General features: G+C 38.3%; 1 pseudogene across 1 annotated transcript; it reads left to right on the top strand.

Annotated features, from left to right (window-relative positions):
- Nucleotides 1-45,739: 45,739 nt before the first annotated feature.
- On the top strand, nucleotides 45,740-108,535 carry LOC308241148 (neurofilament light polypeptide-like; annotated as a pseudogene). Its single transcript has 5 exons — nucleotides 45,740-45,833; nucleotides 47,807-47,912; nucleotides 48,010-48,084; nucleotides 53,186-53,380; nucleotides 107,375-108,535. The product of its transcript is annotated as a neurofilament light polypeptide-like (transcript).
- Nucleotides 108,536-144,179: the final 35,644 nt, after the last annotated feature.

Genomic DNA, 144,179 nt, shown 5'->3' with positions numbered 1-144,179 from the left:
CCCATTCACCTGCACCCCAAACCCTGACAGCAGGGAGGAGGGAGCCAGATACCCACACCCAGGACCCTGACAGCAAGGAGGCAGGAGCCCAATTCCTCACAGAATTGGCCTCTGGTCAGCTTGCTGTCCATGCCCTGACAGCCCCAAATCCTGTTCACCCACACCCCGAACCCTGACAGCAGGGAGGCAGGAGCTCCATTCCTCATGGAATCGGCCTTGGTCAGCAGATCAGAGGATTCTGCTTATAGTGAATGATTAGTAAAACTTGGAGATGGCAAACTTGATAACAGTTTTCATTTAGGAATGGATATTATTGAAATCCCCCATGAAATGATTTCTAATGGATTGATTATTAAAGCTACCTTTGGAAATAGTATATCTATAGATAATATTAAAAATATATCTAAACATGCAATTCTTTGTCCTAAAAATGAGCACTTTCATGAATTAAATGAAGGACTTTTGGATATACTTGATGGAGATTTTTACACATATTTGAGTGATGATCCATCGATTCAACAGATGATGCTGAAAAGGAAAATTTTCCCATAGAATTTCTTAATAGCATTACACCTTTGGGAATGCCATGTCATAAATTAAAATTGAAAGTAGGTGCAAACATCATGCTACTGAGAAATCTTAATAGTAAATGGGGTCTTTGTAATAGTACTAGATTTATTATCAAAAGATTGCGACCTATCATAATTGAAGCTGAAGTATTAACAGGATCTGCAGAAGGAGAGGTTGTTCTGATTCCAAGAATTGATTTGTCCCCATCTGACACTGGCCTCCCATTTAAATTGATTCGATAACAGTTTCCCGTGATGCCAGCATTTATGATGACTATTAATAAATCACAAGGACAAACTGTAGACAGAGTAGGAATATTCCTACCTGAACCCATTTTCGGACATGGTCAGTTATATATTGCTTTCTCTCGAGTTTGAAGAGCGTGTGACATTGAAGTTAAAGTTGTAAATACTTCATCATAAGGGAGATTAGTCAAGCACTATGAAAGGGTTTTTACTTTTAATGTGGTATACAGGGAGATATTAGAATAAGTTTAATCAATTTATCAGTCATTGTTTGTATCAATATTGTTTTTATATCATATTTTTGTTGTTTTTATATCACATCTTTGTTGTTGTTATATCATGTTATTGTTTATTAATAAATTTATATATTATTTTTATATACATTTTACTACTTTTCTTTAATCTCTGACACTTCTATTATAAAGAAAGGGCAAATAGTGATATTACAATATTTCTTCTAATTAATTCCCTTTCAATGTGTACTAATTCATGCACCAGGCCACTAGTAATTATAATAATAGCAATCTATATTGTGTGATTCATAGTAGAATCAGACACTTCAATAAATGTATGTTTATTAATAAGCTTTTATTAAGAATCTAGACAAAACTACCTTATAAAAATTAGTAATTTTTTCCTTTTTATCAATAAATACTATAAATATAGAGTAACGCCGGTGGTCTTGATCCAGCATCTAGAAGGGTTCAGGAAATCTGGAAAAGGTGCTGTGCGTAAATTAATCAAGAGTTCAGGGACAAAACATAATTTTGAAAGGCATATTTGGGAGTCAGAGAAAGACTTAGCTAAAGGAACTAAGTTCTCCTTGTCTCAGGACTCCTTGCTTTTTATTAACACAAATTGTCCTAAGGCGAGGTGGAGATATACACATCAAAGGGTAGGGTTAGGTACAGAAGCATTATCAGATTATCAGGTTTGGGAGAAACTGCCTTCGGCTGTTCAGGTGTTGGCCAACAGGAGGCAATAACATGTAGATTAAGATGCCCTGAACTGTCTGGCAGCAAGAAATCAATTTATGCATCCTTTTCAGGTTTGGGGAAATGCCTTTTAGCCATTCCCAGATGATTTCAGCCCTGATGAAATGCTGAAATTGGCTTCTGGCAATGGAGATATTCTGTTCCTCAATGATTTGCATTCACTAGTTATTGCATCAGTTGATTACTATTGCTAGATTAATTATTTCAATGTTAGTTAACAATTTCCGATTAACTAATACCACATTACTTCTACATTCATTTAGTTTGCATTCTATTTTTTTTTCTTTCTCTCTTTCTTTCTTTCTCTATTTATTCATATTTTTATGAATCCTTAAATTCCTATTTTGTTCATTGTCTCATTGTGTTAATTCATTATCAACATTATTAGGGACATTTGGATAAAGAATATCATCTTAATATGGTTGCTACAAATTTGAGCAATAGACATTTCATTTTTTTTACATACTTACATCCTTTTTTGAACATTTTCTTATTTTTTGGTAAAAGATGTTCCAGGCTCCCTCATATTTTCTCTGCCACAGAACTGTGATCAGCCATTTCTCTGAGGAATCTTGGTTCACTTAAGTAAGGAATAATGCCAATTTGAATGCCAATCCTTGAAGTGAGATATGCTAATTCTTAGTAAGTGGCATTACATAGCATAATTCAGAAAGCATTTTTTAATTGAAAGTTCATTCTGATACCACATTAAATTCAGCACCACCTAATGTTTCTCTCTTCTTCCCATATTTCACATTTACATAAGCCTTCTACAATGAAAACTTTATGTCCCCAATATAACATATTTACTTATTTGCCCTAGGAAGAAGGAAGTTTCTGACATAGTTTACTTCTTGCATCACACAAATTCATATTTGCTCTTTTATTATATTTAGCTCTCATGTTACAATAGAGTGCTTCCATGGTAATGGAAACAGATGCTCACTTCAAACCCAAAAGGGACGTAAAAATACAAGTAATTACCTTACAAAATGTTAACCTCAATTTACAGAAAAACAACCAACAGCAATAAAAAACTTAAGACAGAAGACTTGGTAGCAATAGCTCATGTCCCTGCAGTTGCTTCCAAAGCCATAATTGATATTTGACACCTTATTCCTCCATTATATTTACAGTTTTTCACATCATTGATTATAAATTTGACTCTCTTTGTCCGGTAGTAGAATATGACTTTGTCCTTGAATGACCTTACCCCTTAGATAATTGAAGGCTCAATATGCTCTCTGCTACCAGTAGATTGGACATTCATAGTGGCAATAGTTAGATAATTTTTGAAGATACCTACTCCATATTTTTAGTTTCACATCACATGCGCACATCAAGAGGCTAAGAATAGAGTGTTGTTTATATCCACAGGATGAAAGACATCATCTACCTGATCTTTGAGAACTTATATTGGCTTCCTGTGACTGCTGTAATAAATTACTACAAACTTGGCAGCTTAAAACAATGAAAACTTATTCTCTCACAGTTCTGGAGGCCAGCTGATGTTGGGTAGAATCCTTCCTTGCCTCTTCCTCATTCTAGTGGCTGTTGGCATTCCTTGGCTTCCTTAGCTTGGGCCACATCATTCAAATCTTCACATTACCACACCTCTTCTTCTGTGTTTATCCTCTGTGTGTCTTCCATAAGGACAATTGTCATTGGATTCAGGGCTGATCTATCCAGAATTATCTCATTATCTCAACATCCTTAATTTATTTTTACCTGAGAATGTTATTTTTCCCAAATAAGGCAATGTTTACAGGTTCCAGGGATTTGACATGGACTTATTTTGGGGGCCACCATTGAAACCTGGCATGTGCAAAATCTTCCTAGATGAAATGTGTTTATTTGGCCAACGTGTTATTCATCTTTTATCAAACCTAAATTAATTGCATACCGATAACAGCATTTTACAGAGGACATTAAAAAAATCAACAAAAAACGCAGACAATGGTATAGTTCCTATCCAGCAACTTCATTATTATGCATTCTAAAATGTTTTATTCTGAGTTTTTTCCATATTTGATATCTAACACAAAATGAGAGACATCCTACGTTCTTATCAGTGCTTCTTGTAAGAACCTTTCCAGTGTCTGCATCAGAAATGCAGTGAAGGGAAGAACTGGAAACAGGAAGATGGCCTGACAGGTGGGAGTGACTCTTGTGCACACAGACTCAGAGGGCCTTGGATGCAGTAGGACAGGTTTGGGGCTCCAAGGGATGGGTCTCCAAGACTGGACCTAGTAGGAACAGGTGCCAGGCCACAGGTGCGGCTTCTGGGCACACACCTTGCTACCCAAGTTCAGCCTGCTGAAAAAAGAGATGCCAAACTATCACATTTAAAACTCATTTAGAATTTATTTTCCTTGCTTGGAAGTAGTATTATTTTACCAGCAAAAATATTAGTAATTCCAGACTTCAGTATAATTTATAATCCAAGTAATTACAATAACTACAATATTTATAGGAAACATTTCCTAAAAATATTTCCAGTGACAAAATCACAAAAATTTTAATATAAATGTTTAAAAATAATGTATGCCTCAGGGGTAACCTAATGCCATCAAGTATAATTATGTCCTGGTTCTCAAGTGTCATTATTATTAGATGCAATGCACAGCCAACTTTAACTCATACTATAATTTTGTAAGCTGTTTTAGACTGGAATACATTACATTTTGTCCATTCATTAACAGATATTTGGTCATGTTCTTAACATATTGATGGAAAATTTGCATTTTTAAATGATTATCTTTGAAATAAGCCTGGGGGTAGATATCAACATTTCAAAATTTCTGAGTTGAATTAAATTCCTCAACCAATAATTAATTGGGTCCTTACTCTCCAGAAAAGAAAATATACATATAAATTCTACATCTTTCAACTTAACCCATTCTGAAGTGTAGATCAATTTTTTGGAAAAGATAAATAGTGTCAATATACAATCTTAGCTCTTCATTCTGACAGTCACAGATGAAGAAATAAAGAACATGATAATGAGAACTAGAAGGAATACAAATATTCAGAGCTTTTCAGAAGTTGTTTGTTTGTTCTTTGTTTTTCTGAGGTAGTGTTGTGCTTCATAAAAAGGAGAAAGTCAAAGAAATTACAAGGCAGAGCTGTGCAAATTTATCAAACAGAGAAAGCTATGTCCACTAGAAACATATGAACACTGCATTTTTTTCTTCTGGGTTTTCAACATAGGTGTCTGTGTATGGAGAGGTTGAGTTGGTTTCCATGTTAAAGTCATATTCATTTATACTAGTGCATTATAAATGTTAAGAGCACAGGCTTTGGTCCAATAATTTTAGATTCCTTTTCCAATTTCACAACAGACTAGTACTGTGACCTAGGGAAAAGTAATTAACATTCTAAGCTTTAATTCCCTAATTTGTTAAAATGAGATTGCTGTAAAGATTAAAAGACTTCATGTAACTTGCATGCAACACCAGATACATACATAGAAACCATTCAATAAATTGCTAAAATACAGCTAAAATTATATTCACTATTGTTAGTGTTACTAGAGGCCCAGTGCACAAAATTCATGCATGCGTGCAGTCCTTAGGCCTGGCTGGTGATTGAAGCATGAGAATCTGGCATGGAAGGTCAGGTCCCAGCTGACCTCAGGGCCCTGGGCAACATCTGGGCCCTGGGGCCTCCACATGCCCCCTTTCACCTGAGTCATCAGGCCCCCACCTGGCTCCCTCAGTGCCTGGGAGCTGGATAGCAGCTCTGTCACCTGCTGCTTCTGCTGGTCTCCATCTGCAGGGTGATCGGCAGGGCAATGAGGCCTCACTCACACCCGCCTTGGCCTGGCACTGCCTGCTTACCTATTCCAGCATCCCACTGAGGTTCCGCTCTCATTGGGGCCCATTGGGGCAGGCAGCGACTTCTCTGCCACACGCTGCCAGTGCCACGTCGCCGACGCCCGCCATGCTCCACACCTCCCCCTAGTAGACAGTGCAGTTCATAGCGAGTGGTCGAACTATTGGTCAAACTCCCGGTTGAACTCCCGATCGAGGGGAGGATTTGCATATTAGGCTTTTATTATACAGGATCATTGGTTTTATATTTTACCTCTCCCAGGTCTTTGTTCAAATGCCACTTCTGTAAGAATATTCTTATCTCCTATTTTTATGCATAATCCCTGACGCTTTTCTTGGTCTGTTTTACTTCATATCATTAATAATCATCAAAGGTATTCTATTTTGTTACTGAATAATTCATTATCTAATTATTTAATTTCTTGTATATACCCTTCCATTAAAATTTAAATTTTTTAAGAAATAAATTTTATCTGTGTTTCTTGCCTATACTTTTCCCAGTGACTAGATTCTAGATCAGCCTTGGGCAAACTATGGCCCGCGGGCCAGATCCGGCTGTTCTATCCGGTTCTCTTGCTCTCCCCTCCGCTCCTTTACTTTGAATTTATATTAGTTCACACAAACACTCCATCCATGCTTTTGTTCCAGCCCTCCGGTCAGTCTAAGAACCCATTGTGGCCCTCGAGTCAAAAAGTTTGCCCACCCCTGTTCTAGATCCTAGAATATCTGGCATAAAATCTACACTAATAAAAGAAAAACATGCAAATTGGCCATCACTCTGCTACACCCACCAGCCAATCAGGAGTGAGTACGCAAATTAACCCAACAAAGATGGTGGTGGCCACAGAGCTAGAGCAAGCAGGAGGCTTGAGTTGCCCCCAGCGATGGAGGAAGCCAAGCTTCCTGCCCACCCTGGGCGGCCCTGGCCTCCGCTCAAGGCTATAAAGTTTCAATTATAGAAGATAAATAAATCCCAGATACCTGCTTCCAGTCAGCCCTGGCCTCCACTCAAGGAGGTGCTGAAAAAGAAAAAAAGGAGGGGCTGGGATCCTAGATTGCCAGGGGGGCATGGCCAGCCTGAAAATAGCTCTCAGCTCCTCACCCAGGCTGGCCACACTCCCATGGGGTAAGGGTCCCCACTGGGGGGCTTGGCCAGGTTTCAAACAGCCGTCAGCCCCTCACCCAGGCTGATCAGGCACCCCAGTGGGGATCCCCATCCTGAAGGGGGTGTGGCCAGCCTGAAAATAGCCCTCAGCCCCTCACTCAGACTAGCCACACCCCCTTGGAGTGAGGGTCCCCACTGAGGGGCTTGGCCAGCCTGCAAACAGCCATCAGCCCCTCACCCAGGCTGGCCACACTCCAACAGTGGGGACCCTCACCCGATGGGGGCATGGCCGGCCTGCAAACCACCGCATGCTCCTCTCCCAGGCCATCCCACACCCCAAGGGAATCCGACTCTGATCCGGGACACCCTTCAGGGCAAACCAGCTGGCCCTCACCTGTGCACCAGGCCTCTATCTATACTAATAAAAGGGTAATATGATAATTAGACTGGGAGACCTTCCAGGAGAACTTCCGGACATTATTCTGGACAAAGCCATAGTGGCGGGGTCGAGGTAGAGGCAGTTAGAGGCCAAGAGGGGAGGGCAGTTGTGGATGATCAGGCCAGGATGGGATGGCAGTTGTGGGTGATCAGGCTGGTGGGGGGCAGGGCCATTGGGGGTAAGCAGACCAGCAGGGGGCCAGTTGGGGGCAAGCAGGCCATCAGTGGGGGTCAGTTGGAGGTGATCAGGACAGAGGGGGGGGCGGGCAGTTTGGAGTGAGCATCCAGCAGGGGGACAGTTGGGGGCGAGCAGGCCAGTGGGGAAGGAAGGTGGTGGTGAGCAGGCCAGTAGGGGGGGCACCTGGGGGTGAGAAGAACAGCAGGGGGGGCATTTGGGGGTGAGCAGGCCGGTGGCGGTGGGCAGTTGGGGGTGAGCAGGCCAGCATGCAGAGTGGTTAGGGGCAATCTGTCAGGCAGGCAGGTGAGCAGTTAGAAGCCAGCAGTCCTAGATTGTGAGAGGGATGTCTGACTGCTGGTTTAGGGCCTTTCCCTGTAAACCGTCAGTAGGAGATCCTTCGAGGGGTCCCAGGTTGGAGAGGGTGCAGGCCGAGCTGAGGGACACGCCCCCATGCACGAAATTCGTGCACCAGGCCTCTAGTATACACATAACAGTTTTGAATGTTAAACTGTTGTGAACTATAACTTATAAGCAAAACTTTATAGCCTTAATAAACATTCATGTCCAACTGAGTAAGTGGCTTATCTCAGATCAAAATGTTATTTAATAATAGACTATTGCCTATTGATTCCCAGCAATATTTTGCTTACTTAACAATCATAATATTTTATAATTATGGTTTATTGAGCATCTATTATATGACTGCAACTATAATTGATATCTTGCACATTGTAGATAATTTTAATTATCATAGAGAAGTTGAAACATAGTGTCAATTTCCTCACTTTTAGTATGATTTTGTTGGCTCATGTTCTATCTGGTGCCCCTCTCTCTCTTTGTTTCTAAACTTTTCCCCATTAATTACCATATTGAGACAATTCTTCAATTTTTCTGGTTATCAGCCTTCATTATTTGAAAGTGCTTTCACTGTTTAATCACCAAATTTGCTGTTTTTTCTTCTCTCAAATTCTTAGAGCTTACAATAAATAACTTTGCCAAACATGACATTGCTACTTACTGTGCTATACCATCTTGTACCCTTAAAATGTTCTTAAAAATAAACTCTAGTAGATGGAAAATTTAACTTATTGCTAGTGTATAGGGTTATACATAATATGAACATACTGATCATTGAGTATGATGGCTCTTTGAAGACTTAGGAAATCTTACTTCTTTATTAAACAAAGTTCTGCTAAAATTGCACTGAGAATCCCTAGCCAATTTGGCTTGATGGATAGAATGTTGGCCTATGGATTGAAGGGTCCCAGGTTCAATTCCAGTCAAGGGCACATGCCCGGGTTGCAGGCTCAATCCCCAGTAGAGGGCATGCAGGAGGCAGCCAGTCAATGATTCTCTCTCTCTCCCTCTTCCTTCCTCTCTGAAATCAATAAAAATATATTTAAAAAAAAATGGGACTGACAGTTTCTAGGTTAGCCGATAAAGGCATTTAAATTGTGTCAGATTTGCTCCTTTTGATATATTACTTTTTAATATATTTTATTGATTTATTTTACCAAGAGGAAGGGAGAGGGATAGAGAGTTAGAAACATTGATGAGAGAGATACAACAATCAGCTGCCTCCTGCACACTCCCCACTGGAGATGTGCCCACAACCAAGGTACATGCCCCTGACTGAAATCGAACCTGGGACCCTTCAGTCCACAGGCCAACACTCTATCCACTGAGCCAAACCGGTTGTGGCTAGATATACTATTTTTTAATGATCTGTCAGTTTCATTTTAATTGAAACAATATTTGAAAAAAAATACTTTTCATCTTAAAAGCAAAAGAAAATAAAAAACAACCAATTAAAAAACAAAAGACAAATGACAAAATGGTGGCAGAATAAACGAATGTGTCCCAAGCCTTGTCCTGGAGCAGATAGAATGAGCAATTAAATCGAATAACATCCACCCTGAATTGGTGAAGTAGACACAGCTGGTGAGACAATTTGCAGCCAGGAAGGGCAGAGGACGCCTGGAGAATGCCCAGGGCACAACAAGCATGGGAGTAGCAGCCACGTGAGCAGCCCACCCCCATCCAAGGAGCAGCAGCCCTGTGAGCAGCCCGCCCCAAAGGAGCAGCAGCTGTACAAGCAGCCTGCCCCCAACAGTCAGAGGAGCCACCACTGCTGCGAGCAGTGCTCACCAGAGGAGCCGCTGACAACTGAGGAACAGCCACTGCATGACTTGATACCTAGATCCTTTGGTGAGAGCAAAAATGGGGAGACAAAGAAACCCCCAGAGGAAAGAAAAGGAGAAATTGCCAGAAAAGCAGCTAAGTGAAACAGAGACATGCAATATGTCAGAAAAAGAATTCAGAATAAGGGTCATACAGTTCATAAACCAGGATGGATGAAAAATCAACAACTTATGTAAGATTCAAGAAGAAATAAAGAGTGATATAGCTGAAATAAAAAGCACCATGGAAAGTTTCAACAGTAGACTAAAGGAGTGGAGGACCGGATTAGTGAGATAGAAGACAGGGAAGCAAAACACAACCAAACTGAACTGCAATTGGAGAAAATAATTAAAAGGCAGGAGGAGAGCCCAAGGGAGCTTTGTGACAACATGAAACGAAGCAACATATGAATAATAGGGGTGCCAGAATGACAGGAAGAGGAACAAGGGTTAGAAAACCTATTTGAAGAAATAATGTTAGAAAACTTCCCTGATGTGGGGAAGAAAAAAGTCACACAAGCACAGACAGTATCAAACAAGATGAACTCAAAAAGACCCACACCAAGACACATCATAATTACAATGGCAAATGTTCAGGACAAAGAGAGAATCTTAAAGGCTGCAAGAGAGAGACAGAGAGTTACATACAAGGGAGCTCCCATTAGATTATCAAATGATTTCTCAATAGAAACACATCAGGCCAGAAAGGAAGGGAAGGAAATTTGCAAAGTGATGCAAAGCAAGGGACTGAATCCAAGAATACTCTACCCAGCAAGGCTATCATTCAAAATTGAAGGGGAAATAAGGAGCTTCACAGACACAAAAAAGCTAAGGGAATTTATTACTACCAAGCCAGCAATGCAAGAAATGCTAAAGGGACTGGTGTGAAAAAGAACAAATAAAAAGGTAAGTAGGAACACAGGCACAAAAAATAAAAATGTCTACAAAAAAGTACCTATCAATAATAACTTTCAATGTAAATGGACTAAATGCTCCAATAAAAAGACATTGAGGGGCTGAATGAGTAAAAAAACATGACCCATATATATGCTGTCTACAAGGGACCCACCTCAGAACAAGGGACTCACACAGATTGAAAGTGAAGGGATGGAAAAATATATTTCAGGCAAATGGAAATGAAAAAAAAAAAAAAAAAAAAGCTGGGGTAGCAATACTTATTTATGACAAAATAGACCTCAAAGTGAAGGCCATAACAAGAGATAAGGAAGGCCACTTCATAATACTAAAGGGATTGATACAACAAGAGGATATAACCCCAGTAAAAATATATGCACACATGCAGGAGCACCCAAATACATAAAACAAAACAAAAAAAAAAAACAAAACAAAAACAAAAACAAACAAACAAACAAACAACAACAACAAAAAAACTCCTGGAAGCTATCAAGGGAGAGATCGACAACAATACAATCATAGTAGGGGACTTTAATACCCCATTGACATCACTGTATAAATCCTCTAGACAAAAATCAACAAAGAAACAGCAATTCTAAATGACTCACTAGATCTGATGGACTTAACTGACATCTTTAGAACCTTTCACCCCAATGCCACAGATTATACATTCTTCTTAAGTGCACATGGGACATTTTCAAAGATAGACTACATATTGGGTCATAGGCAAAGTCTCTCCAAATTCAAGAAGATTGAAATCATATCAACCATCTTTTCAGACAACAATGGCATAATATTAGAAATAAACTACAATAAAAAGAATAAAAAAAAATTCAAACACTTGGAAGCTGAATAACATGCTATTAAACAATGATTGGGTTACCAAAGAGATCAAAGAAGAAATTGAAAACATCCTGGAAATGAATTACAATGAAAACAAAACACTCCAAATTCTATGGGACACAAAGAAAGCAGTCCTGAGAGGGAAATTTATATCTCTACCGGCTTACCTCAAAAAACAAGAAAAAATGGTAATATATCATCTAACTCTACAAGTTAAAGAATCAGAAAAAGAGCAACAGGAGAAAAGCCCAGAATGAGCAGAAGGAAGAAGCTAATAAAGATCAGAGCAGAAATAAATGTCATAGAGACCAAAATATATATACACACAAAAAAAATATCAATGAAACCAAGAGTTGGTTCTTTGAAAGGATAAACAATATTGAGGAACCTCTAGCCAGGCTCACCAAGAAGCAAAGAGAGAGGACCCAAATAAACAAAATCAGAAATGAAAGAGGTGAAATAACAACAGACCCCACAGAAATACAAAGGATTGTTAAAAAATACTATGAACAACTCTACTCCAACAAACTAGACAACCTAGAGGAAATGGACATATTCCTAGAAAAATACAATGATTCAAACTCAATCAGGAAGATTCTAAAAATCTCAATAGGCTGATAACTATGGAGGAAATTCAAGCAGTCATCAAAAAGCTTCCAGCAAACAAAAGCCCAGTGCCAGATGGCTTCACAGGGGAGTCTTACCAAACATTCAAGGAAAAACTAAAACCTACCCTCCTCAGACTATTACAAAAAATTCAAGAGGAAGGAACACTTCCAAGCTCATTCTATAAAGCCAGCATTTCCCTAATACCAAAACCAGATAAAGACAATACAATGAAAGAGAATTACAGGCCAATATTCCTCATGAACATAGATGCCAAAATCCTCAACAAAATTTTAGCAAATCAGATCCAGCATTACACCAGAAAGATCAAACACCATGACCAAGTAGGATTTATCCCAGGAATGCAAGGATGGTACAATATCCGCAAATCAATAAACGTGATACATCACATAAAGAAATTGAAAGATAAAAATCACAGTTATATCAATTTATGCAGAAAAAGGATTTGACAAAATCCAACACTCTTTCTTGATAAAAACCCTCAGCAAAATAGGAATAGAGGGATCATACCTCAACATAATAAAAGCCTTATATGACAAACCTATAGCCAACATCATACTAAATGGGCAAAATCTAAAACCATTTCCCTTAAGAACAGGAACAAGACAGGGATGCCCACTCTCACCACTCCTGTTCAACATAGTACTGGAAGTATTAGCCATTGCGATCAGACAAGAAGAAGAAATAGAAGGCATCCAAATTAGAAAAGATGTAAAACTGTCATTATTTGCAGATGACATGATACTGTACATAAGAAATCCTAAAAACCCCATCAAAAATTATTTGAATTAATAAATGAATTTGGCAATGTAGCAGGATACAAAATTAATGCCAAGAAATCTACGGCATTTTTATACACCAATAAGGAACTTACAGAAAGAAGCTAAAAAAAAAAAAAATACCATTTACCATCGCACCAAAAAGATTAAGATAACCTAGGAATATACTTAATTAAGGAGGTAAAAGACCTGTACTCAGAAAACTACAGGACACTGAAAAAAGAGATATAGGAAGACATAAACAGATGGAAGAACATACCATGCTCATGGATTGGTAGAATCAACATCATTAAAATGTCCATACTACCCAAAGCAATCTATAGATTCAATGCACTCCCCATTAAAATACCAACAGCATATTTCACAGCCCTAGAAAGAACTCTCCAAAAATTCATCTGGAATAAATAAAGACCCCAAATAGCTGCAGTGATCCTGAGAAGGAAAAACTAAGTAGGAGGGATCTCAATACCAGATATCAAGCTGTATTACAAAGCCACTGTTCTCAAAACTGCCTGGTACTGGCACAAGAACAGGCATATAGACCAATGGAATAGAATAGAGAACCCAGAAATCAACCCAAACCACTTTGCTCAATTAATATTTGACAAAGGAGGCAAGAACATACAATGGAGCCAAGACAGTTTCTTCAATAAATGGTGTTGGGAAAATTGGACAGATACATGCAAAAAAAATGAAACTAGACCACCATCTTATACCATACACAAAAATAAGCTCAAAATGGATAAAGGACTTAAACATAAGATTGGAAACAATAAAAATATTAGAGGAATCCACAGGCAGCAAAATCTCAGACATATGCCAAACTAATTTCTTCACTATACAGCTCCTAGGTCCTAGGGCAATGGAAACTAAAGAGAAAACAAACAAATGGAACTACATCAAATAAAAAGCTTTTGTACAGCAAAAGAAACTATCAACAAAACAACAAGAAAGCCCAATGCATGGGAGAACATATTTGTCAATGTTATCACCAACATTTACAGGGAACTCATACAACTTAACAAAAGGAAGATAAACAACCCAATAAAAAAATGAGCAATGGACCTAAATAGATGCTTTTTGAAAGAAGACATAAGAAACGACAAGAGACATGTGAAAACCTGCTCAAAGTCACTGATCATCTGAGAGATACAAATCAAAATGACAATGAGGTGCCATCTCACACCTTTCAGAATGGCTATCATCAACAAATCAACAAACAACAACTGCTGGCAAGGATGTGCAGATAAAGAAACCCTCGTGCACTGTGGGAATGCAGACTGGTGCAGCCACTGTGGAAAACAGTATGGCGTTTACTCAAAAAACTAAAACTGGAACTCCCATTTGACCCAGTGATCCCACTTCTAGGAATATATCCAGAGAAACTAGAAACACCAACCAGAAAGGATATATGTACCCCTATGTTCATAGCAGCACAATTTACCATAGCTAAGATTTGGAAACAGCCTAAGTGCCCATCAACAGATGAGTGGATTAAGAAATGGTGGTACATCTACACAATGGAATACTATGCTTCTATAAAAAGGAAGGAATTCCTACTATTTGCAACAGCATGGATGGACCTGGAGAGCATTATGCTAAGCGAAATAAGCCAGTCAGAGAAAGATAAATATCACATGATCTCACTTATTTATGGAATATAATGAACAACATAAAGTGATGAACAAAAACAGATCCAGAGACAGAGAAGCATTGATCAGACCGTCAAACCTCAGAGGGAAGGTAGGGGAGGGTGGGGTTAAGGGGGAGAGATCAACCAAAGGACTTGTATGCATGCATATAAAGATAACCAACGGACACAGAGACCAGGGGTGTGAGGGCCTCAGTGGGGGGTGGAGGAAAAGAGGGGGTGATAAGGACACTTATGTAATACCTTAATCGATAAAGAAAAAAAAAGAATAGTTTTCAGTGAAAGAAAAAAATAAAATAAAAAAACAAAATACTGTTTACAGATTATGTATCAAAACTCTGTTAGTCACTATAAATGCACTAGTTCTGAAAGGCAGTACTATTCTACTTCTTCATTGGAGAAAATATTGCTCAGGATATATAACTTTAAAAAGTTTTCAAATGGATGACCATATTTTCTTACACACAAAATCAAATTCAATGTTATTTCAAATAAACTATATTGTTACATCACCAGAGCAGGCAGTAATAGAAGTAATAATAGATGAGGATTTCTGCTATTAGAATTCTACCTTATCTCTCACCCACCCCCGTTTACTGGAAATGGAGAAAACAGAAAAATAATTATTGATAGATAACTTGTTTCACCTTTTGTGTTTACTGGTATTGTGAGACCAGGAAATACTGTATCTCTAGTATAACTCAAATCAATAAATTTCTACAACAATTTATGGAAGCTGAAAAAGACAGCATTCCCCTTTTTTTCTCTCTCTCTGGTGATCATAGAAATCTACTTTTAATGTGAATGCCACAGAGGCATTATCATAGGACTTAAGCATAGGGAACCTTAAAGGTAATTCAGAGACAATTTTACTTGACAATTGTCTAATAATACTAATTTGCCCTTGTACAGATTTTATATCTTATATTAAACTAGAGGCCTGGTGCACAAAATTTGTGCATTTGGGGGGGTGGGGCATCCCTCAGCCAGACCTGTGCCCTTTCGCAGTCCAGGAGCCCTTGGGGGATGTCTGACTGAGGTATGTCCAACAGTGCTACAGTGGAGATGGGAGAGGCTCCTGCCACCACTCCTGCGCTCACCAGCAGTGAGCCCGGCTTCTGGCTGAATGGTGCTCCCGCTGTGGGTGTGCACTGACCACCAGGGGGCAGCTCCTGCATTGAGCTTCTGCCCCCTGGTGGTCAGTGCATATCATAGCGACCAGTCTTTCCTCTGTTCGGTTGACTTGCATATTAGCCTTTTATTATATAGAATTAAAACAGGGTGGGCAAAAGTAGATTTACTGTGTCATTGTGATAGTCTGGGTTAATAAAGCTATTGTAATAATTATAACCTGCATGTCTTTCCATACAAACAATTGTAAGCATACTTTTGCCCATCCTTATATTCAAACATTATCTCTATTACACACTAAAGCATTATATCTTAAATTAATTTAGATATATTTAGCATAAGATGAACCTCAAATCACAGAAAAAAAAAAATGTAGTTATTCCCCAAATTTTAATCCATTAATATTGCTTAAAGCAATATGCACTCATGACAACATCTATAAATATGTTAAATACTAAAACTATGTGCATATTTAAACATTTAAAACAGGAAAAGTCTCAGCTTCATTGTTTCTAGCATTATAACTTGTAAGCAAGGCAGATGATCAATTATCTGATATTTTAGTTCTTGAACATGAAAATGTGGCATATTAGAGAATTCTGGGAACAGTGTATTCCTCAGTAACACTAGTAAACAGGCCAAAAAGGACTGAATACAAAAATATTCTTTTTAATTTTGGTAGAGAAAGCAAGAACTCTTTTTTTCAAAGAATGTGTTTATGTGATTATATGGCCTGGATCAGCAAATATAAAATGTGTTGGTGTGAACCTCTCGAGTAGAAGTTGATGCTGCAGTGCACAGGTGGAATTTCTTTTTCCTTAGGGAAACCTCAGACCTTTCAACTGATTAGATCAGATCCACCAGATTAATCTTCTTTACATAAAGTCAATTAATTGAAGATGTGGCTCACATCTACTAAACACTTTCACAAAAACACCTAGATTAGTGTTTGATGAAAGAACTGGGGACTCCAACCTAGCCAATTTGACATATAAAATTGATGATATCGCCATATACTCCTTGTCAATTTGAAACCCATGCAGATCTCCTTAATCAACACCTAATCTACAAAGGAAGACATACAAAGCCATACTTCCACTGAACATGATACACCTGTTCTACATAAAACAAAAAACATGCTGAAGTTTTCCCCAGAAAATTCTTCAAAGTCCTTGGGTAATACTTTTCTTTATATAACATAACTTAAATACACGTAAACTAAAGTATTATTAATACATCTTATGTGAGACTATAAAGGGATAAGAAAGGAAAGATAAAAAAATTATATATATATACATATATATATATATTCTTACACACTCACACTCACATTCATAACAACAATAAAGAAATGCTCATTACAATCTACAGTCTTTGTTTCTGCAACTGGTCACATGGTCATAATTGGTATTTATAACTATCTTCTTCTACTACCCATTCCATGTCTCCTTTACCATGGGCAAACATCTCAGTTGGTTATGGTCCATAGTCTGGTGGGTTGATCTGAACTTTCACTTCTAAAGGGTCTTAGAACTCCTCTCTGAGTTGAGTTATAGTTTTCCATTAACTTTGATCATAGGACTCGGTATGACTAATAAATTCCCTAAGGGACCTCCTCTGTTCCAAATATACATGTACACTTACTACCTCCACTGTGTTGTAGTAGTGCTCTTTCCCTTTAGTAATCAGGATCAATCACTTCATTCGGTATATGGTAACTCTCTTTGTCTTTTGATTAAGAGGTATAAGGAGTCCAAAATGTCACAGTAGCAGTCATCACTTTGATTCAGTGGAAACTTTGTTCTGGTTTTCAGTGGAAGCATTTCTCCCTTTGTAACTAAGACCTCTATAACAGCACAACTTAAGGTTGTGGTGAACAGGAAGTAAATATTTTGTTCTGAGATTTCTAGAGGCAATAATTAGTGGTTCTGTTCCACTGGTTCATTCCTGCACTTGGGAATCCTAATTATTCAGGGACCAGCACCATATATTAGATGTTGGTTTGCAGCAGACATAGCCTCCTTGAGCACATTGTTCCAGCCATGCAAGGTATTGAGGCATAGCTGGCATTGTAAACTAGTCTTCAAAAGGCCATTTTGCCATTCTTTCAATGATGTTTAAGTATAATTGGGAAACTGGTAAGACTAGTAAATTCCATGAGCAGGGCCACATTGCCACATTTCGTATGCTGTGAAGTGATTTCCCTCAGCAGAAACAATGCTGTGTGGACTAGAACGACAGCAAATAAGACTTTAAGTCCACAGATTGTAGTTAACCTAAGCATTATTTTCATGGAAAGCAAATCCATAGCTAGAGTGTCAATTCCAGTAAGAACAAAGCATTGCTCCTTTTAAGATGGAAGCAGTCCTCTATAATCAACCTGCCACCAGATAGCTGGCTGATTATCCTAGCCAATGGTGCCTTATAAGAAACTCCGGTTTGGTCTCCTCTGCTGGCCTTGGTTAGTGGATGATGCTATGCACAATCTCCATCCTTGTCACCATGGTTACTTTGTTTATGAGCTTATTGGGTGATGATAGGGCTAGCCAGGGAAAAAGACTAACTGGCATCCAAAGAATGGGTCATGGTATGCATTTGATTATTAAAATCTTCCCTTAATGAGTACTCAGGTGGGGCACAGATATCTTTGTGTCTATTGCCCATTTAGAGATGTATATCTACATATCCCTCCCCCAAACTTCCTCATCACCAACTTTCCAATCCTGTTTCTTCCAATTCTCTGACCATTCAGCCCAACTATTAGGCATATTGATACAGGCTTGTACCTCTGACCAAATCTCTTTTCAATGCAAAATGTGCAACCAGGCACAAAACTCAAATTTTTCCTCTCAGGGCGCGTTCTCCTTGACCTCTTTCCTCCAGGGGTGTCCTGGAAGGAAGCTGCAGTGTTACAACTATCTGTTTTTGGGTGGTTCCAGCACATCCCACAGATCCATGTATAAAAGAGGCCAAGTGTTCTCTGCGTTAGTCATCTGTTCATAGGAAACCCTTCATGAGGCGACAAGTATTACCGGGAAAGAGAAGATAATGTAGTAATAATAGGGATCAGGGGCATTTGGGCCGCTTACTTATGTAACTTACTTGTGCCTTCAGGACCTCTGAAACCCATTATTACTTGATAATAAAGTGCTTTTTTATTACTTGATGGGTCATAAATACTGGGCAACTCAGGTGACATAATATCTTAATGGCCTATGGTTAAGCATTCAATCTCTAGTAAAAAGTTGTTTCTAAAAAGAATAGTTATCCTCAAAGGATAGTAAAGCTTTTATCCAAATCTCTAAGAGATGGGGTTTAAGGAGACCTGCAAAAAGCAATAAACAGTCTCTCATTCTGCCAATGACACTTCAAGCACCATTGGATTTGCTAGATCAGTGGTCGGCAAACCACGGCTCGCGAGCCACATGCGGCTCTTTGGCCCCTTGAGTGTGGCTCTTCCACAAAATACCATGGCCTGGGCAAGTCTATTTTGAAGAAGTGGTGTTAGAAGAAGTTTAAGTTTAAAAAATTTTGCTCTCAAAAGAAATTTCAATCGTTGTACTATTGATATTTGGCACTGTTGACTAATGAGTTTGCTGACCACTGTAGATTATACAGCCTAAGAGACAACAGTATGCATGGCAGCTTAGCTCTGTTGAAGAATATTTTCTTAGTTTGAGCTCCACTCAAAACAAATTGCTCTTTTGGTTACTTGGTAAATAGGATGGAATTGCATATTCATATGAAAAACGTGTTGCCTCCAAAAGTCAAATAGGGTCACTCTGTATCATGTCTCATTTTTGTTTATAGGTGGGGCCAGATCTCTAAATATCTTACACCACTGGATTCCTAGAAATTTCACTGAGCCTACAGGCCTCTGAAATTCTGTCAGATTTAATTCCTGCTCTTTGACATGCAAATGTCTTACCAATATATCTAAGAGTCATTGATATTTTTTGTTTACACACATCATTTCTTCTTCCCTTTTACCTTATCAACACTATGTAAAGAAAGAGGGAGGAAAGTAATCAATATTTTTGTAGTTTCCAAGACTATAAGTATAGGTAATTCCCAATCCTATATAATAAAAGACTAACATGCAAATTGCCTGAATGGCGGAATGACTGGTCGCTATGATGCCCACAGACCACCAGGGGGCAAACGCTTAATGCAGGAGCTGCCCCATGGTGGTCAGTGCACTCCCACAGGGGAAGCGCCACTCAGCCAGAAGCTGGGCTCATGGCTGGAGAGCACAGTGGTGGTGGCAGGAGCCTCTCTGGCCTCCGTGGTAGCTCTAAGGATGTCCGACTGCCAGCTTAGGCCTGCTCCTCATGGGTTCCCGGACTGAGAGAAAGTGAAGGTCAGGCTGAGGGACCTCCCCGAGTTTATGAATGTCATGCACTGGGCCTCTAGTATATCATATTTTAATAAAATTATATTTAGTTGTATAATAAATAATGTTTATTGCTCTGTAAACAAATTTTATTTAATCTATTGAATTTCGCTAGTTCATCAACAACTCCTGATTCTTTAAACAATTCATTCTTTTTAGTTTTATGATGCAGCAATCTTGTTTGTTCACCCTCTTGATCTCCAATATTAGCCCAGTTTCCACTCCTAGATGTCTGAATCTTAGAGAGCTCTATTTTGGGGTCTCTTCTCATTCTGCACCTCTCCCTTAGAAGCTATTATCTGGCCATGTGGCTCCAAATAACATCTCTAAATGACAATTTCCAATTTTTTGTCAATTATAGAGCTCTCCTCTCGGTGCAGAATCATACACCCAACTGTGTATTTGAAATTGCAGTACTGTTTCCCATGTCAGGACATATTATAGAACTAAACTATAATATTAGCAGTATTAACCAAAATGTGGGACTTAAAAACAAAGAATCATAAGAAGGAAATTAGAAGAGGAGGTGAGGGGAAAAGTAGACATCTCTATAATTTGGCAGGACCAGAGACATTTCAAGGACAAAGATGCATCTGTATTTCAGAAAGAAACTGAAAAACCATTTGCATTATTTTTCTATAGTTTCTTCTTGTGTGTGTTTGTAATTGAGTGTATGTGTGTGTGTATGTGTGTGTCCACGTCATTTATGCCCTCTCTGAGAAATAGATTCCTTTTCTTAGTCATATTGAGGAAGAGATAAACTCTATAAAATGATCTTGAAGACATGTTTCCACAATCTTTTTATACATTTTCTTAGGCCTGCCACTGAGAAAATTGATTTACTTCTTCCTTAATACATCAAAATGTGCCATGTCCCTTAATTATATGCCTTTCAATTAAATCCCCTATTCCCCACATAAATTAGTCTCAGCTAGTTTTTAAGAAGAAAACTAAAATGCTAAATAATAAGATCCAAATAGAATGAAATGTTTAAATGTCATAGAAGTTGAGGTTTATTAAATAAAAAGAGTGAGTTACAATTAAATACTTGCTTTTACACAACAAAGTGAGGTTTTGAGAACTTAGTTTGCCCTAGCTGATTGGCTCAGTGGATAGAGTGTCAGCCCTTGGAAGGGTCCCGGGTTCGATTCTGGTCAAGTGCAAGGCCCTGCCCAGGTGTGTGCTCTGCTGGAGGCAAACAATCTCTCTCTCTCTTTCTCTCTCTCTCTCTCTCTTTCTTTCTCCGCCCCCTCCTCCCTCCCTTCCACTCCACTCTCTCTAAAGATCAATGGGAAAAAAATGTCCTTCAGTGAGGATTAAGCAAAAATAAATAAATAAATAAATAAATAAGTAGAATGAGAGAATTTAGTTTAAGAGCAGTACGTTTTTAGACTACTCTAAAGTTCTAAAGTGTCTAATCTTTAAGACTATATGATATAAAGTATAGATTTCAAAAAACAATATTTTCTGGAGAATTATATTAATTTTTCAGTAATATGTGCTAAGAGCAAATTACAAACTGTTAAATTCCTAGAAGCATAATCTTGATGAAAAGACTTGAAACCTTTTGATAAAATGATTGCAGATATTGGAGATATTTAGGCTTGACACATTTGGTTTTTCAGAGTCTACAGCGTTGGTAACAGAAAATATTACATATTTATGGGTGCTCAGGAAGGTTAATGTGATCCTTGTGTCTTTTTTGTTTGTTTTCTAAATATATTTTTATTGATTTCAGAGATGAAGGGAGAGGAAGAGAGAGATAGAAACATTAATGATGAGAATTATTGATCGGCTGCCTCCTGCACACCGCCAACTGGGAATCAAGCCCGCAACCGGGCATGTGCCCTTGCCCGGAACTGAACCTGGGACCCTTCAGTACGCAGTCCGATGCTCTTCCCACTGAGCCAAACCAGCTAGGGCTGATCCTTGTGTCTTGATTAAGGGGCAGATCATTAGAGCCATCAAAAAAATTACTTAAAGAAAAAAATGATAAAAACGCTAATCATTATGTCACTAAATTTTATATAGGGGCAGAAGTCCAAATGTTACATAAGAATTTAAAAATCTATTTTCTTTAATGGTCAACAAATAAATGGAAATCACAGGAAACTGCAAATACTTCACTGACCTTGCTAGAAAAGGAACACATATTTCACACTCATTAGAAACAGTCCATTTCTTGTACTTTTTAGAGCAAATTTAATTGTTCCTGCTGCCTTGACATTTTTACTACTTTGTGTGTCTCATCAGTTTAAAACATGTACTTCTATGACTGCTGAACCATTGAGCAAATTGGTTCTTCAGATCAATATTCTTGATCCAGAAAGGAAGAAGTCATGCACAGGTGTCTGGCAATGTTTATTCACTGAAAGCCGTTTATCTACTACTGTTGATTGTTGGTGAAGTGACACTCCATTTTAGGTCTTTAATCATTTAAACCATTTTCTAAGAAAACTGCAAGTTGAAAAAAAAGAGAGCAAGCTCAATGTACTATTAAATAAAAATGGCCAATCAGTCAACACAGGCACTCTCTCTTCACAGCAATCAGCAACAGCTGTATCCCAATTAAGGCTATGATTTTGCAGGTGCTCACAGAAGTCTATGTCAAAATAAATCCACCTATTTAAAATGTTTTGAAGAGTTATAAAGTCTTATAGCTAAGTTCAGGCAAAATAATTTGTAGGGTTTTTCAGACAACTTATTTATAAATGTCAAGATTCTTGGGTAAAAGAAGGAAATGAGATCAAAACAAGATGTCTTTGGAAAAACATCATTCTCTTATTAGTTGTAAAGTTAGACAGGAAAGGAGAGATTAAACAGCACTACATAAATCTGGTGGAAACATGTGTCACCTCTCAATTGCTTACAGGAAATTATTCATTTTTATTATTCAGTTTAATTAATGTGTGCTTGGCATAGCACATACACTTATGGTAATTCCTCTTAAAATATTTCAATTGGATGAATATTATGTATATACTAGAGGCCCAGTGCACGAAATTCGTGCACGAAGGGGGGGTGTCCCTCAGCCCAGCCTGCACCCTCTCCAATCTGGGACCCCTCGAGGGATGTCCAACTGCCCATTTAAATCCAATCCCAGTGGGATCAGGCCTAAACGGGCAGTCGGACATCCCTCTCACAATCCAGGACTGCTGGCTCCCAACTGCTCACCTGCCTGCCTTCCTGATTGCCCCTAACCGCTTCTGCCTGCCAGCCTGATCATCCCTAACCACTCCCCTTCCAGCCTGATTGATGCCTAACATATCCCCTGCCAGCCTGTTTGCCCCTAACTGCCCTTCCCTGCAGGCCTGGTCGCCCCAACTTCCCTCCTCTGCCGACTTGGTTACCCCTAACTGCCCTCCCCTGCTGGCCTGATTGCCCACAACTGCCCTCCCTTGGAGACCTGGTCCCTCCCAACTGCCTTCCCCTGCTAGCCATCTTGTGGTGGCCATCTTGTGTCCACATGGGGGCAGGATCTTTGACCACATGGGGTCAGCCACCTTGTGTGTTGGAGTGATGGTCAATCTGCATATTACTCTTTTATTAGATAGGATAGAGGCCTGGTGCACGGGTGGGGCCGGCTGGTTTGCCCTGAAGGGTGTCCCGGATCAGGGTGGGGGTTCCCTTGGGGTGTGGGGCGGCCTAGGCGAGGGGCCTGTGGTGGTTTGCAGGCTGGCCACACCCCCCGGAAACCCAAGCGGAGGCCCTGGTATCTGGGGTTTATTTATCTTCTACAATTGAAACTTTGTAGCCTGGAGCGGAGCCAAGCCTTCGGCTTGCTCCATGGCGGCAGTCATTTCTCTTGGGATTTATGTATCTTTTATAATTGAAACTTTGTAGCCTTAAGCAGAGGCCTGGGCTGGCCAGGGCTGCAGAAGCTTGGCTTCCTCCATCGCCGCAGGCAACCCTAGCCTCCTGCTCTTTCCAGCTCCGTGGCTGCCGCCATTTCTGTTTGGGTTTATTTATCTTCTATCATTAAACTTTGTAGCCTTGAGTGGAGGCCTAGATCGGCAAGGGCAGGTGGAAAGCTTGGCTTCCTCCATTGCCAGGGAAACCCATGCCTCCCTCCTGCTCTCTGTGGCGGTAGCCATCTTGGTTGGGTTTATTTGCATATTAGCTCCTGATTGGCAGGTGGGAGTGGCTTGTGGGTGTAGCAGAGTGATGGTTAATTTGCATATTACTCTTTTATTAGATAGGATAAACTCTAAAACAGTTATTTTCAATTGTACTTTGCATAAGAATTACAAAGTAATGCTATAAATACAAATACATCTACACAATGTCTAGGGATTCTGATTTTGTAGGTATATTGCTAATTTGTCCATGAAATCTATATTTTTATCAAATATACCTAGTAATTATGATATAGATATCTTACTCAGGCTGATTTTGATAAAACCTGCTTTAAATTTGTGCAGGTAAAGAGTCAGAGTTTTAAAAATTCTTTGAATATTTAAGTTCTAAAAATATTCATTTCCAAAGAAACATATGCCCATTTGCTTACATACACAAGATAGCTTTTTCTCTCTCTGAATCCACTCACCAGTATAATGATACTAGAGGCCTGGTGCACAAAATTCGTGCACTCGGTTGGGGGGGTGTCCCTCAGCCCAGCGTGTACCCTCTCACAATCCAGAAGCCCTCGAGGGATGCCTGACTGACACAGAGTAGGGAGAGTCTCCCGCCACCATTGCTGCGCTCACCAGCCATGAGCTCGACTTCTGACTGAGCGGCATTCCCCCCGTGGGTGCACACTGCCCACCAGGGGGAAGCTCCTTCATTGAGCATCTGCCCCCTGGTGGTTAGTGAGCATCATAGCAACTGGTTGTTCCACTATCAGGCAAAAACCGGCTCTCCAACATCCCCCAAGGAGTCCCAGATTGCGAGAGGGCACAGGCCAGGCCGAGGGACCCCACCAGTGCATGATCAGGGCCAGGAAGGGACGTAGGAGGTTGGCCTGCTGGGGAGGGACTGAGGAAGGGCTCCAGGGCATTTCCAGCCCACCTCACTCAGTCTCAATTGCCCAGACCCCAACAGCAAGCTGACTTACCGATCAGAGCATCTGCCCCTTGGTGGGCAGTGCACATCATAGTGAGTAGTTGAGCAGCCTTAGCATATCATTAGCATATTACAATTTGATTGGTTGAATGGCCAACTGGATGACTGGACACTTAGCATATTTGGCATTTATTATGTAAGATATCTTTTTTAAACAGGTATTATAATGAATGTTTACTTATCTAAAGCACTAGAAAGTTGTAAATTTTAATTATTTAATGTTTGTCTAATGCTTTGAAAATAAGATATTCTTTTTCAGAGCTAAATATGATTGTAGCTATTAAACATCTGTTGCATTCTGGTTAAAGTTGACAACATTTGACAGCAGCATATGAAACTATTCCCTTAGGAATTTATAAATTGTCTGAATTGAACATATCATACAGGATGACAACTTATTATTGATTATTTTAAGAGAAGAATTTTAGTTGTTCTTACTACTTTATAAGAGTATTCACATAAATTTAATTAGAAATCAGAGGAGAAACAATTTGTTTTACAGAACACTTCTCAAGAGAAATGATGGAAGACACAAACAAAATTATTTCATTCAAGTACTTAGAGCAAATAATTGCCAATCTAGAATGCTTTATGTAGAGAAAGATTCAAGAAGCACTTAAAATTGTATTCTATGATTTCTGCAGGTAGAAAGTTAAATTATTATAACTATTTATTTATTTAGCATTTTAATTGAAGTATAACATAATTTTTTATTGAAGTATAAAGTACACCAATTGTAAGTACAAATTTTATGACATTGTTCAGTATCATAAGGTACCCATGGGTATTCTTACACATACCCATGTAAGCAAAACTCAGATCAAGGTGTAGAGTATCCTATCTAATAAAAGAGTAATATGCAAATTGACCGTTCCTCTGCTATACCCACAAGCCACGCCCACCAGCCAATCAGAAGCGAGTATGCAAATTATCCCAACCAAGATGGCTACAGCCACGGAGCGAGCAGGAGGCTTGGGTTTCCCAGGCAATGGAAGAAGCCAAGCTTCGTGCACACCCTGGCCAGCCCAGGCCTCCGCTCAAGGCTACAAAGTTTCAATTATAGAAGATAAATAAATCCCAGGTACCAGGGCCTCCGCTTGGGTCACTGGGGGTGTGGCTTGCCGGCAAACCACCACAGGCCCCTCACCCAGGCCGCCCCATGCCCCAAGGGAACCCCCCACCCCGGTCCGGGACACCCTTCAGGGCAAACCAGCCAGCCCCCACCCGTGTACCAAGTCTCTAACCTATCCAATAAAAGATTAATATGCAAATTGAGAATCACTCCAACACACAAGAAGGCTGACCCCATTTGGTCAAATATGGCTGCCCCCATGTGGACACAACATGGCTGCCACAAGATGGCCAGTAAGGGAGGGCAGTTGGGAAGGATCAAGCCAACAGGGGAGGGCAGTTGTGAGCGATCAGGCCAGCAAGGGAGGGCAGTTAGGGGTGACCAGGCCTGCAGGGGAGGGCAGTTAGGGGCAAACAGGCTGGTAGGGGAGCAGTTAGGCATCAATCAGGCTGGCAGGGGAGTAGTTGGGGGGTGATCAGGCTGGCAGGCAGAAGTGGTTAGGGGCAATCAGGAAGGCAGGCAGGCGAGTAGTTGGGAGCCAGCAGTCCTGGATTGTGAGAGGGATATCCCAGATTGGAGAGGGTGCAGGCTGGGCTGAGGGACACAACACTCATGCACGAATTTCATGCACTGGGCCTCTAGTGTTATAAATAACCACATCAAACCTCTTTGTTTTAATATGGTTATTTTATACTAACATATATTCAAAGTCACTAATTCTTAATTCTACTCTTTAGAACTTTCTTTCAAATGCATTTATTGAATTATTAGTTTCAGATGTCATAAATACTTTAATGAAAATATTATTTTGATCTTTTTATTAGATATTTTAATTTATTGTAAAATATTTTATATTTTCATATCTTTTCTTTAGTATTTAGTTTTTTAATGTTCTTGTTTGATAATATTAAAATCTGTATTATGTATGGATGTGTTTTCTTTGTCCCTTTTAATCCTTGAATTTAGTCATTAGTATATATTTTTATTGTGTCTTGTAATGTTTTGTTACATGCCAGATATTGTGTTTTAAACTATTTGGGGCCTCTTGGATTATGTTATGTTCCTCCAAAATAGTTAACATTTTGTTTTAGTATATAAATGGAATAGAAGTAGGTTGTCTTGAGAGTGATTTATTTACATGTTACTGTTTCTTAAGTGAAAATTTTCAATAGTCTCAAATGAAGGCTTGGATACTTTTTATGACTCCTTTACCTTTGTGGCCCTGACTCCAATTTTTGTATCTACATCTTATTGCCAATACTTATCTTTATTATTTGTAGCCTCTTAACATCTGTTATCTGCTTTGTTTCTGGAGTCTTGCCTCACACATATGGAGCTTAGGAGTCACCAAATAGCTTGAGGGCTAATAACATACAGTATGGCTCACTTCTTTGTGTTTCCCTTTTCTTCTGTGTTTTATATCTTTCAGTTTTCAGTAAGTGTTGGCCAGGTTTCCTTCAAACTACTTACTCTCTATACTCTTTCTCCTTCCCAACTGGGATTTAATTGTGTGTGTGTGGGGGGGTGTGTGTGCACGCACATGCGCAAGTGAATGTGCTTTCTAATTCTATTAGTTTCTGTAATACATACTAGTAAACTGCAATTTTCCAGTGGCTTAATGCAGTATGTATTTTATAATCATGCAACAATAAAATAAATCGCTACCTGGTTAATGAGACATTATGCTTTTGATAGCTACTCAATAATCTAGGCTTTCTCATCTTGTGACTCTGGCATCAGAGAGCCTAGGAGTCCTCTAATATTATAAAGTTTTACTTTCATTAAAAAATTCTCCTTAAATCGCAAGTATAGCACATTTTTCTTTATTATTCAAATTTTTAAATTACTCTTCTTATAACATTAATGGAAAAATCAATCTGTTTGAATTAAGCAATGAACAAACAACACATTTCTGAATATAATTTATAGGATCATTTCAGCATAGAGATCTATGGAAAGATAAAAATTAGGTTGTTGAAATGGAATTACATGGTAAGAATAGTGTAGGCAAGTCTTGCTATGTGGATAGAATTCCCAGAGCAAAACCAAATAAAATGAGTAAAAATGTGGGGGAGGGGGGCGGTGTGGGGGAAGACAAATTGTAGAAAAGTATTCTAATATATAAAAACCCAGGGTCTGTAACGACCGAAGTCTTGACCAAATGCCAGGTTGTGCACGCAGCAGGCTCAGGTGGGCTGAACTGCTGACCTCTCAGGGAGAGAGAGAGGTGGGGTTGATCAGCGGCTACTGTGGCTGCTGGTGAGGCCGAGAGAGAGAGAGAGAGAGAGAGAGAGAGAGAGAGAGAGAGAGAAGCAGGGGATCAGACCCTGCTTCTCTCTCTCTCTCTCTCTCTCTCTCTCTCTCTCTCTCTCTCTCTCGGGGCCTCGCCAGCAGCCATGCCTCTCTCTCTCTGAGAGGTCAGCAGTTCAGCCTGCTCTCCAGCAGCCTGGGGTGGCTATTGATCAGCCCACCTCTCTGATCAGGCCCAGAGATAGTCCTGGAGATGCTGACTGGCATAGAAACTGACCAATCAGAAACAAATCTGGGTGAACTGCGAGGAGTCAATGGCTGCCTAGGAGACAGAGCTTCTGATGCTGACTGGCATAGAAACCGACCCATCGGAACCTAATCTGGGTGAACTGCAAAGGCAGAACCTAAGGTGGGGGCTGAGGAGGGGTTTTAAGGGCAACAGTTGTTTGGTGTAAGGTGTAAGAAAGTGGTTCAATTTTTTTTAATAACCGGTTTGGCAGTATATTGTATATGGCTGGCTATCAGTCCAGATATAGGGATTATGTAATTTTGTCTGCCAAGAGCATCTCCTCTGCTGAAAAAGGCTCTCCCCACCCCCACCATTTAAGCAATCCTATCCTATATAATCTATATATACTAATAAAAGGGTAATATGCTAATTAGACAGAGTCAACCGGCCATCTTCCAGATGTCTGGCTTCCTTCTGGACAAAGCCATGGTGGTGGGGGCTGAGGCAGAGGCAGTTAGGGGGTGAGATCAGGCAGGCAGGGGAGGGAAGTTAGGGGCAATCAGGCAGGCAGGCAGGTGAGCGGTTAGGAGCCAGCGGTCCCAGACTGCAAGAGGGTGCAGGTTGGGCTGAGGGAACACCACCACCTCCCACCCCCATGCATGAATTTTGGGCACTGGGCCACACTAGTTATGATATAATTCAGTTTTTATAAGTTATACACATATAAGCTCAAAATTATAATATTTTAATTGTATCTACTTTTGTCTTTGTACACATTAAAATCTTAAAAAATCAACATAAGAACAGGGTTTTATTACTTTAAAAAATGACTAAAGGAAAGTTCTACAAGATTTAAAATGAAACTGTGTTTTGCATCCTTTGATTCATCTTCAAAACAATTCAAATGGCATTTTCTTTTCTATATTCTAAAACTTATCTCACAAGTTAGTGTATCTAAATATATCTGACACTCTACATTTTTTATAATGACTTTAGTGAATATGTATGTAATTTGATGTCTATGTACCCAGAACTTAGCATTTGGTCATTTTATAGGCAAGGAATGAAAATGCTGAAACTTTTGTTAAAATTTTCAACACTTGATAGAAATGATGATTATGTCTCTGTATACTTTATGCCATTATTCAAAATGCATTATGTACAAGTACATGTAATTTTGCCCTTCAACAAATAAGAATGACATGTAATTATTTTTGTTGCTGTTTATACAGGACAGTCAAAATTACTATCCTGCTTTAAAAAGCATTTGCTTTTACAGACAACATGTTATATTTACACAATGATTTTCAGATTATATTCAGGAAGTCTATTTTTAGAAAACTGTATCTTTGGTAGATTTCCTCTCAATATTGAAATATCTTTAATAACTGTCAATGGTAATAGTTTATCCCAGAAAAATTGGAATGGATGGTAACTGAGTAATAAAATAAACTATTGTTTGTCAGGATACTATTATTAGTAAAAAACAGACCATAAAAACTTGAAATTTAGCAGTAATCAAACAATATAAATGACTTCCAGCTAAGCTTGATATTTTGAGGTTTTATCATAAACTTTATATTTTCTCCAATAAATCTCACACATTATTTTAACAATATTCTCAAGATAAGTATTTTATATCTCTCCGTTAGAGTATTTGGAGAAATCAAATGTAGATGTGTATTTTTTATGGCAAAACTATTAGTATCTTATTGATTTCAAGAGGAAGGAATATCAATAGGGTTATCAAGAACAGGAAATAATATGCTTCAAAATAGAAAAATAAATTTCCTTTGGGATGGGAGCATTTCTGAACTTCAAGGAGAAAAAAAATCAAATCCAGATAGAATAAAACTTAAAAATGTGAATACTTTTATTGAATTTATTAGGGTGACATTGGTTAATAAAATTATACAGGTTTCAGGGATAAAATTCTATAATACATTATCTGTATATTGTTTTGTGTGTTTACCACCCCAAGTCAAGTTTCTTGATCACCAATCATCCCCTTTACCTTTTTCTAACTTCCCCCACCCCCCGCTTCCTTCTGGAAATCACATACTGTTGTCTGTGTCCATGAGTCTTTCTTTTTTTTCTTTCCTTAATCCCTTCATCCTTCTCACCCAGCCCCCAAGCCCCTTTCCTCTGACAGCTATCAGTCAGTGAGTCTGCCTCCACATTTGTTGTTGTTGTTGTTGTTAATTAATCCTCACCCAAAGATATTTTCCATTTATTTTAGATAGAGTGGAAGGGGAGGAAGGGGGACAAAGTAAGAGAGAGAGAGAGAGATGAATGTGAGACACATAGATTGTTCGCCTCCTGCAGGTGCCTCAACCTGTAGCCAGGGATGGAACCTGCAACTCAGGTATGTGCCCTTGACCAGGAATCTAACTGGAGACCTTTCAGTTCCAGGGCCAATGCTCTAACCACTTAGGAACATCAGCCCGGCCAGTCTCCATTTTTTGTTGTTGTTGTTGATTAGGTGCCACATATAACTGAAATCAGATGGTACTTGTCTTTCTCTGACTGGCTTATTTTGTTATGGAATTGGCGCAGTAGGAGGGACAGTTGAATACTCGGAGGTTCAGGAAAGTAAGCCTTTATTCAAAGCAGCGCTGCTGGTTCAGGGGACTCAAAGATCCAGATCCTGAACAACTTAGACAATGAGATTTTTCTCCTTATATATTTCTGAGTTTCTTTGTTTCCTAACTACCAAGCTTCTGTGGTGGACTTTCACAGCCCCTCCTGAGTCAGTTAGAATGGTTAATTTAGATTGTATCTTATGTCTATACTGAATGGCACCAGTGACCTCTCTCTAGGTAAGCTGTTACATCCTTGTTTTATGGCTCTTGTGAATTGGGAGTATTTAGGTAAATAGGTCTTGCAAGACCAGATAATTAAGGACGGGTCAGTGACTTGATTATGGGCTAACAGGAATGTGCATTGGGGATACTGATTAACTAGGCACAGAGTCAGGCTGCTAGCCTCCTACATCTTTTCACAAATGGAGTTAATTATCGGCTAGCAAGAGTGTGTGTTAGCAGGCAGGTTACTGGCACAAATTGAGATTGCTAGCCACCCACCCACCCAAAAAAAATGTCTTATGTTCCCAATCAATTTTACTTAGCATTATAATCTTCAGGTCTTTCAGCTGTGGCAAAAGGTGAGATTTCCTTCTTTCTTACAGCTGCATAGTATTCCATGGTACAAATGTACCACAGGGTTTTGTTTTGTTTTTTTGTGTTTTTTTTTTTAAACCATTCATCTACTGCTGGGCACTTGGGCAGCTTCCAAATCTTGGGTATTATAAATAATGCTGCAATGAACAAAGGGGTGCATGTATTCTTTTAAATTAGTGGGTATATATATTCATTTCTTTGGATATATACTCAGAAGTGCAACTGGTGGGTCAGAAAGCAGATCCATTTTTAATTTTTTGAGGTATCTCCATATTGCTTTCTGCACTGGCTTTACCAATCTGCATTACCACAAACAGTGCAAAAAGGTCCCCTATTCCCCACATCCTCAACAACACTTGTTGCTTGTTGAATTATTGACAGTAGCCAGTCTGACAGGTATGAGGTGATAGCGCCTTGTGGTTTTAATTTGCATCTCTCTGATGATTAGTAACAAAGAGCATCATTTCATATGGCATGTGTATGTCCTATTTGGAGAAGTGTCTATTCAGGTCCTTTGTCCTTTTTTCTTTTCTTTTTTAAAAACTCCTTACCTGAAGATATGTTCATTGATTTTTTTTTTAGAGAGAGTAAGGGAGGAAGAGAGTGAGAACACTGATTAGTTGCATCCTGAACTTGCATCAGCTGGGATCAAACCTGCACCATTTGGGTGTGTGAGAAGGTGCTCCAACCAACTGAGCCACCTAGCCAGGACTTGCCCATTTCTTAATCGGATTATTTGTTTTTTGGTGTTGAGTTTTATTAATATTTGACAAAGGAGGTAAAAGCCTACAATGGGGTAAAGATAGTCTTTCCCATAAATGGAGTTGGAAAAATTGGACAGATAGATCCAAAAACAATTAAACTAGATCATCTTCTTAAACCATGTACAAGAATTAACTCAAAATGGATTGAAGAGTTAAATATTAGACTTGAAACCATAAAAATGCTTGAAGAAAATATAGGCAGTAAAATCTCGGATATTACTCATAGCAAAATTTTTTCTAATATATCTCATTGGGCCAGGGAAACAAAAGAAAAATTTAATAGCAAACTTAACTAAAGAGTTTTTGCACAGCAAAGAAAACCATCAACAAATGAAAAGACAACACACTGAATGGGAGAACATATTTGCCAATACATCCGATAAGAGTTTAATATACAAAATAAATTTATAAGGAACTTATAAAACTCAATACAAGTAGATAGATATTAAGGAGAAATTGAGTGAAATATTTGCTCTAGGGAGAGTCATGCCTTCCTCATCCTACATAAAATATGTCTTATTTTTTTAAGACACTGCAAAGTTACACATTTTCCCTTTTTTTTCTCTCTAATATTTTGGCCTCAGTGACAGGATTATACCTAAACCATTTGTTTTTTTTAATTTTTAAATATATTTTTATTGATTTCAGAGAGGAAGGGAGAGGGTGAGAGAGATAGAAACATCAATAATGAGAAAGAATCATTGATCAGCTGCCTCCTGCATGCCCCCTACTGGGGATTGAGCCTGCAACTGGGCATGTGTCCTTGACCAGAATCAAACCCAGGAACCTTCAGTCCACAGGCCCATGTTCTATCCATTGAGCCAAACCAGGTAGGGCCATTTTGTTTTTGTTTTTTATAAAATGATTTAAAAATTAACTTATATTGCCTTGTTTATGACATTTTACTTTGTTTTCCTGGTGTAAATGGTTTAAAAACCACCAATTCATTTTAAGTAACATTATGAGTTTGATCATCATTATTACAAAGGACATAATATTTTTCTGTTCCAAACACTTGGATTTACCTGTTACTTAATTTTTAAATTATTTTATTATCAATGGATTTTTTTTATTATATTCGAACATTTTTTGAAAGAATATAAACTATTGTAATTACAATATTGATGACATTAGGGGAATGATAAAAGTAAGAAAGTTGAAACTTTCATAGTTTGCCAGGCACTCTAAGAATATAGTTAAAGAATTTATTAAAAATTTTTAGCACTGTGCTGACATGGTAAAGCATTGTCCCTGACATGGTAAGCACTCAATATGTTCTGTTATTGTTGCTTTGACAATATGATTTTAATATCTTTTTTTCTTGCTCAACATAAATTCATTGATGAAAAATAACATGATGTAAATGTTTTTATTTAATTAAAAGTAAAGCATACAAATTACTTAGAATGTTGATGCTTCAAAAATTATTTCTGATGTGGATTTCTATGTTACAAGGTCTGTATATTGCACTGTGTGCCTACCAGATCCTATATGATCTTATTAAGCAACTAGAGGCCTGGTGCACAAAATTTGTGCATGGGGGGAGGGTCCCCTCAGCCCAGACTTCACCCTCTCCAATCTAGGACCTCTCAGGAGATGTCCGACTCCTGGTTTAGGCCCGATCTCAGGGATCAGGCTTAAACCAGCATTCTGATGTCCCTCTCACAATCCGGGCCCTAACTGCTCATCTACTTGCCTGTCTTATTGCCCCTAACTACCCCCCCTGCTGGCATGGTTGCCCCCAACTCCCCCCCCCACCAGCCTGGTTGCCCCCAACTGCCCCCCCTGCCAACCTGATTTCCCCCATCTACCCCCCCACCCCCCGTCAGCCTAGTCACCCCTAACTGTTGCCTCCTGATGGCCTGGTTGCCCCACGCAGCCTGCTGTTTAGTTGTTTGGTCGTCCCTCACTAACCCCCCCGCTGGCCTGGTCGCCTCATGCAGCCTGCTGTTCAGTCATTTAGTCATCCCTCACTAACCCCCCTGCCGGCCTGGTCACCCCACACAGCCTTCTGTTCAGTCGTTTGGTCATCCCTCACTAACATCTCTGCCGGCCTGGTTGCCCCACACAGCCTGCTGTTCAGTCGTTACTGTGATGAAGTCCTGGACAATTTGCATATTCCTCTATTATTAGTATAGATGTCACCTAAATACATTCAATACAAAATATTTCAGCACCCTACAACAAAAAAAAATATTTCTCTTTTCTATAATAAACACTATCCAGGCCTAATGAATAATTATTTTCTGTTTATTTTTTGTATTAAGACCAGTCTATGAATCTTCATTTCAAAGTTGATCCTTATTTGTGACCTTAGAAACATGTTTTAATTTGATTTTGTTCTTTATAGGACAATATGAAGGAATTGCTTCTTCATACGTAAGTTTTTTACTTCCATAATTTTGGTATGTTGCCCAACAAAAGACATTTGAAATTAAAATTAATTTTTGAATTACATGAAATATCAAGTTATTGGTGTGTTTCTAAATTGCTTTCCAAAAAAATCATCTAGATTCTAGACAGTCTGTTTTACCTAAAATGTACAAGAGCATTTATTTCATTGAATTTTAGTGGAGTTTAATATTTTTGTTATTTCTAACCACTTCTTATTGGTGACTAAAATGAAAAAAGAAATAAAACTATTTTAGAGTTTATTTCATTACTAGGGAAGTTGATATAGTCCCATGAAATGTTGCTATATTTATCTTTATTTGTATGGAAGTTATCTGTATGAAATGTGCTCATTTTGAATGAATATACTTCTGTCACCACCAATATACAACTGTTAGTCTATTTATTCAACCATATTGATTAATATCTATTATATATACAAGGTATTATTCTGGGAGCTATAAGTAAAAAAGTAAACAAAATAGATGAAAATTTCTGCTCACATAGGACTTACCAATGATAAATAAACTAAATGTGCAGTGCTAATTATGTTAGATGTTAATAGGTACTATGAAATATAAAGGTTTCTTAAGGAGTGGCTGTCTCAGAAGGTGATTTTAAGTATGAGGGTGTGAGCCGTGTGGATATCTAGGAAAGTAAAGTTCTAGACAGAGTGGAGAGCATGTGCAAGGAAGCTTAGGAACAATTTTTACTTTGTGTAACATAGGGGGAGCAAAGAATCCAAAAAATTGGAGTAAAGTGAATGAAATGTAGAGCATTGGGGAAATAAATAAATATTGTGTGACCATATCTTATGATTATCCCATGGGAGTGAGATAGACACTCTACTCAAAATTTATTTCAGAGGTTGAACTGATGATGCTACACACATGCCATCTAAGTGTGAGTTCACTACTCACATAATGTAGTTTTCTGCAGAGAGCAGGGCATGCTCCCCTGTGAGGCTGAAAGTCTCTGAGAGAGCAGGAAGGAGCAACTGGCCTGGGTGTTATAGTGATTAAGGGGCAGGGTGAGGCAAGTGTTCCTGTGCATGAAGGTGGGGGTTTGCATGGTTTGAACTTCCTGCCTGTGTCAGAGAGATAGCATAGTAGCTTTCTTATCTGCTTGCCCAGATAGGGAGGAAATGCATAGGAAGGAGAGTGGAAATTGAAATCTGTCAGCAAACATCACAAATGAATTACACACTGCCCGGCCAGCGTGGCTCAGTGGTTGAACAGCAATCTATGAAACAAGAGGTCACGGTGTGATTCCTGGTCAGAGCACATGCCCAGGTTGCAGGCTGGATCCCCAGTGGGGGCTGTGCAGGAGGCAGCTGATCAATGATTCTCTCTCATCATTGATGTTTCTATCTTTCCCTCTCCATTTCTCTCTGAAATCAATAAAAATGTATTTTAAAAAATGAATTACACCATACCTTAATGATTTTAGTTCAGTTATAAGGGAAGCCATTTGAAGGTATTAAGCAAAGAGAACCATGACATAATCTGATAATTCTGCCTGGAACATTATGTTGTTTTGTTGAAAACGGAAAGTAAGTAAAGGGAAATGCATGGAAGCCAGAGGTAGCACTTGCTTCAATTTAGTAAAAGATGGTCGTGGTTCCGATCAAAAAGTTAGCAGTGGGGCCCTAGCTGGTTTGGCTCAGTGGATAGAGCATCAGACTGTGGACTGAAGGGTCCCAGGTTTGATTCCGGTCAAAGGCACATGCCCAGGTTGAGAGCTTAATCCCCAATTGGGGGCATGCTGGAGGCAGCCGATCAATGATTCTCTTTCATCATTGATGTTTCTATCTCTCTCTCCCTCTCCCTTCCTCTCTGAAATCAATAAAAAATCTTTTTTTAAAAAAAGAAGAAGTTAGCAGTGGGGATGGTAAGAACTGACTGGGTTAAGGATATATTTGAAAATAGGAATAGAAGGATTTGTTCATGAAATAGATATGCTATTAGAGATAAAAAAAAAAAAGTTTGGCCTTGAAAACTTGAGAAGATGCAACTAATAACAACTGATACAAACAGCTTTGAAGGAAAGCAAATAAGAAGCTACATTTGCCACCCAAGTTAATTAACGGTTTGTATATATTATGGAGGTTAGGGAAAAGGTGGGCTAGTAATATCCAATTGAAATGTATTAACACAGAGATGGTATTCAAAGCTATGAAATTCAATGAGAATTTATGTAAATGACCATAAATAGGAAAAAAAATAAAGTAGTATAAGGATTAATTTATGCAACATTCAGTTTAGAGATCAGGTAGATGTTGATGAATTAGCAAAGTAAACCAAGAGGTGAAAGGGTTGGGAATAGAGCTGGTGTCTAGGATATCCAGAAGAAAAAGTGTGTCAAAGAGGGAATAATGAACTATGTTGAATACTATTATTATGTCAAATCACATGAGGCCAGAGAATTAACTATTGGATTCAGTCAGGAGGTAGTCATTAATGATCTTAACAAGAAAAGGTTCAGTGGAGTGAGGAGAATGAACTTTGTCTGGAGTAAGTTCAAGAGAGAGTGGGAAGAGAAACTTGAAGAAAAGTTTTGTGTTGAGGAGGAACTTTGCTCTAAAGGAATGAATAAATGGATGGCAGTTTTAGAAGGTTAGTGTTGTTATTTAAATCAGTGAGAGAAATACTTACTTGCCAATATAAAGTATTCAGTAAATTCAGCAAAGTATCTGATACACGAGAGAGCAAAAATACGTGGTTGGAATCTAGATATAAAGGGCAGTTTGGCTGTGTCTGAGAACACATGGGTTCCAACTGTGATAGGCAGTTAGGCTTGAATAGAGTAGGAATGATAGGCCAAGTGCAGAGGTTCACCAGGGCAGAGAGCCTTGGGTGCCTAGCAGCAGGCAGAACATAGCCCTTGTATGACCGCTCCCTTAACATTAACCCCTGGAGATGACATATAGGGGTCAGCTGGGTTTCATCTCCTGGCCCAGAGAAGCAGCAAAATCAGATGGAGCGCTGCCATGGCTGACATTAGGATCAGCTACATTGACTAATGACCCCTTGCCCTGACACCAACCAATTCGTGGAGACCATGACCCAGAGCGGGCAACTTGGAAAGTTAATGAATATTCTATTGACATCCTCTCCAACACCTCCAGATGAAAGCCCTGAAGACTGGGATCCTGAACATTCTCTCTCTCTCTCTCTCTTTCTCTCTCTCTCTCTCTCTCTCTCTCTTCAGAGCACCATCTGCTTTTCCTCCCTCTTTTGTCTCTTAAGATTTATATATCTTTCTCTCCCTTCTAAGCTCCAAGGGTCCTTCTTTTGCCTCTGTACCTCATTTCCTAAGCCCATTTCTTCCAGGCTCACTTCTTCTATCTCTGTGACTTTCTAAATAAACTTTCTCTTATAGTTTGTCTTGGCTCTGAATTCTTTCTGAGCCAGAACTCAAGTAGCAAGTTTGCTGAACTGAGAGGTCTAACACTTGGTGCTGCTTTGTCACTAACACAACCAGCATAACAGGAAAATAAAACAAAGCATATTAGCACATATTCAGGAGAGAGAGTCATCGATTTTGAGGGAGTTTGTGAAATAACCATCAGACACTAACTACATTAGGACAGGGGAAGAATTGTTAATACTTTGAGAAGAGAAGGACAGAGTGTAGTCCTGACATTCTAACACTGTGCACCCAAGGACGCCCAGGCACTGAAAGAACTCGCTGATATTTTCTTTCAATTTATACCTGTACTGGAGGCCTGGCGCATGAAATTCCTGCATAGGTGGGGTCCCTAGGCCTGGCTGGGGATCAGGGATGATCAGTTCCCCACCTCCCTGCCTCCTCCTTCTCTTGCCACCCACATCCACCACCACCCACTCCCAGTTCCCTGTCCCAGCCTAGTCGGGACCTGCTGTTAGGGGGGAGGTACTGGGAGGTTGGCTGGCAGGCCTTGACCAGGCAATCTGGGCCTGCTGGCTGGGGGGAGGGGCCAACTGCCACCGCGGTGGGTGGGGTTGGGCTGATTGGGGCCTGCCAGCCAGGGGGAGGGACGGGGGTAGAAACCGAGGAGGTTGGCTGCTGGCCCCAAGGAGAGAGCCGGCCCTCAGCCCCCCTGGGAAAGGGCCATGTCTGCTGCCACCCACCCCCAGTTCCCCATCTCAGCCAAGGGGCCTGGCCCCGATCAGGCGATTGGGCAATCGGGGCCTGCCAGCCAGCCGGTGAAAAGGGACTGGGAGGTTGGCCTATAGGCCCCATCAGCGATTGGGGCTTGAGGGCTGGGGCAAGTTTCTGCATTGAGCATCTTCCCCCTGGTGGTCAGTGTGTATCACAGGGACCGGTCATTCCATCATAATGGTCACTTAGGCTTTTATATATATAGATATTTTTCTCAACTGTCTGCTCTTGTTTTGAAATAAATTCTTATTACATTATTTAACCTAATTACTTAATGAACAGAACTGTTCAGTATTTCTTTTCATCTATGTAAAAATTAACGAGACATTAAGGGCACCGTGAACTGAGAAAGGTGGGGTGATTCTGTTATAGACGTCAAGCACAGTGGAAGGGTATATGGGCAAGGTGAGTCATACTATTCCTAGGTGCCATTATAAGTGAACCACATATTCCCAGTCAGGACTTTAAAGTGAGATTAGTCACCATGATTCTGTGTTTTCTTCAGCCTTATTCAGCTACACAAATGCAGTGGGTTTAACTTCAAGGGGGTTTAACTTTACAAGATTTGTGATTTGTTTCACTAACTAATAAAGTCACAGAAAACTCATAGAAAGTCACAGAGAAATTCACGGAAAGTCACGGAAGTTGAAACTATATTACAGGGAGTGAATGTAATGATTGATTGTATTACTTAAGATGGATTAAGGGAAAACAAGGATGTGAGGTATTTAGAATCCTGTAAATAATATATCATAGGATCAGAAGGGTTTAAAGTTCCATTAAATCAAGAAGTTGTATTCAGTGCATGAGAAGGAATGAAAATGAGATTATATATAGCTTGATATTATCTGTATAAATAGTTGTAAGGTACATGTATGGAAATAAATAACTTTGGTGGATTGAAGAACAAAAAATATTTTATTGGATGTCAAACCTGATTGAAGTTGGTTCAAGATAAAGTGAGAAAAGCAAATTGAAAATAACAAACATAAACAACTGTTTTGTAGAATAGAGGCATTTTAATGGGAAAGACAAGATCATAGAGGAACGGAAAGTTAAGGACATAGGAAATCTCTTTCAACTACTGTCCTCTGCAAAGTAGTTGCATTTAGAATCTGAGCACTTATCAGAGTTATTTTTAAAAACTACAAAGCCCTAGCTGGTTTGGCTCAGTGGATAGAGCATAAGCCTATGGACCAAAGGGTCCCGGGTTCCATTCTGATCAAGGGCATGAACCTTGGCTGCAGGTTCCTTCCTGGCCCTGGCCTTGGTCAGGGCTCCTGCAGAAGGCAACCAATCGATGTATTTCTCTCACATCGATGTTTCTCTCTGTCTTTCCCTCTCTCTTCCATTCTCTCTAAAAATCAATGGAAAAATATCCTTTGGTGAGGATTAACAAAAACAAACAAACAATAAATAAAGGTGATTAAATGTTTAAAAAACCCACAAAAACACATGCAATAAAATAAATGATATATAATAGAGTTCTGATAATTGAATTAGTGGGTATAAAGAAGGGAAATCATTTAAGTTTAGTACATCCTGGTGTGTTATAAAAATTTTATCATTGTATGTGTATTTAATAGAAGATGAACAAATATATCTGCTCCATGCATGTCAACAATTTTCTGTCTATACTTCTACTATTTTTACTTAATTATTTACTTAAGGAACATTATGTCTCTGTCTAAAAGAGTCTGAGTCAATATTTAAAAAGAATAAAAAATAAATAAATAAAGGGAAGTAAAAAAAATGACGTTTTTCCTTTGTACCTTTATAACATCCTTTTTAACATATATTAATTTTAATTGCAGCCTTAATTTTACTTGGATTAAAACCTATCAGAGAGAAATCAAGATGGCGGCATAGGTAAACACCTAAACTGCTGCCTCGCACAACAATTTCAAAACTACACTAAAAGACAAAATGGACACCATCCAGAACCACAGGAAGGCTGGCTGAGTGGAAATTCTACAACTAGAAGAAAGAGAAAAGCACACTGAGACTCAGAGGAGCTGCGGAAGTGCAGAGGTACTGAGGCGCGTGCACGAGCGCGGCGGGCTTTCTCAATTGGGGGTGAGACAAAATCTCCCAACTGCTCTGAACTCCCGTTCCGGGCAAGACTCTGGGGACCCAGACTCATTCGGGGAGAAACTGGACTATCTGGCAGCGGGCAAAACTCTAGTTTGGCTTTCTCTCAGAGTTACTTTCAGTGATTACCATGGGACACTGAGACCCAGGGGCCTCTTAAGGCAGGGCTGATGGGAAACCATTGCTGTCTGCTCTGCCTCAAGACTCCGCCCCTTCCAAGCCAAGCGCAGAGGCTTTTGCAAGTCTTGTCTCATAAGGGTGTCTCCAGCACAGAAGTTCTCCCAGGGCAGACACAACTAATCCTCACAGCCAATAGGCCTGGAGGTCAATTCCGCCCAGTGATACCAACAACAATCAAGACTTAACTACAACAAGACTGTGTACACAGACCACAAAGGGGTGCAGCAAGAGTGTCCACCTCAGGTAACTGGGGAGGCTGAGCCACTGGGCCCTATAGGACACCTAGCACACAAAGCCACTCTGTCAACTCAGGGAAGCAGCCAAAATGCGGAGGCAAAGAAACAGGTCACAAATGGAAGAAATGGAGGAAAGCAAATGACTGGATATAGAGTTCAAAACCACGGTTATAAGGTTTTTCAAGAATTTTCTAGAAAAGGCCAATAAATTTCATATCCTCGAGACCCTCAAGGATATGAAAAAGGACCAACTAGAAATTAAGCATACACTGAATGAAATAAAAAAAATATATATACAGAGATCCAACAGCAGACTAGAGGATCACAAGAATCAAGTCAAAGATTTGAAATACAAAGAAGCAAAAAACACCCAACTGGAAAAGCAAAAAGAAAAAAGAACCCAAAAATATGAAGATAGTGTAAGGAGCCTCTGGGACAACTTCAAGCATACCAACATCTGAATTATGGGGATGCCAGAAGAAGAGAGAGAGCAAGATACTGAAAACCTATTTGAAGAAATAATGACCGAAAACTTCCCTCACCTGGTGAAAGAAATAGACTTACAAGTCCAGGAAATGCAGAGAATCCCAAACAAAAGGAATCCAAAGAGGACCACATCAAGACATAATTAAAATGCCAAGAGCAAAAGACAAAGAGAGAATATTAAAAGCAGCAAGAGAAAAACAGTTACTTACAAGGGAGTACCCATACATACGACTGTCAGCTGATTTCTCAGCAGAAACTATGCAGGCCAGACAGGAGTGGCAAGAAATATTCAAAGTGATGAAAAGCAAGAACCTACAACCAAGATTACTCTACCCAGCAAAGCTATCATTCAGAATTGGAGGTCAGATAAAGAGCTTCACAGATAAGAAAAAGCTAAAGGAGTTCATCACTGCCAAACCAGGATTACATGAAATGCTGAAGGGTATTCTCTAAGAAGAGGAAGAAGAAGAAAAAGGTAAAGATAAAAATTATGAACAACAAATACATATCTATCAACAAGTGAATCTAAAAATCAAGTGAATAAAAAAGTCTGATGAACAGAGTAAACTGGTGAATATAATAGAATCAGGGGAAAGGGAGTGGACTGACAATTCTCAGGGGGCAAACGAGGGTGGGGGGTGCGGGAAGAGACTGGACAAAAATTGTAAACCTATGGATGAGGACAGTGGTTGGGGAGGGTAAGGGCAGAGGGTGGGGTGGGAACAGGGTGGAGGCGAGCTATGGGGGGGGGGGGAAAGAGAAACAATTGTAATAATCTGAACAATAAAGATTTATATAAAAAAATAAAGCGCAAGAGGCCATCAAAAATAAATAAATAAATAAAACCTGTCAAATAAAAATTGCTACCTATTTCAATATTCTTGAGATATAGGAACACTTAGAAATATGGGTAGAGTAATACATTTAACATTTGAGAAGAGTTGCACTGCTTTTACACAGATTATTTTATCTTTATATGTTTAAAAAAATCTCCAACTTCAGAATTATTAAAATTATTTCCAAAATTACTAATTGTGCATAAATAAAATTATTTTATCAACCAATTGAAAATACATTTGAAAGCATAAGTATTATTTCTATAACTTAATAAAAATTTAGAAAAATACAAATACATATAAATAAATATTCTGCTATGATTTGAAATTTTATAGAAACACATATATAAGTTTTCTTTTCCAAAGGCTATATTCTAATTGAAATACAAAACAAATACAAAATTTTATTTCTTTGGACATATTTAGGGAGTTTTAGGCTATTAGTTTTCTCATCTTTCTAATTGACTTTTGAACTGTTTTACTTATAAAAGAGTTTATTTTAATTCACTATATTAATATATTTTTTGTTTTCAAACTAGGTCAGTAGGTTTATTTTCATTATTGTGTGTGTTTTTTGCAGCTTAAATAAGTAGCTTCTGAGATGTCAAAAATGTGTTTGCTCTTCTCATCAAAGGCAAAAATTAAGTGAAATAAATTTCATTCCTGAATTAGGTGATTATACTACAAGAATTCTAATATATTGGTATGAACAGAAGGAACTATGAAGTGAAGCACTGCAATGTCAGAATTTGGCTCTTTAACTATATATTTTTTAATATCTATAAAATGGAAACTGCTATATTGAATGAGGTGAATGAAATATTAAATGAGTGCATAACATAAGTAAGAAAAAGCAGTATAATTAAAGAAATGCTGGATGCTAAATTAGCACAGGGAAAAACTTTATTTTTAATAGTTTAGTAAGTCTATAATTGAACATAAAATTATATGTGATAAATATTTTAAAAGCACCTCTACTCAAAATCTAGACTTCAGGGCTTCTTATCTTAACATTACATCTCTGATTGCAGGCATTTCATGATATATAATTTAAGAATCATTTAGAAATATATGTGACCCCCAAATCTCTTTCTCATTAGAAGTATTTGTGAATTCATTTGGGGGTTAAAATACGATTTTTATAAAAATCTTGGCAGATAAAAACACACAATATTGTTGAATAAATTGAATATAATCTGGGTGATAATTTGACCATCTGTGGAAAGCATCCAGTGTGGGTCATAGTTTCTAGGGTTTAATGTGGGGGGGAAAGGGAGTAATTTTACATGTAAACTCCATTGGACAGATATAGCTTTTGAAGTAGAAACTTATGAACACTAGGGCCCAGGGCAGAGTGTTACTTAAGAAGAATACAGAAATAGAAGAAAGATCAAATTAAAAATAAATTGTCCTACTTCACAATTTTGCTTGAGCATATAATACTAACTTCTTGTAAGTGAACCTTTTTTGTTGTTGTTACTGATTCCACTGATCAAGATGCATCTATTTTTGGAACATTTTGATTTGATAAGGACTCTGGATCTAGAAATAATTTAAAAATTTTTAAATGATAAAACCATATTATTAACACACCACAAATTTCAAGATTGTATTAGTGATTAGATAAGGATCAAGGATTTATTTTTTTAAATGAGAAGTTTATGTATAAACTAGAGGCCTGGTGCATGACATTCATGCACTTGGGGTGAGGGGAGGAGCCCCTCAGCCCAGCCTGTGCCCTCTCCCAGTCTGGGATCTCTCGGGGGATGTCCTTAGCACTGCCATGGAGGTGGGAGAGGCTCCTCTTACCTCCGCTGTGCTTTCCAGCTGTGAGCCCAGCTTGTGGTTGAGTGGTACTCCCCCTGTGGGAGCGCACTGACCACCAGGGGGCATCACCTGTGTTGAGCGTCTGCCCCCTGGTGGTCAGTGCACGTCATAGCAGTTCTCCTGCTGTTCTTCGATTTGCATATTAGCCTTTTATTATATAGAACTAGAGTCCCAGTGCATGAAATTTGTGCACGGGGTGGGGGGGGGGAGTGTCCTTCAGCCCAGTCTGCACCCTCTCCAATCTGGGACATCTCTCTCACAATCTGGGCTGGCTCCTTACCACTCACCTGCCTGCCTGCCTGATTGCCCCTAACCGCTCCCCTGCAGGCCTCCCCTACAGCCCTGGTCACCCCCAACTGTGCTCCCCTGCAGGCCTGATTGCCCCCAACTGCTCTCCCTTGCTGGCCCAGTCTCCCCTAACTTCCCTCCCCTGCTGACTTGGTCACCCCTAACTGCCCTCCCCTGCAGGCTTGGTCACCCCCAACTGCCTTTCCTGCAGGCCTGTTCACCCCCAACTGCCCTTCCCTGCAGGCCTGGTCGCCTCCAACTGCCTTCTCCTGCAGGCTTTGTCACCCCCAACTGCCCACCCCTACAGGCCCAGTCCTCCCCAACTGCCTTCCCTCCCCTGCAGGCCTGGTTGCCCCCAACTGCCCTCCCCTGCTGGCCTCATCACCCACAATTGCCCTCCCCTGCTGGCCCTCTTGTGGCAGCCATCTTGTGACCACATGGGTGTGGCCATCTTGTGCGAGAGTGTAACAGTCAATTTGCATATTACCTCTTTATTATATAGGATAGGAAAGCCAACATATATAATATTTCAAATTTTGTATTAGAAATCTTTTAATATGTATAAAATGTAGACATCATAATAAATGTAAATAGCAAAAGGGGACATTTGTAATACTTTCAACAATAAACATTTTTTAAAAACCAATACATTTGCAAATGACAGTTTTCCTTAGATTTATTGTAGTTGAAGTAAATCAAACTTTCATAATACAATTATACTAGAAGCCCCATGCACAAAGATTTGTGCAAGAATAGGCCTTCCTTCGCCTGGCTGCCAGCATGTGGCGGGCTTGCTCTGGCAGCCTGTGCAGCGGCAGCGGTGATGGCTAGCCCTGTGCGCTCTGGCGCCGCTTCCTCCTCGCCCTCCTTCTCTGGAGAGTTCCTCTGTGCAGCGCTGGCTGTGCGGAGGGGAAGAGGTAAGGGGAGCGAGGCAGGCAGGGAGGACTGGAGAGGTTGGGTGTGCTAGTGCATTTCACTTTCCCATTGTGAACGTGGGATGCAACTGGCCCCCTTCCTCATCCTCTTCCTCCTCCACCCTCCACCTCGTGCCCGCCCGCCCTCCCTCCAAGCCCATAGCCCCTCCCCTCTTGATTTGGCAAGATAGGGAGGAGGGAGATCTGATAATTTGGGTTACTGTGTAGGTGGCCTCTTTCATCTATTCAAAACAAAGCTGAGCTGCCTGCTGCTGCCGCCACAGCTGCCACCATCGCCCCTTGGCTGGCCTGCGGCTCCCAGGGTGCGCTAACTGTGCACCAAGTGAGCTTCCACTTGCATCTGTGCCCGCAGAGCTGCTCCAATGCTAGGATTTTGTTTACTAGAGAAGCGGGGCAGAAGTCAGGTAGAGAGAGACACCAGACACCGGAAGCTACAACATCAAGCACCAGAGGGTTGCCACAGGGAGGCTGCAAGGACTTTGACAGGTGTGGAGCGCTGCCCAGAGGCCTGGAGCGGCCGGGGGGCGGGGCTGCAACCATCTTTGTCTGGTTAATTTGCATACTCACTCCTGATCGGCTGTGGGCATCATGAAGTGATGGTCAATTTACATATTTCTCTTTTATTAGTAAGATATGTATTCTGAGGAGTATGTGAAAAAGTAAATGCAGTGCTGTAAGGTATATGGAGCCTCCAATTGTGTTCAGTGCACTTTCTGCACAAACATGTGATGGCTCTGTATATGGAACATTTATATAAAAGACAAAATCAATGGATAAATGAATAATAAAATAAAATGTATGTAGATTATCATTATTAAAAGACATTTATTAACTATGGGACAAGATCACATAAATCAAAATGGAGGGACATTCCACAAAAGAACTACCCAGTACTCATTAAAAATATCCAAGTCATGGAGGAAAGACTAAGAATTGTCAAAGATTAGAGAAGACTTAAGAGATGTGATTAACATGGATTGTGTCCTTGAGCAGAAAAAGGACATTCATTGGATAATCAAATCAAAGTCTGTAGTCTGTATAAAATCAAAGTTAATGTCTTTGTTTTGATAAATAGACAATGGTTATGCAAGATTTTAAGATTAGGAAAAGCCAATTATAGGGTACATGGGAATTCTTAGTATTATATATGCAACTTTCAGTAAATATAAAGTTATATCAAAATAAAATTTAAAAAATAGCCAGAACAAGACATTAAAATATGTCTACAAAAGAAGCAATGTTACATATAAATTATTTGTAAAATATTCATTTTTTAAAATCTTTTTACTATATGTTCTATGATTAGTATTTGACTTTAATGTTTTTTTTTATGAAAATCAAAATATTAAGGTTTTTATAAGTTCACATAAAATCTAAGTTTATTATACTACTTTCCCTAAGGCATATGTTCCTCATTATGACATATTTTACCATATCTTTGATTAATGGATATGATATGTTTGAAAGAATATTTATTGAAGAATATATATTTTGTCTGAGAAAATTATACTTACCAAGCTTCCACTGCACAGAATATAGTTTTCCAACAACCGTAATTTTGGTAATTGTAAAAATAAAAGTTAATTTGTATGATGTTGATAGTTGAGCAGGACAAGAGTGTATAGATTTGATAGATTCTATAAGGGAGCTACACAAAAAGAAATAATTTTTCTTCCAAAGATTAATTAGATAACTTTTAAATATCTTAATTAATGAATACATATTATAATTTTTTTATTCATAAAAATTATAAATAGGTCAAAGGTAGATCATATAGTTATTTTAACAAACAATTTTTTTCTAATCCTCATTTAATAGTATAGGTGGAGTGAAAAATAATTTCTAACCAGTTATCTTATTAGCTTATAATACTTAATGAAAGCTGAAATAAAAATAAATTATTATGGCATTTATTGACAACTTTTTAAATTTATTTATTTTAAATGTCTCTTTAGTCCAGGTACAGATGTTGGAGTTTATGAACATAAAGTCTTTGTCTTGTGGGTTTCAAATTACAGTGCAATTGGCAGTCCTGGACAATGATCTACTGGTAGCATCATGGTAGGACCAATATTACAGGTATGAGGGAAATACTATGGAAGCAAAATAAGGGAGTCCTATAATTTACTTCATGCAATTACTTGACTGTTTATTTGAGGAAGAAAAATTTTGAGCTAGGTCTTCAAGGACTAGAAAAAGAAAAAGCCAAATGGAGTATAGAGAAGAGCCCCAGGTAATGGGAAGAGCAGGAATTTTGAGGCACTCAGTTGTGTAATCCATTTGGGTGGTGTTAAGAGGTTCTTTAAGTTTGAGAAAACTTGACTGAAGAGATAAAATTAAATTGTATATTCCATGGGGTTACATATTATATTAAGGATGAACAGAACTTCTTAAGATGTATGGGAGTCTTCATGTATTTGTCTGGGAGCTGATTTTTATTTTTGGAAGCTAAAACTAATAGCAGTGGGAAGCATATTGTGATATAGGATGAGAATAATGGTGTCCATATAACAATGTCCAAAAATAAGGTATTTCTTGAGATAAATATCAGCTCCAATACTTAGAAGCACAAGGAAATATATCTGTAATCCTCCAAGTATAAGATTTGTCCACATTTATGGGTTAGATATATAAATGTCTAGTCTCAAAGTACCCAGTTACTAAAATGTCAACATCAAATATTGTAGGAAATCAAACATGTGCATTTCCTTAACCACCCTAAATTGTCTTTATATTTGCAGTAATTAAATGGTTTATGCCTGGAATATCCCACTAATCTCGATCAACAATAAGATGTTAAACCATTAAATTTATAACACTATGTATCATCAAAACCAGTTTTAAAAATTCACTTTTGTGCCCTAACTGGTTTGGCTCAGTGGATAGAGCGTCGGCCTGCAGACTGAAGGGTCCCAGGTTCGATGCCGGTCAAGGGCATGTACCTTTGGTTGTGGGCACATCCCCAGTAGGGGCGTGCAGGAAGTAGCTGAACGATGTTTCTAACTCTCTATCCCTCTCCCTTCCTCTCTGTAAAAAAATAAAAAAATAAAAATAATCAATAAAATATATTTTTAAAAAATTCACTTTTGTTACACAGATATTGATGATGGAGTCAATTGTCTATGTATTCAATGTATTTTTTAAAAAATACTGTGGCCCTAGCTAGTTTTGCTCAGTGAATAGAGGATCAGCCTGCAGACTAGAGTGTCCCGGGTTCTATCCCAGTCAAGTGCACATGTTTGGGCTGCAAGCTCGATCCCCAGTAGGGGGTGTACAGGAGGCAGCAGATCAATGATTCTCTCTCATCATTGATGTTTCTATCTCTATCTCCCTCTCTGAAATCAACAAAAATATTTTTTTAAAAATACTGTGCTTCTAACATAGTCTGGTCAATGTGTTATTTCTAACAAGTGTTTGGTTTACAATTAAAGCTTTTTAAAATTTAGCTGAAGGAGTTTAGGAAGCAATAAATGAGATATGTGCCTAAACAAGAAATGACAATACTTTGAAAATACCTCATCAGGAATAAAGAGTCACATATCTTTCTAATAATAATTTGTGGCACTCTTAAACTCTTTTTAAAATTCTCTTTAAACCAGTCTATTATTAAAGCCAGATAAACAATTAAAAACACATATATATTCCCTGAAAATATGTGCTTTGATCTATTGAAATATGACTCTCTTTAGCATCTGAAATATATCATTGATTAAGATAGTGAACATTATTTAATGATACCATAGAAAGAATAGAATTTATTAAAAGCACAAGCAAGTACCCATGGGCAACAGTGGGGATGAACATAAATTACAGATTCTCTGACTCTGAGAGAAATAACATAAGGATATCAAATACATAAGATATTTATTGAAATATGACTATTGGGTATATTGGAAAATTTTTGAGTGAGGTGCTAGGGCTAGATACTGATAATAATGAGTCTATCAGTTCCTGCTGTTGATTGCAGTATAGACTTCTTAAATGATAAGAAAAATATTAATAAAATCAATTTCTGAAGTAGTTTTCTACAAAAATATCTTCAGAGAATGAGTAGTCCACAGAATATCTTCTTTGGAATATTGAAGCCTGATGCAGCTTTGTCCAATGGCCATATTTAAAAATAGGTTTGAAAAACAATAAACGCTTGTGAAATGATTGCTTATATATTAGTTTGCCATTTAGTACTTTGATATTCAGTATTCAAAATGGCAGGTTCCAAAACCCCTTTGCCGAATGTGCCTAATGATCTCAGAGAACACAAATGTATCTATTGCGTCAAGCTGTGCAGCACTGCATGATAGCTGGAAGCAAGAGTGATCTTGTGATAATCTACTGTTTACTGACAGGCCAAAATCATCTTTGAGAAACACTGCCATTATTTTCTTTATTTCCTTCACAGATGAAGTCAAAGTTGCTTGAAGCAGAAGCTGTATTTGAAGAAGGTATATATGAACCTAATTCAAAGCAAGAAGATAAATATTATTCTAGGAAGCAAGCATTGGTGTTGGGAGACAATTATTTAGTCTTCCTAATATTTTTCTTGTAGCATTTGAAATGATAAATAGATTGGGGTAGTATGTATGCATATGTCACATAATTAAAAATAAAGATATATGCCTTAGGTACTGACATGGCTTATTTCAGAAATAGATTTTTTTTTAAGCAGAGTTGAATAGAACTAAAGCAGAATACCTTATAGGGAAGAAAGAAGGAACATGGACTCCATGGCTAAAAGAAAAAACACACAAAACAAACAAAATAAAAATAACCACAAAATCTGCCAAAGGTAGCAAAGACAAAGAAAAAACAAAGTAATCCAAGGAACAGTAACATCACTAGAACATTTCAGACTATTAAAATTAAATTATAGAGATTAAGCAAAAATTCAACTACACAAAGTAATGGCTGAACGTGAAATTTTTTACAGACCCTGGGAGCCCAGTAATTCCTGAAACTCCATATGCTGAGGGTGTTAATCGGTGTGCTTGAATGTGGTAGAGAACTAGTTGTACTTAAAAAGATGGTTAAATAATTTTCATAACCAAAGCATTGAACTGAGAAATACCCACATTATTGAAAAGGAAAACAAGAATGATGAAAAAATCAATTATCTGACTTTTAATTCATTATGTATTGTGAGTGGAACAAAAATAGGTTAATATCCTAAATGTCCCAAAAGCTGAATTGGGACTCTACCTCAGAGGTGGCCTTTTCTCTACCCCACTGTCTGGCCACAATGGCATCGGAAGGAGGATGCTCTCCTCAGCCTGGACAGCAATCGGCATCCAATGAGAGAAGCTTCTCAATTTTAGCCCAACCTAACAAACATATTTTTTTTTTTTGAAGGAAATGACTGGACAAATGAACTACAATTCTAAATTTAAGACATTATTTTAGTTTTAATTTGGTATATTAGTATATTAGATAAATTTTCAAAATGAAAAAATTTATACTAAACAAATTAATCAAATATATGTGTCATATGTAAATACATGTATACATATGCAAATATATATTATTTTTAAAAGTATAAATAATATTACATTTATACTACACATTTTTTCATTTAAATATTCCACTTGCTTTGCTGTTATTTATAAAAGTACAAGAAACTGTATAATGTACTTGATAAAAAACAAACAAATAAGTATAGTATAAATCACTATAAATGAGCTCCCTAAGGCTAAAAGAATGTTTCGACACAAAAATATTGAGCATGGAAATATTGCTTCTGGCAGACATTATGGAGAAAAGTATGTTTTAAACTAGATTTAATAATCTGTTTACTAAATTTGTTACATGGTACACATAGCATTTTCCCATTTTTCTCAATAATATTGATATATTAAATAAAAGCTTCTAATTTTATTCCCTGTTTAAAAAATATTTCTTCTTTGCTAGAAGTGGTATATAGAACTGTGTTTTTCTCCTAGAATTCTTCTCAATAATGTAGCTTTGGATACACTTACTAAAAATTGCTTCATATATTAATAATCTTGCTTTTATTGAAGAAATAATTTACAATATTCTTTTTCTTCAGTTGCATCATATGGCTGGTTCTAGTACAATTATTATACATGAAACTTGATGGTGATAGTTTCTTCCACACATTTCTTCCTCCCAAGAGCTGAGGAAACTGTAATCTTACAGTTTTTATGTGTTAATAGTGAATTTAGGTGTAGAAGTGGGGGATAGGAATTACTGATTTTGATGAGGCAAGTGAGAGTTTCTGGAACAAATATCACCTCCAATGAACGTCAAGATTTATAAAGAATGAATCTCACTGCTGTCCTCAGTACCTCCTAGGACGTTTATATCTAAACATCAATAACCTTTGAGGTGATTTTAACTTGTGTCCATGTCACCTAACTCCATTCAAGCTTCACTTCTGAAACACACCCTCTGGGAAAAGCATTGCTTATACTTCTGTACAATCTAAAGGGACAAAATAAAGCAAAGGTAGAAAAATAATTCTACTCCTTCCCTTTTCCCATGCTATTTCCTACCACAGTTCTTTCATTATATCATAGGCCAAGTTTAAGAACATGGCACATGGCATAAATTTCAAATTTTACTGCACCTTTTCATGTGCAATACAAATGGGTGAGAAGAGACTGCACCCACACATCTGGAGTATGTTGTGATTTATTGGAGGATATAGACGCTTAACCAGGAATGGAGCACATGCAACCCAGCTGAGCAAAGCTTTCCTTGACATCTGGCTCCATGATGTTCAGCCACTGGCAAGTTCACCTTTCATAGGCTAGATTATGAAAATCAGGAAATGCTCTGTTCTTATAGTCTGACAATTCTTTTATAGTTAACCAGAGGCTCAGGGCCCATTGGACTGGACCGGTGGGGTGGAGGGGCCGATCAGGGTGTGTGAGGGGGAACACTCGGGGTGGGGATAGCTGGGGGGAGGAGTCATGGGTGGTTGGCTGGCCAGCTCTGCCCCCAAATCGGGATGTTGGGGGATGAGCAGGGGCTGGATCAGGCCAGTTGGCTGCCACAGTGTGCGTCATAGCCACCAGTCATTCTGGTGTTCTGGTTGCTGGGCTTTTATATATATAGATATCAAAGCTTCCAGTGAGGAAGAATGTTCATGAATAAACTGTGAGCTTCATGGTAAGGTTTTCCCATTTTGTCTATCACAGTCAACAAGTGCACATCTTCATTTAGATAATAAGGGGACATCTGACCCCAGGTGTCCAATCTCAAATGGCACTTTGAGATTGTTGGTTTTAAACAATCTCAAAGTGCCATTTAACTTTAGTTATTTATGAAAACTGTTGTGTAGATTCTTTGTAACTCAATAATATTCTCTGTAAATCCAGCTTGTCTACTGACTTCCCTTGTGTAAATCGGATTAATTATTTCATTGAATTTGTAAAATGTATTACTTCTAGAGAAGCGTTTCGCGGACCACTGTTGGTCCATATGGTCCAAAAGGCTGGCGACGGCTGGTTTAAGGAAACCTTTGGAGCAGAGGTTGCCAACCGGTGTTCCGAAGACCACTGGTGGTCCGTGAGGTCTGAAACGTTGGTGACCGCTATTCTAGAGGCAAGCTCCCTAGGGCCCTTAGTAGCATAGACAACTCACTTTGCTTCTGAGTTGAACCACCAAGATCTGTGCTAGGAATCTGGGCTTCAGAAAAGCTTGAAGCAGAAATCCCAGCAGGAGTTTCATGCCCTTCTATCACATAGGCAAGCCAAGCTACTGTATGTCAGGTAAAAACCATTAATAAACAAAATGACCCTGAGGGCTGAAGGTTGCCAGGGGAATTCAGATTTCATAAAGCATATTGTAAGTCCTGCTGCCTTATCATGGCCAGGAGTCAAAACCAGACATCAGACCTCTCAAGCAATAAAGAGAGAGGTTTTTCCTATCTATCTATAAATCAGCTCTAGCCTACAAAAGGCTTTATTAGTTTATAAATTAAAATTTCACCAGCTATACTTTATACTTTTAGGATATCATTATCAATTTTAAAGGATTAAAATTTACTCTTATAAGTGGTTCTGAAAATAAAACATACATTCTGACCCTGAGGAAACAAAATGACATACATGTGTACAATAATATAGTAATATACATAGAACTTACTTTAGGATTAAAACATTTTAATCATATGACTGAGATCATGTGATACTTATCTTTCTCTAACTGGCTTATTTTGCTTAGCATAATGCTCTCCAGGTATATCCTCCTATGTGGAATCTAATGAACAACATAAACTGATTAACAAAAATAGATCCAGAGACATAGAAGCAGAGACGGTCTGATTGAACAGACGGTCTGATTGAACAGACCGTCCAGCCTCAGAGGGAAGGCAAGGGAGGGTGAATGAATGGGAAGAAATCAACCAATGAACTTGTATGCATATATACACAACCCAAGAACACAGACAATAGGGTGGTGAAGGCCTGGAGTTGGGGGCAGGGGCGGGCTGGGAGAGGTCAATGGGGGGAAAAAGGGACATATGTAATACTTTCAACAATAAAATTTTAAAAATTAAATTAAAATTTTAAAAATTAAAGAAAATAAAACATTTTAATAAGCACTTATTTCCCTCAAAATTTTATGAGTTAAAAATCTAAAGTTAATAATGTACATAGTCAAGTTAGATCTGTGGCGATTTTTAAAAAGTGCCAAATATACAGTAATTTTGCTATCAATAGTTGACTTTAATTTTTTTTTAATGGAAAAACATTCGACTAAATTTGAGCATGGTCAAATGATCTAATTACATTGCAATTATCAGTTTTCTATTACCATATTATTTTTCTCTAAACAGTCAAAATATCCATCACATAGATTCATAGGTAAACTCAAAAATAAATGAACTGAGATAAATTTACTACACGTGCAGTGTGAAATACTCACTAAACTCAAATGTACATTAAACTCATTTGGGGGAGGGTGGCAGTGGAAGTGCATCTAAAATTTTAGCTACTTTAGTGGAAAGTAAACTGAATTGTTGAAAACAGTTGAATCCTATTATTACTGACTAGAGGCCTGGTACACAAATTCATGCACCTGTGGGGTCCCTCGGCCTGGTCTGTGGGATCTGGCCAAAACTGGCTCTCCAACATCCCCTGAGGGGTCCCAGATTGTGAGAGGGCACAGGCCAGGCCAAGGGACCCCACTGGTGCATGATAGGGGCTGGGGAGAAATGCCGGAGGTTGGCCAGCTGGGGAGGGGCCGCAGCAGGGATCCAAGGTGTGTCTGGCCTGTTTCTCTCAGTCCTGATCACAGACCCCAGAAGCAAGCTAACCTACTGGTCTGAGTGTCTGCCCCCTAGTGGTCAGTGCATGTCATAGCAACTGGTCAACTGGTCAACTGTCTGACCCCTGGCATAGCAAGTGGTTGAGCAGCCTTAGCATATCATTAGCATATTATGCTTTAATTGATTGAATGGACGACCAGACACTTAGCATATTAGCCTTATTATATAGGATGAACTTCTACAAGAGGTAACCGAACCTACTCTTATTTAATTGAAAAGCTTTGGAGGTGAGTTTCTTTAAAAGCAAACTGATAACACTGAAAACTTTGCAGTCTGTGGAGTGAATTGTTGGAAGTTCATCAAAAAGAATGCAGTTGGAACATGTACTAAATTATGTCACCTTCCAGGCTTTGATTTTTACGTGTATGGTGGATTATTTTTATCACAAAATCTTAGTATTTCAAATTGAATTGTTTGAAATATTGCATGTCTGGTTAAAGTGATAAATAGTATAACAGTGGAACAAGTGAATTTCAAATTGAACTTTTCACAAAAATAATGTAGCTAAATTCCATCAATCTGTGGTATTAGATGCCAACATGCACTGTATGTCATATCTTCCTATTAAGAGAATACAATTTTTCATAAATTCAGAATAACAGTTCTCTTTTCTTTCAATGACATTTCATTGCTCCATCTCTAAAGACGGCTTTGAAATGTATAATTATTTGTAAAAACGATGCTTAATACCAACCAATTTATTTTCTTCCCATGGAACTTGAAAAGCCTAAATCTCAAAAGAGTTTTGGAACATTCAAAATGGTTTTCATCCATTTGTAGTTCTATTGTTGCTGTCAATGGAAATGTATTTCAAGTTTAAATAACCAGCCACTTGAATGAGCCAGACACTAAGTGCAGATTGTGGCTTGCTGTGATTGTATTTTAACCTAAAAGGAAAAAGTGTCTCTAGAGGATATTGATATGGGAAAGCAAGAATAGGGGTTTAAATTCCTTATTCTACCAATTATTTTATTGATATTCAAAAAACTTGTTAATCAGTTTTATAACATTTTGCATGTGGTAAAATTTAATGGTTAAGATATTAGTTGATTTAGTAAACACTGATGTGCAAAATTTATAGTTGTGTTCTTTTAAACAGCTTTTCATGTGCTTTCTTTGAATATGACTTTAATTATTCCCCCAAAAAAGACAGAAAGAAAGAATTTTTTTTAAACTGAACAAAATTTAGAGAGAAACAAAAAGCGTTGCTCTTTTATCCCAAGTATTCTCACAAACACTTGTTATTATCTATAAATATAAAAGGCTAATATGCAAAGTGTCCCCTTGGGAGTTCAACCTGGAGACCTGGAGTTCGATAGCTTGCTATAACATGCGCTGACCACCAGGGGGCAGAGTGAAACAAAGGAAGGTCTTGGCCGGCTGCAGCGGGGAAGGAAGGCCCCCGGCTAGAAGCAGGAAGGCCCTCATCAACTCTGATTGCTGGCCAGGCCTAGGGACCCTAGTGCAACTGGGCCTCTAGTTATATCTACAGGATATAACTAGGATTATGAAGACAGCATTTAAATGTAGTGAATAAATTAGATTTATAGTCATTAAGTGATAATAACATTTACACTGTGCTCAAAACATTACCTCGGTATTTCTAACAATCCTGTTTAAAAAACAAAGCAAAGCAATGAAGAACAGTTGATTTTTTAATTTTGATTTTAAATGTCAATAAATTGACATTCAATTAAGTTTAGAAATTTTTTCCAGTGTTGTATTGCCAATGAATGATGTTGCATTAGTATTTAGACACCTATTGTCAGAATTTAAGTATCATAGTCTCTCAATTTACATATACTAGTATATTAAGTATACAAATTTTAAAAATTTAAATATGTAAAAATTAAATAAATTTATATATATGAGCTTGGGTTAATAAGACTTTTTTATGTATTTCAATAGACTGATGTAGTTTTACAATAAATGTTTTAAGTTAAAAAATTAGAAAGTGGCTAATCACTAAATTAAAACTTCATCTCTCTACCCAGAACTCTCTCCTGAATTCTAGATTTTATATCTCCCCGAAAATTTAACTCATATAAAATATGATATCAAATTGTTTTAAATGCATCATAAAAATAAAACTGAAAAAGAGTGATAAGAATGGTTTTCTATTTGAGGTAGGATGTTCATGAAAGACCTTTTTATGATAGGCTGAGGACCCAAACCCGAGGATGTTATTGAAGTAAGCTCTAACAAATATCTCAAAGAACATTCCAGAAATAATAATTGTCAAGTTCAAGGGCCTGGGGTCAAGAACATGCTGGACATATTTTAGGAAAAGCAACCAGACAGTGTGGCTGGACACAGTAAATGAGCAGTAAACTTATAAGAGTAAGAACTGAAAACACATGGGAACAATGTATCTCATGATAACAAATTTGTATAATATTCTCAGTGTACTAAAATACTTTGGTAGGGCTTTGAGCTAAGAATAAAAATATGAATTACGTGTTTAAAGGATTTTTCCAACCGATTCTGAATAGGTTATAGGGGAACAAGAGTGGAAACAGGAAGGAGTTTGGAAGCTCCTATCATGGTCTAATTGATAGATGATGGTGGCTAGGACAAGTCATTAGCAGTGAATATGGTGATATGTAATTCAGGATATTTTTTGGAAGCAAAGCTAAAGGATAATTCTTGATGATGGTTGTGATGTGGGATATGATAAAAAGAAGGGATTTAAGAATGATCATAAGATGTCCAGGTTGGGGAACTGGTACCATTTAATACCATGAGGAAGCTAGCAGAGCAACAGATGGAAGTGGAGTTTTAAAATAAAGACATTAATTTTGGAAATATTGAGTGTTCATTAGACCTACAAAGAGTGATGTTAACTGATCAGTTGGATATAAACTTCTAGAGTTAAAGAGACATAAAATTGGATTCCTGATTCTAGATGGCATTGAAGCCCTGTGTATAGATGAAAGCAAGGAAATTATTGTAGATAGAGAAGAGAAGAAATCATAGTATTGAGCCCTGAGACATTTCAATAATTTGAGGTGAAGAAGATGAAATAAATCCAATGAAGGACAGTGAAAAGCAGGAGACTCGTGAAGTAGCAATAAAATCAGTCTGTAGACTGAAACTAAATAAAGATTTAAAGAAACAGGGATAATATACTATATCAAATGCTGCTGCTATCTTAGGTGAAATCATGGTGTAGTAACTACGGATTTAGTGGTTTTATTTTCACAATTGCCAATGAGGATTACCTAAAATGGAAAAAAAAAATTACTCTTTTCAATGTGAGAATAAAATCTAAATTACATATGAAAGCCATCATGTAAAAGGCAATGTGTGAGAGTGTTAGAAATGAACCTTAAGAGATAAATAAGATGTTAGCAAATAGAGTTAGTGTGGAAGCATAAGCAAAGGGACAGAGAATCATGAACAGTTCGTGTGGAATAGAGTATAAATGGTGGTGGTGGTCATAGATTGTCTGCAAAGACAGCCACCAATAATTCCTTCCTTCTGTGTGACATGCTGTTCCTCCCATTGAGAGAGGAGTTTTTTATCCCTCTCCCCTGACTTACTTTGCTAGCCTGTGACTTGCTTTAACTAATACAATGCCTTCATCCCCTTTGAGCCTTGAGTCATTACTTAAAAAACTCTGACCCCACACCTCAATCCCAAACCTCTACCCCACTACAGAAAGAAGACACAGGGACATGCCTTGGAAGACATGAGATTACAAAAGATAAAGGACCAGCCAATCTCCGGACTTTGTAGTTGCCTCTTACCACACATGTGAGTAAAGTTATCTTGGCTCCACCAGTCCCAGCTAAGCTGCCGTAGCTAGCAAGAGACAAGCCAACCCTGAGGAGGCCGGCTTGGCTCCTGACCCACAGAATCATGAGCAGTAAAACGGTCGATTTAACCTACTAACTCTTGAGTAGTTTATTATGCAGATGGAGATAATAGATCTAGTAATTAATTCTAAATTAGATTAAATTACTAAACATTATGTGAGTGTATGAATGAGGTCTAAATTTAAGGTTTATTTCTTATCAAGATAAGCTTTGAAGATATTTCCAATGAAAAATGATGGAACTATTCAAGAAAATGACCCATTAAAGATGATCACCTATATGTAACATAAATGAGACTTTTATAAAAATTGCAGTGTATAGAGTTTTTTAAAATTCAAGCAGATTTTAATGAATTTTTTTTAAATGTCATCCTACAATCAACTTCATGGAGGATTTATCTTATTCTCATTTTTCTTTATACAAAATAAGTCTCCAAATCTGAAAATAATACTGTTTTCCTACACAACATGCTAGACTAATATCCGGCCTTTGCTTCCTGAAAGTATATTATTTCCTATAATAGTATTACTCTTAAACCTGCAATTTTTACAAACTATAAAGTTATGCATTTTACAGAACAGCAAGAATAAACATAATCATAACTTGGACTTCTATTACTTTTGTATAGAATCCCAATATGGCATCTCAAAAAAGCTTTTTTAAAAAAATAATGTGGAAACTTACATTGAATTGATCACCTAAATAGCGGGAAGAAATCAATGAGAAATGATGAAAACATAGTTTCATTTCCAAACCCCCTAGACTCAATGTTCCCAACATGTTCTGACAATTGGATTTTTATTTTGAACAAATAACCCAAAGTCTTCATATAGAAAAAAACTCAACTGAGTAATAATGGAAGTTAACTTTAGTGCAATTTTTAAAAATCAGTCTGAGCCTTTTGGCAAAGAGGGAGCAACTGATTCACTTTGGCAAGGTGCATTAAACTAGGCCACTGTTTAATAAATTGCCATGTTCACTAAGGAAATGGCTACAAAATGATGTCAAGATCTATGGAAACGTGGTGTCTGTGAGGAGAAAAAAATTAGGAGAGTAGTTTTACTTTAATTTTCTGTCAATGGGCTGAGGGCTGGGCATTTGAGGGTGAGGGAAAGAGCTGAGGTGTTCTGTCCCCTAAATCACATATTTCATTTTCCAGAACAAAAATATTTACGTAGACTACCTTATATAGTTGATGATATAGTTTACTTCTGCTCTTTCCATATTAGCTAGTAAGTACTTATTTCCCAGATGGCTGTACTTTTCTAAAATCAAAACCAAAAGCTAACAGCTTCTAATAATTCATAATAAACAACTCTGTTCCTGTTAGGACATGGGCTGTCTCAATAAAAACTCGAAGTTTCAGTACCTATTGTTATTACCATGGTCAAAGAAAATAAATATATCCTTCCTATATAATAAAAGGGTAAAATGAAAATCGACCGAACGAGGGAACAACCAGTTGCTATGACATACACTGACCACCAGGGGGCATACGCTCAACGCAGGAGTTGCCCCCTAGTGGTCAGTGCGTTTCCACAGGAGGAGCATTGCTCAGCCACAAGCCGGGCTGGCAAGTGCAGCAGCGATGGCGGGGAGCCTCTCCCAAGGGCTCCCGGACTGCTAAAGGTCACAGGCTGGGCTGAGGGACCCCCCCTCCGTCCCACTTTTGCCCCCCGAGTGCACGAATGTTGTGCACCGGGCCTCTAGTTATCAACATAAGAATATGTGGGGTGGGTTGCTTAAGAGTTGACAGCAACACTCATAACCCACATCCCCAGCAATCATCTGACTCCTGAGCAAAGTGTATTCTTTTTCCTTGTGTTCTAAAATGACAGACCTATCCATCATGTGATTGGGAGGACAAAGTGATTATAACAAAATAATCAGCTCACAAAATGAGCATATTCAATGATTTGTCACAATACCGATTGCATATTTCCCTTTTGTACATAGCTGAGAGGGATAGAGGGAGGGAGCAAGGACAGGAGAGAAAGAGAGAGAGAATATATGATGTAATTATGTAGCACTTGATATGTCCTAGGGACTATAAATAAACAATGAATATAATTTTTCTTAATTTCAACAAGGAATTTGCAGGAAAGGAATAATCCCCTCTATTCCCTTTTAGATATGAAAACTGATGATAACAGGCCATCTGATTAAAAAATCTGTTATCTCCAGTACCACACTACCTGTTTACTTTTTTTATAACCTTAATTTAATTATTTTTTCCTGTCACCATTTATCCCCCACCTACCCTCTTGCACCTTGACCACCTTTGTATTATCCTTTCTCAGTCTTTCACTCAGCATTGTTCTACTTTCCTATGAAGGTCACAATGACCTGAAACTTTGAACATATATCATTCCATTTCTTTGTCATTTTGGCAGCCCTGTTCTTGAACCTTTACACTGTTTTATCTGTCCCTTCTCATAGTGGTCAGTATGTCCTGAAAGCGCATTGAGATGTTTAACTTCAATCCCTTTGTAACATTTATCAATTAGCTATTGTTCAGTCACATTTTAGACTCACTGATGTCTCTCCTTTCTCTGTCACATACAGACCCATTCTTATAATTTATCCCTCAAACTGATAGCACATACTTTTCAGTCAATGGTCATTGACATTCTACATGTTATTTCCTTGAGATTTTCATCTGATTTGTACCATCCTGGGGAATTGTCATCCTGAGATAGTTAAATGGCAGTAAAGTTTGAAAAGTATCTTCTCTGTGAACTACTAATATCATTCATTTACTTCTCATGGTTACAAAATTCTAGAACTGTACCATCAATACTGTAATAGCCATTAGCCACAAGGGACTAATCTTGAAATGTGGTCCATCAAATCGAGATGTGCCATAAGTGTAAAATACACATGGAAGTTTAAAGATTGAGTACATATATAAAAAGAAAGTAAAATAATTTAATCTCATTTACATTTTTATATTTATTACATGTTGAACTGATAATATATTTATATATTATGCTACATGAAATATAATGTTAATTTTATTGGAAGTATTTATTTTAGCTTTTTTATGTTGTCACTAGAAAACATGTGGCTTTTATTTGTGGTTTACATTATATTTCTATAAAGTTTGAAAGTAATGTTTACCTGTAATCATAAAGACACATTAGATATAAGCTGAAGAAGCTGCTAGTTGAAATATATGGATGGGGCTGAGGAACAAAATGTGAGGGGGCCAATCACTTGACACTTCTTTCCCTTTAGAAATTTCTGATTAGTGCTAGAAGTGTCAGCAATAACTTTTCCTGTGAAACTTTATAAAAATGTAAAACTGTTGATAACTGTAATCCTTTATGTCTGCCTCCTTAAGACTAATTTTGGAGACCAGGAAAGGGTTATTTCTTATCCAGCCAACACCTGGTATATAGTAATTTTTAAATTAATATACAGTTAGTTGAATTGATTTTAATTTTAAAAATGCAACATGTGTAAATCCATATAAAATGAGCATGGATCTTGTCTATTTTGGTCCCCTTGCATTATCAGCAACATTAATGGTTTCACATATATAGCTGATGCTAAAAAATAAGTTAAATGGGTTTTGCAGAAAAGCAAAATAAAATGATCATTAAGGCCCTCGCCGGTTTGGCTCAGTGGATAGAGCATTTGCCTGCGGACTGAAGGGTTCCAGGTTTGATTCCTGTCAAAAGGGTTCCAGGTTTGATTCTGGCACATGCGTGGGTTGCGGGCTCAGTCCAACATGCAGGAGGCAGCCAATCAATGATTCCCTCTCATCATTAATGTTTCTACCTCTCTCTTCCTCTCCCTTCCTCTCTGAAAACAATAAAACTATATTTTTAAAAAAATGATCATTAAGGCATAAAAAAAGTTCTGAAATAAAATTAAAATACTGAAAGAAAGATAACCAAATAAATATTTTACTATTTATAATTTTTGATAAGACACTGTATGCTACTGGATTTATTTTTTAAAATGTTATAAGAAATTATGTGCTTTCTGATGCTAACAGTGAATACCACTGAGAGGTAAGATAGAATTGTATATAATGACATATATTTTTTATGATAAAGTTCTAATCTTCCCAGTTCTATAAAAATAATAGACAATTTCTGACATCCACTCACTAAGCCTATGACCCCAAAGATCTCTTGAATTAATCTCATGGATGATTGAAATGAATACATCATAATTATTCAAAGTAGATATTCACTCATGAGTTATAACAATAAGGATATGTGAGCAGGTTACCCTATTAAAATATTTGGTCCTACATAAACTGAAAAAGCTCTATCATTAGATATTAACCCCTTATTTAAGAAAAATTTTGTGTTTAGCAGTAATATCTGAAAACTATAAATATTCTTTGGTATAGAAATACATTAAGTTTAGAGAAATATTAATATCATAAGATTTGATGAAGAGTACCAGGCTAGCTAGCTAAGAGAAACACTCCACGGGAATGGGAACTTGGCAAGGGGAACTGAAAGTAATTTTAGGGTGTTGTTGCTTAGCTTGCTAGTATGAGTGGTTCAGGAAATATGTTGGAAGCATAAAGATGCCTGAAGGGTGAGCAAAGATCTCAAAGATGGAGAGGAATGAGCAGAAGAAGATGAAAACTAAATATTCAAAATAAATGCTTGTGATAAGTCTAATAGGAACCAAATAGGCTAGTTTTAGGCCCAAATAGGAGACTACATAAACATCTTCTAATATTAGAGGTGAACACAAATCCTATCTAATAGAAGAGTAATATGCAGATTGACCATCACTCCAACACACAAGATGGCTGCCCCCATGTGGTCAAAGATCCTGCCCCCATGTGGACACAAGATGGCCACCACAAGATGGCCAGCAGGGGAGGGCAACTGGGAGGGACCAGGCCTGTAAGGGAGGGCAGTTGGGGGTGATCAGGCCTGCAGGAGAGTACAGTTGGGGGGCACCAGGCCTGCAGGGTTGGACAGTTGGTGGGGGACCCAGGCCTACAGGGGAGGGCAGTTGGGGGTGACCAGGGCAGCAGGGAGGGCAGTTAGGGGTGACCAGGTCTGCACGGGAGGGCAATTGAAGGGGACCAGGCCAGCAAGTGAGGGCACTTAGGGGCAACCAGGCTGGCAAGGGAGGGCAGTTAGGGGTGACCAGGAGGCAGGGAGGGCATGTAGGGGCAATCAGGCTGGCAGGGGAGCAGTTAGGCATCAATCAGGCTGGCAGGGGAGTGGTTAGGAGGTGATCAGGCTGGCAGGCAGAAGCGGTTAGGGGCAATCAGGAAGGCAGGCAGGCGAGCAGTTGGGAGCCAGCAGTCCTGGATTGTGAGAGGGATGTCCGACTGCCCATTTACACCTGATCCCACTGGGACCAGGCCTAAATGGGCAGTCGGACATCCCTCAAGGGGTCCCAGATTGGAAAGGGTGCAGGCTGGGCTGAGGGACAACCCCCCCTTTCGTGCACCAGGCCTCTTTTAAATTTATAAAAAGATATAGTTCGTAAATATTCTAATGTGAATTATAATTATTTCATGGGACACTCATAGGTAGGGGAATGCTATTTTATTTTATTTTTTATAGAGTTTAAATTTTTAGGTTCCTAAGTATTAAGCACTTGGCCCAATTGGCATGGTTAATGATTCCAAATCCTTCGTTCTAAACCACTCAATCTGTTTATTAGTTTTAAAGGACTGTACCTTATACAATTAGATAAAGGAAGGAAGGAAGATCTTCAGTTCAGTTGAGTGGGATAAGGATAATTCTAAATGGTGACTATTTGAGAAATAATATAAGTAAGTAAGTACACTATTAAAAAAAAAAGATAAGTAATCAATACCAAAAGTTTTAAAACATGAAAACCTATTAAATAAACCCTATGAAAGTAGCTCATTTACTAACTCCTAACCCTACAGGCACACAGATACATATATTATCTGAAAGGCTTCCTGTTTTCGCATCTTCATGGCTTCTAGTGATCAAACCAAACATTGTTTAAAAGTTATATTACTCCAGTGGTATTTTTCAATGGGGATTGCATCGAATCTATAGATTGCTTTGGATTTAGTTGAATGCTTTTTCTACATCTATTGATATGATCACGTGATATTTGTCTTGAAAAAATATTCTAAAATTTATATGGAACCAAAAAAGATTCTGAATAGCAACAGCAGTCTTGAGAAAGAAGAACAAAGTTAGAGGGATCACAATACCAGATACCAAGTTATATGACAAAGCCACTGTAATCAAAACAGCCTGTTACTGGCACAAGAACAGGCATACAGATCAATGGAACAGAACAGAGAACCTAGAAATCTACCCAAGCCATTATGCTCAATTAATATTTGATAGTCTCCCTATAAAGCAGTCTCTTGAATAAATGGTGTTGGGGAAATTGGACAGGTACATGCAAAAAATGAAACTAGATCATCAACTTACACCATACACAAGAGTAAACTCTAAATAGATAAAATACTTAAATGTAAGTCATGAAACCATAAAAATCTTAGAAGAAACCATTGGCAGCAAAATTTCAGACATCTCTCATAGCAATATGTGTGTCCATATATCTCCTAGGGCAAGGGAAACAAAGGAGAAAAATAAACAAATGGGACTACATCAAAATAAAAAGCTTCTGCACTGCAAAAGGAAGCTGTCAACAAAATAACAAGAGAGCCCACTGCATTGGAGAACATATGTGCCAATGTTACAATAGCACTTTGATAAAGGTTTAATATCCAAAATATGTAAGGAACTCATACAATGTAACAAAAGGAAGACAAACAATCCAATAAAAAATGGGAAAAGGACCTAAATAGACATTTCTCCAAAGTGGACATACAGATGGCCAAGAGACAAATGAAAACAATACTCAATCTAATTATCAGAGAGATGCAAATTAAAATGACAATGTGATATCACCTCACATCTATCAGAATGGCTACTATCAACAAATCAACACGTGACAAGTGCTGGAGAGGATGTGGAGAAAAAGGAACCCTCGTGCACTGCTGGTGGGAATGCAGACTGGTGCAGCCACTGTGGAGAACAGTATGGAGTTTCCTCAAAAAATTAAATATGGGACTGCCACTTGATCCAGTGATGCCATATATAGGAATATAGCCTAAGAAACCTGGAGAGTACTATGCTAAACAAAATAAGCCAGTGAGAGAAAGGCAAGTTTCACATGATCTCACTCATATATGTAATCTAATGAACAAAATAAACTGATGAACAAAATAGATCTGGAGACATAGAAGCATCGAACAGACTGTCAAACCTCAGAGGGAAAGCGAGGGAGAGTTGATGGGTGGGTGGGAAGAGATTAACCAAAGAATTTGCATGCATATATGCATAACCGATGGACATAGACAATAGTGTGGTGAAGGCCTGGGGCAGGGGCAGGAGTGAGGGTGGGCTAGATGGCATCAATTGGGGAAAAAAGGGACATATGTAATACTTTCAATAATAAAGATTTTAAAAAAATAATAAATAATAAATAAATAAAAATTACAATATTAGATTCTTCCATGTGATTGAGCTACCTAATTTTAATAATTAAGAGTTAACTTTCAATAATGTAAGTGTATTATTAATATGCTATGTTTGATTATGATAAAGCCTCTTTTATTTAAGATATATTAATTTTGTAGGAAGGAAAATACATATGGTAATGGAAAGAGAGATGTGTCAGTTAGCTTAAAAACAGTAAACTAGGATAATTTAAGACTTTTTAAAAACAAAATAGAGCCAACTGAACAATAAATTATGCTTCAGACTTGGTCATTTATTAGTTTCTTTAAGGACGGGGGAAGATGGCATAATTATACACTAACTGCATAACCAATATACAACCACAAAACAGCCTCAAACAAATTAAAACAAGGCAAGACATTGGTAAGGGTGACTGCTTTATAAACCTTCCAGTGTCATAAATGGTCAAAGTGCTATTATCATATTAAAAGCCTATCTGAATAGAGGATGCTGTGAGGAATATCCATAAAAGTGAATTAAAGTCTATGGAATATATTTGACAACTGCACATTTATGATACGTCCTATACCCATCCTAGGATAGATTTAATTATTAATCCATTATGCCTTACTGTTCAGTATACTGTGTGTTGATATTATTAATAAAGGTCTGATATATTACTAAGATATAATTTTAACTGTTTAATATGATTTTAACCAGTATATAGTAAATTCAATTAAAAACAATTCTTTTGTTTTTTTCTGATCTAAGTTAAAATTTATGGTGAAAGTTGACTAATATATTGTAATGTTGTTTAATAAACTATCATGTTAAATGACCCAGAAACTTCTAAGAAACAAACTACAAGTTTAGCTGCCTTATGACTTGATAAAAAATAACATGATAAGAAATACTATGTGTCTCCTTACTTTTAAAACTTCAAGATGGTAAGACTAATCATATGTTGACTACTACTGAAGGAACTAAAAGTACAATTTTGAATAATTAAGATTTTATTAACCTTAATCAACATAGAAATTCACAATAATAAGAGGAAATAATATCTTCTCTTTCCCCACACAGGCATGTATCTCCTAAACTCTAAGTGACTCCACAAGACTTTCAACAAGGGAGCAGTGGGCAGCAGCAGCTCACCCTGGGCTAGCCCCCTGAACCTGTCTCCAAGGGCCCCTTTTCTCTGACTTTCCTGTGAGCTGACAACAGTGCCCCCCCCCCCCCCGCCCTGACTCACTTCTCTCCCATCACCTTTATAGAGAGCCAAAGCAGCCCCACCTAGGCTATCCTGTTGCTTCTTCTGTCCTAAGCAATTCCTTGTTTCAGCTTTAATAAACATTCTTTCAAATCCAAAACAAATCCTGTACAATACAAAGCTTGTGGTCGTCACGCCGTAATGACCGATCACCAGGAGGCTGCGTGTGCAGCAGGCGCGCATGGGTGGGTGGGGCTGCGTGTGCAGCGAGGAGCATGTGGGTGGGCAGGGACTTGACATTGCATCCCCGTGGGCGCCAGCGGAACTTGATGCTGCATCACTGTGGGTGCTGGGGGGGGACTTGACCAGGAGGTATATCGGGGGAGTCCCACGTGGCTTTGGCCATGCGGGGAGGGACTCCAGAACTCGAGGGAGTCCCACACGGTGCTGGCAGGGGCTTGATGCTGCATCCCCACCAGCGCCAGCAGGGGCTTCATGCTGCAAGAGAAAGGGCAAATAGTGATGTTAAAATATTTCTTCTAATTAATTCCATCATAATTTATCCCCCCTATATTCTCATCCACCTCTACCCACTTCCTTCCCCAAACAATCACCACACTGTTGTCTAATGAGTGCACCAGGCCACTAGTAAATAAATAAATACAAGGAAATAAGGGAATTATTATGTTCAGCAATAAAACTGTAAATAAATAAATCTCAATTAAACATTTTAAATACCTCTTCTTGCTAGAAACTTTAAAAATGATATTATTACATATCTTTACATATCATATTTTATTATCATGTACATTATATATTATATTTAATACTAATATTATATATCTCCTGATATAGTCCCAATACATCTCCAACTATTATTATTATTATCATTCAATGACTGATATATGGCTTTTATTTTTAGAACATATTAGTATTAAATCACTTTGAATTGGAAATTCTTTTTCTTACTGAAACTGCATCTCCAATATGACATTACTATATGCCAGTATTTTGTAGAATAACTGAATTAGACTTTTGGGGTCAAATTTACTTAGAGAAAGATTTAATACATGTGTAAATATAGTAAACTCAGTACCAGCAAAGGGAAAAAAAAATAAGGCCATTATTAGCTTGTTAAGACTGAACAATTTTAATTTTTTTTTTTCTATTTTGTATTTGATTAAGTGTTGATGCTTTTAAACCTGACTCTATCTGATTTTAGTGCCTTTTCTTCAATTTCATTCTATGCTGAGACACAGCTCTTGATCTTTGGGGCTTGATAATTCATGCTTTCAAAACTATTCAGTTCATAAAAACTCCTTGTATATTTTTTTTCAGAAAGAAGTCTGCCTTTATCTGTTAAGTGGTCACACTATCTAATAAAAGAGTAATATGCAAATTGACTGTTACTCCAACACACAAGATGGCCTCCCCCATGTGGTCAAAGATGGCCATCCCCATGTGGGACACAAGATGGCAGCCACAAGATGGCCAGCAGGAAAGGGCAGTTGGGAGGGACCAGGCCTGCATGGAAAAGCAGTTGGGGGTGACCAGGAACAGCAGGGGAGGGCAGTTAGGGGCAACCAGGTTGGCAAGGGAGGGAAGTTTGGAGTTACCGGGCCAGCAGGCGAGGGCAGTTATGGGCAATCGGGCCATCAGGGGAGCAGTTAGGTATCGATCAGGCTGGCAGGGGAGTGGTTAGGGGGTGATCAGGCTGGCCAGCAGAAGCGGTTAGGGGAATTCAGCCAGGCGGGCAGGCAAGCAGTTGGGAGCCAGCAGTCCTGGATTGTGAGATTGGGCCTAAATGGGCAGTCAGACATCCCTTGAGGGGTCCCAGATTGGAGAGGGTGAAGGCTGGGCTGAGGGACACCCCCCCCCCCATGCATGAATTTCGTGCACTGGGCCTCTAGTATAATACAATTCTTTCACACCCTTTCATTATTGGTTAAAATCCTAAGAAAACTTTTTAAAAATTAGCTAATGTGGTACTGCTACCAGTGAAGTTGGCCATCAGTCCTTGAGTTTAGTTAAGAAAGCATTCAGTACCAAGACTCAAATACAATTGAAGGTTTATTTAGAAAGTCACAGAGGTAGAAGAACTGAGCCATAGAAAAAGGGAGTGAGCTGGGTTTTGTGGACTCAGAAAAACAAGTTACAGAGGCAAAAGAAGGCCTTTTGGAGTTCAGAAGAAAGAAAGCAAAGTTATGAGCCTTGAGGTAAGATAGGGGGTGGAGGAAGTAAGGGCATAATCAATAGAAAGAGAGGTTGCACATTGGGTCCTTTGTCTTAAGGGGTTTTATCTGTTCTCTAAAGGCAGGGATTTTAGGGGATATTTCAGGGGAGTATCTCAATAGAATATTCATCACCTTTCCAGGTATGTTCTTTTCAGGGTCATGGTCTGTACTAGGGGTAGGGTGTCATTAGTCAATGCATCTGGTTCTGATGTCAGTCATGGTATCACTTCATCTGGTTTCACTGCTTTTCTGGACCTGGAGCTGAAACACAACTGAGGCCTAGATGTTATCTGTAATTTGACCAAAACCCTGACTCTGCAGTCAACAGACTGGAGGCTTTATTCTTAAGATTACTCATTGTGGGCCAGGACCTCTTTGTCCTGAGAGTTTAATGCTTAAGGGAGTGGTTGTGACAGGGCTTGTTCCTGCTCTAAGGGGCTCTACCACATCACTAGTGACATGCCAGCGAGTGATATGAAAGGAGGGGGTTTAAATCACATGACCAGCCATATGCTAGGGGAGGAAAGCTTACCCTGGAAATGGAGGGAGTCTCACCCTACAATACTTGTTTTCCCAGTTTTGCCCATTGCTAGACACCAAGGATTTCCAACTTGGTGACTGCCTGTACTTGGCTTATCATTTCTACTCTGCTCATGTCTAACTGCCTACTATATCAGCACCTCCTCTGAACTGTCAATAGCCCTTGTCTATCTCTAATGCAAAGTTAATTGTTTTATGTTTTCTTTGATCAGAAAGAAAAATTCTTATTTACTTCAAGGCTTGAATAGATTATTTGGCTTTCTGATATAAACCAATATTCTTAAAAATGTACTTTTAATTACTCTTAAATGTACTTAGATTTCTGGTTTCAGATCTGACATGTTAAGAGCTTAGAAGTAGTCATTCCTGTCAATTATGTTTTTATTCCTTACAGAAAGAAAAATCTGAACAAACTTATAAGGCATGGCTTTTCTTGCATCATAAAAAAAAAAAAAAAATGGGAACCTAGGGCAAATTGTCACCTTGAATTCTGAAGAGACAAGCACATCCAAAGATGACTTTACCTGGAGCTGAGGTTGTTGAACTCACATCTGGTAGAAACACTTAAATGACGACAAATTGCTGGAGGCTGAGTGTAAACTATCTTGAGAGTAAGAAACTCCCAGGGGAATGCCCTCTTAAAAGATGGTAACACATTCATGGGTTCACCCACAGGCACCCGAACAGGTTCTCACAGTGAAAAGCCCAAAATAATCCTCCTGTTTTCTGGCAGAGGGAGGGCAAAAGTAATCATTTTCAAGTTCTGTTGAATTGAAATTTGTTGTCTATTAGAACTCCACTTTCCATATAAAGACACAGGTGAATTAAAAGCAATAGGATATAGAAAGATACACCATGCTAACATTTTAGAAAAAGCATTAAAGGTAAAACAAAAAATGCTATTGCAAAGATAAACTATACAAAGTCAAGGAGGATAAAATAAATACATACCAAGCTTTTTTTCCAGTCAGAACATTCTTATAAGGCCCTAATAAATTGTTTTATTTAAATCTGCAGAAGATAAAATGATAAATTTAAATTGGTATGTGACCATATCCTATAATGGCTATCTTCATAATTTGGTTTTAATAGTATTTTTAATCCCTTATATATTTTCAGAAAAGGTAAATAATATTTGAAGATCATAATATAAATAATATTGAAATGTGTCAAGTCTCCAATGAATTAATGCTTTCCTATTAACCAGATAATTAAAATGCATCCAAATAAACAATGTGATGACAACACATGTGTCAAAGCATAATAAAAATATGTAGCATGGCTTGTAAAATAATTTATTTTACCCATGTACATGACAGCCAGGGAGACATCCCACTTCTGTCTTCAGTCACATGTGGATTTGATTATAATCCTAAAGTCAAAAAAAATTTTCTATTTTATAAAATGTAATTTATTTTTAAAATGCAATATAGTCTATTGTTCTTTTTTCCCACTGTTGCTAAGTTTATTCAAAAGAGTTACCAAATTATAATTAAATGAACAGGGATGTGCTTGGACAGTGTAAATATTATAATTGATTCATAAATACGTAATGTACAGTCCCTGGCAATTTTGAAATAAGTAACGCTGTCTCCAATGACCATTTTATACATAAAATATTTTATCCCCTAAAAACATACTTTGAAAATAAATCCACAGTTTATTTGAGAACTTTTCTTAAATGTAAATACTGACATTATGTTATCATGGGGATGAAAATTACCAATGGCTTTGATGAATTACTTTTATTAAGATGTTTCCTTTACAACCATTCTTGATGAGAAGGTGCTGTCAGAGCTTCCACTCCTACAAAAAGGCTACAGTCCTTTTCCATTAGAAATGCCGATGAAAATTGGCAAGTTGTACCCAATTCTCAATCAATTCATGTCTTTACAACAATTTAAAAATTTTTCTTCCACAGAGTTGATTGGTTTTCATCTTAGAAAAAAAAGACATAAATAACTTGGTTTTTATCAAGTTAATTGCTAAATTGTTATGTTATCTTCATTTGCCATTTTCTTTCTATCTTTTCTAAAAGTTCCTGAGTAAGTAAATTAAATTAATTTTAAAATATGTAAAAGTATAATTTTTATTTACTGATTTCTACTGTCTATTTCTCTATGCAGGTTTTAAGAAAGCAAAGTTTAACTGCATATTTTCTTCCTTAGTGGAATCACTGGAGAATTCATCTTAGTCATTAACCCCTTAGACATCATTAAAGCCATTTACATTCGGCAAGCCTACTTATTCATGACTCAATCTATTTTTATCCAACATTCCAATTAGCCTAAGAGAAGAATAATTAAATGATTTTAGTGAATTGTGTTCTTAAATTATTTGACTAAGAGTATAAAGTGAAAAAGAGGCAAACAAATAAATATGTTAAATGTACTCATTAAATAGATGAGGTATCAGACACTTTGTTGGGGATTGAAGATTAATTTTTATTTAGAGACATAACTTGGCAATTCAGAATAAGCAAATCTATCCAGGAAATCTTCTAGCATTCAATACTGTACCTATAAATTATTCATTCATTTGCGTATTTCATTTATGTCAAATCTTGTTAGCACAGTTAATTTTACATGAAAGTTATTCTCAGAGGAAGTTCTTAACAATTGGACATTAGCATTTTTGAAGGAGTCAGCATTTTTAATGTAACAAGAACCTGTCTTGTTACATTTCCATAATTTAATCATTAAATAGCATAGCTCTCTAAGAATGTCATTTTCTTGGATTATACATTAAAATTATGTGCACAGTAAGGTTGTCACTTATAAGAGAATGAAGAACCAAAAACAAGACATTACCAAGCATATTTAATCAATCTTTTATATTAGAGAATTAATGAAATATGTCCTTAATTAAACCACTGTTTTGTAATCAAAATGTTATATAAGTCATTAGTAGTGAGAATTCTATCATGTAAATATACAGGTGAATACCATATATTATTTTAAAAACTTTATGTTGATGAAAATGTCATTTTTATAGGCAACTATTGGATTGGTATAACAATGTATTATGTAAGTTTACTTTGCCATTAAATTTAGGTATATAGGTAGTGTTTATTAGGTTCATTCTCGTGCTCCATTATGCCCTGCTGGGAACTCTTGCCCCTCCCAGCAATTTTCCTGTTATTCTCATTATAGGTTTCTTGATTAAAGGCCTTTTGCTTCCAGTAAACCACCTCACCCAATTTCCAGTGACCACCTACACCTGGCCCCCACTTGCCCTGGTCCCACTGGTTACTCTGACCTTTACAAGAGATATAAATATCCTGCTCCCCCTACTCAGCCCTTCTGCTAGCAGATGTAATAATAAATTTATAATTCTTTATCCCTTTGGCCTCATGTGTTCCTTCTTCGGCGACCCTAACAGTGTTATCAGAGAAAAACATGTCTTGTGTACCCTCATTGCTAGTGGGAGTGGAGTCCTTGCAATATCCCAAGAAAAGGAATTTTCTGAGACTCACATGAGAAGATATGATATAGTACAAAGTTTTATTGCCATGGAATTACACTCCTGGATTTCTAAAGTCCTGTTTCCCTCAGTCCACTCATAGAAGTATAGCTGGGATTTCAGCAGAGCTAAAATCAGAGCCAATATCCAGAGGTTCCTTTCCATGTTGGAGCTGTGTCCCGTTCAGCATCATGCTATCCGTTAGTCCACTGCTTGTGGGGGTCTGCATGGTCATGGACCACACAAGAGAATGCCAGGAAGCCAAGCATTAGCCATGAGCCAAACATGAGCCAAGACAAGAGGAATCAAGAGAGTGAACTTCTTTGTTCAGGGGATTAAGTATCCCAAATATTCACTTGCTTCTAGTGGCCACTCCATTCTGGCTAATGACCTCAGTTCCCAGGTGTGATTGATAGGCAAGTATCTTCCCTATGTCATCCCAACTTGACTGTGTGCGGTCGATATTCTCTTTGTTTAATCTCTGGGAGTGTAAAGTTGTAACTTCCTGGTGAAGATGCCCAAATGACATGCCTGTATGCCTATAGTGTATGGCTTTCCCTTTGTTCCTTTCCTGTTATTCATAACTAGCTAATTACAATGGTATCAGTACTATAAATATAAATGTTTCTCTTATTTCAAGAATCTTTTAAATTTAACAACTAATACAGTTAGTGTAACTAAAGATTTTCTTTGGTTCCTTAAAAAAAACAAAAACATTATGAGACTGGTGGCTGAGTTAAGTTTTAGCAAATGGTACTTTGAATCTGGCTTTCTCTTCTTCCATTACTACTCCAAATGTTAGCCTCTCCTCAGATGCTTGAGATGATTGCTTGATATTATGTGGAAATTTAGTCCTAACAAAGCCTTAGTGATTCCGGTTTTTTATTGAGCAGGGTACAAGGGTGATTTTTTTCCCAGGTTCTTGTCCAGATGGATTTGAAGAATGAAACCACAGACAAATGGTGGTAGGTGAGAGGTACAGAAACTTTATTGCAAGCAGAAGAAACTTTATTATAAGCAGATACTATCTCTAAAATTCCCAATTCCTAAATTTCTATTTCTAAGACTCTCTCTCTCCTGGCTAAGGAGAGACAGAAGAATCCCCTAAAGAGGGTGGCTACTACTGCTCTCTTTGTCTGGAGGTATTATGAAGGCTGTAGCTCTTTGTCTGAACATGACCTTTTCTAATTGGACCCTTTCCCAACTTATGACCCCTGTACTTTCCTCATTGGTGACTCTGCAAAGTCCAAAGTCCATGGGGTGCCCCCCTCTTTCTTTCCTTACTTTGCAACATTCCTCTATACCTCTGTGGAAATATGTTTCCTTTTTTCCAGTATCCTGTGTCTTTTTTTGTCCTTCACATATTCATCTTATCTGCTCAGGTTGGAGGGTTTTTTTTTGTTTGTTTTGTTTTGTTTTGTTTTGTTTTGTTTTTTATCTATCTTATGGTACCTAGCAACCTTATCCTGCCAAACCTTGAGACAGAAACCGCTGGCTTCTCTGTTCAAAAGTAAAACAGCCTCTTTTTTTTCCCCCTTGGCCAGAGATGTTTTATTACCCCTATGGCTCTCACAGCTGCTCAGGCCAGAGATACCTCTGTCCTTGGTTTATGGCTGCTTTAATTGTTCAGGCTAAGATGCCTCTACCTCTCTGGGCCCCTCCCTTCCTGTATTAAGCTAGCTAGTTGACCCTCTTCATTAGTATTCCCTCAGTTTGAATCAGCTTTAGACAGGTTTCTTCTTGCTGCCAGGCCCTCTCAGCCAGATGGCCTGACCACAGGTGTCCCTCCCTTCCCTTTTCTTAAGCCATTTATTTTTAAAAACTGGTAAATTCTTTCTCTGCCACTTTAACATGTAAATCTTTTTAAAGTTTGTTGTTGTTGTTGTTCAGTTTTATAACCCAGGACTGACTTTCTCAAGGACCTGCAAGCTATCCCTTTGAAATGTAATCATCATATGTCTATATAACCTAGTCTCTGTGGGAAGGTAGAAGCTTAATTTAGTGGGCACTTTGCTCCAAGTTATAAAATGACCCCCTATCATGAATATATGAGAAAGTTTACTTTTCCTTTGGGTAAAACCAATGAGCAAACAGATGACCTACTATCCCCCACTCAAGCTCTTAGGCACTGCCCCACCTTTTGTTTCACTGAACTTGAATTCAGCTTGTGCTCTGCTCTCTTTTTCCTATTCCATTAGGCTTGAATAAAGTCCTCCTTACTTTGTCTGATGCATTGTTGCTTGGACAGTCCAAATAACTGTCTTTCACTCCCCAAGAGCCTCACATGACAAGAATTGCTGACTGGATATTCCCAGTTATTCTTGTTCCTGAGTGTTGGAGAGCAGAGTTTAGAAAAGAATGCAGTTTACTCCCAGACTTCAGCAAGAGACTGGAGGCCTTTATAATCTATTGGAATTAACTCACCATGGGATATATTTTTTAAATTTCCTTTCTCTACTTGCAGACTGAAGACACCTAGAGTGATCCAGGTTGAAGACAGGAATCCCAATGTACAAATGAATACATGAATAATTAAACAAACAAAAAACAAGACAAATAAACAACTGCATAGTCATAGAGCCCTGCAGCACAATAAAGGAATATCAGAGAGGGAGAATAGGCACAGAATCCATAAAGGAGAGCTGCTGTAGGAAGGCAGATGATGACATGATTCTCAGGAAATCAAGTTAATGAATAAATTGATGTTGTTTTTAAGGATCTGACATTAATCACTGGATTGCAGTTAATGATCTAAAGGATTAGAATAGAATATCAAATGAGAGAATTTAGTGAAATAAGAGCAAAATTAGAAAGAGAAAGAATATATGAGGAAAGATGTTAGAAACATGTCATAAACACAGAAGACCTAACATCTGAAAAAGAATTTAAAAATGAAAATGTAATGTATGAGAAAAAAAGTTAGTTAATTAAAAAAAATATTTTTATCTGACAGTACATGATTAAATTTGAAAGCTTTATGGAGTTCCTGGGGGGGGGGGCGCGGGGGGGAAATAATCAAGAGTAAAGAGAAAACATGCCATTTCCAAAATTGAAAAAAAAAATAGCTTAATAAGTGGGAGGAAGATGTTAGATATTCTGAAACACTTGAAGCTAGAAGACATTAGAATATTATCTGTAATTTATTAAGAAAAAATGATAAGTAGAACACAATAATACTATACTTAGCCAAGACATCTTTTTAGTTTGTGTGGAAGATAATATTTCTAAATATACAAGAATTTAAAGAATATACCAAAAGTTTTTCAAGAGGAAATACTCATCAAACAATGACTTCAAACAAGAATATAAAGGGAGTGAAATGTAAATCCATCAAAGTAAAAAAGATGTAGTGGAAGGAAAATATTGGTGAATTATAAAATTTTTATATTACTGGAAGATGTAAAATGTTCCATTCTTATGGAAAGCAGTCCTATTGATAAAAAAGATAAAAACTCTACACTCGAGAATTTGGCAACTTTGGATCAAACTATCTATTTTCTTATAAATGGCAATAAATTACAATACACCCAATATGAAAAAATGATTTAAATATCACTGTTACCAGAGTTAGACTGAGGCCAAGGCTGGTCTGCTGGACCAGACCAGTCTGGAAATGTATTTTTGCAAAGTCATGAGAAAAGCATTTTAGGGACTCACACATGTAGGAAGATTTGAGCAATAGTGGGAATAGTTAATAGTAGGGCAACAGGGCATGGATGCCCCTAAACAGACTGCCCCATTACCTCATCCTCAACCAGGTGGCTTAGCTCCATCTCACTGTGTAAGAAGTCCAGCCTCTGGGGCTGAAAACCAATACCCATGCCTATGAGGCCCGGGAGGGCTGGGACCCAGAGATGTAGAACTTCACGTCATATTTTCCCATCTGCACATCCTCCATCAAGGCTGCACTTGTCCCATGCAGCTGCCACCCCTAGGCCCCTGGGGATGAGGCTGCTATGGAAAGAGAAGAGTGTAAACACCTGAGACTATGGGAAAGGGCTAGTTGTTCCCTGGAGAGATTGGAATGCTGGTCCTTCCTCCCTACTCCAGGGGAATAGAGGGATGTTAGCCCTCTGGTAGGTCTAGAAGCTGTAGCTTCTTAGTTCAGCTTAACTAGATTACTGTCTCCCTTCTCTTTCCTTGCTGCCTACTGTAATATCACTATTTATTAAATTGATTTTATAAGACTTTATTTTTATAGAATAACTTTAGGTTTATAATAAAATTGAGAGGAAGTTACAGAGATTTCCCATTTGCCTTCTACTCCCACACATACATAGCCTTCCTTATTATCAATATCACTTACTAGAGTGGTACATTTTTAAAGAAGGATGAGCCTACATTGACATATAATAATCACTCAAAGTTCATAGCTTACTTTACAGTTTACTCTTGCTATTGTACTGTATATTCTATAGGTTTGGACAAATGAATAATGACATATATCCATCATTATAATATCACAAAATCTTCTATGTTCTGCCTCCTTATCTCTTCCCCTGCCCCCACATCTCTGGCAATAACTGATCTCTTATTTTGTCCATAGTTTTGTCTTTTGAGAATGTCAAATGGTTGGAATCATACAATATGTAGTCTTTTTATATTGGCTTCTATCTATAATAATAAAAGCATAATATGCTAATTAGGCCGGACGTCCTTCTGGAGACCTTCTGAATGAAGCTGGAGCTGCGAGGGAAGCCTGGTCCCCGTGTGCTTGCTGGTGGCTGGAGGGAAGCCCAGGTCCCGGGTGCCAGAGGGAAGCCGGTGCCCACAGCCAGGGGAAGGAAGGCCTACTCTTGCACGAATTTCATGCATTGGGCCTCTAGTCACTAATATGCACCTATGGTTCTTATATGTCTTTTTATGGCTTAATAGGTAATTTCTCTTTAGCATTAAGTAATATTTCATTTTCTAGATGTAGCAAGTTTATTTGTTCACCTACTGAAAGACAACTTGGTTGTTTCCAATTTGGGCAATTATGAATAAAGCTGCTATAAACACCTGTGTGTTCAGTTTTGTAAGAAACTGTCAAACAGTTCTCCAAAGTGGCTTAGCAATGAATGAGAATTTCTGTTCCTCCACACTCTCATCAGCACATGGTTGGCCATGCTTTGGATTTTGGCCATTCTAATAGGTCTGAGTGGTATACTATTGTTGATTTAATTTTTATTTCCTGGATAATATATGAGGTGGAGCATGTTTGCATATGCTTATTTGCCCTTTGTGTGGTGAGGTGTCTGTGAGGGTATTGGCCCATTTTTCAATTCTGTTGTGTGGTGTGTGTGTTTTTTTCTTATTTTTAAGTTTTAAGAGATTTTTATACATTTTTAAATAACAGTCCTTTATCAAATGTGTCTTTTTAAATTATTTTATCCCAGTCTGTGGATTATCTTTTTATTCTTTTGACATTGCCTTGCAAAGAGCATAAATTTTTAACTTTAATAAAATCCAGCTTATCACTTGCTTTCATGAATCACACTTTTGGTGTTGTATACTGAAGGTAATTTAGGTGTTGTCCTACATTAGCTTCCTGGAGTATTATAGTTTTATATTTTACATTTAGATTTTTGACCCATTTTAAGTTAATTTGGGGAAAGAGTATAAGGTCTTTGCTTACATTAATTTTTTTTATTTTATTTCATTTTTTTCCATCATAATTTATCCCCCCTATATCCTCCTTCACCTCTTCCCCCAAACAATCACCACACTGTTGTCTAATGAGTTCTTTCTCTGTTATTTTTTGTTTGTTTTCTTTTTTACTAAATCCCTCCACCTTCCAAAAAGGCTCCTGCCAGACCTGTCTGCTTGCTTTTTATCTATGAGTACATTAATTTTTTGCATGTGAATGTCTAGTTGTTACAGCACCATTTGTTGAAAAGACAGTCTTTGCTCTATTGTATTGCCTTTACTCCTGTATCAAAGATTAGTTGACTGTATTTTGGTGGGTATCTATTCTGGACTTCCTTTAATGTTGCATTGACCAATTTATCTATTTCTTTCACAACACCACCTTTTGAATACTGTACCTTTATAGTAAGTCTAGAAACCAGTCAGTGTCAGTTCTCCACATTGGTTTTCTACTTCAATATTGTTTTGGCTATTCTGGGTTTTTGCCTATTTGTATAAACATTAGAATTAGTTTGTTGATAGTCATAAACTAACTTTCTGGGATATTGATTGATATTTGAATCTACACATTAAGTTGAGAACCTCTATCTTGACAATATTCAATCTTCCTCTCCATGAGTATAGAATATCTCTATATTTATTTATTTAGGTCTTCTTTAATTTTCTTCATCAGAGGTTTGTAATTTTCTAAATAGACTTTTAACCTTTCTTTTTAATATTACATGTCTACCCTATTGAAGAGGGTCTTTTTTAATATAGGGGAAATTCTTATAATCAGTAAGGTAAATTAAATGTCAGTAATGTTATACTCAGCTTACTAAATTTATCATAACCTTTGTGTTAAAAGTGTGATAAAACCAATCATTTAAAACTGGGTGAAAAGAAGAAATGAGTCAAGAGATGTTAAAAAATGTGATGTTTTCTCCACTCTTTAATTCAATAGATTTATTGAATAAATATTAGCATAATAGTCACTATAGCTATTTAATGGGAAGATAGAGTAAACGGACAGCTGAACTTTAACCTTAGGAACACTTGCTGTACTATTGGCAGCTGGATTTCACAGGTCCATAGTTCTATGATAAAAATTTTTACAAGCTTTTTATTATTTACTAGAGGCTCGGTACATGAAATTCGTGCATGGGGCGGTGTGTCCCTCAGCTCAGTCTGCACCCTCTCCAATCCAGGACTGCTGGCTCCCAACTGCTCGCCTGCCTGCTTTCCTGATTGCCCCTAACTGCTTCTGCCTGCCAGCCTGATCACCCCCTAACAACTCCCCTGCCAGCCTGTTTGCCCCTAACTGCCCTTCCCTACTGGCCTGATCCCTCCCAACTGCCCTCCCCTGCTGGCCATCTTGTGGTGGCCATCTTGTGTCCACATGGGGTCAGTCATCTTTGACCACATGGGGGCAGCCATCTGTGTGTTGGAGTGATGGTCAATTTGCATATTACTCTTTTATTAGATAGGATTAGATAGGATAGAGGCCTGGTGCACGGGTGGGGCCAGCTGGGTTGCCCTGAAGGGTGTCCCGGATCAGGGTGGGGGTTCCCTTGGGGTATGGGGCAGCCTGGGTGAGGGGCCTGTGGTGGTTTGCAGGCTGGGCATGCCCTCCCCGGGTGACCCAAGCAGAGGCCCTGGTGTCTGGGATTTATTTATCTTCTATAATTGAAACTTTGTAGCCTTGACTGGAGGCCTGGGCCCGCCAGGGCAGGCGGAAACCTTGGCTTCCTCCATTGCCGGGGAAACCCAAGCTTCCTGCTCTCTCTCCATGGCCGCAGCCATCTTAGTTGGGTTAATTTGCATACTCGCTCCTGGTTGGCCGGTGGGCATGGCTTGTGGGTATAGTGGAGGTATGGTCAATTTGCATATTACTCTTTTATTAGATAGGCTTCTTCATTTGTTCATTACCCATTGTAAAAATATGTTGATGATGTTGTTAATATGCTCTCTGATAATTGATATTTGACATTTTAATAGTTTTCATTATCCTGTGTTTCAATAAGTATAAACAGAATGAGAGGATGAAATGCTTAATAAACAGGTGGTTAAACATACTGTTTATATTGTGAAAGACTTATACATAAGGTCTAGACTTTAGGAAAATACAAAAAATTATTATTTCTCCTAGAAATTATTTGACCTGAAAATAAATAGTGAAAACTGAATCACACAACCACTTCATGAATTTGCCACTCTTTCTTAGCAATATTTAATTATCAATCCCAAGTGTTTTCCTATTTTGCAGAAGAGGATAGATGGAGACAATCCTTTTGAAATAGATCAGTTCCCTTTGCTTCTGTAGTAGCATTTGTTGTTTACATATTCCATCATTCATTTACTGCCATTTGGAATACTTATTGTCCAATAAGTACAACATCTGTTGTTTCTAAAATGCAATTTCTAAAAAATACTCTCAAGATTTTGGCTTTTCACAGATAGCAAGAACTGAGGGGATATCATATAAGTTTCATATCTTTGCCCAAGTGGATTTCAATACAATTTAATTTAATCATCCCCTGTAAGCTTGTTCATTACTCATATTGATCAGTTCAATTGACACTTCTATTCTTGGATATCTTTTATTGTTTTCTATATCTTCAGGCTTTACTCCAATTGGTAGTAAACCTATATTGCAAAGACAATTGATAATAAAGAAAACAAATAGTGGTATGTGAACTTTAAAGCAGTCTGAGTTAATGTGAGTTCAAGGAAAACTATTGTATTCCCAAAGCCATTAAATATTTTTAAAAGTTCTCAATGACTACCTGTTAAGAGAGTTTTAAGATATTTTACTGTAGACTTTTCAATAAAATGCAGTCTGCTGACATAACTGAGAGAATTAAAAAAAGAGAGATGATTGATATTTTGCAAAGCATGGATATATTTTCCATACATAGGGAACACCTGTACACCTCCCAGTGACAAATTCAGAAAGAGAACTAGCAACAGGGAATGCCATCCATTAACCCTAAAATTGACTTATTAAAAAAAAATACACAAAAAAAAACCTAAATGACAAACAGTATAATAATGATATTATACATTGCATTCTACTTGCTGAAGAAAAAATAAAATATTTTTCTGACCTGAGCAATTTACTGATAGAGAGCAGAGTTTAGAAACAAACCCAAAATTATGCTTATATGGTTAATTTAGGATCCAGAGCTACACTGTGCAAGACATTTCTATTAGTAACCACATATGAATATTGAGCACTTAATAAGTGGCTATTCCAACTAAGCAAAATCATTTTTAATCTTATTAAATGTAAGTTTTAATATAAAAAGTGAAGCACTATAAAGTAATTTTTGCATTGCACTTAATATTATTTTTCTGGTAAGAATACGTTTCATTTTAACTGCTGCATTACATAAGATGTGATTGCTGTATTATAGCGTGCCTGTCAGATGAATAGTTTGTTTCCAGTAATATAAAGAAATAGGTCACTTATTCACTTTGTCAATGGGTTGATTTAGTATGAATTATATTTTCTATACTGATTTAAATTGTCATTTGATGATTTGACATGAATTACAATGACACCTGTGAAAATCGGCAGTGGTAATTAAAATGAAATAATAATAATTACCTAAATTATAATATACATAAATTAATTTTATGGTTAAAAACGTAAGTATAAACACATGTGTAATTTAAAATAAAGCCATACTACTGATGCCAAATTGAACAGGAATGCAAGAGCCAGTATGAATACCAGAACATTAAAAGAAAATAACAACTAGAAAAGGTATGTGACAAATTTCATGAAATGACAAGTGCAAATTGTTGTAACAAAAATGTTATTTATTGCATTGCATAAGATATTATAGATTCCTTTGGATATAATGTAGACAATATTAAGATATTTTTCAGCAAACACATATGTATTTAATAAGAAATCCCCTCAAATAATAATTGATTAAATTAATGAACTAAAATCACAGTCAATAAAAATGTTTAGATAATCTTTAACAGGATTTGATCTTATAAATTCAACCAGTCATAAAATGACTTGAATTTTTGTTCAGAATGGAAAACCATTTTTAGATGGAGATATATTAAAATAAATATTTCAATTATGTTATCTTTGTTAGAAAATTATGAGTCAATAACTAATAAATTAAATATTTTACAAAATAAATGATCTTCCATTAAGCGTGAAACATTTTCTTATAGAACACAAGCTGTTATAAAAATATTGAATATCAGTCAAGTCAAAATTTGAAAATTCCATTTTTTTTTAGCTTTAGGCAAGTCTTACATTATAAGACACTGCCCAGTTATTATTTTGAAAATATTTTGTTTGATACTTTTATTTATTGCCAGATAATCAAATAATTTTAGAATCATTTATATGTGTCAACAAAGAACATCAGCTAGATATGAAGAGGTTAGCTTGTATCATAATGGATAGAATTATGAAAGTTATATTATGTAAAAAATCAGGACTGCTAGTACTTTTACAACAAAAGAGTGATCATTTTCTTATTGATGTGTTTCACTGTTTGATGCACAATGAAAATAATTATCTACACTAATAAAAGAGAAACATGCAAATTGACCATACCTCCACTACACCCACAAGCCACACCCACCAGCCAATCAGGAGAGAGTATGCAAATTAACCCAACCAAGATGGCTGTGGCCATGGAGCAAGCAGGAGGCTTGGGTTTCCCTGGCAATGGAGGAAACCAAGCTTCCTGCCCTGGCCGGCTCTGCTCTCCACTCAAGGCTACTAAGTTTCAATTATAGAAGATAAATAAATCCCAACAAAAATGGCAGCAGCCACAGAGCTGGAGAGAGCAGGAGGCTTGGATTGCCCCCGGCGATGGAGGCAGCCAAGCTTCCCACCCAGCCTGGCTTGACCTGGCCTCCGCTCAAGGCTACAAAGTTTCAATTATAGAAGATAAATAAATCCCAGATACCAGGGCCTCTGCTTGGGTCACTGGGGGGCGTGGCTGGCCTGCAAACCACCACAGGCCCCTCGCCCAGGCCACCCCATGCCCCAAGGGAACCCCCACCCTGATCCGGGACACCCTTCAGGGCAAACCAGCTGGCCCCCACCCATGCACCAGGCCTCTGTCTTATCTAATAAAAGAGTAATATGCAGATTTACTGTCACTCCAACACACAAGATGGCTGCCCCCATGTGGTTAAAGATCCTGCCCTCATGTGGACACAAGATGGCCACCACAAGATGGCCAGCAGGGGAGGGCAGTTGGGAGGGACCAGGTCTGCAGAGGAGGAAAGTTGGAGGCAACTGGTCCTGCGGGGAAGGGCAGTTAGGGGGGAACAGGCCTGCAGGGGAGGGCAGTTAGGGGCAAACAGGATGGCAGGGGAGCAGTTAGGCATCAATCAGGCTGGCAGGGGAGTGGTTAGGGGGTGATCAGGCTGGCAGGCAGAAGTGGTTAGGGGCAATCAGGAAGGCAGTCAGGTGAGCGGTTGGGAGCCAGCAGTCCTGGATTGTGAGAGGGATGTCCAACTGCCCATTTAGGCCTGATCCTACCGGGATCTGGCCTAAATGGGCAGTTGGATATCCCTTGAGTGGTCCCAGCCTGGGCTGAGGGATACCCGCCCTGTGCACGAATTTCGTGCATCAGGCCTCTAGTGACACTATAAAAAATACCATGCATGTAGTTTAAAAACTGTCCAATATTTAAGGAACAAATGCTATGAGTTGTTTAAAACAATTTAAAATTCTAATGATGGGGTTGATGTGATTCTTCAAAGATCCCTAAGCAAATGTGTGCTTCACAAAACTCAGTATTTACTGCTATATATTTTTTCTAAAGAAATATCTCAAATTGTTTCTATTTTATAGCCATCCTGTCTAGAGGCTGAAAAGCTTCTGAAGCATGATTAAGTGTTAAACAGAATTTTTTGCCATGAAAATGGCAGTTTCTCTGAATCATAGTGGCAGATCAATTATGGAAACTCCCCAATGGTTTCAGGTGAAATTTGATCATTTCACTTATTAGACATTTTCACTAGTCAGCAACATTTTGGTGAGCAGATGCAATAGCCTCCATGGAAGCAGGACCAAGAATTCACAGTTGTTTACTGGGTATTGTTGAGATATGGAATGCATGTATTTCTCACTTTTTGGGGAAGACATTGAGGAATAATTTTGTAATATGGTATTTTTTATTAACATTGTAATCATTGAAATGGCTATGATTTTAAAAGTAGGCAAAGAGAAAGTTAAAGCAATTTTCTGAATCCCTTTTCATATGTGACACCAAGGCTGGGTACTCATGTTGATTTACTTTCCAGAATTAAATAAAAGCCTAAAAACACTATTTATGTCTGGATAAGGAAATTAGTGAGCAATCCCATACAGCTGAAAGGCAAAAGTAATGGAAAAATATTGAAAGATGGCATACAAAACAAAACATGAAGAATGAGAAGAACCTGGGAAGAAAGGAGAGCAGGAATCACCAGGAAAGTATCTCACCAACTAGACAGCAATCGCACTGGCAGAATGTGTTTGATGTAACTATTTTGGAACTTTCCAGTCTACTGAAGGCTTGTAGATTACAAAAGAAGACTTGGAAAAGAAATTGCAGTTAATTGCTATCAATTTCAGCTCTTAGCATAGTAGCATCTATCCATTCCTACTCCCAGTCCTGTGGCAGGCAGCTGTGAATGTGTTCTAGAAGCAGCTTGAATGTAGTTTGTGGGAGCCAGATTCAACAAAAAGGACTCTTTCCAAGAAACATCTGAGACCTGTGGTCTTATCGATGACTGTTGCTTTTGGTCTCAGGGCTGCAGGCAACCAGGCAAGCAGTCCTTGTTGTAACATCTCCCACATTGTTGCTTCTCCCACTCTTCCTGAAGTGATTTCCAGCTGCTTCAAAGGGATAGTGATCTTTCCCTCCCCACATCCATTTATTTATCATTTTTCCCCCTTTGGAGAGCCACAGATTATAGACTAGGACATTAAAAAGCAAACTGAATATATGGGGGAAATTAGGAAGTCCCCACACATGCCAAGGGAAAAAGGTACAGGCTCAGAAAAGACTTGAGAAGACCTTAAGTTTATAACACAGTGATCCTTGCTACATAAACAGTCTATATATATAAAAGCCAAGAGACTAGAATGACAGAATGACCAGAACACCTGGAACAAAAAGAACGACCAGTTTGTTCAGCAGCAGCCAACCAGCCCAATTGGATCCCCGATCGGCCCCTTCAACCTCCCGCAGCCCCCCTGCCAGCCCGGTCCAGCCCCGATGGCCCCCCACCTTGATCATGGGAGGGGCCAACTGCCTACAGCCCCTTCCCCTGGCCTGCCCCACCCCCTATTGGCATCCCACCCCAATTGGGGGTAGGGCCAGCCAACCTCCCACGCCCCCCCCAGCCACCCCAACCCCAATTGCCCCCCCATTGGGGATGGGGCAGGCCAACCTCCCACAGACACCCCCCCTCACTGGTCTGGCCCCAATCGGCCCCAACTGGGGGCAGGGCTGGTGGCCAACATCCCTTGGCCCCTTCCTCCCTGTTGGCCTCCTCCAATGGCTCCCATTGGGGCAGGCCAGCCAGACCCCACCAGTGCATGAATTTGTGCACCAGGCCTCTAATTTATAATAAGAGAGAAAAGAAAAAAACAAAAACTAAAACTAAACAAACTTTTAAAACAAAAAGCAGCAAACCCTTACAAATGCACAGAATCTGATTTCCAGATTTACCACATTATTAAATTCAGATGAGTGTTCAGTCAAAAAAATCAGAAGGCATATAAAAATATGAAATTTTGTCATATTCAACGAGTAAAAATTCAATCAACAGAACTATCACTGAAAAAGACCTGATGTCTTATCTGCTAGATAAAGACTTAAAAAACAAACAAACTGCCTTAAAGATGTTCAAAAAACTAAAGGAACACATGGAAAAAAATCAACAAAAGTACTTATGAACAAAACAAAATGTCAATAAAGAGACAGGAAGCCTAAAAGTGAAACCAAAAATAGTTTTTGGAACTGAAAATTCCAATAACAAATTAAAAATTTATCAGAGGGATTCAAAGGTAGATTTCAGCAGGGAGAAGAATATAAGTGAACTTGAAGATAAAATGATGGAAAGTATAGGGTCTGAGTGTTAATAGGATTCCAGGGTTGAAGGTATAGGGAAACTGAGACAGAAAAATTAAAACAAGGCCAAACTATGTGGGCAATTTGCAACCAGGTTGTGACTACCAAACCATTTTCTTCCCCATCCAAAGACATGTAAGAACAAATGGTTAAACACTTCCTGAAAAAGAAAATGCAAAAAAGGAGGAGTAAAGGGGAAAGGAAAAAAAGGACAGTTTTACTCCCTAAGCAGAAAAGCCAGAAGTCTCAAGGCTTGCCAGATGCTTCTCATGAATTCTGGGAAGACCAAAACAAAATAAAAAATAAAAAAAACCTTAAAAATAAATCTATACCAAAATATTCAACAAAGGAATTTTGAAACCTATAGACAGGAGGTATATAACACCTTGGACCCCCACCCACCTCACTCTTCAAAGTAGCTAGGAGCCCATCTGCACTTCATAGGCCAAATATATACATATGCTTACTTTGCTTTTTAAATAAAAGGTCTCTCATATAAACTCATTTATATGAAAAGACAAGGCTTGAGGTTGGAAACAACCCTCGGCCACTGACTCAGGAGTCTGCCCAATAACACCTCTCTGGTGTCAGTGAGAGGTGCCTCTAACACTTGGTGCTGGGAAGAGGATCATGAGTGTGACAGGGATCTGAGGTGAACTGCTCCCAGTTAACTCTTGGCAACACAGTTGTCCTTGATTCCTTCCGATGGATCACAGTGAGTTCAGTACTTTCAGGGATTTCTTTTTATGATTTTTTAAAATATATTTTTATTGATTTCAGAGAGGAAGAGAGAGGGAGAGAGAGAGATACAAACATAAATAATGTGAGAGATTCATTGATAGGCTGCCTCCTGCAGGCCCCACACTGGGGATTGAGCTCCCCAACCCAGGCATATGTCCTGAGCAGGAATTGAACCATGACCTCCTGGTTCATAGGTTGATGCTCAACCACTGAGCAACACCAGCTGGACACTTTTTCTGTTTTGCCACCGGGGTTTAGAGGGTTGCAGCATAATAAAAATTAGCAAAACATACTAGGCCTGTGCTCAAGGGCAGAAAATTGAAAATAAAGCCAAATGAGTGCCTGGGTCCCTGCCCAGGCTCCAAAGATCAAAGAGGCAAATTCCTCCTTCTGGTTCAAGAATCTCAAAAGTCCTTATGTGAGTAAGGGTCTTGCAAAGGTGTCTGGGGTTGAACCCTAAGACATGCAGGGGCCTCATAGGGACTCCAGAATATAACTGTAATTAAACTTTGACTCATCCAGGAGCCCTCCAGTTCTTCACAGTTGTTCCAGACAGCCAGGGAGAGATACTGAGGCACGTAAAGGGAGTGGAGATGACCAGCGGTTTCGCTGCCTCTGGGAGACTTCTCCACAAGCGGCACACTTTGTCCCAATGTATAAAATCCTTAGCTGTCCTGCCTCTGGAGCATGGCTGGAAGAAGAACACATTTAAGTCATCAATCAGTTGCCAGTCTGCTGCGCCTCTCTGCCCCCACCCCCTTTGCTTTTGGCAGCTCTACATTTATATCTATTCCTCTTGTAGAAAATGCAGACAGGGAGATGTTGCATCTGTGGGGTGGCAAGGAAAGAACCAAGTGGGGACCCCTCAAGTTTCAGAGATGGTATATAACCAACCCAGAGAAAGTTCTTTCCTTGGGTTCCCTTTACAGTCATCAGAAAAGGGCACAGGCCACAGGCGATTAAGGAACAGACTACTAATATGTAAACAAAGGCTTTGGTGGGACACTCTAGTTAAACAGATTGAGACTAAAATCTTAAAACTGCCAGGCTGATTAGAGCTCCTTACTAATTAGGGGACTAGTTCCATGCTAGTTGTGGAATGGCTGAAATAAAGGGATCTTCTTCATGCATGTACTCCAGGCCCTGATACCCAACTTTGAGATTCAAAAACAGTTTGTTAAGTATCTTGAAAAAGCAGGAAATGTTGGCTTTTTCCTGCTGAGCCCTATCAAAGGTTAGGGGATGTCTGTAAACTACATAGACATAGACAAAGGAAATATTACCCTCTCTAATCAGGCACCTGTGACTCATGGCTCTACAGGAACCATGAGGCAGGAGAGGTAGACAGGAATGGCAGATTTTAAAAACACTTCAGTGGACAAATATGTTAAATAGCAAATGTTTTAAGGAAATAAAAATAGTACAAGAATTTAGAGGAGTCCAGTGATTACAACGGCTGGATGGGCTAGACCAGTGGTCGGCAAACTCATTAGTCAACAGAGCCAAATATCAACAGTACAACCATTGACATTTCTTTTGAGAGCCAAATTTTTTTAAACTTAAACTTCTTCTAACTCCTCTTCTTCAAAATAGACTGGCCCAGGCCATGGTATTTTGTGGAAGAGCCACACTCAAGGGGCCAAAGAGCCACATGTGGCTCGTGAGCCGACCACTGGGCTAGAAATATTACAATTGTTACTCCAGCAAGGCCTTTGGCAGGAAAGAAGGGTCAGCAATCAACAAGTGGTATTGCTGCCAAAACAGAAGAGAAGCACACCTAGGAGGAATGAGGCATCCCCGAAACACAGGGAAGGAGGGGTGGGAGGCAGAGGACATTTTAAATCAATTGGAAGTAGAGATGCAACAGGATTACACAGTAAGGACTGGTTAAGCCTGGAAACCTGCACCTGAGAAGGGACGTCTCCTCTAGGGGTAACTCAGGAGATGGAAGAGTGATACCCATTCTCTCCTATGATCCCCCCAATTTTCTTTCAGATGGGAAACCAAAATTCAATTCCACAAGATTTTCCTCTGGGATGCATTTTAAAGAACTGGGACAGCTTTGACCCTCAGACCTTAAGAAGAAAAGATTGATTTTCTTTTATAAATATAGCTTGGCCCCAATATAAAATAGGAGATGGGGAAGTTTGGCCTGGAAATGGAAGCCTAAATTATAACATAATCTTGCAATTGGACTCATTCTGTTGAAGGCAGGGCAAGTGGACTGAAATACCTTTCGTCCAGGTCTTTATGGCCTTGAGAAAGAACTCCAAATTATACCAGAGCTATTAAGATAGATCCTACACTCTTAGCAGCCATAGCAAAGAAGGAGGAAAATCTTAAGAGTAAATGCCCGATTCCACCCATAAAGCCCCAAAACTGCCTCAAAACTAGCCCCACCCCGCAACTAGTTAGGGAAGGATAAAACAATAGATTCAAACAAGCAAAAAAATAAAAAATAAAAAAATAACATCTCAACTTTTCTCTTTGAGGGAAGCTCCAGGACAGGGGGAATAATAAAAATTCAGGTTCCATTTAACATACAATAATTAATAGACATAAAGGACAGGTTGGAAAGTTTTACAAATGACCCTGAAAAATTTATCCAAGAATGGGAAAAAGCTCACCCTAAAGTATGATTTATCTTGGAGGGATGTTAATATAATCCTCCAAGAAGCCCGGAGCACATCAGAAAGTGAGAGTATTGAGGAAAAGGCATTAGCCTTTGCAAATGAAGTCCCCCACACAGAATGATGTCTACCCACCAGGAGTGGAGGCCATCCCCCCTTCTAAGCCTAATTGGGATGGGTGATGGATAGAGATCACATGCTTTTTTGTGTCTTGCTGGGAATGAAAGCTTCCCAAAGGAAACCTATTAATTACAATAAATTAGCAGCCATTGACCCAGGTTCCCAAGAAAATACCACCTCCTTCATGGAAAGGCTAAGGAGAGCTTTGATCAAATACACCAATCTGGATCCTGATGATCCAGTTAGAGCAACTATCCAAAAAATAAATTCATAACTCCATCAGTCCTAGTTATTCAGAGGAAAACTACAAAAATTAGAAATGGGGCCAACTATTCCTATGGAAGAATTGTTAAAAATAGTATCGTCAATAATTTACAATTGAGATCAAGAGGCAGAAGAGAGGGCATTAGAAAAGCAGAAATGCAGGAAGAGAAAACAGGCCTAAATACGGCTGCCTTGCAGGGGCAGAAGCCGATGATGCCACAATATCAGATGAATTAAGGGACGTTTTCCTCACAATGCTGGCAAACTGCTTGCCTCTTACAAAGACAGAGCAGCAGCAGCCTGCTTTCTCAGCTCACCCTCTCCCCCAACCTTCCACAGAGCAGTTGTCTGTTTAACCCTTTCTTTGCTACAAAACTGTGGAGATTTGCTTGCAGGTACTACAGGTACTCGCCTACAGAGCTCATTATCATCCAAACCTTATCGTGTTATCTCTAAGGAAAGGAATAAAAAGAGAGCCTTCATGGGAGTTGTTCTGGTCTGTTAAGGGCCCACCATTCAACAAATACTCTACATTTTATTTTTTTTGCATTGTATCAGTACTCTCACCTCCCAGTGAAATGTAACCAATGTGAAAACAGAGATCATTTTCTATTTTCATTTATTGATACATTTTAAAATTCATTTCTATTTTACATTTCATCTCACATAATGGAGGCTTAACCATTATTGGTTGGATAAATGGATATTCCAGATTTAATATAATTTTTATCCATTAAGGTGGAACTAACAATCCAATGTGAACCAAATATACCCACATGTGAAAAAAAAAAAGTAATTTGTTTTCTTCATCTGAGCACTAAGTTCAATTCTATGTTTTCTAAAGCTTCTTACTATTATAACCACACTAGGGGCCCAGTGCACAAATTCGTGCACCTTGAAAGGAACTGTGGGCGGCAAGGCTGAGGTGGACACAGGGGCGGATCTCGGCCCATCCTCCACATCCCTGCCTGGCCCATCCTGCCATGGTCCCAGTCCCTTGTCTGCCGGTAGCCCCACTCCTGCCGCTGATACTCCCACACACTGACAGCACTGGCCCGGTTGCACCTGCTGACAGCACGGAGTGATTGGGGCCGGCGCCAGCCGTGGGTGTGAGTGGCGGCTACTGCCCCAATTGCCCCTCAGGAGCAGGGGGAGGTGGAGAAGCCCTCAGTGGCAATCAGGGACAGCAGCCACTGCTTATGCCCACTGATGGCGCTGAGCAATCAAGACCAGCGCTGGGCAGGGGTTGGGGGGAGACCACAGCACATGGGAGCAAACAATTTTCAGTAACTACCAGAGGCTCACCCTGATGATAGCGACCAGCATCCTGCCTTGGTCTGGCATCCCCGCTCACCTGCTATACCATCTAGCCATGGCTGATGCCTGCCATATTCTGTGCGCTCCCCCTGGTGGTCAGCGCACGTCATAGCGACCAGTTGTTTGGTTTTTCTGCCCTTTGATCTATTTGCCTATTGGGGTTTTATATATATAGATATACTTAGTGTTTGAATTCTACTGTAATTTCTGGTTAATTGGCAGCTCTAGTAAGTTTTAAATCTTGTCAAGAAAAGGTTCAGTAGAGATGAGTGATCCCTCGTAGAGTCTGATTGGACTCAGATTATCAAAGCTTCCAGGGGATTTATGTTGATAAAAATGCTGTATGAACTTCTTAAGCTTACTCAGTAGGGCTACACAGTCTTTAAGAGACCCTTGCCATGCATTTTGAGTTTCTATAATCTGATCCCAGAACAACTATTTAACAGCAGGGGTATATTTGGAAGTTGGGTAGGAGGGTTAGTTGAATTTAAAGATTTTGATCATTTTCATAACTAACGATATTATTCTGACATCTGATCAAATATACCAGTCTGGATCCTTATGACCCAGATGGAGCAACTATCCTAAAAAATAAATCCATAATCCCATCAGCCCCAGATATTAGGAATTGATGCATTCATTTTACGTCAAATGGTATGAGTATATAAAGTACTTTGCAAGGTATCTGTCACACTATTTTTCTATAAGATATTATTAAATAGGTAAGACTAGATGAAGTTAAAACATCAACTTAGAAAGAAAGCCTAAGATAATTAGCATCAACATTCCTCTCATCTTCAAATTAACACTAATAGGATAATGGATGATGGCAGTGTAGTTGGTAGGAATAGTGCAATTATTTTTTTCTCAATGGATGAGTTAAAACATTTTTACTTGGTTTGCTTTAGTTTTTTACTGCTTTCATTTCAGCAACTAAACATTTGTGGTTGGCAGCCAATTCTGCTGAATTTCATTTTATGGAATTTCTAAGATCATAAATCATTTCCAGTGTGCAGTGAAGTGATTATAAAATAACTGAAATATTTAACCAATTAAAGTGTTCTTTGAAATTCCAAATTATATGAAGTCAATTAAATTGATCATTTACTGTTTTTTACATATGATATACACATATCCAATGAAACTTCAATCACTTAATTTTTTTTAAGAAATCACTTTTCTAAAACTTCCTTGAAAGATATGAATACACCAGAGAAAATTATTGTATTTTCATATCTATTATGGACAAAAATTATTATTCCTCATTGTTAGAATTTTTTCTGAAAATTAAATATATCCTTGAGATAATGGAACTATTAAAATAAAAATAATTGATTTAAATTCTATCCATTGATAGATTTCTTGAAAACTAATTTCAATATATGTTATCACCATTTGATTTTACAAGTTATTTTATACTGACTATTGAAAAATTTAGAATTAAAATTGGCTCTTTTGCACTGGCTGGCATGCTTAGTGGTTAGAGCTTTGGCCCTTGCACTGAAGGGTCTCGGGTTCAATTCTAGTTGATTATAGCCAAGGGCACATACCTTTGTTGCAGGTTCCCTACACTGGTGGGATAAGTATGAGAGTCAGCCAATTGACTGGCTCTCTCACATTTCTCTCTCTCTCTCCCTCTCTTTCTCTCTCTTATTTCTCTCTCTTTCTCACCCCCCTCATTCTCTTTAAAAATCAATGGAAAAAAATATCCATGGGAGAACATTAACAAAACAAACAAACAAAATTAGCTCTTTTGATTTTCTATACTTAATTTAAATTTTAAAGGTAATTCTATATCTCAAAATAACTCTAATTTTTCTTCTCTATTCCAGCATTTTGGGTCATCTTTACCCAGAATAATGTGTTAACAATAAAGTATATAAAATATATTTAAAAATTTGCAGCCTTGACAGTATGGCTCAGTGGTTGAGCATCGACTGACCTATGAACCAGGAGGTCATGATTCGATTTCTGGTCAGGGCATATGCCCAGTTTGGGGCTTGATCCCCAGTGGAGGGTGTGCAGGAGGCAGCCGATCAATGGTTCTGTCCATCATTGATGTTTCTCTCTCTCTCTTCCTCCAATTTATTAATATATATAAATTAACAATTTACAAGTTGTGTCACTCATATTGTTATTGATGGAATTGGAGTTCTTGGGGTGTCAGTTGAAAATGAATTTTCTGAGGCCCCCATGGAGGTTGGAATTTTGTGAAAAGCTTTATTGATGGTGTAAAATTAAGGCAGTTCCCCTCCAAGGTTTCATCTCTGTCCAGAACTTCTGTTCCATATTAAAGTATAGTCCACTCCAGCATCAGGCTAGCTTAACTTGTGTTCCTAGCTACAGTCCATTGTGTGTGGGGTCCACATAACCATGGGCCATGTGACTTCTAGGGCCACATAGTTATGGAGAGAGAATAGGCAAGCACACAGGTTCACTGAGAAAATAAAGAGAGGGAACACTTTGGGGATTTTAAGCAGGGGTTTCTTCAAAATAGCCAATCAACTCTCCAAGACTTTGGCACCTCCAAGGGGCCCAACCCCTTGCCAATCAATTGATCCCCAGGCTAGACTGACAGGTAAGCACCTTCCCTACATCATCCCAACCTCATATACCCGTGCCTGTCTCCCCACAAACTAGTGCCAGATAGGGAAAGGGAGGGGTGTTAATCTCCTTGGAGCAGTGGTTCTCAACCTTTCTAATGCCGCGACCCTTTAATACAGTTCCTCATGTTGTGGTGACCCCCAACCATAAAATTATTTTCGTTGCTACTTCATAACTGTAATTTTGCTACTGTTATGAATCGTAATGTAAATATCTGTGTTTTCCGATGGTCTTAGGCTCTACAGCAGCGGTTTGCAACATGTGGGTTGCGACATGAGAACCGCTTGCAGGGTTGCCTAAGACCATTGGAAAACACAGATATTTACATTAAGATTCATAACAGTAGCAAAATTACAGTTATGAAGTAGCAACGAAAATAATTTTATGGTTGGGGGTCACCACAACATGAGGAACTGTATTAAAGGGTCGCGGCATTAGAAAGGTTGAGAACCACTGCCTTGGAGGGACAGAGGTGTGTGAAGCTGTAGCTGCCTGGTGAAGCTGCCCAGGTGATCATGCTTATAATGTCTGACTTCCCTTTATTAATATTAACTAGCTAATTACAACAATATCAACATCACAAAATTGCTGGTAAGATTTATAAAACAATCACTTTCTGATAAAAAAAATCAATGTTTTCAGATTATTTAAGTTATCCATTATGCATGATAAATATTTAAAACTTTACCGATTTTTTTCTGCAGGATAACATGCCTTGATGCTTTCTTATTAGAATATATATTCAAAAGCTAGACTATGTGGGTTTAAATCCTTGCTGTAAAATTTTTTGTCACCCTCAAAGCAACGATTTACCAATCTCTTTGAAAATGGTAAAAGGACTAATGGTACATTTGTTATGATGCTGGTCTTGGAATTAAATTAAATAGTTCATCTAAATATTTACCATGTGGTCTGTGTATAGCTTTTGTTTTAAATGATTTCTCTGCCCATGACTACATGTTCAGGTGATGCAAATGACTTTAGAGTTGGCCTTATCAAGAATAATAGTTAGCAAAGTAAATACTAATTTTTTGCCAAAAATCATTTCTCTCAAAATCAAATAAAATTATAATTTTTCTTTTCTGAATGTTTGTTCTATACCTTTTGGGTATTAGTCTGAAAGAGAACAAACATCACTTTATCTCATTGTTTCTGCCCCATGAACACTGGCTTTCAAAATACAGAAAAATAATTTGGTAATAATTGCTTATTTGCTAGTGATTCATTTTACTGACTCCCAGCATGCTTGTTTATACTTCCTGTTTTCAATTTTTACAGTGCAATTCTGTAAGTGCTCCACATGAGACATCTCAATATTATAAATGGCTTTTAAGCAAGCACATCAAAGCAATTGACTTTTTCCCATGTACTTACTCATTTACTTAACCACTAGAGGGAAATAAAACACATAATCCTGTTCATAGTGAATTTCAATGGTTGGGTTACTAGACTTTATCAGGGTTCTGACTGTTACATTCTAGTAACTGTGTTCTTTTTTTATCAGACTTAGAGTAAAGGCAAGAGATAATATTTTTTCAATTACATTCTCAGTATGCTGATAACCTTTAATCTCAGATAGATTTTTTAAGAGCTAAAAAAAAAAAAGAAAAGAAAGAAATACAAGGCATAAACTCACTTTACAAATAACCCTTTTGGAAAATGCGGAAAACATCCCTTATAATGTGCTTTAAAATAGTTTCAATTATTTTAAACTAAAAAAGTTTTATATAACTACAAATTTATATAAATTTGTCTAAAAATATGAGAATAACACTAACAATTTCTAAGTATTTATAATTCTTCATTGACTTACTTTACACTTTTACTGTGTATTAATTATATTCCGATGACTTTGCTAGCTAACTGCTATGAAATGTGTGATAATAATAATTGTGAAATTACAATAATTTCAGATAAATAAAGGGTCAAACTAGTAATAGTTTTTTTCCTTCTTTTTCTGTTTCTTGAGAAGGAAAGATTGAAAAGGATTTAGGCGATTCAGTGCATGACAGATAAATCAGGCCTTAAGAAATTGTTATGCTGTCCTTATTAAAATAAGATTGAAAAAAGTAATGATAATGGGCACGATTAAATCTTTTTTGATTTTGGATGTATAAGCTGAGAATAGCATTAAATTGTACAAACAAAAATAATTGACAAATAAATATACCCCACTGGAGTTTATATAAAATTTATTATAATATATGTTTATTATTGAGATTTCAAAAGAAAATATTACTTTTCAAAATTAAGATCATCTCTTAAATTTACTAAATGACTGGGGGTTTTGAGTCTTGTAAGAATCATCATTCTTAAGTAGTCTGTTTGACATACTCAAACATTTTGAAATGCTAATACAGTACTAATGTATGTTTTCCTGAGTAAGTAAATACACACACCCCCTTAGTTATAAATGTATTAATAAGCAATTAAATGATGTAGTTGTTTCTTTTATGTAGTCCACCAGCCCACAGGTCAAATATATGTGCCCAAATGCTTTATCATTTGTATTTGGAGATATATGCTATAATGATATTTTTTCTGCCAATTTCTACATTACATAACACTAAAAATATGAGTATAACTGTTAATAAAGACTTTCTTTTAATTTCTTTGTCCATATTCCTATTATCTTTCTGTAGAATTTTTACTATAGTTAACAGTAAAATGACATTTATTTACAAAATTATTCTGCTCATAAATGTGACTTTTTTCCACAAGAATTTTAGTATTTTAATTTTTCATTGTAACATATTTCAAACATATAAGAAATAGCAGAAATTAATACTACATATACCTATATTTTTATTGTTATAATTAAACATACCTTATATTACTTTTAATGGAATTTGTTTCTCCTTTTAGGAAAAAACATCTTTCAGACTTAGACAAAATTCTTTCTTCCACTTTCTCATTCCCAAGAATTAATCAAATTCATGAAATTGGTGAGTATCATTTCCACCTTACTATTTTTATTATATACTAGAGACCTTGGTGCATGAATTCGTGCATGGGTGGGGTCCGGCCAGCCCACCCCAATGCGGGTCCATTAGGGCCAGGCCAGCAGCAGTGGGGAGGGTCTGAGGGAGGTTGGCCACTGGCCCCGCTCCAGATTGGGGTAGGGGGGCCAATTGGGGGCTGGGCCGTCTTGGGGGAGTGGCTTCAGGAGGTTGTGGGGGGACAATTGGGTCCCAATCGGGCCGGTTGGCACTGCAGTGCATGTCATAGCAACCGGTCGTTCCAGTCATTCTGGTTGTTCTGATCGTTCCGTCATTCCGGTCACATGGCTTTTATATATATAGATGTGTGTTTTTAAGTATATGTGTTACAGAAGCAAGCATTTATTGTGTAAATTTTAATATGTAATATACAGAGCACATAAAGCATTGCTTTGCTTTGCTTCTTGAAATGTTACATAATAATGGATTCAATAATCTATTTTACTTAGGTTTTTTTTTTTGTTAATCCTTACCTGAGTATATTTACCATTTATTTTTAGAGAGAGTGGGTGGGGGGCAGAGAGAGATAAACATCAATGTGAGAGAGAAACATGTATGTGAGAGAGACACATCCATTGGTTGCCTCCCACATGCGCCCTGACCAGGGCCTGGAACTGAACCTACAACCAAGGTATCTTTCCTTGACCTGAAGAGAACCTGAGACCCAGGATCCAATGCTCTATCCATTGAGCCAAAGAGGTAGGACTTATTTAGGATTTTATATGTCAGTGTCAAAGAAGTGAAATTGTCCAGTGTTATTCTACCATTCACAACCCTTTTTAATTTCATTATAAATAAAACTAAAATATATATATTTGGATTTCAAGTTCAGGATAAGATGTATATACATACTATCTGTGTGTTCTAATGAATACTGAGGACTCTCACAAGTAAATAGAGTAGGAAAAATAGAGGTAAAGACCAGAGTTCAAAATACAATCAAAGCTGCAGTGAATTTAACATTTTTCTCTCTTCTGATATCTTCTGACTTGAACTCAGTGCACAGGAAGAGGTCACTGGGGCACAAGCAGACACAGCTCCATGAGAAAGCCTCTAGTTCTGGCTCAAGGAATATGGAGGGAACCGTTAACTCTCAAAGAGTGTTTATTCTTTTTTCACTCTATTGTTTTCTTTCCTCTGTTCTCCTTTGCTCCATTCCTTTAGCAGCTGGCAGCAATGGAAGTCTGAAGAGCCAAAATTCTGAGGGATGGGAGCTTTCCTCTGCCTTCAATGAAATGTGTTTCCAAAAGAATTGGTAAAATTCCATCACATTTTTTTTCTTTTTTTATTTCTCTGTCCTTGTTTTGCCTGGCTCCACATGCAGGAGCAGTTTCAGGGGTACACAGCAAAGCAAAGTATACAAAGCCCCAGCTTTTGTCTCACATTCCAGGAATAAGCCCAAAAGAAAGCAGGAAATACAGTGGAGGATGTGGGGAGGAAAGAGATACAGGAAGTTGTTTACGAATTTCTGCGCTCTTCCTCAAGTTTGCATCTATAAATCGGATCCCATTCAATACAAAAAACACTTTGAGAATTGAACAGATAGTCCACCATCCATGTCTGGATATTGGTTAGTGCATACATGGAAAAGATCTAAACAATGCACTAAAGGATTTGAATTAGACTTGACTACAGAATTGACTTCTGTAGCCCACAGAAGATTATCAACATTATCCAAAGGATTTAATCAAGATGCAGAGTCTCATTGTATAACATTAAAATGTCAAGGGTACAACTCAAAATTCCTAGAAATGTAATGAAGTAGGAGATCTCAACTCATGTGGAATAAAAACATTAAAACACACCAATAATAAAATGACACATATGTTGAAATCATTTGACAGATTTTAAAGAAGTTGTTAGTACACAGATCTTCAGAAAACAATTTAAACCATATTTGAAAACAATAGGAAAAATAATTTCAACAATTATACACAAGGTATACATTACTTAAAAGATAAAATAAAACTCACTAGATAGACTAATTAGCAAAATAGAGATGATAGAGGAAATAATGACATTGAAGATAGATCAGGATAAATTATCCAATCAGAACAATAGAATGAAAAAAAATAATAACTATACCCTTAACATTTCATCATGCAAAGACAAAATGTGTGTTTTGTTTTTGTTCAGCAAAGTGCTCAAAATATCATGAATAGAAACTTCCTGCATTTGGTGCAAGATATAACAGTAGAAGTTGAAGAAGCTTAGTGAATCTGAAATAGGGTAAGTACAAAAGAATCCATGACTAGACTCTTTATAATGACACTATTAAAAACTATAAATAAAGAAAACTATCTTTAAAAAAAACCACACACACAAAAAGAACAACAAAGATGTATTGCCTATAGGGAATAATAATTTGAATGAAAGCAGAATTTTCAATAGAAATCATGGACAGCAGAAAATAGAGGCACAACAGTGCAATCTGAATAAATTATGGACTAGAGTTAGTAATAGTGCATCATTATTAGTTCATTAATTGTGACAAATGTATTATACTAATGAAACATTTTAATCAGGTGGAAAACTGGATGTCTAGTATTTAGGAAGTCTGTATTATCTTTGCAACATTTCTTTAGTTGTAAAAATATACTAAAATTTTAAAAAATATTAAAAATAAAAAACTTCAAGATTAGGCTCAATAATAGAATTAATAAAACAAAGAATCAGTGAATTGCATGATAGAACCATACTGATTACTGAATCTGAATTAGATAAAAATAGACTGAAAAATGAACAGTCTTAGACTATCACATATGGTTTCAAGTTAATACTTCCAGAGCCCCAGAAGTCCAGGGGATAGCGGTTGGGACTAATAAAGTGGGAGTAATGGCTTATAACTTCCCATATTTGGAAAGAAAAAAAAAGACAAACTGACAGATTCAAGTAGCTGAGAATAACGAAAACTAAATAAACCTAAAGAAATCCACACCAAGACACCTAGCTGTCAAACTTTTGGAAATTAAGGAAAAAGTCTTAAAACAGTGAGTGCTTACCTAGTTCTGTAAAAAAAAAAAAAAAGTAATAACGTGAATGACAATAGATTTCTCACCAAAAATATAGATGCCAGAGGAAGTGAAACAACATTTTTCAATTATTGAATGAGAACAAAATTTTCTTCCAAGAATTCTGTCTACTGAAATTACTATTTAGAGTGAAGGGGAAAATAAATACATTCTCAAATAATGGAAAACTGAGAAAATTTGTTGCTAGCACAACTATCTTAAATGAATAGTTAAAGGAAACTCTCTAAACAAAATATTCAAATTTAAAAAATAAATCTTGGGACATTAGGAAGGAAGAACATAGAAATAGCAAATATGTGGACAAATACAATGTCATTTCCTCCTTAAATTTTCTATTTAATAGTTGAAGTGAAAATAGTTCTAAATATATGTCAAGAGAATATTTAAGATAATTACAAATCAAACTAAATCCAAGACAAGCAGCAAGATCACAATAATAATGGTAAGTGCAAAAATCAATAAAACAAAACTGAAAAGCAACAAAGAAAATTCATGAAACAAAAAGCTGATTTATTTATAAAAAGTCAATAAAATTGACAGACCTTAAAAAACAACAACACAGAACACCACAAAACAAAAAACAGGAGAAGACAAATTACTAATACCTGGAATGAAATGGGATATCACTAAAGACCTTAGAGACATAAATAATAATAATAATAATAATAATAATAATAATAATAATAATAATGGAATTGTTGGAACCACTCTATATTCATAAACTTTAACTTTTGGTAAAATGGAATAATTCTTTAAAAATCACAATTTGCCACTCACAGAAAATGAAATACTAATTTTAATAGCCCTGTAATTATTAAATAAATTGAATTCATTTATTTAAAAACTCCCAGAAAAGAAATCACCAAGCCTATATGGTTTTATTGGAGAATTCTATCAAACTTATAAAATAGAATGAGCATTGAGTCTAGAAAATCTCTTCCAGGAAATAGAAGAAGAGGAAACCTTTTCAACTCATTTTAGGAAGCCAGGATTACACTGATATTAAAATTAGAGGCATTACACAAAATGGAAACTATAGACCAGTAATTTTCAAAAACTGTGCCCTGGCACACTGGTGTGCCGCAAGAATTTTAAAAACATGCAAATACTGACTATTTAGCCAGGGACAGTGACCTCTTTTCCTTTAGATTGTCCAATTAAAAAATTAAAACAGCCAACACAACAACAGCCACCTGGTGTGAATGAATCAAAATTATACCTATTTGTCAGGTGGTAAAAAAATACAATTTTTGGTGAGCTTCAGAATTTTAGTAATCAGTTCATGTGTGCCATGAGATGAAAAGGTTCAAAATCACTTCTATAGACCAATATCACTTACTAATATATACATGCAAAAATTTTTATAAAATATTAGCAAATATAATTTAATGATATATACAACGGACACAGATACCAGGGGTGTGAGGGCATGAGTGGGGCAGGGGGGGATGGGGGGATAAGGAGAAGTATGTAATATCTTAATCAATAAAGAGGAAAAAAAAAGAAAAAGAAAAAAAAGACAAGGAGAAAAAAAAGAAAAAAAATAATAAAAATACATTATATAAAAATAATTATATATTCTGACCACATGGATTTATTTCAGCAATACTAACTTTATTCATTATTTGAAAATAAATCACTGTAAAACATCATATTAAACATCAGACTAAAGAAGAAAAATCACATAATCATATAATTTTATTCTGAAAAATCACTTGAGAAAATTTAATACCCATTCATTTAAAAACTCCCAGCATACTCTGGCTGGTGGGGCTCAATTGGTTGAGTGTCAAGTTTTGGGCTCCATCCCCAGGCCAGGGGGTTGGGGGGGTGTGGTTGTTGGGTGTAGGGGGCAGTCGATCATGTTTATACTCATCCATATTTCTCTCTCTCTCCTCCCCCTCTCATTTCCTCTCTCTCTAAAAGATTAATAAAATATATTTTTTTAAATAAAAAAACCTGTAAGTTTAAAACAACAACAATAAAAAACTCCCAGCAAACCTGGAAGGTGAATTCTAATTTTGATAAAGAGCATAAACTTTAGTGGACTTTTAACCCTACAGCAAGTATCATACTTAAAAATTAGTGTTTTCACCCTTAAGATTGGGAAATAAGCAAGATTATCTGCTTTCAACACTCTTTTTCAGCATATGACTACAAGTTCTAGAAAATGAAATAAGGAAAAAATAAATGAATGAATATATAAATGAATGAAATAAGAGATAAGCAGATTCATAAAAAAAAGAAATATAGATCATTAGAATTTTTATGGAGAAAAATCCCAAGGAATGTAAGAAACGAAGAATAAATACAATCAGAACTTCTAGAACTGAGTTCATCATAGTCATAGGATACAAAATTAACACAAAAATTATATATATTTATAAATAGGTAGTGACCATGAGAATAATCAAAATTAAAATGTTACAACATAATTATAATTGCTCTAAAAATGAAATACTTAAATGCAATTTTAACAAAACATGTAAGGACTAGTATGCTAAAAACTACAAAATACCAGTTAAAGAAATAATTATTTAAATAAATTAGGCCTTGTTCAAATTAAGCATACAGCATTCATGGATTGGAAGACTCAACAAAGTAAAGATGCAACTCTATCCAAATTGATATACAGACAGCAAATCATTTCAACTACTCTCACTTTCTTCCCGTTGGGATTTTTTTGACTGCATCTTTCTTTCAGAATCACTCAGGCAGCATATAGATGTAATTCAGAAATGTGAACATTTAATACCCCTAAGAAAACCTTCAAGTTTTGGTGGGAGTGGTGGACTGAACAGATGAATAGAATACTCCCACCTCCTATCCTTTAGGTAGAGAATGATGGCAGGCATTTGGACACATGTTAGGAGTCTCAAGCACACATTGCCCAGAGCAACAGTATTGGTAATGTACACTCAAGCTGCCTTTCCCTCCTCTCCTGCATCTTCAAATAACCACGTATCTATATAAAGTCTTCACTGGGGAAGGTTTTGTATTTTTAGAAACTTAATACAAGACAATACTAGAATGTGGAGAGCTTTCTTTCATTCTTGAAGAAAGGCTGCAAAATATACAGCATATCCTTCATTGTCTGAATTGCTGGTTCAACACAGAACCTATCGGCACACAAGTGGAAAATACCGTCCACTGTTAGCTTTGATATAACAACATTCTTTTTTTCTTAAAGGCTCTTAAAATTTCTATTACAATGCCATTTTTTTTGAAACTGAACTACATGTAAAGCTACCTTGCTTTTTGTGGATAAGTTATTCTGACAAGATAACAAATGGGATTGGGGGAGCCTTCAGTATTCTGCTTCTTAGGGCAGTTTTGTACAGCCACCCACTTCCTCTTCACATGAGATGTCTGCTATAATGTGCTCATTCTCTCCTTCTCATAACCAACCTTGGTGTCACTGAGAGCAGATTATATAAAAATGTAATTATGAGAGCATATATAACATGATTTAGTAAAATAACTAAATAAATAAATAAATCTTAGAAGAAATAAACCTTAAGAAAAAATAAACAAATGGATTTAAAATAACTAAATTAGAGTTTTAAAAAATACGCAAAACTCTATTCAAGGACTTAAATAAAGCCTTGTTTTGAGACATCCTGGTGACTCTAAGAAAGATCAGGTCACTCTGATCCCAATAGGAAATAACTTAATTTATATATAAACATAACTACTGTATTTGAAATGTAAGTAGTAAAAAGCTGTGGCTTAAGTCACTCAAGTGGCTTAGTCACTTAAGTGAATAACAAATTTCTAAAACAGCATCTGCTTGACATTTGAATATAAGTTGTAACTAGGAGCACACTATTTTTTAAAGAAAAAAAAATATTCTGATGCTGAAGATGGTAAGGGAGACTTTATTCAAGAAGGGACTACTGCCCAGCTGGTGTGGCTCAGTGTTTGAGTGTTGACCTATGAACCAGGAGGTCACAGTTTGATTCCAGGGTAGGGCACATACCCCAGTTGCCAGCTGGATCCCCAAGTGTGGCACCTGCGGGAGGCAGCCAATCAATGATTCTCTCTCATTGATATTTCTCTTTCTCTCTCCCTCTTCCTTCCATTACGAAATCAATAAAAATATACTTTAAAAGAATAAGGGACTACTGTAATGGGATTTGTAGTGGGAGAGATGGGTAAGATTCAATTTTGAATACAAGAAGAAAATGTGGGGGTTCATGGCCAAAAGCAAGATGGGGGGAGTGGATGGAAAATTACCAAGAGACAACCAGGGGTAAAGGGTGCTTCTAGCTAAACACAACTGACAAATCTCTTGCTGTAGGCTGGCCAGGATTTTTAGATATCACTGGGGTGGTGAGGGATGAGGATATGAGGTGTGATCATTAATAGAGGTTGAGGGTTCTGTCTAAACACACAGGATTCTTGGGAATGCAAAGATAGACTTGGATGTTCAAAGGTGGAAACCTAGTGATGAAAATGGCTGAGAGGATTCTGATTAAAGTTTAATCAAAGAGAAAGTCTTTGTCATAATTTATAATATACACTCTGCCAAATTTTGTTGGCTACAATATTAACACTAGATTTGTGATTCATAACATATATGCCATCTTTTACATATATAGTTGTTTAGACATTAAAAATGATAGAGTAGAAAAAGAATTTAGGATATGACTAAACAATCTGTTAATTGCATATTGGGAAAACTGAGATGCAGGAATGTGATAGAGGTGAGATCAGACCATAAATTTTTGGCAGAAGTTAGTCTCTGGGTTTTAGTTTTATGTCCTTTTGTTATAATATCAAAATACAGACCTATATTTTTAATATTCAAGAACATTTCCCCTTTTGGCAAAAAACATGTATGTTCTTAAATGAAATTGTTCAGTAACTATATCCAAATGGAATAACATTGGCTTTATTTATAATTTGGCAATTTCTCATATAGTAAATTTGGAAGCCTTTTAACAATGTATTATAGTTAGGTAGTTTTAAGTTCATGAATTTCTTCATGCATGAATCTTGTGCTTCTGACATTTGGCTGTTAATGTCAATTGTAATGCCATTGTCCATTTAGGAGTAATAATGTGGAGGTTCTTTTTAAATAACCACCTCCATTGAGTTACATCTTCTACTTATGACCAATAAAGTATGATGGTATAATTTTGAATTTATCTTTACATAGATTTTCAATGTTCCTTTTTTTAGTCTTAAAGCATTTCTTTTTTAAAGTTAAATAATTTTTTTTCTATCCCTTCTATGTCCTCTATCACCTCCACCCATTCCCCTCCACCCCAGCAATCACCACACTATTTTCCATGTCCATGAATTCTCTCTCTCTTTTTTTTCAATCTCTACCTCCCCCACACCACCCCCACCTCAAGCTGTCTATAAAACTGTTGAATGTAAAACAGTACCTATTAAAAATATGTAATTTTATGTGATATGCTATATCAGGTATTAGTCTCTGGTCTAAAATTTAATTAATTTTTTAACAACATGAATACATAAAATGGCTTTGCACAAAATTTAGAGTGTCATTAATATACACAAATATTATATAGCTAGCACTTCATACTTTATGGAGTGTTCATTTTCTGGGTTCCACTGATTATTTGGCAAAAGTTCTCAGCCATCATTTCAAAACCAGTATTCATATAGGAAACTAAGTAACTTACCATGAATTGTCAGCATTTATCAGTATTGCCTTATTGTCTTATCTGCCAGTTGGCAAAATTTGATTTAGAAATCTATACTAATAAAAGAGAAAGATGCTAATTCACTGTACCTCTGCTACACCCACAGCCAATCAGGAGTGATATGCAAATTAAGCCAACAAAGATGGCAGGTAAATTTGCATATGCAGGTGGGGCAGGCAGCACCAGAGGCCGCCCTCAGGGTCCAGGCCACTACTGGGACTGGGCAGGCCAGGCGGGCAGTGCCTGACGCCGTCTGCCCCTGGGGTCCAGGCGGTGATCGGGGACCTGGGTAGGCGGGGGTGGCCAGCATCTCTGGGATCACTGTCTGGCCCCAGGCTGCCTGAGGACACTGGTGGAGAAGACCTGGGTTGAACATTTTAATGAAAATGGGATGCCTGTGCCCCGCCCCACTGCACCCTGTCCCTGGCGAGGAGAGGACAGTGGACAGGTAGGAGGCACCGGGGCTCAGAAGGGACTGGGAGCAACCTGCAGGCGAGCTACCAGGAAGAGGTGCTGAACCATGAGGACGCAGAGCGCTGGCTTATGGAGGCATGCAAAGGTGCAGATGAGGCGGCTCTCGCAGGCACTGAGCTCGAAAAGCTCATCTACAGCCTGATGGACGAAATCACCTTTCTGAAGAAGGTGCATGAAGAGGAGATCGCTGAGCTGCAGGCGCAGATCCAGTACGCTCAGATCTCCGTGGAGATGGACATGTTCTCCAAGTCCAACCTTTCTGCCGCGCTCAAGGATATCTGCGCCCAGTATGAGAAGCTGGTTGCCAAGAACATGCAGAATGCAGAAGAATGGTACAAGAGCTGCTTCACCATGCTGACCGAGAGCAATGCCAAGAACACCTACAGGGTGCGCGCCGCCAAGGAGGAGGTGTCTGAAAGCCACTGCCTGCTCAAGGCCAAGACCCTGGAGATTGAACCAAGCTGGGGCATGAATGAAGCGCTGGCAAGCAGCTGCAGGAGCTGGAGGATAAGCAGAACTCCCATGTTAGTGCTATGCAGGACACAATCAACAAATTAGAAAATGAGATGAGAACTACAAAGAGTGGAATGGCACGATATTTAAAAGAATACCAGGACCTCCTCAATGTGAAGATGGCTTTGGACATTGACATTGCAGCTTACAGGAAACTCTTGGAAGGTGAGGAGACCCAGCTCAGTTTCACCAGCGTGGGAATCATAGCCAGCAGCTACTCCCAGAGTTCCTAGGTCTTTGGTCGATCTGCCTACGGTGGTTTACAGACCAGCTCCTACTTGATGTCTGCTCGCTCCTTCCCTTCTTAATACACCAGCCACATCCAGGAGGAGCAGATTGAGGTGGAGGAGACCATTGAGGCTGCAAAAGCCGAGGAAGCTAAGGATGAACCCCCCTCTGAAGGAGAATCTGAAGAGGAGGAGAAGGAGAAGGAAGTGGCTGAAGAAGAGGAAGGAGAGGAAGAGGAAGAAGGTGCCAAGGAAGACTTTGAGAATACAAAAGAGGAAGAAGGAGGTGAAGGTGAAGGAGAAGATGCCCAAGAAGCTGAGGACAAGAAGAAAGATGAAGGTGCTGGGGAGGAACAAGCAACCAAGAAGAAAGATTGAGCCCCCCTTTCCTTAATTATTTCAGGGATAATTCTCCTGAAACCAGGTCAACCCTGTCACCATCCAAGCAGCTGAGTTCCCGATACTATATGAATTAAGAAGTCAATATATGTAACATTCTGAGGTGACTCAGGTTGGACATTAAATGTTGTGCTATGACTTTTCTCCTTATGCAGAGTATCTGTTTGCTTGCAGAGCGGCTTCCTGGCTTGCTACCAGCCTGTGCATGGTCCACGCTTATGAGTTCAGGATCTATGACAATGTGAATAATTCAGATATTTACAATAAAAACACATGAATACATGAAATCACTGATGTTAATGTTAAACTTCATGGAAAAAATAGTCCTTTGGATCTTTGGTGGTTAGAAGTTAAAGACCTCAAATCATGTGCAATAAACAGTAAATAAAGTTACAATGAATGACAAAAAAAAAAAAAAATACATTAGGGGCCAGGAAACGTTCAAAGAACTGGGGAACCATTCCCAAATCAGGAAGGGAAGTCACAGGGTGTATATTATTGTTACGAATACAGTATTTCCTACTACTTACAACATAAACAATGTAATGTATTAGATGGCTTCCTATCGCATGAAGTATGTATTCTCATAGAGTAATACTGGCAGATATGTTATAGTTATGGCAGTATGTCATATCCTATTTATATTAATAAAGGGGTAATATGCTAATTAGACCATGAGACCTTCCAGATGTCCTTCCGGACAAAGCCATGGTGGTGGGGCTGAGGCAGAGGTGGTTAGGGGTGATCAGGCCAGGAGGGGAGGGCAGTTGGGGGTGATCAGGCTGGCGGGGGGGTGGCAGTTGTGGGCGAGCAGGCTGGCAGAAGGGAGCATTTGGGGGTGAGCAGGCCGGCAGGGGGATGCAGTTGGGGACAAGCAGGCCAGCAGGCAGAGTGATTAGGGACAATCAAGCAGGCAGGCAGGTGAGCGGTTAGGAGCCAGCAGTCCCAGATTGCAAGGGGGTTGTCCAACTGCTGGTTTAGGCCTGATCCCACAGGGGTTCCAGATTGGAGAGGATGCAGGCCAGGCTGAGGGACACCATCCCCCCCCCCCCGGGCACGAATTTTGTGCACGGGGCCACTAGTGTAAATTATAAAGGTGGTTAGAAGTAATTTGGAGTCAGGAAGATATTAAAGAAAGAAAGAAGATAGAAGTATTACTTCCAGTCAATGTCACATCAACAGGTACTAGTATATCTTGGAAGGGAAAAATTATAAACTTATATTTAGGTTTTGATAATATCTGCAGTAACTATTATCTTCTAGTTATGACCAGTGTGGGCAAGACACATCACATAAATCTTTTTTGAATCTTTCACTAGCCTCTCAGACATTTATTATCCTTGATGAGTGGGCTAATAAACATGAAGTTAATTTGTCAAAAGTAGCATAGGTAGTAAATGATAAGGTCATAATTAAATTCTTACAAGGAAGGAGTTCTATTCCCCTAGTTATGTTGAATTATTTTTTGTTGTTAATCCTAGCCTGAGGATATTTTTCCCATTGATTTTTAGAGAGAGTGAAAGGGATGGGGAGAGACAGAGAAAGAGAAACATTAATCTGATAAAGACACATTGATTGGTTGCCTCCCACATGCACCCCAACTAGGGCCAGGATCCAGCCTGCAGCCAAGGTATGTGTCCTTGACTGGAATTGAACACAAGGTCCTTCAGTATGTGGGCTGACACTATATCCACTGAGCAAGACTGGCTAGATTTTATTGACACCAGTGCATGAAATTCGTGCACTCAGGGTGGTGGGAGGGGTCCCTCAGTCCAGCCTACACCCTTTTGCAGTCCAGGAGCCATCAGGGGTTAGTGCTGCCATTGAGGCGGGAAAGGCTCCCACCACTGATGCTGCGCTTGCCAGCCATGAGCCTGGTTTCTGGCTGAGCGGCGGGCCCCCTGTGGGAGCACACTTACCACCAGGGGGCAGCTCCTGTCTTGAACATCTACCCCTGGTGGTCAGTGCATGTCATAGTGACTGGTCATTCTACCATTTGGTTGATTTGCATATTAGCCTTTTATTATATACTAGAGGCCCATGGCATGAATATTTGTGCAATATGCCTTCCTTCCTCTGGCTGCTGGCACTGGTTTTCCTCCAGCAGGCGGGACCCAGACCTTTGCTCTGGCCACCACCTTCAGTCTTTGCTCCAGCCTGAGCACCGCTCCTGTAGCTCCCTCCGCTCTCCGTCCTCCCCCTCATAGCAGGCGTCCTGCCCCAACTGGCTGCTCCACACCTGCATGTGTGCTGCCCAAAGGCCTGGAGAGGCTGGAGGGTGGGGCCGCCACCATCTGTGTTTGGTTAATTTGCATACTCACTCCTAATTGGCTGGTGGGCATCACGGAGTGACGGTCAATTTGCTTATTTCTCTTTTATTAGTGTAGACTAGTGGCCCAGTGCATGAAATTCATGCACAGAGGGGGGGTTCCCTCAGTCCAGCCTGCACCCTCTCCCACAGGGATTGAGCCTAAACCGGAAGTCGGACATCCCTCTTGCAATCTGGGACTACTGGCTCCTAACCGCTCATGTGCCTGCCTGCCTGATCGCCCCTAACTGCCTCTGCCTGCCTGCCTGATTGCCTCTAACTGCCTCTGCCTGCCTGCCTGATTGCCCCTAACTGCCCTCCCCTGCCAGCCTGGCTTCCCCCAACTGACCTACCCTGCAGGCCTGATCTCGCCCCCAACTTCCCTCCTCTGCCAGCCAATTTGGTTCTGATAGGTTGGTTTCTATGCCAGCCAGCGTCAAAAGCTCTGCCTCCTAGGCAGCCATTGGTTCCTCACACTTCACCCAGATTTGGTTCTGATTGATCGGTTTCTATGCCAGTCAGAATCTCTGAGCCTATCAACGGGGCCTGATCAGAAAGGCAGAGCTGATCAGAAGCCCTGGTGGAGGCCTAGAGAGAAATGGAGGCACAGCTGTTGGCCAGACTCGGAGAGAAAGAGAGAGGCAAGTGCTGATCAAAAGTTGCCACAGAGGCAATGTATCAGTCCTAGCTTCTCTCTTCAGGCCTCTCTCTGGCCCTGATTTGCAGCCTCCTCAGCAGTCAGTGCTGGGGCACTGTGCTTGCAGCGGAAGCAGTCAGTGTTGGGTTGCCACGGCAACCTAGCGCTGACTGTAGGATTGACTTCCGGTTGGTCAAGCCTTGGTTATTACTGGATGTTATGGCCCAGGGTTTTTATTATAGAAGACTAGAGGCCTGGTGCACAAATTCATGCACCAGTGGGGTCTCTTGGCCTGACCTTTGGGATTGGACTGAAATTGGCTCTCCAACATCCCCTGAGGGGTCCTGGATTGTAAGAGAGCACAAGCCAGGCTGAGGGATCCCACCAGTGCATGATCGGGGCTGGGGAGGGACATGGGAGGTTGGCCAGCGAGGGAGGGACTATAAGAGAGCTCCAGGGCATGTCCAGCCCATCTCACTCCATCCCAATCAGCTGGACCCCAGCAGCAAGCTAACCTACTGGTCAGAGTGTCTACCCCTTGTTGATCAGTACCCGTCATAGAGACTGATCAACCAGTTGACTATCTGCCCCCTGGTGGTCAGTGCATGTCAAAGCGAGCGGTTGAGCAGCCTTAGCATATCATTAGCATATTACGCTTTGATCGGTTGAATGGATGCCTGGACACTTAGCATATGAGGCTTTTATTGTATAGGAGGATTTATTGAGAGGATTTATTTAACTAAACTGAACTGTTGTCAGATGACTATGGCAAAAATGGTGGGGATCAAATCATTGACAGAAAAATAGAGTCATTAATGTGACTTAGTTGAGGAGGGCAATTATCTTTCTTTGATAATTTTTTAAATCAATACATATTTTAGCTTTTCCATTATATTTAAGCTTTTTCTGGATGGTTTAGCAAGAGAGGAAGAAGGAAAGAAAAAAAGAAAGGAAGCAAGGAAGGAAGGAAGGAAGGAAGAAAAAAAAGAAAGAAAGGAATGAAGGAAGGAAGGAAGGAAGAAAGGAAAGAAGAAAGAAAGAAAGAAAGAAAGAAAGAAAGAAAGAAAGAAAGAAAGAAAGAAAGAAAGAGAAAGAAAGAAAGAAAGAAAGAAAGAAAGAAAGAAAGAAAGAAAGAAAGAAAGAAAGAAAGGAAAAAGGAGGGATGGGGACAGGAAGAGAGGAAAATAATGAAAATCTACTGCCAAAAATGAGACAGAGACATAATTTAAAAGGTGAATAAAAAGAACTAAGAGAGAGACAATGCTATCAAGACAATAAATAATGTTTTTTAAAATATTAGTTAATCCCCCTACACTGTATTTCTTGCATTTAGCAACACTGTGTTTATTGTAAATGAGACTTAGAATATAATTATTTCTCCTCCAGAAAGCAAAATGAGAATTAAAGAAAAGTGAACAATATGATGATTCTGAGGTTATATACAGGCTTTTCTAATACTGTTAATAACTATTAACTTTTAAGAAATGCCTAGTATATGTAAAGTACATCACATATGCAAGCATCATTCATTACATTCAAAAGAATTCTCTTTCTTATGTATTTTCTTCCCAACCACTTTATATTAAGACAATTAGTGTTCTTTTTCTTGTCTGCCATTCGTATTTCTTCCTTTGAGGAAATAAATTAATGAAAAAGAAGACAAATTTATTGTTTTCACTTTACTAATAGATAATGTGTGGTTTTCTTATTAATGAAGGAAGGGTTATCTACTTCAGTTTTTATTTCTTTTTTTAAAAAATTCTTTATTGATTAAGGTATTACATATGTGTCCTTATCCCACCATTACCCCCCACCTCCCAATCATGACCTCTCCCCCCTGTTGTCTGTGTCCATTGATTAGGCTTATATGCATGCATATAAGTCCTTTGGTTGATCTCTCCCCCTTATCCCCCCCTCCCCTATCTTCCCTGAGGTTTAAAGTTCTGATTGATGTTACTCTGTCTCTGGATCTATTTTTGTTCATCAGTATATGTTGTTCATTATATTCCAAAATGAGTGAGATCATGTGATATTTATCTTACTCTGCCTGGCTTATTTCACTTAGCATAAAGCTCTCCATGTCCATCCATGTTGTTGCAAATGGTAAGAACTCCTTTTTTATCGCAGCGTAGTATTCCATTCTGTAGCTGTACCACAGTTTTTTAATCCACTCATCTGCTGATGGGCACTTAGGCTGTTTCCAAATCTTAGCTATGGTGAATTGTGCTGCTATGAACATAGGGGTGCATATATCCTTTCTGATTGGTGTTTCTAGTTTCTTGGGATATATTCCTAGAAGTGGGATCACTGGGTCAAATGGGAATTCCATTTTTAGTTTTTTGAGGAAAATCCATACTGTTCTCAGAGTGGCTGCACCAGTCTGCATTCCAACCAGCAGTGCACGAGGGTTCCTTTTTCTCCGCATACTCGCCAGCACTTGTTGTTTGTTGATAATAGCCATTCTGACAGGTGTGAGATTTACCTGTTGATTTACCACATTGTTGTTTTGATTTGCATCTCTCTGATGATTAGGGACTTTGAGCAGGTTTTCATATGTCTCTTGGCCTTCCTTTTGTCTTCTTTCGAAAAGTGTCTATTTAGATCAGTTGCCCATTTTTTGAATGGGTTATTTATCTTCTTTTTGTCAAGCTGCATGAGTTCCCTGTAAATGTTGGAGATTAAACCCTTATCGTTGATATCATTGGCAAATATGTTCTCCCATGCAGTGGGCTTTCTTGTTGTTTTATTGATGGTCTCCTTTGCTGTGCAAAAGCTTTTTATTTTGATGTAGTCCCATTTGTTTATTTTCTCTTTAGTTTCCATGGCCCTAGGAGCAGTATAAGTGAAGAAATTGCTTCGGCATATGTCAGAGATTTTTCTGGCAGTGGATTCCTCTAGTATTTTTATGGTTTCTCATTGTATGTTTAAGTCCTTGATCCATTTTGAGTTTATTTTTGTGTATGCTGTAAGTTGGTGGTCTAGTTTCATTTTTTTGCATGTATCTGTCCAATTTTCCCCACACCATTTATTGAAGAGACTGTCTTGACTCCATTGTATGTTCATGCCTCCTTTGTCAAATATTAATTGAGCATAATGATTTGGGTTGATTTCTGGGTTCTCTATTCTATTCCATTGATCTACATGTCTGTTTTTGTGCCAGTACCAGGCAGTTTTGAGAACAGTGGCTTTGTAATACAGCTTGAAATCTGGTATTGAGATCCCACCTACTTTGTTCTTCTTTCTCAGGATTGCTGTGGCTATTCAGGGTCTTTTTTTTATTCCAGATGAACTTTTGGAGAGTTCTTTCTAGGTCTGTGAAATATGCTGTTGGTATTTTAATGGGGAGTGCATTGAATCTATAGATTGCTTTGGGTAGTATGGATATTTTAATGATGTTGATTCTCCCAATCCATGAACATGTTATGTTCTTCCATCTGTTTACATCTTCCTCTATCTCTTTTTTCAGTGTCCTGTAGTTTTCCGCATATAGATCTTTTACCTACTTAGTTAAGTTTATTCCTAGGTATCTTAATTTTTTTGGTGTGATGGTAAATGGGATTGCTTTTTTAGTCTCTCTTTCTGTAAGTTCGCTATTGGTGTATAGAAATGAGATTTCTTGGCGTTAATTTTGTATCCTGCTACATTGCCAAATTCATTTATTAAGTCTATTAGTTTTTTGATGGAGTCTTTTGTTTTATTCATGTGCAATATCATGTCATCTGCAAATAAGGACAGCTTTACTTCTTCTTTTCCAATTTGGATGCCTTTTATTTCTTCTTCTTGTCTAATTGCAATGGCTAATACTTCCAGTACTATGTTGAACAGGAGTGGTCTGAGTGGGCATCCCTGTCTTGTTCCTGTTCTTAGAGGAAATAGTTTTAGTTTTTGCCCATTGAGTATGATGTTAGCTGTGGGTTTATCATATATAGCTTTTATTATGTTGAGGTATGATCCTTCTATTCCCACCTTATTGAGATTTTTTATCAAGAAAGGGTGTTGGATTTTGTCAAATGCTTTTTCTGCATCAATTGATATGACTATGTGATTTTTATCTTTCAGTTTGTTTATGTGATGTATCACTTTTATTGATTTGGGGATATTGTACCATCCTTGCATTCCTGGGATAAATCCTACTTGGTGTATGATCTTTCTGATGTACTGCTGGATCCGATTTGCTAGAATTCTTTTTTTTTTTTTTAAATATATTTTATTGATATTTCACAGAGAGGAAGGGAGAGGGATAGAGAGCTAGAAACATCGATGAGAGAGAAACATCTATCAGCTGCCTCCTGCACACCTCCTACTGGGGATGTGCCCGCAACCAAGGTACATGCCCTTGACCGGAATCGAACCCGGGACCTTTCAGTCCGCAGGCTGACACTCTATCCACTGAGCCAAACCGGTCTCGGCGATTTGCTAGAATTCTGTTGAGGATTTTGGCATCTATGTTCATGAGGGATATTGGCCTGTAATTCTCTTTAATTGTGTTGTCCTTATCTGGTTTTGGTATTAGGGTGATGCTGGCTTCATAGAAGGAGCTTGGAAGTGTTACTTCCTCTTGAATTTTTTGGAATAGTTAGAGGAGGATAAGTTTTAGTTCTTCCTTGAATGTTTGATAAAACTCCCCTGTGAAGCCGTCTGGCCCTGGGCTTTTGTTTGCTGGAAGCTTTTTGATGATTGCTTCAATTTCATCCATAGTTATTGCCCTATTGAGATGTTTATATTCTTCTGGATTGAGTTTTAGGTTATATTTTTCTAGGAATATGTCTATTTCCTCCAGGTTGTCTAGTTTGTTGGAATAGAGTTGTTCACAGTATTTTTTAACAATCCTTTGTATTTCGGTGGGGTCTGTTGTTATTTCACCTCTTTCATTTCTGATTTTGTTTATTTGGGTCCTCTCTCTTTGCTTCTTGGTGAGCCTGGCTAGAGGTTCATCAATCTTGTTTACCCTTTCAAAGAACCAGCTCTTGGTTTTGTTGATCTTTTGTATTTTTTGTTGTTGTTGTTTCAATGTCGTTTATCTCCACTCTGATCTTTATTATTTCCTTCATTCTGCTTACACTGGGCTTTTCTTGTTGCTCCCTTTCTAACTCTTTGAGTTGTCGGATTAGGTAATTTATTACCATTGTTTCTTGTTTTTTGCAGTAGGCTTGTAGAGCTATGAACTTCCCTCTCAAGACTGCTTTCGCTGTGTCCCATAGATTTTGGATTGTTGTGTTTTCATTGTCATTTGTTGCCATGATGTTTTTTTATTTCTTCTCTGATCTCTCTGGTAACCCAGTCATTGTTTAATAGCATGCTATTTAGTCTCCAGGTGTTTGATTTTTTTTGGATTGTTTTTATTGTAGTTGATTTCCAGTTTTATGCCACTGTGATCTGAGAAGATGCTTGATATGATTCCTATCTTCTTGAATTTGAAGAGACTTTGCCTATGACCCAACATATGGTCTATCTTTGAAAATGACCCATGTGCATTTGAGAAGAATGTATATTCTCTGGCTTTGGGATGAAATGTTCTGAAGATGTCAATTAATTCCTACTGGACTAGTGAGTAATTTAGGATTGATGTTTCTTTGCTGATTTTTTGTTTAGAGGATTTGTCCAATGGTGATAGTGGGTTATTAAAATCCCCTACTATGACTGTATTGCTGTCAATCTCTCCTTTGATATCTTCCAGGAGTTTTTTTATGTATTTGGGTGCCCCTGTATTGGGTGTGTATAAGTTTACCAGAGTTATTTCTTCTTATTGGAATGCTCCCTTTAGTATTATGAAGTGGCATTCCTTATCTCTTGTTATGTCCTTCACGTTGAAATCTAGTTTGTCAGATATAAGTATTTCTACCCCAGCTTTTTTTTCAGTTCCATTAGCCTGAAAAACCTTTTTCCATCCCTTTACCCTCAATCTGTGTGTGTCTTTTTTTCTGAGTTAGGTTCTTGCAGACAGCAGATATATGGGTCGTGTTTTCTTATCCAATCTGTTACCCTATGTCTTTTGATTGGGGAATTTAAGCCATTTGCATTTAAAGTTCTTATTGATAGGTAGTTATTTTTTTGCCATTTTTATTCTTTACCCCTGTGCTCCTTCTTCACTTCCTATTTCTTTTTTTTTTTTTTTTTTTTTACAGCAGACCCTTTACCATTTCTTGCATTGCTGGTTTGTTGGTAATAAATTCCCTTAGTCCTTTTTTGTCTGTGAAGCTCCTGATTTCACCTTCAATTTTGATTGATAGCCTTGCTGGGTACAGTATTCTTGGATTCAGACCCTTCCTTTGCATGACTTTGTATATTTCATTCCATTCTCTTCTGGCCTGATGAGTTTCTGTGGAGAAATCAGTTGCTAGTCTGATGGGGGTTCCTTTGTAGGTAACTTTCTGTCTCTCTCTGGCCGCTTTTAAGATTCTTACTTTGTTGTTGGTGTTTGCCAATTTAATTATAATGTGCCTTGGTGTTGGTCTTTTGGGGTTCATTTTGCTTGGGACTCTGTGAGCTTCTTGGATTTGTGTGGGTTTTTTCTTCCCTATATCAGGGAAGTTTTCTGTCATTATTTCTTCAAACAGGTTTTCTATTCCTTGCTCAGTTTCCTCTCCTTCTGGAACACCTATTATGCGGATGTTGTTTTGTTTTGTGTTGTCCCAAAGTTCCCTTAGGCTCTCCTCCTGCTTTTAATTTTTTTTTCTAGAAGGGGCTCTACTTGGGTATTTTTTCCTACCTTGTCTTCTAGCTCACTGATGCGGTCCTCTGCTTCTTCTAGTCTACTCTTGTTGCTTTCGATTGAGGTCTTTACAGCAGCGATGTCATTTTTCATTTTTTCTTGGTTCTTCTTCATTTCCTCTTGGATCTTACTCATATTGTTGAATTTGTCTTCCATTTTTTTTCAGCCACCTTATGACCATTTCTCTGAATTCTTTCTCTGGCAGGTTGCTTGCCGCCATTTCACTTACTTCCTTTTCTGGTGATGCCTGATTTTCTTTCATACACGGGCTGTTCTTTGTCTCCCCCTGGTCTCTCTTCTCCGGGAGTCTGTTTATGTAGTTCTCTCTCTCCTGTGTTGATTTAAAGGCACAAAATACATCACAACCAGGCACACCACACAAGGCACTGAACAGAAATGTATTCACAATATCAATAACCCCACATAAAGGTGACCACCAGAGAAAGGCAATTTAGGGGATACAAGAGAAAGAAGAAGAAAAAAAAAAATAAAGGAGTGCCAAAATGAAATTGAGAAAAGGAAAAAAAAAGTAAAGGAAAAAGAATGAGAATAAGAAATAAAGGGGGAACAAACTATATATATGGGGAGAAAACTCCAATAGAACAGCCACTTATCCCAACACATGCCAGCAACAAGTACCAGAAGATGAATGCAAACTACAAACAACAACTAATATCAAGTGAGGTGAGGGAAAACAGAAGCAAAAAACAAAAACAAAGCAAACAAACAAACAAACAAAAAGAATAAGCAAAACAATCTCACAAACAAGCATAAAAAATCGATATAATCAACATTCAAGCAAACAACAACAAAAGGGCAGAGAGAAAAAAAATTCTTTTGGATAGTGAAGACAGAGAAGAGAGAGGTGTGTATGAACTCGGAGCAGGGGATTGGAAATTAGATATATAAGTAGGGTGAAATTTTAACAGGTGGTAAAAAGAAAGAATAGGGTGAATCCAAAGCAGGAGAAGGGTAAGAGAAACAGGACAACAAAAGGGGAAAAGTTAGGAAGAGAGTGATGGCATAAAGGTAGAGTTGAGATAGAGTAGAATGATGATAAAGGAAAGATGAAAATAGAATGTAGAACACTAATCTCAAAGTCAAATAAAGAGAAAATAAAATGACACCTTTTTTTAAAAAAAGGTAAAATAGTAGTAGTAATAATACTGATTGAAAATAAAAATGTAATAATTAAAAAGGTAAAATCAAGTGAGGAAAAAAGAAAAAAAATAGTTTCTTAAGTAAAAGATGAAAAAAAAATTAAAAAAAATAAAAAAATATATAAAATGTGCAGCAGTGAAGGTCATTCACTTCCTCTATTGTTCTGTTTGGCACGTGTTTTTCCTAGTCAGGACAGTATTGCAGTTCCCTGTGTTCCACTGCTCCTCAGTGTTGTAAGCCAGTCCTGATTTTAAGCAGGCAGTGTGTCTTACTCTCTTGTATTTCTTTATTTGTGATTACACAAGAGTCAATTTGTGATTCAGCCCCTGGATGGCAGTGTTTCTGGATTGACCTCCAGGTCTATAGGTCCTCTCTAGCCTGTGCTTAGATCCTGCTTTCCCTGTGGCACTCAATACCGGTTTCTGGGAGTGGGCTGCCCAGAGCTGGTTCTCCGATGGTCACTCCCATCTCTGATCCCAAGGTTCCAGAAAAACAACTTTCCCCTGCAGTCTCCTAGAGGATCTCCAACTGGGTGATCCCATGCACTGGGCTCAGCAATCAGAAGCAAGGATTTAAAGAGGAGAAAGCGCAAGTGTGCAAACTCCGGGTCTGCACATAAGCCTGCGCAATCCCCTCTCCCGCCTTGTGTCCAAACAGCTGGCACACTCCAAAAATTTTTGGGCTGTCCTTCTGCGTCAGATCAAAATGGGTTGCTTTTTAGAGGTCTCCTCTGTTAGCAGCTCTGAGGACACCCTTCCACATTCATGGATCGTGCCAGCCCCAACAGCCATGCATTTTTCTAGGCGCAGACTTCCCCCAGTCCTCCAGCTCCTGCAGTGTGTGTGTTTCTCTGTCCTGTCAGGGCCAGAGACCTCACCTTATCCCAGGCGAAATCTGACCTTTCCGTGGTGGAGTGTAGAGCTCCTCTGAATCTGCGTGTTTGCGCCAACTGAGGACCGGTGCTCTGGGGTTCGCAGCCGTTCAGTGGGTGCCACAGTTGTAGATTTTTAGGCTTCCGATAACATCCACTTTCCCCTTCAAGATGGCACGGTCTCCGCGTCTGAGCCAGTGGCTCCGGGAGGGAACCCGGCAACAACGGGGGCTGCCCAGTCAGGGGAATCCCGTTCAGCAGTCCCCCACCTTCTCCTGGAGTATAGCTGTCCCTTAACTCTACAACAGACACTCCTCGTGCAACCCTCAGCTGTTCTTTCTCTCTGCTCCGGGACAAGGCTCGGGTCACGTCTGTCTATTCCGCCTCCATTTTTTCCCCAGTTTTTATTTCTTACCTTCATGTTTAATGTCTTTCTCTATTTACAGATTTCTTTAATGTATTCATCCCCTTGTATCTAGCAATCTCAACTTAATCCTGCCATCTTCTCTGCTCTGTGAGTGAAGTTGCTTCTGTGCTGGTCATCGCGGATCTTTTTGTCCTTGTCACTGATACAGAAAACTGGAGAACAACCAAGCAACACTTAGAGAGATGGAGTTACATTTATTAAGCGCAGGCTCAGAGGAAAATGTCTCTCAAATTCTGGACCCCAACATGGAGGAACTTTCCCTATTTATATGTTTTTACCTTCTTTGTCTCCCAAATATGGGGTGTTTTCAGCCTCCTTTGCAAGTTCTGAAAGAGCCCCTATGTGCTGGGGCCTTGAGACCTCAACCAAAGGCCTGGTCTGGTGCCAGCTCTGATAACTTCGTTCGGGGAAGGTAATGGCCTCTCTGAAGTGGGTGTAGTCTTATTTTCCTTATTACTTAAGCAAGCAAGCATTTACAGAAGCCAAAAAGCAGGGTTAAAATTTCAAACAGCAGTTTTTATATAAGATGGATGCTTCATCACCTTTTGTTTCAGTGTCATAGTACTGACAGCACATCCTGATGCCACATCCTTGCACATGTTCACAATACAGGTGTTACCTTCCTGGGGGACTTCTGAAAATTGCTTGATTTGCAAAACAAGAAAAGTTTGGTTTATGGAAATTCTGGTGATTTTCTTCCTTACTCTCTGCTTGAGCCTATTAAATGTCCTGCAAATGGCTGAAGAATTCAACTTTCTTTTTACTATAGTTGAGTTTAAATAACCTAAACAGAATCTGTATAATGAACTCAGATCCAGAGAAGAGGCAAGTGACTAAGTGAATATAGCTAATATGTATTTATTGCTTAAGTTTACTTAAACTTTTGTACAGTCCTACTCACTTCACTAATATTCCTTCATTTAATCATTAAAAATGCACTATAGGTTAAATTTTAGCCTGAACAGTGTTCTCAGTGGTTGAACATCAACCCATGAACCAGGAGTGTTGGAAGCCGCCCATTGTCCTCTGATTGAGACATTGGTAGCTGAAGCAGCCTCCACCAGTTAGTCTTATGTAAATCCTTGCTGACTGGCTATTATTGGAATTGCCTGCCTAAAGGCTATGGGTGTATCCCATAGTCTTAATAAAAGGGATAGCAAGGCCAGAGCGGGGTGTAGTCCTCTCTTGGGCTTCTGCCTAGCCCCCATTTCCAAAATTACTATTTTTCTAGTCTCTTTCATTTGTGTGCAGCCTCCTTCAGAAACCGAACCCTGAACCTGAACCCTGAACCACGTGGGACGTGAAAGGGGTTCCCACACAGGAGGTCACAGTTCAATTCCCATTCAGGGCACATGCCCATGTTGCCAGCTCAATCTTCAGTAAGGGGCATGCAGGAGTCAGATGATGAATAATTCTCTCTCATTGTTGATGTTTCTATCCCTCTCTCCCTCTCCCTTCCTCTCTCTGAAATAAATAAAAACATATTTTTAAAAATATATACCTGTTTGTTTCATGGAAAAAAAAAAAACTGAGGCAGAGAGAAATTAAGTAAATTATAAACTCACAGTTTGCCCATTGTGGCACACACATCATAAAGCAGATCTTTTTGAATCTAGAAATTATTATCTTACCACCATGCTTTCTACTTCCCTGTGTGAAATATACAATATTATAATTTTTTCTTTCTTATAGCATATGAATCCTTTAAGTTAATAATAGTCAGTCTCTTTATACAAGACAGCATTGTATTCTCTAAGATTTTCATTGTGACCTCTTAGTTTTGTCTTTACAAAAAGAGCAAGAGAAAATGTCAAATAAAATCTTAGTGATTATTTTCAATGCTACTATAAAACAAAGGCCAGAAAACAAAAGCTGAAGATATACTAAGAACAAGACTGAAACAAAAAATTGAATGGAAAATTAATTAGTTCCAAAGCCCTTCAGTTTTCCTGGCAACATGGAGACCTATTTTTTACAGATGTGATATTTATATTTTTTACTTTTTTTTTTACTTTATTAAATTTATTGGGATGGAACTTTACTTTATAATTCTTAACTAATCTATATATTAATGTAACTTATTTTAACTTTTTTGTGACTTCTTAAAGGCTGAAGTGGTCTTCTCGATGTGCACGGTAAGTTAATATTTGAAACAATTAGAAACGTTTCAGAATAAGACTAATGGAGCATGGGAGCCCTTAGCACCATGCTAAGACAACAGATAAGAGATTTCTGAATTCTCTTTGTAGTCACAATACATTAAAACAAATTTTTTATAATTTTTAATTTTAAAAACCTGTATTTGGCAGTTACTATTAATAGTCTGATTTTGCTAAAAGTATACTAAGATTTAGATTGTGTTTTAGTTAGACAATAATAAGCAGTAACTGGGATGCAGAAAAATTAAAGGCAGAAGTTATTTGTTCCTAACTATTGACTTACACATACACATCTTTTACTAATGTAAAGACAAAAGATCATAACTATTGACACTATTAATATTTGAGGACTGAGTCCATGATGTCTGTTCATTATTACTGTTTTACTGACGATGATAATTTCAGTGCTAAGTATCAAGCAATAGTACAATATATATGTAGTTACATTGTTGGATATATTAATGAATAAATCTTGGAATTAAGAAATCTATGTGCATACTTTTGCTCAATCTCAGATTATCTGTTGGGAGTTTATTTCATTGTAATATATAAACATACCCAATAGAATGAATATTTTAAAATTTATTCTTAACAACACTTGTCCTATATGGGTAATTAACAACTTTAAAGTACTATTTGCTTTGATCTTGGGAAGATATTAAAAAGTATTCAATATTCCCCCTATTTAATCAAGTCATTAAGGTAATTGTACAGTAACCAACAATATCAATAACAAAAGCTAAGCCTGGAGTAAAATAATATCAGATGTCACATAATAATACTGAAGCAGGAATTTTAGGGATAAGATAGGACAGGTTTAGGAAATATTAGAAATTTTGGAAATTGGGGGGACCATAAAGGAAGCACAGGGCAGCAGAGCAGCAGAATGTATATTTCCATAAAATAAGGGAGCTGGAAAGCTGCAAGAAGTACATTTCCATAGAATGAGGGAGCTGGGAACAGCAAAAAGTCTATATTTACAAAATAAAGGGAAGGAAGCCCTTCATGCAGAAGGAGAAGAAGAAAGTCCAAAGGGAATAGGAAAACGATAAGGAAGGAGAGGGGAGAACCTCACATGTTCCGTGTGAGGTTCAACCTTTGAGCCCAGGAGTTACTATAGTAACCAGTCTAAGGGAATAGTGACCAATCAGAGGGGATATCAAGGCACCAGGATCTGCAGTCTTTATAAGCCATAGGGAAGAGGAACTCAGTGGGACCTTTTCCCCCTCCCTACTTGGGAGTCCGTTCTGTGGGACTCTTCCCTCTCCCCACATGGGAGTCTGTACTTACCCTATATGATAAAGAGGTAATATGCAAATTTACCGTCACTCAAACTCACAAGATGGCCGCCTCCATGTGGACACAAGATGGCCACCACAAGATGACCGGCAGGGGAGGGCAGTTAGGGGCAACCAGGATGGCAGGGGAGGGCAGTTGTGGGAGATCAGGCCAGCAGGGGAGGGCAGATAGGGGTGACCAGGCCTGCAGGAGAGGACAGTTGGGAGGGACCAGGCCAGGAGGGGAGGGCAGTTAGGGGTGACCACGCCTGCAGGGGAGGGCAGTTGGGAGGAACAAGGCCTGCAGGGGAGGGCAATTGGGGGCAACCAGGCCTGCAGGTGAGGACAGTTGGGGGGGGGGGCAGACCAGCAGGGGAGGGAAGTTAGGGGTGACCAGGCCTGCAGGGGAGGGCAGTGAGGAATGACCAAGCTGGCAGGAAAGGGCAGTTAGGAGCAATCAGGCTGGCAGTGGAGGGCAGTTTGGAGGGACAAGGCCTGCAAGGGAGGGAAGTTAGGGGTGACCAGGCCTGCAGGGGAGGGCAGTTAGAGGTAATCAGGCCTTCAGGGGAGGGCAGTTAGGGGTGACAAGGCCTGCAGATGAGGGCAGTTGGGAGGGACAAGGCCTGCAGGGGAGGGCAGTTAGGGGTGACAAGGCCTGCAGGTGAGTGCAGTTGGGAGGGATAAGGCCTGCAGGTGAGGGCAGTTGGGAGGGATAAGGCCTTCAGGTGACGGCAGTTGGGAGGGATAAGGCAAGCAGGGGAGGGCAGTTGAGAGAAACAAGGCCTGCAGGGGAGGGCAGTTGGGGGAAACCAGGCCTGCAGGGGAAGGCAGTTGGGGGGGACCAGGCCTGCAGGGGAGGGCAGTTGGGGAGAACCAGGCCTGCAGGTGAGGGCAATGAGGGGAAACCAGGCCTACAGGGGAGGGCAGTTGGGGGCAGCCAGGCATGCAGGTGAGGGTAGTTTGGAGGGACAAGGCCTGCAGGGGAGGGGAGTTAGGGAGGACCAGGACTGCAGGGGAAAGCAGTTAGGGGGTCGTCAGTCTGGCAGGCAGAAGCGGTTAGGGACAATCAGGCAGGCAGGCAGGCTAGTGGTTTGGAACCAGCAGTCCTGGATTGTGAGAGGGATGTCCGACTGCCCGTTTAGGCCCAATTGGCTCTGCCCGATTGAGCCTAAATGGGCAGTTGGACATCCCTCGAGGGGTCCCGGATTGAAAAAGGTGCAGGTTGGGCTGAGGGACACCCCCCCCCCACCGTGCACGAATTTCGTGCAGCAGGCCTCTAGTTCTTCAATAAATCTGCACTTTTGCTGTACCACTTTCTGTCTGTGGATTCATTCTTCAATTCTGGCAAACAAAGAATCCGGGTTCCAGTCCAAAAATTCAGTATTAACAGTCTACTTTTAAGAAAGATGAGGAAAGTAAGGCAAACTGCTATTCCTGCTAACAGTTTGGTAAACCTCTATCAACTAACGCTTATATAAATGTTTCTAGTGTCTATTAATAGATGTTGCTAGTACCCTCAATTCTTTTTGTTGAAATTGAACAATTTCACATGACTGTTCCTTAGTATGACAGCTCATTAGTTTGGGAGAAGTACTGAGAGAAATTAAAGTTCCCATCAGATTTTCTTTGTCTTAATTCATGTATGTTTTCTCCTTATTCTGTATTTAGGGACTATTTACAAAAAAGCTTTTAAGCCCAGCCAGCATGGCTCAGTGGTTGAGCATCGACCTATGAACCAGGAGGTCACGGTTCACAGACTCGATCCCCAGTGTGGGATGTGCAGAAGGCAGTCGATCAATGATTCTCTCTCCTCATTTTGTTTCTATCTCTCTTTCTCTCTCCCTTCCTATTTCTCAAAGTCAATAAAAAAATATATTTTTAAAAAAGCTTTCAAGCTATTAGTTTTACAATTTTTTGTATACTAAAATAAAAACAAAATTTATTAATTATATTGTGTAATCAATATAATTAATATACATTGTGATCACAATATATTTTCAATGACTTTGTTATAACGCACTCTACATTTTTATAAGTAAAATGCACTCATAAAACAGAATTCAGTTAACAAAGCAACAATCTCTATGATTATACTGTACCAAAGAATAGGTCACTGATCGTAGTCTAATCTAATATTGATAAGAAATGAAGATATATTTTCATATACTTTTTATATGGAAACCCCAATTTTTTCTTAGCCTATATTTGCTATGTGAATTAACCTGAGAAAATTGATGAACAATTTTGCATTTTGTTAGATTACATCAAATTACTCTACTTGAAGTTTATCAAGAATGTATTGTTAAGTGAAATTGCAAGTTATTACTCAAAGGAAAGTCTGAGTATCAAGACTCAAAAAAATTATTCCATTTATGTAATTTCAAACCAGGTCTAATATTCAGCTACAATAACATTCTAATCAAAATAATCTCAAAAACAATTAATGGTAATGAATATATAATCAAATTTAATTTATTTTAATAGATAATATCTAGACAAAACAGAGGAAACAGGAAATTTAATTCCATGTTACACTAAAGAGCTAAATTATTTGACCTGCAAACACATCAGATTAAAATTATTTAAAGGTTTGACACTGAGCTGATTTTTTATGAGGAAAGTGAAAATTTTGGATAAGAAGTCTGTAGACTTGATTGTCCCTTTTTTTTTCTATGACACAAATTAAAAAAATGACTTTCAAATAATACAGCTTCAAAATATTTTTATAAAATTCCAGACTAGAAATAGCAAATATTTCAACTTTTTCTATGATTACAGTTGAGAGAGAGAGAGGGAGAGAGAGAAAGAGAGAGAGAAAGAATAGTTATCAAAAAAAGATTTTAAAAATGATTCAAAAGGCAACTAAACAAAATATTACTAAATCAAACACAGCAATTCCTGAAAAAATTTACTATACCATTACCAAAACGATTTTATTGAAGTATGGCTTTAAAATATTTATAAATATAAATTAGCATCATACCAGAAAAAAAAAGTGTCATAAAATCATGTCTCTAAGTTGTGATTTTGACACTAATTTTCTAAATGTAATTCCAATCAAAATACAAGGTTTTTATATGGAAATGGTTGATTTTTAATTTTTACATCAAAGATTAAAGGCTAAAAAAAGCTCACACTATTTTAAGAAAAAAGAGTACATAGAGGATAACATCATCCTAATCATTATTAAACATTATAAGACATCGTAAATAAGATACTGTCATACTATTTTTCCTTTTTTTAAAACTAGGAATAGCGGTCTACTGAAATGTAAAAGTAAAACCAAAACCAAAAGTAGAGTTGAGGTCTATGTGGACATTGACATTGATATTGATAGATTTCACATTATAGAAATTTGGGTCAAGGAAGACTGATTCAATAAATGAAGAATAAGACATCATTATGCATATAAAATAAAAATAATATTGGGTCATCTTATTCATATACACAAATATTGACTCCAAATAAGTTAAATACCTAAATATTAAATATATATATATATATATGTATATATATATATATATAGGCATAATTTTGAGGCTTTTAGCTCTATGAGCAAATGTATTTTAGACAGCAAATTAGAGACAGTTTTTGAAAGAGCACATAAAGAACTAATACAAATTAAGAATGACATTTTTTATTCAGTATTAAGAATACCTCTTTCTCAGAAACTCCTCAGAGTATTTGTAAAACAGTTTACCAACTGATAGAAGATATTTGAAATGCATAACTGATAAATTATTGAGAATGTATAAGTTACTTCTATAAATACAATAAGGAACAAATAAGCAACATAATATAAATGAACAATAGATATAAACAGAAATTTCCTAGAGAAGAGTTTTCATATGACCAAAGAAGATTTAAATAGATATTCAACCTTATTTGTAATCAGGGACTTAGAACATTAGATTATAAGAAGAGATAACTTTATATATATTTCAGGGGAGGGAAAGAATACCAACAAAACTAATTTTTGTAGTACATGTGGGTCAATAAAATCTCAAATCAGATTGGAGTATAATTGATAAAATCACTATATAAAACATATTGGCTTTTTCTTGTAAAGTTGAATACACAATCTAGTAAGTCTTAACCATGTGCAACAGAAAGCATTTTAAGAAACATTTATGGAGGTACATTTATAATTATTAATTAATAAGTTGTGGCACTAATAAATGGTGGTATATATGGAATGTTATGTAGCCATCAAAATAAATCAACTATAGATACACACAATTGAATAAATGTACTTTAGGAATACAATTCTAGCAAGAGATATCCCCAAATATTAAAAACAACATGATATTATTTTAATAACATTTAAAAACAGTTAAGATTTTATACAGATATATTTGTGTGTGTGTGTGTGTGTGTGTGTGTGTGTGTGTGAAAATAAGAATATAAGAAGGAAAGAAAGGGAATGATGGCATATAATTTAATATGATTTATTATAGTAGTTACTGTTGGAAGGAGTGGGGTTGAAGGATGGAAGAAGACCATATCAGTAGATTTGTTTTAGTCAATATTGCAGTTCTGAAGTCTGGAGAGGGAGGGACACACACACACACACACACACACACAGAGAGAGAGGGAGAGAGAGAGAGAGTTTGTGTACACTAATAAAAGAGAAACATGCAAATTGACCATCACTCTGCTACGCTAGTAGCCAATCAGGAGTGAGTATGCAAATTAACCCAATGAAGATGGCATTGCCCATAGTGGCCAGGCGATGCTGGAGCTGCTGGGGGCCGGATCGCAGAAACAAACCCACAGTCATGGCACCCAGCAGCCCCAAGCCCTGCGGCCAAGGTGCTGGGGCTGCTGGGGGTGGGGGTGGGCAGCGGAGACACAACCTGCAAGAAACCTGTAGAAAGGGAGATAAACTACCATAACTTTATCTCCCTTTCCACAAGATGAGAAAACTGACCCTGGTTTATTTAGTGATGTGGCCCACACCTTTCTACAAGCACAGGGTATTTTATGACCACTCCCAGGAAGGTCTGGTCAGGATACCATCTTCAGGGAATAACGCTACTGTGCCAAATCATCTAAGAGTGGAAACAAGCTTTTGCTGGTTTTATTCTGAAGGTCAGAGAACATGCCACCCCAACATATGCAGTGTTGTTATATTGATGATCTTGAGCTGCAGATGCTTGAAAAACAGCAAATGCATGCAGAGGCTTTCACTGAAGTCTCCTGATCTGCCTAAAATAGGACCCCCCCCCCGCCAAAAGGAGCTTAAATGTCATAGGTTTCCTTGACAGGAGAAGTGTCATCAGGCAAAGAAGACTGACTCCTGTCACAGGACAGGAGAGTAAAAGTTGACATCACACCCAAACTTTGTTACAAACTATTTCCCCCCAACCCCATTCATCTTTCCTAAAAATCATTTACTCTCCTCTAAGAGGCCTACATCTCCCATCCCCTTTCCCTAGGAAGAAGGTATTTAAATCTGCATTCTAAGCTACTTTGGGGATTTACTCATTTTTCCCTGGGATCTCCCACATATACACAAGGTACACATGTTAATGAACTTTTGTTTTTATCTTGGTGATCTGGCTTTCATTACAAGGGCCTTCACTAAGAACTCAGAAAGGTAGAGGAAAACTATTTTTCCTCCTCCATAATTCTATCTCAGGAAATCAAGTCCCCAGCTGAACAATGAGGTTGGCTTAAGTACCAAGCAGTCCCGGCTGATGGGAGGGAAGCTTCTAGGGAGAAATCAATGATATTGGCATCAAAGTGGGACAGAGGGCACACGCCTGGTTGCTGGTGGGAGTTTAAAGTGGTTCAACATTTTTGGATGATGATTTGACAAATTTGATAGAAATGTTCAAGGTACATCGAAGAGTCTTCTGCTAGGAATCACATCTGCTGAGATAAAGCACAAGTGCATAAGCCCTGGTCAGAACCCAGGATGCTACTGCGGGCTCCCCTTCCACGATAGGAAAACCTGGGAACAACCTGCATTTTTAGGACAAGGTGGCATCTATACTAATAAAAGGGTAATGTGCTAATTAGACTGAACATCTTCCGGACGACCTTCTGGACAAAGCCATGTTGGTGGGGCCAAGGCAGAGGAGATTAGAGGTGATCAGGCAGGCAGAGGAGAGCAGTTAGGGGGATCATGCCATCAGGGGAGAGCTGTTAGGGGGATCAGGCCAGAAAGGGAGAGCAGTTAGGGGGATCAGGCCAGCAGGCAGGTGAGCGGTTAGGAGCCAGAGGTCCTGAGGGGTCTCAGATTGGAGAGAGTGCAGACCGAGCTAAGGGGACCCCCTTCCTGTGCACGAATTTCTGCACCAAGCCTCTAGTAGAATATAAATGTAATGGGTGAAGTATTCAGGTTAATTGATTTCTATGTAACTGTGAATAAATGAATAATAAATAAGTAAATTAATAAACAAAGAGAATTACATCTGCAACCACTTTCACCAGCATTTATTATTGTAACATATATAGCCACTTTCTCTTCTTAAGTATCTTATGCTTCATGCTTATGGTCTGGCCCAGATTCATTATTCTACATTTCTTTCAGAGCACTCAGATTCATCTAAGGGTATGGCTTTAAATAAACAATAATTATTAGTTTAGAATTTTCACCCCACAATTGCAATGAAAAAAACCTTATCTTTATAAAATGTTAGTAGATATAAAGATGCATTTTTATAGTAGGTGCCACTTATATGGAAAACAAATATAAATATACAAATGAGTAAATAATATAAGTAAACACATATTTAGTTGATTTGATAGAAAAGAAACATTTAAATTAAATGTGTTTTTCAACTTTACTGAAGTAGAACTAATATACAAAGTTGCATGTATTTATTTTATACATTTTGAGTTTGGACATATGCATACACCTGTGATACCATCACAACATGTAAGGTAATAAGAAGATCCATCACCTCCAAAGGAGTCCCCTGCTGTGTGTGTGTGTGTGTGTGTGTGTGTGTGTGTGTGTGTAAGTGGTGGAACCATTCAGCATGAGATCTATCCTATGTTTTAAAGTGCACTATATTGTTAACTATAGAGACTCCTGCAACTCAATAGCAAAACAACAACAACAAAACTCAAAAAAATAAGCAAAAGACTTGAATAGACATTTCTTTAAAGAAGAAATAAGCTAGCATGTACATGAAGAGGAGTTCAACATCTCTAATCAGAGATGGAATGGAAAGAAGCTCCATGAGGTTCGTGAATTTTGAACATCACACACATGTCAGAACAATAACTAGGTCCTAAGACTGATGAGAACAAAGGAAAAAGGTGAAGAAATGGTGTTTTTTGAGCTCATCAAAGCTGAAACTGTAGCAGGGATGGTGGTTGATCTTCCCTTGGTATGCATAGCTGTGGAAAAGGCAATGATTTCTAGAATAAATGTGAGGATGCCGAAAGGGAGGTGTGGAGAATCACTCTCATTCTTTTCTGACTTTCTATCATTAATTCCCATTGGCTGACCCTACTCACAAAGCAATAGGAAAGGGAGCCTGGGTGATGCCACATGTAGAAGCCTTCCAGACTACAAAGTAAAGCTGAGATGGGATCTGGACAGTTGTAGAAAATGGAAAAGGCAACGCACCTATCTTAGCTACATGATCCCACAAAACCATGACCACAAGCATTCCAATTAACCTGTCCTTCCTTTTCTTTGGTTCATTAAACTTTTCAGTGAAGTCATTATTGTATACAAGTATAGTTTCCATAGGTAAAGATATCTATATCTTGTTTGTTTTGTTCATGGATATATCCCAAATGCTTAGAATATTGCCTGACATATAGTGTGCTTTCAGTAAACATTTGGTAAATAAACAATATAAAATATTTTCTCATTTTAATTGCTCCTGTCTGTAAAACATTCCAAAAGTTATAAGTAAAACTAATTTTAAGAATGTCAATCCATGAGATCATGAACTATATCCTCTCTGATCTATTTTTTGTGAGAAAATCTGAACTTAATTTTAACTATTTTTTTATAATCTATATTATGGATTATTAGTTACAGATACTTTCCAAAGTATCTCATTTATTCCTTTAATAGCTTTGTGAAGCATGCTTAATTATTTCCATTTGTCTAGAGAATATTATAGCTAAGAACTTATAAAGAGTAAATAGCCTAAAACACACAGTTGATATGGCAGAGACTAGATTTAAAATTGTTCACTTTATTCTTTTTAGAAATTTTAGTATTTTTTATTTTTTTCAAGCCTAACTTAGATCATAACACAATGAGTAAGCTATGCATATATTTATAAGTGTATAATTTGTTACCAATGTGTATTAAGTGTATATCATAAATTAGAATGTAAGGTATAGATTGACAAAGATTTTTACTTTCTTCATCATGTATCTGATGAAAAACCTTGGGAAAACACATAAGTAGTATGTTGTTTTCCATGTCTATTTCAGAGATTCATATTTTTCTAATGTTTCGAAAAAGATACAAAATTTTATTATAGCAGGGTGCAGTACAATGTAATGTTGCTCAATAGAGTTGTGCAAAGTGGATGTAGTAATATTAATGCCCTATAAGTTCTGTGTCAATAGTCTGTTTTATGGAGATGATATATGGTTTGTGGATGAAAGGGGCCACATGCTGACCTGACAAGCTCAGGGGAGGCCTGCATGGCAGTCTTGCCAACTCAGAGACCTAAAGTAACCACAAAGGATAGTCTAAAATTAAACTTTAACTAAACGCAGTTATGGTGGGCAGTTACATCCTAGGTTGGTATCTTCACTGATAAGGTCAACCTTTCACTTAACTGAGCCTGACTGTCTTTTTGCATCTATGATAACATACCTTTGAAATGTCTGGGTAACTTGTAACTTCCCTTTTTCTGGAGCCCCTGGGGCACAACCAAATGTGGTGGGTGCCAGGACAGATGCCACAAATTCCTTCATTATCATGTTAATTGTTCTTATGTATGTGTCCATCATTTTACTTTTTATCCAGTCCCAGGGGTTTCCTACCACTTTGCTTTATCCCACCTCCTTAATCTATCACCAATGAATTTCATGTAACTTACCTATGTCCCTCCTTTGATGGCAATGTATAAATACAAATGTAACCCACTATTCTCCGGGAGCATTATCTCAATTCGTTGAGGTTCTGCTTCCTAGCATATGTCAACAATTTGGCTCAAATAAATTCACAAAAAATTCTTTACAGGTTTCACTGTTGTTGTTTTTTTACGTTAACAGGTTCTACTTGGTTTTTATAAAGACTTTATTTTTATACAGAGTTTTTATGTTTACCACAGAATTGAGAGGTGTTATAAGATTGTCCATATACCTTCTGCTTGCCCCCCACAGGCCTAGCCTCCCCCATTATGAACATCACTCACCACAATGGCTTTTTTTTTTTTTTACCAAAATGAACCTATATTGACACATCATAATCACCCAAAGTTTATAATTTACTTAAGGGTTCACATTTGGTGATGCATATCTTAGGAGTTTGGACAAATATATAATGGCATATATCCATAACTGTAATATCATTCAGAGGATTTTCACTGCCCTAAAAATCCTGTTTTCTGCCTATTGATCCAACTGGATCCCGCAAACCACTGATCTTTTTATCTCCATAGTTTTACCTTTTCCATAATATCATATAGTTGGAATCACACAGTATGTAGCCTTTTCAGATTGGCGACGTTCATTTAGTAATGCGCTCATTTGTTTCCATGGCTTGATAGCTCTTTTTCCCTCCACTGAATAATACTCAGTTGTCTGGATGTTTATGCACAAAAACAGATAAAAATAGTTTATCCATTCACCTATTGAAGGATATCTTGGTTGCTTCTAAGTTTTGGTAATGATGAATAGAACTGCTGTGGGCAGGTTATTTTTTGCATAAAAATAATTTTAATTTGTTTTAGGTTAATACTATAGAGTGTGATTGCTAGATTATATGTTAATAGTATGTTTTGTTTTGTAAGAAACCACCAAACTGTCTTGCAAAGTGATTTGTTTTGTTTTTGACACTTTAAATATATCCATCTACCCATCTTTCTTTGTATCTATTTTAAAAAAGGTTAACTTTGTTTTATAATATTCATTAATATGTTTTATATGACACAGATGCACTCTAAAATTACTTTAGAGTCACAAGGAAATGTGAAAATTCAACTTATAAGATAGATAGATAGATCGAGAGAGAGAGAGAGAGAAAGATCAGTTTGTTGCTCCACTTATTGATGCATTCACTTGTTGACTGTTGTATGTACGCTGACCTGGGATTGAACCCACAACCTTGGTGTATTGGGATGGTGCTCTAACCAACTGAGCTACCTGGCCAAGGCTTAATGTTGTTTGTTTTTTAAGAAAATGTTAGCTACAATTTTTAGATAAAGACCACAAATTATTTTTTAAAATATATAATAACTTGAATCACTAAGTGATTTAATCTAAATGGAATGTCCCACAAAAATTCTCATTGAGAATACACATATACTGTATAATGGTAAAACTGAGCTCTATAAGTTGTCTTTGTAACCGTGTTTTTTCACTTACTAAATATTTGAACCTGGGCAAGTCATTTAATCTCTCATTCTTGATATATTTTATGTGAAAATCAAAGATACAAACAAAATTTTAAAAGAAAGAAAAAACACCACAACAAAAGCATTTAAAGATTTGTAGATGTATTAGTCAGGGTTCTCCAGAGAAAAAGAACCAGTAGTATATTTACACAAATTCAGATAGTCACATATAAGGAGATTTATTATTATAAGGACTTGGTCAGGTAATTGTGGAGGCTGACAAGTCCTAAGATCTGCAGTTGGCAAGCTGGAGACTTCGGAGAGCCCAGGTTGTAGTTTCATTCTGAAATGTTGGCAGGCTAGAAAGCCAAAAAAAACCTGATGGCAGGGAAAAAAAAAATATGTCAAATAGCCATAGCTAATTTTTGAAGAGTAGAGCAAGGTGTGGTAAATGGCTCCCAGCTAGAAGGCAAACAAGCAAGAGGAATTCCCTTTTAATTTATGAGAGAATAAGCCTTTTTTCCCTATTCAGGACTTCAACTGATTGAATAAGGCCCACGCACTATGGAGAGCAATCTAGTTTACTGATTCTACCAATTGAAATTTTAATTTCATCCAGACATTTTACAGTAACAACCAGAATAACATTTAACCAAATATCTGGACCCTCATGGCCCAGTCAAGTTGACACCTGTAATTTACCATCAAAGTAGAGTTAGTTAGAAACAATGTAGCCCTTGTAAGGCCTTGCACATTCTTTGGCACATGGTAAATACTAAATGGTGCATGTTAAATATTAATTAAAATTAACATTATATAATAAGTAATTATAAAATAGCAACAATTTATTAAACATATATCTAGCTATAGGCAAAATAGTGGTGAGTCTTTATATAAATAAAAATTTTAGAATGGCTGTGATTAAAATTGGTGTGGGAGTCTTAATTCTCTGTTTATACTATAGGAGTCAAAAGCCAAAGCTTTTCTACTTAATTCTCTGGAAATTTTCATTTCCAGTAATATTCCACAGAGCCACTCTGAGTTATAGGATCTTGTACTGAAACTTTTACAGCGTTGACAAATAACGTCACATTGCCCCTGTCTCAGCCTGCCCTCCTCCTCTGGTCTCTCTGTTTGCCTTGGATGTGTGCTAGGGACTCACCTGTTACGTTTAATATCCAAATTACCAGTACAGGCAGTCCTCAGGTTATGTCAGACTCAAAGTATGACGTTTCGTGGTTACGTTGCCATCTCCCATTTATTTAAAAAAAATAGTTCCATCATTTTGACGTATGTATGTACATATGTGCTTTATGTTTTTTATTATTTATTTACCACAAGTAAAGGTCAGGAATTGTTATCTTTCTTTTAATTTTTTTTTACTGTTTCACTTCATTACTGCTGTGTATGAGCTCCATGTGAGTGACATAGGTGCTTATGTAGGTGGGTTCTTACGGCGAAAATCACATTACGTCGCGCCGTACGAACGGATCTCCGATGTTAACCTGAGGACCTACTGTATAGTTTAGAGCACTGAATAATAGTTTATGGAGCTAAATTCAAGAACTTACAGAAAGAAGCTACAAGAGTCCTTCCAAATCAAATATATTTGTCAAGGCAGAGTACCCACAGAAAATTGAAGCTGGTTGTATACTGTTGGAGAACGAAACTACAGGATTACCTTGGCATATTGTCATGGAAGAATTTTTTTTCTCAATCTCATGCTAAATTTGGTTTTTCTAGAGTTTGGCAGTGGACAGGTACTGGCTTGGCTACTCTGACTTCCAGCTGATTTTTCATATGTAAGATACAGGTTTATTATCTTTAAAAATTCAAATAACCACAGCTAATTTTTGAGGAGTAGAGCAAAGTATGGTAAATGGCTCCCAGCTCATGAAATTATTACAAGGCCAGTGATTGTATCGTGATGTTTTCTATTGTTCCTGGACAAAAAAAAAAAAAAAAAATTCAGTATGTAGATTTCAAGCCAGTATTGAAAATTTTTTAGATTATAACACAGGTGATATTTGCAGATTTAGCACTTCTCTGTTCCCCAAGGAAATACCCTTACTAATATAGTGTATAATATATATATATATATATATATATATATATATATATATATATTAGTGGATATGAAGCAAAAACAGAATTTATCACAATGCTTGTGTTTATGTGACACAGATGTGTAAAAGTATTATGAGTAACATTGGTTTGTGATGTCAAATTAATTTTGCCTCAAAATATTAGATCATGTCCTAGAACAGTGGTCAGCAAACAGCGGCTCACAAGCCACATGCGGCTCTTCGGCCCCTTGAGTGTGGCTCTTCCACAAAATACCACAGCCTGGGTGAGTCTATTTTGAAGAAGTGGCGTTAGAGGAAGTTTAAGTTTAAAAAATTTGGCTCTCAAAAGAAATTTCAATGGTTGTACTGTTGATATTTGGCTCTGTTGACTAATGAGTTTGCCGACCACTGTCCTAGAATATATGAGGTATCTTTTATTGATGAAGCCTGAAAATTACATAAAAATATATTTCACTCATCGCCTGCATATGCAAATTAACTGACCATCTTTGTTGGGTTAATTTGCATACTCACTCCTGATTGGCTGGTGGGCATCGCAAAGGTACGGTCAATTTGCATCTTACTCTTTTATTAGTGTGGCTGTATATATATATATATATATATATATATATATATATATATGTATATATATATATATATATATTATTGATTTCAGAGAGGAAGGGGGAGGTAGAGAGAGATGGAAACATCAATGATGATAGAATCATTGATTGGCTGCTTTTTGCACAGCCCCCTACTGGGGATTGAACCTGCAACCCGGGCATGTGCCCTTGACCAGAATCAAACCGGGGACCCTTCAGTCTGCAGGCTCTTGCTCTATCCACTGAGCAAAACCAGCTATGGCTATTTTTGTATATTTTATGCCTTATCATAATCATAGCCTAATTTTAATTTACTTCTTAATATGAGCAGATACACTTATATCATACACTTGTAGGGGATTTGCCTCCTCTTAATTCTGATTTTTAAGTGCTGACATAAATCTACTGAACTATTCAGTCTCATCTGTATGAAATCTCCTTTGTGAGCTTTTGGCCAGAGACAAAGAACTGAGTTACACGCACTTGTTGATACTGCAAAGGATATTTTGAGGAAAATGCTTCCAGAGTAAGCTGACATCATAATAACACAGAAAAATGAAAGACCCAGGATGTGTAGAAATGTTAGAAATCTATGCTTTTGAGAAATAGATTTATCTGCTCACCCTAGGCCAACAGAACAAAACTTATTACATAGGTGTGGTGAAACCTTGAGGGGTATTTGATTTGTGTTTATCTGAGAATATTCTTGACACTATTTCTGATGTTCTATTTTCTAGACCTTAATAAAGTCCACTCCCCTTTGTTACCTATTTATTTTATCTTTAACCCTCTTTTTCTTAAGGTATACTTAAATGATTTAGAATGAATACTCTTTAAAAGCAATGGTAAAGAGTCAATAACTTAAGATATTTCACTTATTGGCTTCTTAAAATACATATTTTATGTTGATTTATTGTTGTAACAGGTACCTCAGAATCCACTTAAAAATAATATCTCAGTCTTAGGTGATTCATTTCAGGAAGTCAGAGATTAAATTCTTCAGAATAATTCTCACATTGTTGAGCCCATCGAATTAAAGAAGTACATAGATTTCCCAGGGTGAAATCATAAGAAAGGAAATTAATCTGTAACAAGCTTTAAAGTGAAACATTGCTAACAGAAGCAAATGTCTCTCAGGAGAACTGAGCACGATGCTGGTAATAATTGGAAGTCAGAGGAGTGTTTTACTCTTCTGATTAAGCTTAGGGAATCACAAAAAAAATATTGTGTTAAATTTATTTTTAACCACACCACATTTGTAAACAATTATACATATTCTTAGATAGTGTCTCTGTAGTGTCTAAAATATGGTGCAAAACAATGTGGTTTAATCCTTAAGTAAATAGTACAAAAATTATTTGAAGTACCTTTATTGATTCATTTTATTCTTCATTAAAATATAGTTGTGTTCATAGGTTCAACAAGAATTAATCTTCTTTGTACTGAGATACAATTAAAAAAGTTTTTGAGGAACATCATAATTACAGATAAATTTCATTTTTTTGTATATTATAATCTATTACTTTGAAATAAGATCAACCCTTCATATGCAGCTATGTGCCTAAAATATCCTACTCAGACCAGGACATTCATCCAGTGTGTACTCTAACATTTAGTATGCTCCCAGCTCTAGTGATATGACAGCACATTAATAAACACATGTGAAAACCACGATTTCTGTCCTTTAAACATGGAGGGTAATAGGGCAGTGAAACATTATTATAATAATTTCTGGGAAAATGGAAGTAATCAACATTATAGCTCTGGATTATTACTTTTAGGAATTTTCCTGACAGAAGCTAATTTTCTTACCTTAGTCTGTATGTGTCAGTTATGTTAGAACAAAACCAGGAAGTTTGTGTGAGTTAAATAATATTTCTCATTACACAAACAAGGAGGGAGAGGAGGGAAAAAAACAAGGCAAATAACTTCAAGCATACAAAATATAAAATTTCAGGTCTAAATGATACCGAATTTTTGGACTGGATCCCGGATTCTTTGTCTGCTGGAATCGAAGAATGAATCCAGGGACAGAAAGTGGTATAGCAAAGGTGGAGATTTATTGAAGAACAAGTACAGACTCCCACATGGGGAGAGGGAAGAGTCCCACAGAATGGACTCCCATGTGGGGAAGGGGAGAAGGTCCCCACTGAGTTCCCTTTCCCTATGGCTTATAAAGGCTGCAGATCCTGGCGTCTTGATATCCCCTCTTATTGGTCACTATCCCCTTAGTCTGGTTACTATAGTAATTCCTGGGCTCAAAGGTTGAACTTCACATGGGACATGTGGGGTTCTCTCCCCACACCCCCACTCTCCCCCGTCCCTTCCCCACTGTCTTCCTTATTGTTTTCCTATTCCCTTTGGGCTTTCTTCTCCTCCTTTGAGCCCAGGAGTTACTACAGTAACCAGTCTAAGGGGATAATGACCAATCAGAGGGGATATCATGGCACCAAGATCTGTAGCCTTTATAAGCCATAACGAAAGGGAACCCAGTGGGACCCTTTCCCCCTCCCTACTTGGGAGTCCATTCTGTGGGACTCTTTCCCTCTCCCCACGTGGGAGTCTGAGTTGTTCTTCAATAAATCTCCACCTTTGCTATACCATTTTCTGTCCATGGATTCATTCTTCAACTCCAGTGGACAAAGAATCCAGGTTCCAGTCCAAAAATTTGGTTTCAGTTGGAGTCAGGGAAAATGGCCCTTTGTTCAGAAGTATTGGATTTGATAATGACAGTGCTACAGAGAAAAAAAAAAACATGCATGTAAACAAACAAACTGAAATAAGATTAGATTGAGTGCTGGGTGAACCAATTGAGATTTTAAATAATACCTCTCAAACCCTCAATAATGTCCATCTTCATGGTGAGTACAGGAACCCAGAAGGATGTTTAGGAGGCAATAGCCCCAAACTGCAGGTCTTTACCAGCTATATTCATTTGTGTCAAATCTCACCCAGAATTATCCTTATTTGGTTGCTGAGGTGCTCCAGGGCAATTTAAAGGTCATCATATTCCAATGCACCTCAGAAAATTCCTTAATCCCTGAGGTTGACAGTTCACAGAAATCTGCTCATGAGCTTTGGTCAAGCATGAAGCTGTATGTGTCCCACAATCAATCATGTGGTGTCTCTTTGCACCATGAATATACTATCAATGATCAATGTCATCCAAAATCAGAGAGTTTTATTTTCAGCAGTCTACATGAATTATCTCATTTAAATTCCCATTAATGTTAGGCTGTTATTTACTCTGCTATTTTTCCCTGGTATTAGTTTCCTGTGACTACCATAACAAGTTACCACAAACCTAGTGGCATAGAACAAGGGAAATCTATTCTTTCACAGTGCTGGGGTCCAAAATCTGAATATTTCTGCCAGGTCAAGATCTCTCAGAAGTTTTAATAAGAGAATCATTCATTGTTTTTTCCAGAGGTCTTTCTAGTTGTTCCTTAGCTTATGGCCACATCTTTCTCAGTTTGTACATCACCTCTATGTGTCCCATTTCCCTTGCATCTCTCTTACAAGGAGACTGTGATGGCATTTAGGGACCACCTGGATAACTCCAGACAATAATGCCGGTGGTCTTGATCCAGCATCTAGAAGGGTTCAGGAACCTGGAGAAGGCACTGTGTGTAAATTAATCAAGAGTCCAGAGACGAAACATAATTTTGAAAGGCCTTATAAGGGAGTCAGAGAAGACTTAGCTAAAGGAACTAAGTTCTCCTTCTCTCAGGATCCCTTGCTTTTTATGAACACAATTTGTCCTAAGGCAAGGTGGAGATATAGACATCAAAGGGTAAGGTTAGGTACAGAATCCATTGTCAGATTGTCAGGTTTGGGAGAAACTGCCTTCTGCTGTTCAGGTGTTTGGCCAACAGGAGGCAATAACATGTAGATTGAGATGTCCTCAGCTGTCTGGCAGCAAACAATCAATTTATGTATCCTTTTCAGGTTTGGGGAAATGCCTTTCAGCCATCCCAGATGATTCAGCCCTGCTGACATGCTGGAATTGGCTTCCGGCAAGACAAATTCTCCATTTAAGATTCATAGATTCATCACATCTGTTATCAGGTAATATTAACTCCTTTTTCTAAATAATGTGCATTATACACTGAGTGGCCAGATTATTATGATCTCTGAACACATAATAATCTGGCCACTCAGTGTATATCCTATATAATAAAAGGCTAATATGCAAATTGTCCCCTCAACCAGGAGTTCAACCAGCAGGCAGGCCGGCCAACCGCCCATGTCCCATCCCCCTGGCCAGGTTGGCCGGACCCTACCCATGCACAAATTCATGCACCGGGCCTCTAATATATATATATATTGGATTTGATAATGATAGTGCTACAGAGAAAAAAAAAACATGCATGTAAACAAACAAACTGAAATAAGATTAGATTGAGTGCTGGGTGAACCAATTGAGATTTTTAAATAGAACCTCTCAAACCCTCAATAATGTCCATACACACACACACACACACACACACACACACAGAGTGGCCAGGTTATTATGAGTTCAGAGATCATAATAATCTGGCCACTCAGTGTAAGTCTCAGTGATTAGAACTTTATGCCTTTGAATGGCTATTATTCCCCACTTCTAACTCTTACCATGCTCACTAAGGTTGGCTCTTAGAACATGCTTACCAGATCCATTTTCTTGAGGAAAAACTTGCCAGTTTTACTGGGGTCTATTAACAACCATACTCAAGAAAAGAACTATATCTTGCTAACACATTTCATAGGTTAAAAAAATAATGCAGACAAGTAAAACTCATGAATTTAAATAGAATAATCCTTAACAATACATTGGAATAGAATAATCCTTAACAATAAATTGCAGATATTTTGTTAAAGGTAGTAAATCATTGCTGAGTGTATCACAAGAAGATGAATTTGTTTTACTATTCTATCATCCATGTAACTCATATAAAAGATAAGATCATATCAATAGATGCAAAAGACATTTTTGAAAAGATTTTATACCAATCTTTAATTAAAACAATTAGCAAACTAAATACAGGCAATAGTCTTCAAGGCTGTAATTGTGATTCCTCTATTTATTTACAACATTTTAAAAATATATTTTTATTGATTTTACAGAGAGAGTAAGGGAGAGAGCTAGAGAGATAGAAACATCCATCTACTGCCTCCTGCATATTCCCATTGAGAATCGAGCTCTCAATCCAGGCATTTGTCCTGACCAAGAATTAAACCAGTGACCTCTTGGTTGCTCAACCACTCAACAATACTGGCCAGGCTATTTACAACATTTAATAGAGGTCCTAGTTGGGAACAAAGTTGCAAAAACATGAAATTAAATCAGTAAATTTTTGAAAGGCAGAAGAAAAATAGTTTATATAGAACAGCCGTGGGCAAACTTCAGCCTGCGGGCCGGATCCGGCCTGTTCGGCTGTTCTATCCGGCCCGCGGAGCTGAAAGAGCAGAGAGTTCTCTTGCTCTCCCCTCCGCTCCTTTACTTTGAATTTATATTAGTTCACACAAACACTCCATCCATGCTTTTGTTCCGGCCCTCCAGTCCAGTTTAAGAACCCATTGTGGCCCTCGAGTCAAAAAGTTTGCCCACCCCTGATATAGAACCATCCTATCTAATAAAAGAGTAGTATGGTAATTGACCATCACTCTACAACACCAACAGCCAATCAGGAGGGAATATGTAAATTAGCAGGATAAAGATGGAGGTGGCCATGAAGCCAGCCAGAGTGGGTGGGAGGTTTGGGTCACCCCAGCGATGGAGGAAGCCAAGCTTCCCTCCTGCCTGGGCTGGCCGCCGAAGGAGGGGCCTGTAGGTGGTGGCCACGGAGCTGGCCTGAGTGCATGGGAGGCTTGGGTCTCCTGGGCCAGCCGCCAAGAAAGGGGCCAGCAAATGGCCCACAGCCCCTCACCCAGGCTGACCAGGCACCCCAGCGGGGACCCCCACCCTGAAGGGGGTGAGGCCAGCCTGAAAACGGCCCTCAGCCCCTCACCCAGACTGGCCAGGCCTCCCAGCAGGGACCCCCACCCTGAAGGGGGTGTGACCAGCCTAAAAACAGCCCCCAGCCCCTTACCCAGGCTGGGCATGCCCCCCCAGCGGGGACCTTCACCCCATGGGGGCGTGGTTGGCCAGCAAACTGCCCCAGCCCCTCACCCTGGCCAGCACCGTCCCCAGTGAGGACCCCCACCCCAATGGGGGTGTGGCCAGCCTGCAAACCACCCACAGGCCCCTCGCCCAGGCCACCCTGCCCCCCAAAGGAACTCCCACCCTGATCTGGGACACCCTTCAGGGCAAACCAGCCGGCCCCCACCCGTGCACCAGGCCTCTATCTATACTAATAAAAGGGTAATATGCTAATTAGACTGGGAGACCTTCCAGGAGATCTTCCAGACGTTCTTCTGGACAAAGCCATGGTGGCAGGGCCAAGGTAGAGGTGGTTAGAGGCCAAGAGGGGAGGGCAGTTGTGGGTGATCAAGCCAGGATGGGACAGCAGTTGTGGGTGATCAGGCCAGTGGGGTGGGGGGCCTGTTGGGGGTGAGCAGGCTGGCGTGGGGGGCAGTTGGGAGTGAGCAGGCCAGGAGGGGGGCAGTTGGGGGCAAGCAGGTCGGTGGGGAGGGAAGGTGGGGATGAGCAGGCTGGCAGGGGGACAGTTGGGGGTGAGCAGGCAGGTGGGCAGAGTGGTTAGGGGCAATCAGGCAGGCAGGCAGGTGAGTGGTTAAAAGCCAGCAGTCCTGGATTGCGAGAGGGATGTCCAACTGTACATCCCCCCGATGGGTCCCACATTGGAGAGGGTGAAGGCTGGGCTGAGGGACACCGCCCGTGCATGAATTTCATGCACCAGGACACTAGTTATTTATAAAGAAAATAATGTAGGGGCATTTGTTGCAAAATTACAATGCCTAATATGGGGATTACCAT

This window comes from Plecotus auritus, assembly GCF_963455305.1.
Source record: "Plecotus auritus genome assembly, chromosome: 1".
NCBI classification, from domain to species: Eukaryota; Metazoa; Chordata; class Mammalia; order Chiroptera; family Vespertilionidae; genus Plecotus; species Plecotus auritus.
Note: the sequence above shows the minus strand (reverse complement) of the source record. Positions and strands in the feature narration are given on the sequence as shown.